The sequence below is a fragment of the Neovison vison genome, chromosome 1 (genome assembly GCF_020171115.1).
Source record: "Neovison vison isolate M4711 chromosome 1, ASM_NN_V1, whole genome shotgun sequence".
Taxonomy (NCBI): Eukaryota; Metazoa; Chordata; class Mammalia; order Carnivora; family Mustelidae; genus Neogale; species Neogale vison.
This window is the reverse complement of record NC_058091.1, coordinates 245,733,778-245,877,956: the sequence shown is the minus strand read 5'-3', so window position 1 is coordinate 245,877,956 and position 144,179 is coordinate 245,733,778. Positions and strand designations below refer to the sequence as shown.

Sequence of the window (144,179 nt, the reverse complement as noted above, 5' to 3'; positions counted from 1 at the left end):
AATCCATCAGGAAGACATAACAATTATAAACATGTATGCAGCTAACAACAGTTATATGAATGTCAAATATTGATGCAAAAACTAACAGAACGAAAAGGAAAAAAAAGGACCATTTTGACAGTAATAGGAACTTCAATACCCCACTTTTCATAATGGATATAATAGAAGATCAGCAAGGAAATAAAAGACTTGAAGAACACTCTAAACCAACTAGAACTAACAGATACTTCTAGAACATTCCACATTCTTCTCAAGTGAACACGGAACATTACCCAACATAGACCACCTGTTAAGCCATAAAACAAGCCTCGGTAAATTTTAAAAAGGCTGAAATAATAAAAAGTATGTTCTCCAACAATGGAGTGATATTAGAAATCAACAACAGACAGACATTTGGAAAAGTCACATACATGTAGAAATTTTTTTTAAAAACTTCTAATTAAGTAATGGGTCAGAAAAGAAATTACAATGGAAATAAGAGATTTTGAGATGAATGAAAATGAAAATACAACACCCAAAACTTATGGAATGCAGTGGAAGCAACGCTTAGAGGAAAATGCATAGCTATAAATGCCTACATTTAAAAAGAAAAAAGAAGGGACACTTGGGTGGCTCAGTTGGCTGGACGACTGCCTTTGGCTCAGGTCATGGTCCCAGAGTCCTGGGATCAAGTCCCGCATCCGGCTCCCAGCTCCACGGGGAGTCTGCTTCTCCCTCTGACATTCTCTTCGCTCATGCTCTCTCTCACTGCCTCTCTCTCAATAAATAAATAAAAATCTTTTAAAAAATAAATAAATAAATAAAAGAGAGAAGACACCAGTACCAAAAATATCCTAGAGAAAATTCCAGGCCATAAAAGTATCCTACCCTATGACTAGAAATGGGAGAATAAGGGAAATTGGTGACCTTCTAAAAAAAAAAAAAAGAAAAGAATATCTCAAATCAATAACCTAACCTTCCTACTACAGACTGAATGTGTCCCCCAAGGTTCATGTGTTGAAATCTAATTACCAATTGGATGGTATTTTGACATGGGGCCTCTGGGAGATAATTAGGTCATGAGGATGGAGCCCTCCTGAATGGGATTAGTGCCCTTATAAAAGAGACCCCAGAATGCTTCTGTTACTCCTTCCATCATGTAAGGACACAGCAAGAAGACAGCCATCTATGAACCAGGAAACTGGCTCTCACCACACACCAAATCTATCAGTGCCTTTATCATGGACTTCCCTCCCTCCAGAAACAAACTTGTGTAAGCCACTTGCTGATATTAAAAATATCAGTCTCTGGTACTTCTTTTAACAGTAGTCCAAACCAACTAAGACAGAAAGCAATACCAAGCGAAGGATGCTGCCCTAAAACCCATACAATACACTAATGTCCAAAAAGCAAATGAAAAGATATTCAGTATCAGTAATCTTTAGGAAAATACAAAGCAAAACACAATGAGGTACCACTTCACATTAGGATGGCTTGCAAAAAAATCCCAGAAAGGGGTCCTGGGTGGCTCAGTTGTTGAGCATCTGCCTTTGGTTCGGGCCAAGATCCCAGGGTCCTGGAATAGGGTCCCAGATCGGGGTTCCCTGCTCAGCAGGAGGCCTGCTTCTCCCTCTCCTAATCCCCTTGCTTGTGTTCCCTCTCTCATTGTCTCTCTGTCAAATAAATAAATAAAATCTTAAAAAAAAAAACCCAGAAAGTATATTGACAAAGATGTGGAAAAACCAAAATCTTTGCACCCTGTGAGTGGGAACGTAAGATGATAGAGCTGCTATGGCAATTCCTCAAGGGATTCAAAAGGGAGTCACCACAAGATCTGACAATTCCACTTCAGGCTCTAAATCTGAAAGAACTGGGGTCACGAGGTCATACTGATATAAACAAGTACTTAAGTACTTAAGTAGATAAAGAGGGACAAAGGCAACTTTTATCTATAGTAGAATTACAAATTATGAATGTGGAAAAAAAGAAGGATATTGAAAAGTCACCATCAGGCAAACACCACAGTAAAAACTTTTCCAGGCAAGAGCCACTGACAGGTGCAAGTATGAGGGGGTACACATTTGGGGAGACACAGAAATTATATATTCTCAAACTGCCTCCTCAGCCCATCTATGAAATAAAAAGAAAAGACAGTAACTCGACGGGGTTGAAAACTGGTAGAAACCAATTTATTCAAGTGGTCAGAGCTGACATCACCCTAGTAAGACATGTTGGCATCATGAACCCCATGAGGTGCACTGAGAAAAGGACGCAATGTCATTCCCAGGAGATTCTCACCAAAAATGTGTAACTCCAGCTATGAGAAAACTGAGGAAGTTCACAACTGAGGAAACTGTGACAGCATAACCGGTCACTATTCTGGACAAGTGTCAGGTGATGAAACGCAAGGTTGAGGAAATGGGGGAGACCAAAGCGAACTAATGACCAAAAGCAATGAAGGATCCTGGGTTAGATCCTGGAAGAGGAAAGGGACATTAGTGAAAACAATGTGGAAATCATAAATTAGGTCTGCAATTTACTTAATAATAATAAACCAGGGGCACCTGGGTGGCTCAGTCAGTTAAGCATCTGCCTTCAGCTCAGGTCATGATCCTGGGTCCTGAGATGGAGCCCCTGCACTGGACTAGCTGCTCAGCAGAGAAACTGCTTCTCCCTCGGATCCTTCCCCTGCTTGCGCACATGGACTGTCTCTCTTCTCTCTCTCAAATAAAATCTTTAAAATAATACTACTAATAATAAGCCGACATCAACTTTTCTGTCTCTGGTAATTGCTCTATGTGTGGGTAAGATCTTATCATTAGAGGAGGCTGGCTATGAGAATAAGGACATTCTCAACATGTATTATGTTTGCAACTTTTCTATACATCTAAAACTAGTTCAAAATAAAAAATTCTTCTGAAAAATAAAAAGTACAAATCAAGTCATGTAACTCCTCTGCTCAAAACCTCCTTGGCCCTCTAGTTTTCCTTTCTGAAAGCCCCTGTCCTCACAAGGGCTTGCGAGGATCATAAGCTCTGGTCCTACCCACCTCTCTGACAGTCTCTCACCCTGCTCTCCTCTAAGGCCTTCCAGCTCCACCAGCTTCCCTGCAAATCCGAATCCGCAACACAGTGGGCACTCTCTGGCCGCAGGCACTCGGAACTTGCTCTTCCTTAGTGTGGAAACCTCTTCCTCCAGCCATCTGCACGGTCACAACCTTCGTTCCTTTAGGTCTCTGCTCCAAGCTCGGGGGGATTTACCTCACCATCCCATATAGAATAGCATAAAGTATCCTTTCTTCCTGTCCCCTGCCTTTTTTCATTTCCATTGCACTCGTCACTACATGACATAGTATCTATGTATCTGTCTCCACATATTAGAATCTATCTCTAAGGTGAGGACTGTGTTGTTTTGTTTAGTCCCTGGCATATACATAGTAAACACACAATAAACATTTACTTAATGAATGAATGAACTTATAATTGTTGTGTAAGGTATCTGTAATTATTTGTTTAAAATATGTCTCCCATAGGAGGCTGAATACTTAAAAGCAAAAATTTCACTTGTAAAGATGTTGGTCACCTTCACCCATTTTACCACTTGTCCAACCCCCACCTCTGGAATCTGACCTCAGTTTTGGTTTTGTTTTTATTTTTTAGATTTCACATTTAAGTGAGATCATATAATATTTGTCATTCTCTGACATTTCAGTTAGCTTAATGACCTCGGTCTATTCATCTTGTCTCAAATGGCAAGATTTCCTACTTATGGCTGAATAATATAATATTCCATCATGTGTGTATGTGTGCTGGTGCATGTATGATATGTTTTTAAAAACTCATCTATCAGGACACCTGGGTGGCTCAGTCAGTGAAGCATCTGCCTTTGCCTCAGATCATGATCCTGGGGTCCTGGGATCGGGTCCCTCATTGGGGTCCCTGCTTAACAGGGAGCCTGCTTCTCCCTCTGCCTGCAGCTAACCCTGCTTGTCCTCTCTCTCTCTGAAAAGTAAAATCTTTTTTAAAAGTTCATCCATCAGTGGATGTTTAGGTTGCTTCCAGGTTTTGCTATTATTAACAATGCTGCAGTGAACATTGGGGCACACATATTTTTTGAGTTAGTATTTTAATTTTCTTCAGATAAATGCCCTGTAGTAGAATTGCTGAATTGTATGGTAGCTCTCTTTCTAATTCTTTAAGGAACGTCCATACTATTTACATAGTGGCAGCACCTATTTACATGTCTACCAACAGTGCACAAAGATTTCCTTTTCTCCACATTCTTGCCAACAATTGTCTCTCCTTTTTATTGAGAGGGTAAGGACAGAGGGAGGGTGAGACTCTTAACGACCCAGCACAGAGCCCGACACAGGGCTCGATCTCACAACCCTGGGATCACGACCCCAGCTGAAAGCAGACGCTTAACTGTCTGAGCCACCCAGGCACCCCAAGGTTGCACTTTTAGCTCAGGGAGAAAGTACTTACTATTACAGTGGTAATTATTTCTGGGTGCTGGTATTATCGGGTATTTTCCTTTCTTTGCATAACTGTGCTTCACACAAAACATTTTTGTGTAATTTTTTTTTAAAGATTTTTATTTATTTGTCAGAGAGAGCGAGCACAGGCAGACAGAGTGGCAGGCAGAGGCAGAGGGAGAAGCAGGCTCCCTGCCGAGCAAGGAGCCCGATGTGGGGCTCGATCCCAGGACGCTGGGATCATGACCTGAGCCGAAGGCAGCCGCTTAACCAACTGAGCCACCCAGGCGTCCCTTTTGTGTAATTTTTTAAAGGGGAGAATACTGACAAGGAAAATGCTCTTCAGATATTTTAAGTGAAAAAAGGTGGTGAAATTACATCATGTATTATCCCATGTTTGTCACAAAATATGAATGTGTATTTAGAAAGGCCTGTGACTACATACTAAGGGGTCATCAGTGCCGGGGTGCAAAGTTAGTGTTTGCTTCTCAGTGCTTGTCCCTTCAGCAAATTCTCCACGCTGAAAGCGTGTATTTCAAGTCAAGTCAATTCAAATTACATCAAATTACATGAATGGACATGTAATTTCCAGCCTGATGTTCTGGTAAAATGACAGGAACCTAATTTTTAAAAGGTTAAATTCCACAAAAATAGGAGAAAAAGACAGGAGCAACAGCATTCTGAAAGGTGGGAAGCAGACTGACCACAGGCGGATGGTCTGGCCAAACTAAGAGAAGGGAATCCAGAGCAGCTACAGAGAGCTGGAGCCCATGTTGATGGAGAGATGCCCCCACATGCTCAGGAGCTGGCAGAAGATCAAGCACCTCTGGATGAGGAGTGGTGGAAATAGGTTGAAACATGGTTTAAAAAGCAATTCTATCCCCATTTCCATTCCTCAAAGTTGAAGGTCTCCACTCCAGCAGAAGACAGAAGTGTACTTCCTCTAAAGAGGCTATCTGGAACAAGAAGCACTAGGCACAGCCGAAGGTGGCCTACTTATGCTGAGATCAGGGCGCCAAGTAAACAATTAGTAGATGCTGAGATCCCCCACGCCCAGCGTTCAACCTGCCATTGGCCAAAATGCTGTTAGTCAGGCTGGACACAGGGAGATTTTTCTCTAGGAGTCTGCCCAGCCTGCTGAAAAATGACCCGAAGAAGCTGCATGGGAAGTCCCCCAGTGAAAAAAGCCAGTAGCCTTAGAGTGAACTTTCCCACCCCTACTACACATTCTCTCTCTCTTTCTAGCTTCCAATCTGCTATTAATTCCCCACTCTTAAATATGAGCACTGAATCCAGGACTACCTGATCCAGGAAAAACCCGAAAGAAATAGATCAAATTAAATTAAAAAGAAAAAACTTGAAGGAAATAAAGACTTCCTAGGAAGAGAGACACTTAAAAAACAAAAAACTATCAGTAAAAATCCTCGGATTACTAAGATATCCCACCAGTGAAACAAGAATATGGTGCTATTAGACACACAGACATATTCAGAGAAGAGTATAATACCTTGGGGTGGGAGATAATCTTACAGAAATATCCCAGAGAAAATTTTTAGATGGAAAATAAGGGGAAAAAATACAATAAGAGGGCTCCCATGGTAGTCCCAATAAGACACAAGGAATTGTACATAAAACAGTCATAAAAAACAATTCAAAAAACTGTTCCAAGGGGCGCCTGGATCAGTGGGTTAAAAAAATGTTCTAAGATCTTTAAGTGTGAATATAGTAAGATCCTCTTATAAAGATACATGAGAAAAAGCAAGATGCAAAAGGTGTAGAGGACCTTACATCGTATGCAGGAAGGAGAGCAAAATCAAACCCTATGTTAACAGTTTCTGATACTTACATAAATCAGAAAGGATACACCAGAAATCTAATAAAAGTAATTATTTGTGTGGGGGGGTGTTGAGGCATTCCACTGAATTTTTTTCACATATACAGTTTTGATTTTTGAGCCATGTGATTGGAACTTAGACATTAGAAATAAAAATAAAACTACTCTGCAGGAACCAGTGTTGAGGTAGGGAAATTTGCACTCTTGCTGAAGAATTGCTGGAGGCTCATCAGAGACAGGGCTGAGAGATACAAATCCAAGAGGCTCAGTCATCAGGGGGCCTCCATTCTTTTCTGAGAAACTTCCCAAATTAATATCTGACATCAAAGCACAGATCCAGGAAGCTCAGAGACCACCCAGCATGAAAAATGCCCCCACCCCAATATACCTAGATATACTATTTTCAAACTACAGAAAATAAAAAACTAAGAAAAAAATCCTAACAGGGGATGCCTGGGTGGCTCAGTTGGTTGGACAGCTGCCTTCAGCTCAGGTCATGATCCCGGAGTCCTGGGATTGAGTCCCGCATCGGCCTCCCAGCTCCACGGGGAGTCTGCTTCTCTCTCTGACCTTCTCCTCACTCATGCTCTCTCACTGTCTCTCTCAAATAAATAAAAATAAAATCTTTACAAAATCTTTACAAAAAAAAAAATCTTTACAGAAGCCAGAAACAAACAAACAAACAAACCTCACTTGTAGAAGAACAAAGGTATGAATTATGCCTAATTTTCTTAAAAAAACAGGCAAGCAGGAAGAGAGCAAAGTGAAATATTTTAAATTTTGAAAGGAAAAAAACTCCTTGAACCTAAAATTCTGTACCCTGTAAAATTATCCTTCAAAACTGAAGGAGAAATAAAGACTTCTTCAAACAGATAAAATCTGAGGCAATCTGTTTCCAGTAGACCTGCCATGCAAGGAATGTTAATTAAAGAAAAAATTATTTAAAGAGAAGAAAAATGACAAAATTCAGATCTATATAAAGAAAGGAAGAACACTGGAGAGGAAATGGTGAGGGCCAGATAAAAATGTTCATTTTCCTTATTCTTAATGTAATATAACAATCTATTTGAAGTAACAGCAAAAATGCATTTGATTACTTATATTTATATGTATGTACATGTAAGTATACATACACACATACATAAGCATAAATATATACATATATACATACAACATACATATATACATACATAAGCATACATACTTATGTATGAGTTAAGTGAATGCCAACAATGAGACAAGGGAAGGAAGGGAGAAAATCAGGATTATTTTGTTATAAGGTACTCACACTACCCTTTAAGCAGGACAATGTTATTTTTTTTTTCAAAGATTTTATTTATTTTTTGACAGATCACAAGTGGGCATAGAAGCAGGCAGAGAGAGAAGGGGAAGCAGGCTCCCCGCTGAGCTGAGCGCTGATGCGGGGCTGAATCCCAGGACCCTGGGATCATGACCTGAGTCAAAGGCAGAGGCTTTAACCCACTGAGCCACCCAGGTGCCCCAGCAGGACAGTGTTACTTTAAAAATGTACTTGGATTAGTTGTAAACATATATTGCCAACTATACAGCAATCACCAAAAAAAGTAAAAAAGAAGTATAACTAATATACTGATAAAGGAGAAAAAAATGAATAAAATAAAGTGCTCCAGTAAAATCACAAAAGGGAGGAAAAGAGTGCTGGACAAAAATAAAAACAAAGTTGGGAGGGGGGGCACCTGGATGGCTCAGTTGGTTAAGCATCTGCCTTCAGCCCAGGCCATGTGGGATTGAGCCCTGAGTCACACTCTGTACTCAGCGGGGAATCTGCTGGAGATTCTCTTCCTCTCGTTCTGCCCCTCCCCCAACTCATGCTCTTTCCCTTTTTCTCTCTAAAATAAATAAATCTTAAAAGAATGAAAAACAAAGAATAAGGACAACAATAGAAAACAATAGATAGATATGGTAGATATGAATTCAACTGTATCAATAATCACTTTGAACACCAATGGCCTAAATGCACCCATTATTTACAGACTGTCAGAGTGGGTCAAGAAACAAGAACCAATTATAAATTGATTTTAAATATAAAGATAAATCTAAAATAAAGTTAATGGATAGAGGAAGATATACCATGATAATGCTAATTTTAAAAAGCAAGAGTAGCTGTAATAATATTAATAATATAATAATTTCACACAAAACAGACTTCAGACCAAGGAGAGTTATCAGGAATAAAAAAGGGCATTACAGGGCGCCTGGGTGGCTCAGTGGGTTAAGCCGCTGCCTTCGGCTCAGGTCATGATCTCAGGGTCCTGGGATTGAGGCCCGCATCGGGCTCTCTGCTCAGCAGGGAGCCTGCTTCCTCCTCTCTCTCTCTGCCTGCCTCTCTGCCTGCTTGTGATCTCTCTCTGTCAAATAAATAAATAAAACCTTTAAAAAAAATAAATTTAAAAAAAAAAAAAGGGCATTACATAATGATAAAGGGGTTAATTCTCCAAGAAGCTACAACAACCCTTAATATGTGTGCCTCTAAACAACAGAGTTTCAAAGTGCAGGAGGCAAAAACTGATACCACTACAGAGTAACAGATGAATACACTATTATAGCTAAAGATTTCGACACCTCTCTATCAGAAATGGGTAAATCTAGCAAGCAGAGATGAGTAAGGATATAGTTGAATTCATGAGCACCATCAATCAACTGCACTAATGGACACCCATAGACTATGTCATCTCGCAACGGGACACACATTTTTTTTTAAGATTTTATTTATTTATTTGACAGAGATCACAAGTAGGCAGAAAGGCAGGCAGAGAGAGGAGGAAGCAGGCTCCCTGCTGAGCAGAGAGCCCGATGCGGGGCTCGATCCCAGGACCCTGTGATCACGACCCGAGCTGAAGGCAGAGGATTTAACCCACTGAGCCACCCAGGCACCCCGATACACATACTTCTTAAGCTCACATAAAAAGCTCACTAAGATAGAGCACCATTTTGAGCCATGAAACACACCTCAATAAAATTTACAAGAATAAAGATCTTCCTCACCTTACAATGGGGTTACATCCTGATAAACCCATTGTAAGTGGAAAACACTGTAAATCAAAAATGCATTTAATACACCTAACGGAACAACAGAACTCAGCCTCACCTACCTTAAATGTGCTCAAAACACACTAGCCTATGTTTGGCCAAAACCATCTAATACAAAGCCTATTTTATAATAAACTGTTAAACATAGCATGTAATTTATTAGATACTATCTTGAAAATAAAAACTAGAATGGTCGTATGAGTGCAGAATGGTTTGAAGTGTATCTGTCGATTATGCTTGTGATTGTGGTTGACTAGGAGATACAGCTGTCACTGCTCAGCGTCACAAGACTGCCTCACACCACATATTGATAGGCTGGAGAAAGGTCAAAATTGAAAATTTGACATGTGGTTTCTACTGGATGTGTATCATTTTCACACCATCATAAAGTCAAAATCGTAAGTCATACATGCCACTTTAAGTTGGACACCATCGGGGCGCCTGGGTGGCTCAGTGGGTTAAGCCGCTGCCTTCGGCTCGGGTCATGATCTCAGGGTCCTGGGATCGAGTCCCGCATCGGGCTCTCTGCTCAGCAGGGAGCCTGCTTCCTTCTCTCTCTCTGCCTGCCTCTCCATCTACTTGTGATTTCTCTCTGTCAAATAAATAAATAAAATCTTTAAAAAAAAAAAAAAGTTGGACACCATCTGTAGAAATCATACAATGCCTACCTCGTGGGATTAAATCAGAAATTAGTAACAGAAAGTTGAAAAATCCCAAGATATGTGGAGATTAAATGAAACATTCCTAAGTAACACGTAGGTCAAAGAAGTAATCTCAAGGGAAATTAAGGAATATTTTGAACTATAGGAAAATGAAAATGCAACTTCTCAGAATTTGTAGGATGAAGCGAAAGTAGTGCAAAGAGGGAAATTTACAGCATTAAATGCGTATATTAGAAGAGAGATCCAAACTAAACATCCAAGCTTCTACCTTAGGAAACTAGAAAAAAAGGAGAACAAATTAAATCCAAAATAAGAAGAAGAAAAGAAATAATGAGTATTAATGATTTTATTTATTTGTCAGAGAGAGCGAGTGAGTGAGCATAAGCAAGGGAGCAGCAGGCTCCCCACTGAGCAAGGACCCCCCCCAATGCAGAATCCATCCCAGGACCCCAGGATCATGGCCAGAGCTGAAGGCAGATGCATAACCAACTGAGCCACCCAGGCATCCCAAAATAATGAGAATTAGAGTAGAAATTAATGAAATCAGAGATGGGAAATCAATAGAGAAAATCACTAAAACCAAAACCTGGTTCTCTGAAAAGATCAATATAGTCAATAATTGTCTAGCCTTACTAACTAAGAGAAAAAAGAGAGGACATTAATTACCAATAAGTGAAAGAGGGATATCACTACAGACCCCATGGACATTATTAAAAGGATAGGGGCACCTGGGTGGCTCAGTGGGTTAAGCCTCTGCCTTTGGCTCAGGTCATGATCTCAGGGTCCTGGGATCGAGCCCCACATCAGGCTCTGCTCAGCGGGGAACCTGCTTCCCCTCTCTCTTTCTGCCTACTTGTGATCTCTGTCAAGTAAATAAATAAAATCTTTTAAAAAAGGGGGGGGGATAACACAGTGCAATACAATGAACAATTCTCTACCCACAAACTTAATAACCTAGATGAAATAGACCAATTCCTTCAAAGATGCAATCTGCCAAAACTCACACAAGAAGAGGCAATCTGAATAGACTTATAACTATTAAAGAAATTTAATACTAATTGAGTAACCTTTCAAAACAGAAAGCAGCAGTCCCAGATGGGTTCACTGGTGAATTCTCCAAACATTTAAGGAAAACTTATATCAATATTCTATAATCTCTTTCAGATGATGGAAATAGAGTTAATACTTCCTAATTCACTCCATAAAGCCAGCATTACCCTAATACCAAAATGGACAAAAACATTACAAGGAAACTATACATCAATATCTCTTATGAAGATAGTTGTAAAAATTCTCAACAAAATGTTAGTGAATTAAATCCAACAATGTATAAAAAGAATTGTACACCACAGCCAAGTGAAATTTATCCCAGATAGGCAAAGCTGGTTAAATATTCAAAAATAAATTAATATAATCTATCACATCAACAGACTAAAGAAGAAAAACCACATGATCATATTAACAGACACAGAAAAGGGATTTGACAAAATCTATTTGACAAAGTCATGAAAAAAACTCTAAAGAAACTAAGAATAGGGGAGAGCTCCTCAACTTGCTTTAAAAAAATAAGAGGCTACAAAAACCTGCAGCCTGTATCATATTTCATGGCAAGAAACTCAGAGTTTTTCCACAAAGATCAGGAACAAGGCAAGGATATCCCCTCTTACCACTGCTTTCAACACTGTACTGGAATTCTTAGCTAATGAAATAAGACAGACAGACAGAAAGAAAGAAAGAAAACAGAAGGAAGGAAGAAAAGGTATACAGATTAGGAAGGAAGAAGTGAAACTGTCTTTGTTCAAAGATGACATGATTATCTAAGTACAAAATCCAAAAGAATCAATTAAAAAAACCCTAGAACTAAAAAGCAATTATAGTGGTGTTTTAGGATACACAAAATACACAAAAGCTGATCACTTTCCTATATCCTAGCAATAAACAAATGGAATTTGAAATTTAAAACACAATACTTTTTACATTAACAACCCCCAAATGAAATATACATAATCTAAAAATATATATATATATATATGTATATATATATATATAAAATATCTATATAAGGAAAACTACAAAACCCCTTTTTTAAAAGACTTATTTATATACTTGACAGACAGAGAGAGCACAAATAGGCAGGGTGGTAGGCAGAGGGAGAAGGAGAAGCAGGCTCCCGGCTAAGCAGAAAGCCTAATGTGGGGCCTGATCTCAGGACCCTGGGATCATGACCTGAGCCAAAGGCAGATGCTTAATCTACTGAGCTACCCAGGTGCCCAAAAACTACAAAATCCTGATGAAATAAGCCAAAGAACTAAGTAAATGGAGAGATAGTCTAAGTTTATAGACAGGAAAAATTCAATATTGTCAGGATGTCAGTTGTTCCCAACTTAATTTATAGAGTTAATCAATCCCAATCAAAATCCCAACAAGTTATTTTGAAGATATCAAGAAAGTAATTATGCAGTTTAGATGGAGAGCCACAACACCTGGAATAGACAACACAATACTGAGGGAGAAGAACAAAGCTGAAGAACTGGTATTACCCAAAATCACATCATTATATCGTAGCTTACTATAAAGCTATGGTTATCAGGACAGTGTGGCACTGGGAAAAGTCTAGACATATAGGTCAAAGGAACAGAATAAAGAGACCCCATAAATAGATTCAACTGATCTTTGTCAAAGGAACAGAAGTAATTCACTGGAGCAAAGATAATCTTCAATGAATAGTACATGAACTCGATAATCACATGCAAAAAACAAAAATGAAACAAACAGATCTTACACATTCTAACAAAAATTAACTCAAAATGGATCACAGACCTAAATATAAAACACAAACTATCAAACTTCTAGAAGATAATATAGGAGAAAATGTACATGACTTTGGTTTTGGTGATGACTTTCTACGTGCAACACCACAGGCATAATCCACAAAAGAAAGAAATGATAAGTTGGGGCACCTGGGTGGCCCAGTTGGTTAAGAGTCCCACTCTTGATTTCAACTCAGGTCATGATCTCAGGATGGTGAGACTAAGCCCTTTGTTGAGTGACAGGAGCCGATGAGAATGCAAATTGGTACAGCCACTTTGGAAGACACTTGGAAGATACAAAACCAAACATACTCCTACCATATGACCTAATAATCACATTCCTTGGTACTTGTACAAATGATCACAACATTAAGCCCACACAAAAACCTGTACACAATGTTTACAGTAGCCTTATTCATAATTGCCAAAACTTGGAAGCAACGAAGATATCCTTCAGTGGGCTAATGTGTCAATGAACTTGGTACATCCAGATCACAGATATTATTCAGCTCTAAAAAAGAAGTGAGTCATCAAGCCATGAGAGGACATGAAGGAACTCTTAAATACATATTACTAAATGTAAGAAGCCAATCTGAAAATATTGAACATTGTATGATTCCAACTATATGACATTCTGGAAAATGCAAGACTACGGAGACAGTAAAGGATCAGTGGTGCCAGGGGTAGGAGGGAAAGAAGGACAAAGAGGTGGAACAGCTCCTCGAGAATAAAGGAGGATTTTGCAGGCAGTGAAAATATTCCGTATGACATTATTACAGTGGATGCGTGCCATTATATATTTGTTACAACTCAGAATGTACACCAAGAGTAAATACTGACATAAGCTATGCATTCTGGGTGATAATGATGTGTTACTATAGACTTATGTACCACTTTGGCAAGGAATGTGGGTAACTGAAGAGGCCGTGTATGTGTGCAGCCAGGGCTGTATGGTAACTCTGGACTTCCTGCTCAATTTTGCTGTGAATCTAAAGCTGCTCTTAAAAAAAAAAAAAAGAAAAGAAAAGAAAAGAAATTTTTTTTTAAACAATGACTTTACGTAACATTTTTTAATAAAATAAAATAATAGAAGTTTTAATTTTTTTCACAAGAAAGAAGATTACCCAAAACTTAATATGTTTTCAGTTTAAAAGGGTCCCCTGTGCATCTGGCATTGTAGATGAAAACAAAATTATCCAGAGATGCATCACCATAACGGCTGGAGCATGGGAGCCCAGAAAATTTCCAACAAATTTCCAGAGAGACAGTTAGAAAAGATCTGGATTCAAATGCTTTTGGACTTCTGAATGGCAATATTGAGAGACAGAATGCAAAAGCAAAGGCATTTGCATTTCTGAAAAAAAAATTACTTCCTGCCTGAAATTCTGTGTTTATTAGGATGTGTTTCCCAAAAAAGAGGAAGACCTGGGATGCAAGGATCAGGAGGGTTGCACAGGGGAGAGGTGAAGGAAAGTCCCAGGCAGGGCTAACAGGGGACCGCAGGATGACAGCCTTCACCGGCTCTCAGAGGGTGCTGTCCAGGGCTGCCAGAGCAGGTCCACAGGCTCTAGGGCACACTGTCCCAGGAAGATAAGACTCTGAGAATAACTCATTTACCCAAATCGGCTGAGAAGAGATTTATAAAAGCAGACAGGAATTTAGGGTCAAATCACAGAGAAATAGAAGGAAAAAAAGAGAAGCAAATAGGAAAAACCCATTACCGACTCCAGAGGAAAAGAGATCTGAGGAGAAATAAAAGCAATCAATCATAGCTAACGACATGTTCCAGCTTTGAATACACTGGTATTATTATGCAAATGGAGGACGAGGCTTCCATTCTGGTTGAGCTAAATTCTCATCTACTGTACTAGTAGGATGAGAAAAAGGGAAGGATGCAAATGGAAAAAGGATAGCAAGGAGGAAAGAGAATTAAATATTCATAAACTACAGAAAATGCCTACACATGAAAACCAAGAAATTTAGAAACAGGGAGGGGGTAAATACCAAAAGAAACAGTTTAAATCATGGTTCCTCTAGAGAATAACCTAATGGGGTGGCAGGAGGGAGGTGGGCTGTTTGTCAACAACTGCAAGCTCTGAGATTTTATCTAACTTGCGTGGTAACAAGTTAACAAGTTCATGAATGCTGGCAGAAGACACAACACCTGGAGAACAGAGACGCAGAAGTTATTATGTACAAGAATAGTATTATTGTTTTAATTTTGTCCTCCAGAACCCCAGTCTCACAGTGTGGTACCAAGGAAGCCAGCCGACACCTGAGTACCCAGTGGGTTGCATTGCAGGAAAAGAAGCCTGAGCTTAGGGAAAATGAAGTTTTAACAATGGACAGTAAGTCTGCCTGCCTTTTGTTGGTGAGGAAGATGCTATGCTGCTGTGTCCAAGGCTGTTCCTTATACAAACATCCTTAAAAAGATACTGAGGAATGAAGAAGGGCACTTAGTGCCTCACTCACAAGTCATACAGAAATGCAACAGACCCACGGGGAACTCATACTCAAAACTGTCCTGGTTTTTGTTTGTTTTGTTTTGTTTTTTTACAATCAACCTCCCTGAATTTTTCTTTTAAATGCACACACACACACGTATAACCTTCATAAATATAAAAATCTACTAAGTTAGGTATTTTTAAATTATTGAAAACAACCCGCCTAATCCTTACTTCCACGGACTGGGGAGCTTTTCTCTCCAAAGGCGAAACAACGTGGGAGAAAATTGGGAAAGGATGTTTCGTGGAACTTTGCGCAGAGCAAGCTCGTCCTGAGGCGGGGCGGTCTCAACCCCAGCGATCAGACCCAAACATAGAGCAAGGCCCTGAGGCCGCCAACCCCGCCCTTCCCTGCGCAGGTTCCTCCCAGGCTGGTTCCCCCACCCCCATGAGCGCGGGTCCGGCACCCGCGAGGCCGGGATCTGGCACCCACGCCTGTATGACAGTTACAAGCATCCACGCGTGTCAAGGGCGTGGAGCAGCCCGTTCATAATTTGTGTTGATCACAGTTATCCGAGGTGTGAATGGAGTCCCCTGAAAATCAAGAAGTCCGAACAGAGAGGGAGGACGTAGCCAGGGGGGTCTTATCTCGGGGCTGAAGGCCAGAACGGGTCACCCGAGCCCCGCTCAGATGAGGCGGCCCCGAAGCCTTTGGTGGCAGGTTGGGACAAAGGGTGGGCTGCATCCTCAGCGTCAGCAGATCCCCACCCCCACCCCACCCCGCCAGGAGCAGGTGGCTGGCCTCGCGCCCCCCTCGCCCATGCGCGCAGGTGCTTGGAGCGCTGGAGGTCCGGCGTGTGCAACTGGCCCACGTCCTGCCTGGCGCTGGGTGCCATCGGTCCCGCCTTGGCTGCTTCCTCGCCCGGCCTGGGACCTTAGCTCACCAGCGGCGGGGGCGGGTGCTTAACTTGGCGAAGTCGTCTGTAGGCTCTCACCCTCCCCTGGGCAACGCCACCGCCTGAGGCCGCGGAGGAGGGCCACGCAGTGCGGATCCCGTTTATCAGCCCCATCTCCCATTACATAAGGCCGGGCCCCTATCTCTGCGGGCCATCGCTGCGACCGCCCAGCCAGCTTGCCTTCTCCCACGCGCGGGGGCGCGCCTGCCCACCGCTTCCCACATGGGTCTGGCTGGTCCTGGGGATTGGGGGACGTTGACTCATCTTGGTGCAGAGCTTTGGGACTTCTGCATCCCACGGCAGTTCCCTGCTCCTTCCCTCAATACGGAGACCCCATTCTACAGATGAGGAACCGGGTCCGCAGAGGTGTCATACAGCGAAGTAACAGTGCTCCAGCCACTGGGTCACCGGCCAGGGGCAGGGGCTGGCTTCTGGGTCTTAGGGCCTACACGTGGGCTGGGAAGCTTGGGAATTGGCCAAAAGAGAGGGTGGGAGGAGAGAGTGGGCAAGGCTGGGAAGCTTGGGAGCAGGAGCAGAAGCACCACTTGCGAGCCCCCTGTGAGGAGGTTCAGCCTCACCAGGAGTAGGACAAAGGGAGCCTGAGAGGGCAGAGAAGGGGCCTGGAGGGGGAGGCACTGGTTTAGGGGAGGAAGTGGGTGAGGGAGACACCCTGACATCAGTACTCAATAGGCAAATGATGCGGTGTCTGTTGCAGGGGCTTCTGGAGAACTCTAGAAAGAAGGGAGAAGCAGGCAAATGGCTATTTGCAGTATCCCAGCAGAGGCTGTTCAGGGGAACTATGGAGTGGGGGCAGGCTGCCCTCCACAGCCTTCAGTCTGCATAAACCTGGGTCCTCCAGGGATGACAGCTTTGTCCCACAGACACTGGTGGGCAGAGGCGGTTGCGCCAGGTCTCAGTGGCACTGGGAACAGTTACACTTTCCAACCTGGGCTAAGGCTAGTCCTGCTTCCTACCAGCCTAGCTGGTTAAGGGCTTCCCATCAGGATGGACCCATGCTGAAGGCCTGAATTGGAGGCTCTGTGTTTAGGCTCCCCATGCTCAAAATTATCATCAAAGCAACTTTAAATTTTTTTTTTTTTTTAAGATTTTACTTGACAGAGATAGGCAGAGAGGCAGGCAGAGAAAGAGAGGGGGAAGCAGGCTCCCCACTGAGCAGAGATTCCAATGTGGGACTCAATCCCAGGACCCTGAGATCATGACCTGAGCCAAAGGCAGAGGCTTTAACCCACTGAGCCACCCAGGCGCTCCAAAGCAACTTCAAAAAGAAAAGTTCCCGGGATGCCTGGCTGGCTCAGTCATTAAGTGTCTGCCTTTGGCTCAGGTCATGATCCCAGGGTCCTGGAATAGAGTCCCACGAGGGGCTCCCTGTTCAGATGGGAGTGTGCTTCTCCCTCTCCCCCTATTCGTGCCATGCTTTCTCAAATAAACAAAATCTTGGGGGGAAAAAAAGAGGTCACAGAAGGATCCCTGACTCTGACTGGATCTTTCGTTGGAGACCTGAGAATCTGAACCTCTTATAGTCCTTCCCACAGTGGAGCCAACAGGGAATTGGGTGGAAGAAAAAGAACGAGTTTTGTATCCAAATCAAGTATGACAGACCAGTTCATCGAAAAACAAAACCCCCAAATTCACACATCTGGTAGACTGTAGTCATAGCCCTGTCAAGTGAACACTTCTGTTCCCAAACACTTTTGTAAACCAAAAGGGTCTGAGGACAGGAGCTGGGCAGATACTCCGGGTAGCTACCAAGCCAAACTGCCGCAGTTCCGGCTGGCATGGCTGACACCAAGCTGCCCTGAGGGCCCTCTCACCTACCCTTGGAGTAAGCGCATCCATATCTTGGGAAGAGCTCTAGACCCCTCTCAATCATGAGTCCACAAGAAATCAAACTCTTTCCTTTGTGCGACGCTGGATTTTCCACAAAGTAAAATCAAGATGAGTAAAGATGTGGTTTCTAGATAATACTCGACAAAGCGGAGACCAGGGTTGGAGGCGTCATCACTTTGGCCTATAAAAGCTGCTGCAAGAGGCCAAGGCCACAAGCCACTCAGCTTAGGCCAGCCTACGAGTCTGCTCCTCGCTCCTCCTGTGTTGGCTTTCAGCCCCATGGCGCTCTGGTTGACTGTGATCATTGCTTTCACCTGCCTTAGTGGCCTTGCCTCCCCAGGTCCTGTGCATAACTTAACAACCACCAAGGAGCTCATTGAGGAACTGGCCAACATCACCCAGAATCAGGTGAGTACCCTCTGGCCAGGGCCCTAGCTCTGAGGGTGTTGGAGGTTACTGGTCATGGCTCAGGCCATGAAGGCTGGGCCCAGTGGTAAGAAGCCCCATGGACCAAGATGCACCCAGCCATGAGGGACAAGAGCCAGGGGTGGGGGGCAGCAGTATGGATGGACCCATAAAGGGGTTTGGTGGAGCCCCCAGGGACCATCTCTTCCCCTGGCCTGGCCCTGCCTGCTATGGCCAGCTCCTACTCAACCATTCAAGAAGAGGAAAGCAGAGAGGCACCAGCATTCTTCTAGGACTATTTAGCATTTCCCATCTGGTTTGAATGGAATAATGGGGCCACTAATCACAGCATTTTGGATAAGCCCATTCTTATAGAAGGATTCATTAGTAGTCAGCTCCTGTCCCTAGTGGTGACGGCTCATACTTTCTGGGCAATAACTGTGTGCCAAGCCTACTGCTGGGTGCTTTTCATCTCATTCCATCACTGCCAACCACCTCCAAAGGCAGGTGTGATGACCCTATTTGACTGACTAAGCCTCGTTAAGGTTAAAACCAGATTCAGATCAGGCCTGGCTGATACCCAGCACCCATGCTCCAAACTGCAGTGTTCCCCAGCTCAGAAGACAGGGTCTTATATACTAGCCTCCACCCTTCCCCGTCTGACTGAGCTGGCCACCCCTTCCTCCCTCCCCCGACGCCATCCTGACTCTTCCCTGGAGGTGTCTTAACTGACCAGTCAGATGTTTTCTCTGCTGCAGCCCTGGCTGCAGAAAACTTCACACAAGGCTTGTCCCTTACTGGTTGTGTCCCTCAGATTTTTCTCTCTCAGCCCCAGGGCCCTGGGCAATGGTCTCACCGACTATGCAGAGCAGGAAGTGAAGCTCAGGAACACTGGGGGTTCCCAGGCCTGGCTCTCTGCTAAGGCAGGGATGCCTTGGGGGCGGATCCCTGTGGAGACGGCCTGGGCTTACTGCCTTTTTGCTCCCTCAGGCATCCCTCTGCAATGGAAGCATGGTGTGGAGCGTCAACCGGACCACCAGCATGGTAAGGACCCCCTGGACACTGTGGGGGGATGGAGCTGAGGCTATAGGTCCTGTGCTGGTGTTCTCTGAGTGGCACTCACATGCCTTGGCATTCCTAGCGAGCTTCAAAAGCTGCTCACAGTTTGGAGCCCTCCCACCACCTCTAGCAGGGCTCTCCGCCTCTTTCTTCTGTAGATTCAGTGAAAGGGTGGGGGTGGGGGGGCAGCCGGCAGGGCCCAACACCCCCGTGTTCTTCTCCCTGCAGTACTGTGCAGCTCTGGAATCTCTGACCAGTGTCTCCAACTGCAGCGCCATCCACAGGACCCAGAGGTTGCTGAAATCACTGTGTTATCAGGATAAATCGGCAGGGGTAAGGCCCTTCGCCCTGTACCCCCAGCCCTGCATTCACTCCTGCCAGCCCTGGGAGCTCTAGGGGAACCTGGGTGAGCGTCAGAAGGCAAGCGTCCACTCTGGGGGTGGGTCCACTGTGGCTGCAGCAACACAGCCTTTGGGATTTTCCAGAATCCGGGCTCGTGGGCTCCTGACTCCTACCTGAGCTTCAGTTTCCACATCCATGAAATGCGGGTAATAACAGTACCCACTTCATGGGGGCTTTTGTGAGGCTTAAAGAAGCCGGTTCCTGGAAAGCCCCTGGTGAGAGCTGGTCACCTTCACTCTGGCATCCCACTAACAGGCCTTTGTCTCTTTGTCCTGCAGCAGATCCCCAGTAAGCACAGCCAGGACACCAAAATTGAAGTGATCCAGTTGGTGAAAAACCTGCTCACCTACGCACGGGGTGTTTTTCGCCATGGAAATTTCCCATGAAGCATGAAAACCTCGCATTCTTATTCACAGAGGCAGACCTGACCATTTAAGTTACAGATTCATTTTTTCTTTCAGATATCACAGATTTCTTGTTGGGGTAGGGTGCAGGGAGGGAGGGAGACATAGGGAGACATGATTTCCTTAGCTTGGACCTCAGCCTGTGCCACCTGCCTCCACCAAGCAGAGCCCAGCCAGTGGCTCTACACTCCGTGAAGGACAAGAGGGAAACACTGCTTGGCAGGACTGCCCCCTCCTGAGACCAAACCTCTGCATTACAATGGGAGCCGCCTTGGCAGACACGCGTGGGAGGGGGCCTTGCTGTTCACAGGCATGGCTAAGGCAGACAGCAGCATCCCAGGCACATTTCTTCTTAGCCTTATTTATTATTGTGTGTTATTTAAATAAGTGTGTTCGTCTGTGCTGGGGACAGGGAGGGACTGCTGCCTCCAGAACCTGGAGCTGGGGGCCCGACGATGTGGGTGTTAGGAGTCCCTGGGAATAAGTACTGTGTGTAAAATTCTGCTACCTCACTGGAGTCCTGGGGCCAACACAGGACGGGAGAGAGGGCCAGAGAAGCTGCTCTTGTCTGCCACGCAGCAGCTGACCCTCAGCCAAAGAGTAATTTATTGTTTTTCCTTATATTTAAAATTAAGAAATAAAATATGTTATCAAAGAGTTAATAATATATAGAAGCGCAGCCTAGAAGGTTGCATTGGGTGTGTGTGGCCTGGGGGGAAGGGTCACTGGATGTGTTTTTTCACTGACTTGTCAAACTGGAAGCCAGAAATAAAGACAGTGACAAGACGGGATGATGGTTGTGTTTTACTTTGGCCTGTGGGGATGCTGAGACATTGAGGAGTTCTTTGGGAGGCAGGGGAGGTGGAGGAGGGGGCCTAAGAAGGAGTGTGGGAGGATTAAGGGAGAGGACCTGGGCTGAGTGGAAGTAAATAAGCCCAGCAGGAGGCCAGCTGGCCTGAAGGACATCCCCACATGCTACTCGCAGGAAGCAGCAGCTGGGGCCAGGACTTCTGGGTTCAAGGAAGACACGTGAAACAGGTAGTGGCTTCAGAAGTCATGATCAGAGCTTTCGACGAGTGGCCCGCCTATGCCTGGTACCACCCACACACCCTCTGGTGTCTCCCCCACGACCTCTCTGATGCTCGGGGAAGAGGTGGCAGCATGGCCCAAAGTTCAGCATCTGGTAAGGTGCAAAGCCAGGGTTAGAACCCAGAATTTCAACTCCAAAGCCCATACACTTAACCACTCCACCTTCCTCTGTCCAAATGTCATCTAGCCTAAAGGCATGACTTTTTTTAAAGTAGGCTCCATGTCCAGATGGTGGGGCTTGAATTCACCACCTTGAGATCAAGATCTGAGATCAAGAGGTGGACATTCAACCAACTGAGACAACTCAGGAGCCCCACGACTTTTATAACATTGGCATCAACCTGTTGGACCCCCTCCCATGATAGGAAGCTCATGAATTCCTTTCTAGGGACAGCCTAGTAAGTCCCTGGACACATCCCATCATGAGTGTAGTGCACACTCATCACCTCTGTGAATGAAGAGGCACCAACTGACTTATGGTTCCTGTACTATGGAATGAAGAGTGGAGACCAAAGGTCACAGGGCCATGGTGAGACTGCCACCCCAACCAGGTCTTTTTGCTTCTTCCCTGGCCCAGGCCAGCACCACGAGTGCCAGAAGCAGCAGCCCTCAGCAAGCCATAGCTAATAATGCTCTTGCCCATCAGGAGGGTTTTCAGAGAATCCATGAGAGGTGCCCAGAAGGATGCGATGCCTCTGCAGCCGGGTGTGGGTCATCAGAGACCAGTGTCAAACACCGAGTGGCAGGCAGTTACCTTCCCTGGGAAGCCCCAAGCCCTGTGGGAACATCCACAGCAATCCTCAGAAGCCAGTGGAGGCAGCCACCCCGGGACCCGTGAGAGAAGAGACGCCATGGCAGGACCTGTCCGGGGCAGGGGACCATGGCGGGCAGCTCCGGGAGCCACTCAGAGACAGCAGACCCCTTGCACCCAGGCAGAAGCTAGGGGAGACCTCGAGAGGGGGCATACGAACGGAGTGTCCCGCGGACTGTGGAGGGCAGGCACCGAACAGTCTCTGTGATCCCAGGAGGTCTCAGAACCTGTTCAGTCCCACTACATTTGTGGTGGCCTGCCTGTGGCCCACAGTCCTCCAGCCCTCAGGGCTAACAATGACCAAGACACCATACGCACTCAAGGGTTAGCACCAGAAAGAAGTCTCTGAACAATGGTGGGTTCTGAAAGGGATGCTTTACTAGGTAGGCAGGAAAGTCAGGTAGTAGGCAAGCCTACACAGTAGGCAAGGTTTCTGCAACCACTCTCCATCCAGAGTTTCAAGACTTTTAAGGCCAGAGGATATTTAGGGAAGATTAATGTTTTGTTTTATTTTTTAAGATTTTATTTATTTATTTGACAGACGGAGATCACAAGTAGGCAGAGAGGCAGACAGAGAGACAGAGAAGCAGGCTCCCTGCTGAGCAGAGAGCTCAATGCGGGACTCAATCCCAGGACCATGGGATCATGACCCGAGCTGAAGGCGGAGGCTTTAACCCACTGAGCCACTGAGGCGCCCGAGATTAATGTTATTTTTATACAAAACTTAGCCATCCATTCTCTGGTATCATCAACTTGCACATCGTTTGCCCAACCAGAGCATTGGCCTGTCTGTCTGAAGGAAGATGAACGTCTCTGGGTGAAATTCCATGTGAATCTCTCAAGAATAAAGACTGGAACTGAGGGACGCCTGGGTGGCTCAGTTGGTTAGGCAGCTGCCTTCGGCTCAGGTCATGATCCCGGCGTCCTGGGATCGAGTCCCACATCGGGCTCCTTGCTCGGCAGGGAGCCTGCTTCTCCCTCTGCCTCTGCCTGCCTCTCTGTCTGCCTGTGCTCGCTCTCTCTCCCTCTCTCTCTGACAAATAAATAAATAAAATCTTAAAAAAAAAAAAAAAAGACTGGAACTGAGATTGGTATGGGCAGGGTCTCTTAGGATTTCCTAAGAATGTCTCCCAGTGGTAGGCAGGAGGGTGTATGGCACTAACTGGGCCGCCGAGGCCACACCACTAGGGGTCCACAGCGCATCACAACCCCAGCTACCCATAGGTCCCTGCCTGCAGCTCTGAGACTGTCCCCAAGACAAGGAACCTGCGTTCACCGAGGTGTGCAGTCAGCTAGCGGGGGCTCGGGCCCTTCCAGGAACAGTGGACCTCACAGAGCCACAGAACCATGCCAGTGTGGGTGGCAGAGAGGAGGGCCTGGTCAGGAATGAGAGAAAGAGACAGATGAAAGAGGAAAAAAGGCTACGTGTCAGCTACTGTGGCTAGGAGAATCACTTTCTAGGGACTGAGGTCTGGGGTATTTGCTGGGAGTTTCTCTAACCATGTGGTCTCACTTCTTCCATGCGGAAAGGCAAACCCCGAGCAGGGCCTAGACAGAAGGGCGGTTGGGAAGAGACGGGTGCTTGCTGAGTGGGAGGGAGATGCTGGTCATGAGGCCCAGGGTGGGGAGCCCCTCTGCACCCCAGGAACCCCAGGCCCCAGAGGTTTCACTGGAAGAGGGGCCAGGGCTAGAGTGAGAAGTGAGACACACTTGAGTTTCCGGTGAACTCGGCACTAAATAGCTCTGTCTGCTGCTCAAATGAGGTGTCAGAGAACACTGCAAGTCACTGCTGGGGTTTATCTGAGGCTGGCCCTCTGAAGCGCTCAGGACTCAGGAGGACAAGGACTTGCCTCTTGTTTCCTTGTGGCCTAGCAGCTTGAAGGCTGGGGTTTATCAAATTCATCGGCTCGTGGCTTTTTCACTATCATCAACAGGAAAGCGCCTTCTGCTTAGTATCTTAATTTAGCTGGTCAGTTTGAGCAAACCCAAAAACCGTTCCTCCCTTTAGCCGACTCCCTTCTCAGCAGGACCTGCTGAGTCCAGGCTGACTATGTTACGGGCTGACTGCCTGGTCCCAGACCCACTGGCCAGTCATCTGGGCCTCTCCAGCCCCAAGATGGGGTCAGAGCTGGTGGCCATACCCATGGTCACCACCCCCCACTCTGCTGCCCAACTCCTACCCTGCCAAATAAAAGTCATAAAGTCTCATTATCTTCCTTCGTTTCTCAGCTCCACCCAACAGCAGCAGAGAAAAGTGTTTGCAACGAACTTTCCCAGATCAACTGATTTCTCGGCAGCTAGGGAGGGCCCCATGACAAAGCCATTTGAAATCCCAGAAGCAATTTTCTACCTACGATCTCACTTTCTGTTGCGCTCGCTCCCTGCCCCTGCACAATGCCTTCGCTTGTGGAAAGTGATTGTCTCAGAGCGTCCCTCAGAAACGCCCCCAGCCGGTGCACCACCGGGGCGGACGCTGCTGTGTGGTCACCGGTGACGCAGACACCAACATTAAATATAGCGACTCGCGTCAGTTCCGCTCGCTGCATCACTCGGACAAGCTAGGGAGCCAGTGGCGAGGGCAATTCCTGAAAGCCAGCCTGCTATGGAGGCCCCTGCAGGCCAGTGGGTCCATGCCCCCTGCTGAGCCTGGGGCCCTGAGCCAGAGGAGCCTCAGGGACACCACATTAGAAAGGCAATTTCTCATTTAGTGTCTCTTCTTTCTACTCATCTCTGTTTTCCCACATTTTCTATAATGAGCATATATTCATTCCCCACTGGGGGATGCAGACAAAAGTAGTTGAAAATAAACTAAAACGAAACTGGGGACTGGTCCATGAACGTCAGGAAGGGGCCTGCAGCACTTGCAGGACAGGTTAGCCAAGACCCTGAGCTCAGTTCTAAGCAACCCCTGGCAGCAGAGCTGGGCCCCGGGAGGAGTCTGGGAGGCAGGAGGTCCAGCACCACTCCTCCCAAGGGCCAAGCAGATCCTGTGTTGCCAAAGAGAGAGGAAGACACGCCATTCTTGGGGGTCCTTACCCAGCCCTGGCCTGCCAGACTGGATGAAAGGGAGTGAGATGGGAAAGGGTGGGCCGCCAGTCCAGCTCTGAGGCTGAGGTGATGTTGATCCCCCAGGGACAGATGGAGCAGTGCTGCAGACTCCTCAGCTGGCTTCTCTCTCTCAGAAGGACCTTCCATCTGCTCCTCAAAGAAAAGAGAAACCGGAAGCCTATGGAGCTACTTTACCTCCACGCAGAGAAGTCAGAGTCCACAGCTAGGCCTGCCTTGGCTCCCTCCTGCCCGCCTTGTTCACTCCCTCTGAAGGGTCCTCCTTGCATCTGTACTCAGAATCCCATTCTCCCTGTCCTCACCAAGGGCTGGGGCAAAGACTACAAGATCCAAACAAGTCCCACCCACGCCCCTAACTTCCCTTGTGGTTCCTCAGGCCAAGTCTCAGCTGCCCTCTCTGTGAAATGGAGCTTCATTCATTCATTAAATAAGTATCCATTGCGGCCTTTACTAGGTGTTCTAGGTGCTGAGACCCATGATGAACAAAAATAAGGTTACTGATGGGGGGGAGAGACTCCACAAACAAGAGAACACAGACAGTACAGGTGATGGTGAGGGCTTTGGAGGGCACTGAGGCAGTGGTTTGGTGGCGGGGGTGGTACTGTGAGGGTAGGTCAGAGAAATCCTCCCTGATGAGGTCAGACAGAAAAGAGATCTGGATGGAGTAAGGGAGGGAAAAAGGCATTAATTGAGGAAAACATCCAGGGAGAGGGGACAGCAAGTGCTTAAGTCCTGAGTGAGCATTAGGACGCAAAGAGCAGAGGCCAAGGGCAGGGGCAAGCAGGACAGACGGTCGGGGCTCTGATGGCCGGAAGGCTTTGGTCTGGTGGAATGGAGTGACACAATCTGGCTTCCATTCAACGGAAGCACTCAGGCTGCTGTGTGAACAACAGAACGTGGGGACAAGGATGGCAGCAGGACGACCAATGAGGACACTCTTATGGGAACCCAGGTGGGATAGGACAGGCGAAGAGTGGATGTGATCAAATTCTGGAGATTTGTGATCTATAAGACACATACTTGTATATCATTTACATAAATATGGATGATATCATAAATGAGTTCATGAATAGATATATATTATGTAATATATAAATGTTAAATATATAACTTTTCTACCCATGTAAGTCTTAAAACTCCTTTATCATGGGAAATTTTAAATACATATATAGTAACTCCCTAGTATCCATGGCCCAAATTTAAGTTAGCAACTCAAGGCCAATTCAGTTCTGTCTCTGCCCCCAAACTCTCTGCCAATCCCTGCTGCCCTGCCCCGATTCACCCATCCAAGCCAGCACACCCTTCAGTGGAGACACAGTTCCAAGGCAGAGGCTTTGTCCAGAGGCACAGTCCCGAGGTGCCGGACTGGATGTGGGCATGGGAAGCAGGTACCATGGTGTGAGCACTCTGAAGGACGGAGCTGCCATAATTTACCGAGCAAGGGAGGACCGGGCTCAAGTTTGTCCCCGTTGAAAAACGACTGATCACACAGAAACCCCCACCCCCTCAAAGCTCACCCCAGCAGAGCCTGCCCTCCCACCAGGCACCCACTCACACCGAACTTCAGAAGTGATCTCAGTGATGTCACTGATTATCTCCTATCAGTAAATCCAGCGGAAACGCTTCTGCCTTATCTCACCTGCCCCTGAAGAACATCAGACACCAATGACCACTTGCTTCTCCTCCAAGACTCTCTTGTGCCTGGGTTCCCTCTTAGACCCTCTGGCTGTCTGCCTCCTCTCCCTCCTTCCCCTCTCGCAGCAGCACTGGAATGCCACAGTTATCTCCTACTCCCTCTCTTCCAGAGCCCCTGGGCCGGTACCATCCTTCCCCTTGGATTCCTCACCCTCTGTGTCTACAACCCTCAGCTCATGGTCCCTCTGGCTTCCCCCCAAAACTGCAGCTCCCAAACCAGAAACCTGGGGCCCTCTGGGACTGTTCAGTCTTCCTCACCCCCATATTCCAACTTATCCCAAGTGCAATGACGATGATGGTGGGGATGATGATAGTTGACATATGCAAGCTTCCTACATGCCAAGCAACACACCAGACACTATACTTATTGCTTCATATAATCATCCCACACCCCTATTACTAGCCCAGTTTGCCAGAGAAGCCCAGGAAGGCACACTTCCCCAAGGTCACCCCAAGACCAAGTGGCAGAGCTGGAACTCATAGCAGGCCACACTGACTGCAGGATGTGTGTTCTTCAGGGACAAGGCACTGCTGGGAGTCACTCTCGGACCCGCGGCTCCCAGTGCCCCATACAATCCAAGATCCATGATCCTTGCCCTACGATCCCTGCCAGCCACCGGCTCTGAGCTCATACTGAGTGGTGAGTGCAGTCCTCCAGAAGGTTACCCTCCCAGGCCTGCTGGCTTGCTCATTTTCTCCAGGCCCCAGAGAAGCCCTTCTGGCCTTCCATGAACTATCCCCCTGCCCCCCTGGCCCTCTGCTAAGGTCTACCTATTCAATGTCTATGAAATATACCTCCTTTGGAGGAGTCTTACATTCCGTCATGAATAAGCCTGGGAGGAGCTGCAAAGGGCTCTTTTGCATGTTGTCCCACTCCGCTGATGGAGGAGGACAAATGCAGAGCTTAGGGCTGGACGGGGTCATGGGGATGGCTCGTGTGGCAAGACTCTGCAGCCATGGCCAGGAAACCCGGCTGCTCTGCTCAACCCCCACTGGTCCCTATTCTCTAGGGAGCTGTGGAAGGTGGGAGGCGGTAGATACCCCCTTCTTGTGTCCTTGGGCTGGGAGTGGGAGCTGAGGTTTCCTCCTGGAGCAGTGCTGGGGGTGTCTGGACACGGCTGAAACAGGAGCTCTGAGACCCCTGGACTGCAGCCTCAGTGGTATGCTCTTGAACTCCACATGAGCGGTGGCAACCCCAGGGACAGCAGCCTGAATACTCTCTGCATAAGATACCCAGGGCTACCTATCTCTTGCAATACTCCAGAATCCAGAGTCTAAGTCTGAGGGCCACCATGCAGCACTCATGGTGACTCTTCCAAACAAGAAGGCCTCAACGACTAAGAAAGAGACACATCTAGAGCACCTGGGTGGCTCAGTAGGTTAAGTGTCTGCCTTTGGCTCAGGTCGTGATCTCGAGGTCCCGGGATCGAGTCCCGCATCGGGCTCTCTGCTCAGCAGGAAGCCTGCTTCCTCCTCTCTTCTCTCTCTGTCTGCCTCTTTGCCTACTTGTGATCTCTCTCTGTCAAATAAATAAATAAATGAATAAATCTTAAAAAAAAAAAGAAAGAACAAAAAGAAAGAGACACATCCAGGAGGGACATGTGTGGGGTAGTGTCCAGTGGCAAAACCTTCACTGGCCCTGTCCAGATCAGCTTTGCTAAGATTAAGTACCACAGTCATGTGACCAACCAAAAATATGACTAATAATAACAATAATAATAATAGCAATGCTGTCACGGACAGAGCACTCACTATAGTGCCAGGCACTATTCTGACAACTTAAAAACATTAACTTATTTGTTCCTCACAACAAACACATGAAGCAGGTACCGCTATGACCACCACTTTACAGGGGAGGCTGGGAAAGGTGAGGAGCCAGCCCTGGCCCACCATGTGCTGAGGTAGCCTCCAGCAGCAGCCACAGCTTGGGGAGAGATGAGTGCCAAGCACTTTGCAAGGAACCCCTCATGCACTCCTCACAGGAATCTAGGAGGAGCCACATTGCTCCCATGGCACAGTCGAAGAAACTGAGACCCAGAGAGAATTAGTGATCTGCTCATGATCAGAGAGTTGACAAGAGTTTTATTTGCTGGACTTGAAAACCCAGTGTTCAAAACTGTTATGTTCTAAGGTCTGAAAGGGAAAGCGTCCACCCAGGAGCCAGGGCTGGTTCTCAGCGCTCACACAGGCTGAAGGGAAGGGCGTCTATGACTGACACAGTCAGAACCCAGCAAAGCTGTCAGCTTCTCCTTGAGCTTTGGTGCTGGCCCGCCTGCCTTGTATAATCACCACCCATAACCCTTGAAGGCTGGGAGATGTGGGGGTTGGCTATCCTCGTCCCTGATAAGAAGGCTCCATCTCCCAGGCCTCTGTCCAGCCAGCCACAGGCACAGCTTCCATGGGGCCACATTGCAGGGATGACAGGTCCTTTTCTCCTATCCTTTAAGGAAGAACTTCAGGTCACTCTTTGATGTTCTGGAAAGTTTACCATTCTTTCCCTGCCCTTATCCAACCACTGAAACAAAACAAAACAAAGAAGCTTTATTCTGCTTTTGAGCTACTTCCTCTTGTATTACACACTCTTCTGATTTACATCTCTGCCCCCAAGACGTTAAACCTGGGATGTAGACCTCAGCGAAGACATGCACTCAGAAAAACAACTACTGAATACATGGACAGCTTTGAATCCTGCTGACCTCCCCTCGTCTCCAGCTCTCCCTCAGCCCCAAATCTCTCATACATGTGCTCTGCATCCTGGACTTCCCTCTGGGATGTGCACACTTCAAGGTTTTATTTTTAAATATATATATATATATATATATATATATTTATTTATTTGACAGACAGAGATCAAAAGCAGGCAGAGAGACAGGTGGGGGGTGGGGGGTGGGAAACAGGCTCCCTGCTGAGCAGAGAACGCAAGGCAGGGCTTGATCCCAGGAACCTGACCCTGGGATCATGACCTGAGCCAAAAGAAGAGGCTTAACCCACTGAGCCACCCGGGCACCCCTACTCTTCAAGGTTTTAAATTCCTTAAGAACTTGGACCTTCCCTCAAAAACAGAGTATGCACTATTTACTCCAAATAATAGTTAATGTGGATTTGAAGTCTCCACACATCCTGGAAGGAACTCTGTCTCCCCATCTCTGTAGTGATGTAGTGCTTGTACCCTAGCAAAGAAAAAAATAACCCAAGTAAAAAATGAGCAAAAGAGCCAAATGGCTATTTTTCCAAAGAAGATACGTGAATGGCCAACAGACACATGAAAAGATGCTCGTCATTATTAATCATCAGGGAAATGCAAATCAAAACCACAATTAGGTATCACTTCACCCTCTTAGATGATTATTATCAAAAATGCAAGAAACAACAAGTGTTGATGAAGACCTGGAGAAAAAGGAACACTCGCGCACTGTTGGTGGGGATGCAAACTGGTGCAGCCACTGTGGATGACAATATGAAAAATCCTCAAAAAATTAAAAATACATATACAAATGCCACATGATACAACAATTCTATTTCTGGAAATACATCCAAAGGAAATGAAAACACTCCATTGAAGATAGGTATGAACTCCTATGTTCATAGCAAGCTTATTTATAATACATCAAGACATGGAAACATCCTAAATGTCCACTGATGGATGAATGGATAGACAATTTGTGATTTGTATATCTCATATATATATATATATATATGTGTGTGTGTGTGTGTGTGTGTGTGTACACACACACATGCACACACCCAGAGAAATATTATTTGGCCATAAAAAGAAGGAAATCCTGCCATGTGTGACAACAGGAATAAATCCTGAAGGCATTATGCTAAGTAAAATGTTAGAGAAAGACCATACTGTCTGATCTTATTTATATGTGGAATCTAAAACACACACACAAAACCAAATTCATAGAAAAAGATATGAGATTTGTGGTCACTACAGGGGGTAGAGGAAGGGGGAATGGGATGACAGTGGTCGAGAGGTACAAACTTCCAGTTATAAGACGAATAAGTACAGGGGATGTAATGTACAACATCTGTAATTAACACTGCTGTATGGCATATTTGAAAATTGTTAGAGTAAATCTAAGACTTCTCATCACAAGAAAAAACATTTTCCTTTTTTTGGTTGTATATAAATGAGATGGTGGATGTTAACTAAACTTACTATATGGTAAACATTTCACAATATATGTAAGTTAAATCATTTATGCTGTATACCTTAGACCCATAAGTGTTATATGTCAATAATATCTCAATAAAACTGAGAAAAAAAGAAATACCTATTCATAAATTAAAAATAAAACAAAACAAAACACCGGGGTGCCTGGGTGGCTCAGCTGGTAAAACATCTGCCTTCGGCTCAGGTTGGACTCCCGGCTCGGTGAGTCTGCTTCACCCTCTCCCTCTGCATCTCTCCCCTACTCATGATCTCTCTCTTTCTCCCTATCTCAAACAAGTAAATTAAAAATCTTAAAAAAAAAAAAAAAGAGAGAGAGAGAGAGAACTTAGGGGCACCTGGGTGGCTCAGTTGATTAAGTGTCCAACTCTTGATTCCAGGGTCATGAGATCGAGCCCCACGTTGGGCTCTGCACTGAGTAAGGAGTGTACTTAAGATTCTCTCTCTCCCTGTCTCTGTACCCCTCCCTCCACCACATGCTCTCTCAAAACAAAACGAAACAAAAAACTTACCCAGAGAGATCTGGCCTTCGTCCCAGCTCTTCTAAACCCCTAGAATAAAGAATTTGGTTGGCCTTTGTTACCAGTTCCTGGGAAGGAGCCCAAAATCCTTGGGACTTCCCAAGTCATAAGAGTGTCCAGCCCTGAGAGTTTATGTTAATTAGGCAACTCAGGGTGGGGACCAGCATCATCAGTAGTCCACAGTGTTATCAACTGCAGGGCCAGTGACCCAGTCAATCACACCTACAGGACAACACACCGGTGAAACTCTGGACATCAAAGTTCAGGTGAGCTGCCCTGCTTGGGAGTCCTCTGAGGGTCATCACACATCAGGTGCCAGGGAGGTGGCACATTCTGACTCGATGGGGAGAAAACAGAGGAAGCTTCATGTTTGGGACCCTCCTAGCCCTCACCCTCTGTTGTTCTGTTGGCTCGGTGGTACTAATATCTTCTTGTTGTAACACAGCTTTAACCCTATGTCTAGTGCTTTCCTGAGTTCTGTGGGTCACTCCAGCGAATTACAGAACCTGAAAAAGTAGGATAAACTTTAGAATTTGTAGCCAATAGGCCAAAAGTGAGGTCAGACTGGGAACCTTGAAATTTGCAGCTCATGTCCTAAGTGAGGGCCGTCTCGTGGAGGCCATGCACTTAACCTTAAGTATAACCCAATTCCAAATGGTCAGCGTTAGAAGTCATTGCACTGGGTTTGGCAAACTCGAGACACAGTCCAGCAGAAGGATCCAAAATATAGTCACAGGGCCTTCCTCATACACTTACCTGGATCCTGCCCTTCACAGAGCACAAGGCACTGTAAAAGATCCAAAGTTCAGGAACCACTTTAGCAGTAATCTTTTCTATGTGACCTGAGGAAATCAGTAGGGAGAAGAAGGTCAGAAAGCAGGGGAAGGGAGTGGACGGGATAGAGAGGAAAAAAGCTAAGTGATGCTGAGCCACAGGAATCCTGCTCCACCTGAGAGAGCAGCAGGGGCCACAGGAATTAGACTAAGGCAGCAGGGCTGGTTGTGGGCCGCTGACAAAGACAACCAATTTGTAAACCAGGAAGATTATGGTTCTTTTTCCAATTAGCTGAGGACGGATTTAAATTCCATTTACAAAGTGGTCATTCCTGACACGTTGAGATAGATAGGCTTTGCGGAGGGCCCCTGCATTGCTAAGGACCTGTGGGTCCGATGTGACCCAGACTAAGTCCCACATGATGGCACCAGTCTTCTGCCAAAGTCCTAAACCTGAAGGAATGGCATGCCTGAGCGCTGGGATAGGAGAGAGTCTGTGCCCATTACTCTCCTTCTACCTAGAGAAAGAACCCCAGGTCAGCTTTTCCACAAGAGGAGAGTTTCCAAGATGCCACCCATACTTGGAAGAAGCCAAGCTGAAACACTATTCAAGTCAAACTTTCTTGTTATTACTCTATCTTTCCCCGGGAGGACTGCACTAAAACAAATTCGGACACCTGTGGCCTCTTCCTTCTATGCAAACAAAAAGCCAGCAGCAACCCCAAGCTGATAAGATTAATCTAAAGAACAAATTATGGTGTAATTTCCTATGCTGATACTTTGTAGTTAATTAAAAAAAAAAGGTTTCATTTTCCTATTGGTATGATTTCACAGGAACATTTTACCTGTTTCTGTGAGGTATTTTTTCTCCTGGAAGAGAGGTGCTGATTGGCCCCAAATGACTGACAACCTGGTGTAACGAAAATTTCCAATTTCCCTCATTTTCCTTCAGTTTCAGCAATTTTAAATCTATATATAGAGATATCTTTGTCAGAATTGCATTGTGAGCCTCTCCTAGTAAACTGATTTGTCTCATATTGTCATTGCAAACAGAGATCTATTAATGGGTCTCACCTCCCAACTGATTCCAACTCTGGTCTGCTTACTAGCACTCACCGGCACTTTCATCCACGGACATAACTTCAGTATTGCCATTAAGGAGATCATCAAAACGTTGAACATCCTCACAGCGAGAAACGTGAGTAAGCTATCAGGCACCATCTCTCCAGATGTTCTGGAGAAGCCGTGGGTACTTCTTAAACTATGAGAAGAACACCACAGCGTCCAGAGAAGTTGGTGGTTGGTGGTTGGTGACAGCCAGGGAGCAGAGTGGAGATATCTCTGCAGGAGCTTTTTTGTCCTGAGGGATGGTAGGAAATTGGCTTGGTTCGAGGAAGGAGGGCCGCCTGGCCAGGATGTCCCTGCACAGTTGGAAGTGACTCTGTCTCTTGCCCTCTCGTTCTGGGCCAGGACTCATGCATGGAGCTGACCGTCACCGAAGTCTTCACTGCCCCAAAGGTAAGAGCTGTTCCGGGGTCTGCTTTGGCATGTGAGTGGCTTGGGAGAGGAAAGCCATCCACAGGTGTTCAAACAAGAAACTTTTTTTTTAACAGAAAGTGAACAGACCCAAACTAACTACAGGGTGTTAGATGTTTTTAAGAATGAGAATTCTGATCTTTACTCCCAAGCATGTTTTAGTGTTTCTGGTTTCACTTGATTTAGAAGATAGGTAATGGAAAGCTTGGATTTTTGTGATCCTAATTCAAATCCTGGTCAAGGAAGAGGTCCTCTTTTCCTCCTATATCCCAGCCTAGTACCTGGAATACAGGAGGTGCTCAATAAATGCTTGCTGAAGGAAAGTTTTTCTGGCCTGCACATTTCTGAAAAACCAAATGGTGTCACAAAAAGAGATATGGAGATTACAGGTCGAGGGAGCTTTCATTTTGTCTAAGAGACTTCCTATGGCAACAGAGAAGGTATCGCCAGAGCCCCTCCTTTTCCGCAGCCTGGTCACCTAACAACCCACTAGCTCCGGGGGCGGCTCTCCAGAGACCCTCGGCTGCAATGTCCTGCCAAGCCCTTTCCAGCTTGGTCCAGAACTGCCCTACCATGTGGGGTTCCACACATCCCTGGCCCTGGCTGCTTGGGCATCTCGCCTTTCAGCCTCTTGCACCGTCTCACCCCCGCCCCTCTATCTTTAGTGGGAGGAGACAGATTTGACAGCTGATAGTGCATTTTCTCTGACAAACATATGACTACAGCCATGTCAATAGGTTTGTGCACATCAGTTCCTGTTTTCATGGAAACACAAGACTGAGAATGAAAAACCCAAAGCTTCAATTTGCCAGTGGTCTTCTAACCGCCTGCTTTCCACGTGGACAGCGGGGATGGGGTGGCCGGGAGGGCAGCTACGCAGGTTAGCACAGCCACATCCCAGCACCGGGGCCACAGAACACATCCATCTTACTTTGTGAGGAAAACTGTTCCTTGGGCTTTGTCTGGACCATCTCATTAAAGATGAGTCCAGGAATCCGATAGACAATACTATGTAATATCATAATACAATCATATATATTATATAATATTAATACATAATGTACCATATTCTTTAATAATACATATTATATAATTTTATCCTCTAGAATCTCATCCTGTTTCAGACTCTGTCCATCAGGAGGCTGGAAGGATTTGGAGATTATATATACACATAGAATTATATAATATATAAATATAATCTATTAACATTTTATATACATAGCAAACAGTCAGGAGTCCAGTGGGCTGTGCCCTGGCTTCTCTGGATGGCACCATGCTGCTGAGAGGGCTCTATCAAAGCCAAGGACTGGGCCCCAAAGTGCCAAGTGTCTTGAAGTGACATAGATTGTGGCTTTAGCCACAGTTATGCCATTAACTAGCTATGTGGCCTTTGGCCAGTCTCCATATCTCCTTGTGCCTCAGTTTCCAAATATGAAGATATGAAAGTGATTTTGAAAGTTGTTGGAATCCAGTTCTTGAGTTAGTGGAAAGTGTTACTATAAAATTTTATAACTCTTGGTTAAAGGCAAAAACTGGTTATAGAGGAGCAGTAATTCTAAGAAGGGACCTGTGGCTGGAAAGGATCCAAATCTCTGTGACTCCAGTCTGGGCCAGTTCTAGAAGACTCATCCTCACCAAGGTGCAGGCCAGGCCGCACCCTCTTTCTGTTGTTCATGGCCATCCTCTTCATCAGTAATCACATCGGCTCTCACTGCATGGGTAGGCATCTGCTGAAGCGAGTCCTCACAGTCCTTCTTTCCTCCTGTCTCACTGGCCTTCCTCAAACTGCTTCTATTCCTCCTGAATTACCAATCTCCTTCCATTCTTTCTTTCCCTCCAAGATATTACAGAATAAAGAAAGATATTACAATATAAGGAATATTACAGATATTACAGAAAAATGAAAGGCTATTATTTTCAAAACCCACAAAGGAGGTTATGTGGCAGGAAAAGCTACTTCCTTGTGTTCCCAAAGAAGGACACCTTTCCAAAATCCAATGTATCAATTTTCTTTCTTTGGGGGATCAAGAATTCTATTACCTCCAAGTCAGGTGGGATCCTGTTCTTGACAGTTGCTGGAGACAGTGAGGACCTGAGTCCTGGACTTCACAGGCAATGCTTGCCCGGTATCTCTGAAACTAAGGTGGTCTGAGAAAGAGCAAAGTGGAAAACAAGCAAGCTGGCTGGTCCATGACGGAATTCTTGGGTGGACCATTAGTGGGAGGTATTTCCACCTTTCGAAAGAGAGCTCGAATCATGATCCCTCAGAGTTCTTTGCCAACCCTCAAATTCTTTTTTTTTTTTTTTTCTAAGTAGAAGTAAAAGACTTTCTCATGTATAGCACTGGCTCACTAAATTTGGGCCGAGGTGGGGATAATGAGTACCAGACAATGAGGACTAGATGTTTATGGCCCTAAGTGAAGCTAGTCAAGAACCATGTTAGAAATCTAACAGCGTCTCCTGCCACAGGAGAAGCCCTAGATGCTGTTCTACCCTTTGCCGATGTTACCTTGAGAGATGGGCTTCTTTCTAGCATAAGCCCAAGTTCCCCTTTTCAGTCCCTTTTCCCCAGCAACTGTTAACTGCAAGGTCCACTAGGCCCCCGAGTGAGGACACCCTCATGCAGTGAAAGCTGGACGAACAGACTGGCAGCCATTGGTAAGGTGCAGGATCCTGTAGCTGTAATTCCAATGGAACTAAAACTTAAAAGTTCTTCACAAAAACTGCCTTGAGAGTTGGTTCTTTTAAAGTTTTTTTTCCCATTTGATTCAAACTCTTTTCAATTCCTATTTTATCCTAATTGCCTGTAGAAACACCTTCGAAGAATCTGTTTAGAGGGTGTTTTCCTGTATTATAAGGCCATATACTCAAAACTGAGGCAGTTTAATTTCTAGGCTCCAAGCCAAAGTTTCAGAAAAGTTGCATGAGATTTTGATGAAAAAATAAGCAAAGGGGCTTTTTCTTTTTGGTCTTCTTGAACCTCATTGTTCTCTCTCCAGAAGCACAGTTATCAGCCTAGATGTGCACAGCCAGCTAGTGTCTGCCTTCCCCCTTGACTTCACCATCTCTGCTCAACCATTAAGCCTCCAAAGATATGGAGACTGAGGGGGGTTTCTTGACTCTCACAGCCGAGACACTGGTGTTGCTCTTAATCTTCCAACTACAATCAGAGCCCAGGAGAGCTCTTAGCTGGTTCATTAAGTGCATGTCCTTCCAAAGGCCTTGCCAATGGGCCATCAAGGCCCACAAGGGAACAGGGAAGTTTTTGTAGCCTAGGGTTCTAGTACCTCTAGTCTAGGTCTAGGTCTAGATCTTCCTGGAAGATCTTTCCAGGAAGATCTTCCTGGAAAAACCCCTAAAATATAAAATGCACTTCTAGAATTTAGCCCAAAGACATTAGAGATGAACACAAAGATTTACACCAATGACTCACTGCCACTTTACTTTATTACCCAATTATGGTACAAATATGCTGCGTGGGCTCCCATGCAGCTCTCAATCCCGTGTTCTTATACACTACTCAATGACTTAACGCTTGTACTATGTATTGTGTTAAAAGGCTAAAAAACAGGGGCACCTGGGTGGCTCAGTGGGTTAAGCCGCTGCCTTCGGCTCAGGTCATGATCTCAGGATCCTGGGATCGAGCCCCGCATCAGGCTCTCTGCTCAGCAGGGAGCCTGCTTCCTCCTCCTCTCTCTCTCTGTCTGCCTCTCTGCCTACTCGTGATCGATCTCTGTCAAATAAATAAATAAAATCTTTTAAAAAAAAAAAGGCTAAAAAACAGATCAACAGTTGGTCCTCATTTTTTTTAAATGGGAAGATATTTATCAAGATATCAACATTTATCTCTGGCTGTTGGGATTGAGAGAATGCATTTTTGCTGAATACATATTATCTTTACAGTAAACATATATTACTTTAATAATCAGAAAAAAAATATGCAAGGATTTTAAAAATTGCCCCAACAGTACTTCTTATCTAAATCCCCTGCTGATGGGGTGCCTGGGTGGCTCAGTGGGTTAAGCCGCTGCCTTCGGCTCAGGTCATGATCCCAGGGTCCTGGGATCGAGTCCCACATCAGGCTCTCTGCTCAGCAAGGAGCCTGCTTCCCTCTCTCTCTCTCTGCCTGCCTCTCTGTCTACTTGTAATCTCTGTCTGTTAAATAAACAAATAAAATCTTAAAAAAAAAAAATAAATCCCCTGCTGATTTATGTTAATGTACATTGTGCCTCAGGGGGTCTAGGGGGCAGGCATGTGATTCTGCATTTCTTTTTTTTTTTTTTTTAAAGAGTTTATTTATTTAACAGACAGAGATCACAAGTAGGCAGAGAGGCAGGCAGAGAGAGAGAGGAGGAAACAGGCTCTCCACTGAGCAGAGAGCCCCATGCGGGGCTCGATCCCAGGACCCTGAGATCATGACCTGAGCTGAAGGCAGCGGCTTTAACCCACTGAGCCACCCAGGCGCCCTGATTCTGCATTTCTAACAAGCTCCCAGGTGATGTCCGTGCTGCTACTTCCTGGACCACACTTTGGGTGGCAAGGGACTAAAGCATGTCCTCACAGAGGCTGGAGACAGCTTGATCTGAGCTGGATCAGGCTCAAGCTAAGACCACTCTCCACACTCCATGACTTTGTTCTTCAGTGCAAAGTGAGAGGACACACCAGGCCTGATTTAGACTGTCACAATACCTCTCCCAGGTTGCCAAAAGAGCTGTTTTCCCACCTGTACATTCCCTCTTCTAAGGCCCAAACATCTCCAGAAAGAGCCATGTGGCCAAACACACATCTGGGCTGCCACCATTCCATAGAGGTTCTGACATTGCACCTCCTAGGCCAAAGGCCTCTTCTAGAAGCTGTGTCCGTAGTCCAGCTCAATTGCACCCTTTCCCAGAAGTTTCCTCTGAACTTGCACCTAGCCCTAATCTTGGCACACCTCTCCAGCTCTATGGGCAGATGTCTCCTCTACTTACATGGACTCTGAGCTTTGCACATGCTGCCATCTCCCACCATGGGGTAGGCTAAATGGAGAGCATGGCTCAAAGCAGCAACATCCAGGCCAAAGGATGGGCACTCATTTATTCAATAAGCATGTAGGATTCTACAGAAACCTGGACTTTACAACCTTACAGCACCGAGACAGAGCTCAAGCTGATGGCAAGCTAATATAGGCTTGCCTGGTAGAGAGAAACAGACCTAGATCATGGGAAGAGACCAATGGTTCTGGACTTAAACCCCCCACTCTGTCATTTACTAAGCTGAGTGCCTTTACTCAGGTAGACTTTCAACATAACCATCCAAGGTAAAAGAGAAGTTTGCTGCATTTGTAGGTAATGGGGAGGGGTGGTTTACTGAGGCCAGCAGCCTTCATTCACATGAAGGGAATATCTGAATACCTGATCCACAGTGAGCAAACTCACTTTCTCTACTTGCCCTCCTGAAAAGAAGCAATCACAGGGAAAACAGTCTCTCCCATGTTCCAGATAGAATTGGCTTATAGCTAACTGTGACATTTCTCTTTCTAGAACACAAGTGAGAAGGAAATCTTCTGCAGAGCTGCAACTGTGCTTCAGCAGCTCTCTACACACAATTGCTCCAACAGATTGCTCAGAGGACTTCACAGGAACCTCAGGAACATGGCAAACATGGTAAGCTCAATCATGCCGACCACTTGGCTCCTGACAGACAGCAGCCTAACTTCTAACCGGTCCTCCGTAAGAGTCTTAATACCCTTGATTAATTAACCCATTCGTTGCCTTGGCAACGAGTGCAAGGTGCTGTTCTAGACACTAGGGATACAGTGCCTGCTCTCACAGAATGTTCTAGTGGGGGAGTCAGAAAAGCAAACAAACAAGTAATATTATGTCCAGTAGTGATAAGTGCTATGAAGAAAACTAAAGGAATAAAGAATATAGGGGTCATGAGGGAGAGGGCTGACAGTTGGTGACATTATCTGAGCAAATATTTGAATTAAGTGAAGGAGCAGGCTACATGACTAACTGGGAAAAGAACATTCCAGGCAGAGGAAATAGCTGTGCGAAGGCCCTGAGGTAGAAATGAAGTTCACATGTTGAAAGATCAGTAGGAAAGCCAGGGTGGCTGTATCAGATTGAACAGAGGGGATTTTAGTAGATCACACATGGTCTCTGGTTTCTACCCTAATATGGCAGGATTCACCCACAGGGTTTGAGCAGAACAGAGACTACAGTCTGATTTATATAATTTAAAATGATCATTCTGGCTGCTGTGTGGTAAACAAATTGACTAGGGCTAAGCACAGAAGCAAGCTACCCTACTGGGAGGCCATCACAGTAATACAGGTTGGAGGTAATAGTGATTTCAACAGACTGGGAGCAATAAACATTAGATTTGGGATGTAACTATACATAGAGCCAGAAGACCCACTGTGAGGGGTGAGGGAATGAGTAAAAGGTGGCCTCTCAGTTCCTAGCCCGAGTCTTTTGGGAGATGGTTGGTGCCTAGAAAACTGGGCGCAAAGCAGAGCTGGAGGTTGAGCACAAGATCAGGAGTTCAATTTATCAATGCTAAGTTTGAGGTACCTCTTGGATAGCCAAGGGGAGATGCTGAGATCATAGAAAAGTCTGAGCCTTTGGGGAGAGGCCAGAACTTGCGATATAAAATGAAGAGTCCTCAGAAAGATGTTATTTAGAGTCCTAGATCTGAATGACATAGAGCAATTCAAGGACTGAGAACTGAGCCCAGAAGCACTCTCACAAGGGTCAGGAAGAAGAGGTCCAGTAAAAGAGACTGAGAAGTAGCCAGTGAGGTAGTAGGAAACTGAAGGGTGTGTAGTGCCCCAGATAGCAAGTGAAGAAGCTCTTAGTAAGGAGAGATCCAGTGTGTCACAGGTATCGGAAGGTCAGGTCAGATTAAGATGAGAATGGCCACAGGATCTGGAATGATAGCCTGACTGGAACAGGTTCCACAGAGAATACCAGTAGGGAGTGAAAAGAAAGGGGCAGTGAGTACAGAAAACTCTTTTGAGGTGTTTTGCTATAAGACTGCAGAGAAACAGAACAGATGAAGAACAGGAGTGAGTAAGGAAGTTCTTTTGAGGTGGGGCATATATCCAGCATGTTAATATACCAGGGAATGGTCCAGTAGGGAGTGGACAATTGATAGTGTACGAAAGAAGAAGAGCCCAGAATAGATGTTATCTAGTGCCAAGTGGAAGAACTGGGAAAATTCATCCCCTTACTGAGCCTGTCACCTGATTTCTAAGGGAAGGTAAAGGAATAGGGATCTGACATTGCACTTGTTCTGTTCAATCCTTTTAATTATCCTATAAAGTAGGCACAATTGTCCCCATCTACCAAGAGAGGAAAGTGAAGCTTTTATAAATGAAGTAGTTCATCCTAAGCAATGTAATTAATAAACTGACAGAGCTGAGGTCCAGACTGAAGCAGGGACCTGGGGTAGGCAGCTGGAATCCTTTTTACCCGAGGTGCTGTCAAGCTGGAGGATTGCTCTTCATGGGCAGGAGGGCTAATGGAAAGAATCTCTCTCTCCGCAGTCCAGGTGGCCATGCAGAAGGCCTAGTATGACAGTAGGCATTTCTGAGCCTCCCCCTAGGCAGAAGCTAGCTGTGGCATACCTCTCCAGTCTGTGGCACCCCCAAAGGTACGCAGTTTAGTGACCATTTCTAGGAGTTTATTAGCATACATAGAAGATGAGCAAACCGTGCTGGCCTCATGGCAGAGACACTCCCAATAAGACTAGACCAGAGGCCCTGCTTGTTTGAAAGAACTGTCTGGGTGGCAAGTGCCAGAGAAGACCTGACTCAAGTGGACAGGCATGAAAGACATACTCAGTGACTTAGCAATGAAAGCTAATGAAATGTTTCCTTTGCAGACCTGTTCGGTGAATGAAGTCAAGAAGAGTACACTGAAAGACTTCTTGGAAAGGCTAAAAGTGATCATGCAACAGAAATACTACAGGCACTGAAGCTGAATATTTTAATTTATGAGTTTTTAATAGCTTTATTTTTAAAATATTTATATATTTATAAATTATAAAATAAAGTATATGAAGAATCTAACAACATGGATGTCACTTCAATGGCATCGGCTCTATTTACTGGACAACTTTTGGGGAAACCAATTTAATTTACCAGGAGACTAAAATTGGTATAGAAGTAAAAGAAGAAAGACTGTTCCCCTCTCAAGGAGTTCCCTTTCCTGATGGGGATGTAATGCACACGTGATTAGAGAATATGAGGTCACACAGGACATACATGATAGGAGAGCGTGCACACTGGGTCCATGAGTACCACTAACTACCGACTAATGCTCAATTAAAAAAAAGCTGTTAACTGGATGCCTAGAACAATCCTCCCCCATTGGCCCATAGCTGTCACACTGTGTCTGTGCGGTGGGGAATGGAACTCCAGCACACTACATGGCTCTGCACTGAACAGGATTTAAAGTCCTGATAATGTAAATTCCCTCGATTTTCAAGTCTTAGAACCAACCAGTAGACAAAGCACAGACAACATGCTGTAGTTATAGAAGGCTGAATGCTATCAACCTGATCCTATAGAAGGTCCAGCTGCTTCCTCCGGGGACAGCATCTGTAGGCATTCAGAATGGTCCAGCGTCTGACAGGCCATCGTAGGTTGTCCTACAATACAGTCTCTACCAAAACTGGGCTGTCCCAAACCTCTGGTAATAGAATTGTTTACCTCTAGAACAAGAAACTTGGGAAAGCACCAAATCTGCATGTGGTGTGGGCCCAGACTGACTTCGAGGAGTTCAAGCAGAGAGACCTTAAAGTCCTTATGAGATTGTATAAAACGAATAAACAGGGGCACCTGGGTGGCTCAGTGGGTTAAAGCCTCTACCTTTGGCTCAGGTCATGATCCCAGGGTCTTGGGATTGAGCCCCACATTGGCTCTCTGCTCAGTGGGAAGCCTACATCCCTTTCTCTCTCTCTCTCTGCCTGCCTCTCTGCCTACCTGTGATCTCTGTCTGTCAAATAAATAAATAAAATCTTTAAAACAAACAAAACAAAAAAACACATCAGCAGGGCCTATGGTGGTGGTTCCATGTGTGCTAAATGTGCTCATGACAGGATCAAGCATGCTTTAATTATCGAGGGACAGGAAGTCATTGTCAAAGTGTTGAAAGCACAAGCACAGAGTCAGAAAGCTAAATAAAAAAATAAAGCTTTTCTGAGTAATAAAAAAATCAAAAGGCTCTCTAAAAAAAAAGTACAGCTGAAAAGGTTGACAGGTAAAAGGAGAAGAAAAGAAAGGTAGGGCACTAATACCCCCAGCTCACTTGGGGAAGGGATTAGCTGAACAACACTGTCTAAGGGTGATGGAGTAAGAACAAGGGATTTAAGTATTCAAAACTCCACAGGTAATACAAGGCCTAAAAATAATTTAATATAAAAAAATTTGGAAGGGGTAGGATAAATGAGATAAACCCTCACTTTTCAATAGGTAAATTTAAACACATAATATCTTATGCTGGAAAATAAAAAACTAGCTGGAAAGAGTGGTCATTAGATGATGGCTGTGGTAGCTGGGGATGGGTACATGGGAGCTAATTGTACTACCCTGCTTTTATGCACGTTTTTAAGTTTTCGTGACAAAAAGTGTGGGGGGTGGGGAGAAACCCATAGTAAGTGAATTGAGAAATCTTAGCTTTGGAATCAGGCTAGTAGCCACCATAAAAACTACAAACAAAAAAGGGGAAGGTGGTTTGTGGAGAATAAGACTTGGAATAAGGATTGTTGAAAGCAAGACAGAAGACTGTTGGCATTCCATGTTAAGTCTGTGACCATGTGCATAAATGAGAAAATGTTTCTAAAAATGAAAGAACTAAACTTAAAAAGACAGATGTTAACAAATATTGGCGAAGATGTAGAAAAGTTGGACCCCTCATATATTGCTGGTGTGATAGGGAAATGGTGCAGCCCCTTCAGAAAACAGTATGACAGTTTCTCAAAAGGTTAAAGGTATACAGTTACAAATCAACCTAGCAAATTTAATCCTAGGTATCTACCCAAGAAAACTGAAAACTTACATCCACACATAATACTCTACACCGATGTTCATCACAACATTATCCATAATAGCAAAAGAGTAGAAACAACCCAAAAGACAATCAACTGATCAAAGAATAAACAAAGCGTGGTATTCCTATGCAACAAAATACTACTTGGCAGTATAAAGAAATGAAGTACCGATACACACTAGAATACGGATGAGTCTTGCAAACACTAGGCTAAGTGAAAGATTTTATACACACACACACACATAAATGATACATAATGGAATATTACTCAGCCATCAAAAAGAATGGAATCTTGCCATTTTCAACAAACAGATGAACATGGGGAGGGAAAAAAAGAGAGAAGCAACCCATAAGAGACTCTTAACTACAGAGAACAACCTGAGGGTTAATGGAGGGGCTGGGAGTGGGCCAGACAGGTGATGGGCATTAAGGAAGGCACTTGTGGTGGTGAGAACTGCACGTTTTAAGTGATGAATCACTAAACTGTATGTCTGGAACCAATATTACACTATATGTTAACTGGAATTTAAATAAAAATTTGGAGAAAAAACAATAGAGGTAAAAAGTAGAATACTGGTTGCCGGGGCTTGGGGGGGGATTCAGGAATAGGGAGCAACTCCTAATGGACACAGGGCTTCTTTTGGGAGAGAGGAAAATGTTCTCATCGTAGATAGTGGTGACAGCTGTGTAACTCTGTGGATATATGAAAATCCACTGAGTTGTATACTTGAGAAAGATGAATCTGATAATATAGGAGTATACTTACAGTACATAACTTAATAAAGCTGTCATTTTTTTAAATTAAGAGGGTAAACACAGTGGCAAGTTGTTGAAACTTGCCTTTTGAAGCCATGCTCTCTGCAAGAATATGGATCTAGTAACAGTGAATGAGCGCTCGCGTTTCATCCTCGCTTACACATATGTGACAAAAATTAATACTAGTACTAAAATTATACCAAAACATGTAACATCTTTTTAACCCTTTCAAAATAAGGGAACAAATCAAAAGCTTAAATTCTCACCCTGACCACAGCCAGTTTCACCCTGCCCACATAAAATACCAGCATGCCAAGGGCAGCAAGTAACTAAGAGAGTCATGGAGCCTTCTAAGGCCAAGCTGAGTACTTTAGTTTCCTTTCTTCTTTGATTGATACTCATTTGCATACAATGGCTAATGTGAGCTGTAGTCTGCCACAGGATATGAGTTGTGGGTTATATTTGTGTACTAGGCCAGGATGGTAAGAGGAAAGATTGTTGGGAAGGAAGATTTACAAAGGGCCATCGGAAGGACAAGCGGGCTCCAGGCAGGTCTGTCATAAGTTTAGTTTCGATGGTTAAGATGCAACTAACAGTTCTATTTACTTCCGGACGGGTGGTTCTGGGCTCTGCATGGAAACACCCAATAATAAGCCCCTGAACGCACCCAGAGAGCGAGAGTACATGAACCGAAGACACACATAAAAAGAATAAGTAAAGAAACGGGGATTAAGTGAAAACAGACAATCGTCATTTAAGCACATTCATTTAGGAAACTGGGCAGCAGCCAATGTTTCAGGGGGAAGGGGACAGACATGTCTCTGCCTGGCCTAGTGAACCACTCCCTCCCTACCATCAGCCATCTACACCTTTTGCCGATGAATGTATTGTATCTCTGGCATGCATTAATAGCTAAAAAACACTTACTGAATAAATGAACAAAGAAAACATGTTTCATTCAAATCTATGGTTGAATGTCTTTTATTGAGCATTCTAGGACCACAGTTGGGAATGCATGGGACGGGGCGGGGGGGTGGCGGGGGGACTCTTGTTGCTCCAGGTTGGTCCATGCCAGTGACCCTCCCCCACATGTTATCTTGGTGAGCCTCTCAGGGTGCCCATATCATCTGAGAATGGGGAACTTCAGGGCAGAGGGCAGTGAGCACCTTTCTCACATAGCACAGTACATCTGGCCTAAAAGCACACAAGGCGAGCCCCTCAGTTCCTACCAGCTTCCATGGAGAGCAAGGCACATACCTTCTCTGCTCCTGGAGTGGATTCCTGAATTCAATTCATCAGCTCCAGCTGGAGTTCCGCTTCCAGGTGGAGAACTAAACCCTAGTTTGCTGTCATGTCCAGCATTTTCTGAACTGGGTTTGCCCGGAATACTCATTTTTCTCCTCAGCTCTCCACAGTGCAGTGCTTCTCATCCAGACTTCCAGTTAGCTTCTCCTAGCTGCATTTTAGGCACTCAACCGTCTGCTCCCTATTTCTTACTGGCCAGTGCTAAACCTAACACATGTTTTGTGGGCTGGCCGCATACCTCGGTACCTGCTAGGCAACCTGAGTAAAGATAGTGAGGGAGCCAGCTGAGAAGACGGCACTGGGCTCCTCTGGCTCAGGACCGTGTGAGCCTCCAGGGCCCAGGTATGCACATCACCATTGTCCCAGCCTCCATCTAGCTATTCCTTCACAGCCTTTCCACAAGATATTTCTCTACAACACAAATGATGTGAGGGACCCACTTCAAATCCCTCTGTGGCTTTCCATTCCCTACGGAAAACTCTTTCAAAGTAGGGTCCTGGCCTATCACTTTCCTTTTCAGGCTCATCTGTCCCAATGGCCTTCTGCCCTATGTCCAACATCCTACACATGCCCCCAGCAAGCCAAATTCATGTTACTCCTCCTGCCCAGGATGCTTTACCCAATTTGTTGCAACATCTCCAAAATCACTTTCCCTAGGAAGAAGCCTCTTCTGACCTTGTGGTCAGGTAGATATGTGCAAGATACCATCTTAGCTGCTTGGGAAGAACACTGGGTCTGGCCGCTCACCATTCCCACACATGAACAACAGCCCTCAACGTGCTGCGTTGGCATTCTCATTTCCAGGGTCGCTTCTCCCTCCTGAGGGAGGCTGTGAGCATTGCAAAAACTTTCTACCCAGTACCGTGTGGGCACCTAGTACCGCGTAGGCACACAGTGAACACAGAAGACTCCAGTGACGGAGTGGCACAATTCGTGATGGAGTAGAAATCATAGGCCAACATAATATTTCTGTAATGACTCTGGTACTTTTAGGTTGGGTTGGGCAATATCCTCTCACTAAGATTAGCATCAACTCCGAGAAGTATTTTATGCAGTTGTAAAGTCCCAGTTAAATTCCTTTGTACCACTGGAGAAATAAAGCCTTTGATTAAAAACTAAAATTTCCCCAGCCCTCTGAAAAGGAGTGGGGGAGGGGAGCAGGTGTGGAAGAATGTGTGATCTGTCATATTCTTTAGTCAGAGCCATAAACGTGTTTGGGTAAGACAAAGTGATGTTCTGATAACGTTGATAAAAGTAACTTGAAGATTGGGTCACAGGAAGCCCAAGATAAATGCTGAGAGGAAACAGGTTCTTTTTGAAGTAGCCTCTTCATAATCATTTTCCCACACATTTGTTCAACTTCTGAAGGAGGACTGAAGACCTGATTTGCTTTGCAAATGAAACAGCCTAAGAGTGAGACATTCAGCTACTGTTGTAACAAATGTGTTTAGAGGTTCCTCCAACACACTTTAAGTTTAGGCTGTGGCTTCAGGACAGTTCTGGCAAGCCCTGGCTAACTGTGGTCCCCTAGGCTGGTCCTGGGCTAAGTTTTTTGCTTTGTTTTGTTCTTGCACTTGTTTTTTTTAAGAGAGCTTTCTCCAGGGTCTTCCTTGGGACAGACCGTGTCCTCAGCAGCATCCTGACCACACAGGTTTCCTGCAGGCGCGCCTTAGTGGTATGGCTTGGTGAAAGTGTCGGAGCTCCAAAACTCGGCTGGGGAGGATGGGCCGAGGATACGAAGGCAGCACTATTTATTCTCTTGCTTAAGCCATGGCAGGCCTTTCATCTCGTTTTCATGTTCCACACACTGTAGGAGTGTGACCTAAGTTAGCAGTTGGGAAGAGGAAGAGAGCAAGCCTCAAAAGGGCCAGAGGAGTCTCCTATGCAAAAGCACATTTAAGTCCTCTGAGACTTGCTGACGAATCAAAACTTCTCAGTGTCTGCCGTGACTTTCTTAAGGCCACCCAGGACGGGGCCTGCTAATTAATAAACATCTGTTACAAGAATACATAATTAACAACAATTCAAGCAATGTTTTGTTTTGCAGATTAAGCTCATTCAAAATTTCTGGAAGAGATCACTGTATCTTAGCACTAAGAAATGTCTCCTTTTACCTTTTAGTCAGATATATTTTACATACACGCCTCTTTAAGTTTCTGTTCTCAAATACTAAGTGAAAAGGACAACAAAATTTGGATAAAGATATTTTTGGTAAAATAAGTTGTTCTTGTTTTTTAAGAGAGAAAGAATGCAGTGTGGGTGGGGGGCAGAAGGAGAAGGAAAGAGAATTTTAAGCTCTATGCCCAGCAGAGAGCCTGACACAGGGCACCATCACATGACCTTGAGATCATGACCTGAGCCAAAATCAAGAGTGGGACGCTTAAATGAATGAGCTACTCAGACACCCCAAAAATAAATGCTGTAAATTAGAAGTACATTTTACTTTTTTAAAAAAGATTTTATTTGTTTGAGAGAGCACTAGTAGAGAGAGAAAGAGATTGCAAGCACAAGTGGAAAGCAGAGGGAGAGGAAGAAGCAGACTCCCCACTGAGCAGGGAGCCCAGGACCCTGGGATACTAACCTGAGTTGAAGGTTGACACTTAACTGACCCACCCAGGTGCCCCAGAAGAAGCACAGTTTAAAACCTTTCTCCCAGGTTTGTGTTTCATAATGATTTGTTTCAAGACTCACAACATGAAATGCTTGGGGTGTAAAATGACACAGGAATCTCTCAGCTATACAAAATTCAGATACCAAGCACAAAGACCATATCTACTAATATCACGATGGACATAAATACAAGACAGTTCAGGAAAGAAGCAGACCACCACTACAGGTATTAGGTAAAGATTTTTATTTCTAACTTAACCATGCTGCATGTATACATACAATATCAATATATACAAGTTGAACAAATACAATTTATACATAAAATACAATGAAAGTGTGGCTTTTGAAATTAATGCAACAAGCTTATAAGATTTACAAGTTTGGCCAGTATACAGTATTATAATAATCCTACTGAAGTTATTAATGATTTAAATTAATCAAACTATAGTATAAGTTGAAAGGCACTAGGAAGATCTATGTTTTCTAGTAGCATTTAAGAACAAAAAATCACTAAAAAGAAAAACAAATGTATACATTAAGAAACTGGGCAGACACTGGCGTGCTTAAATGTAAACTCTACCCATTCCTTAATTCACAGCTCTGTAGGAAAGAGAGGGATTTCCCTTAATATAAGAGCTAAGGGGAAAGATATTTTTAAAAAGACTGAAAACAACAACAACCCAAAATCCATAATCGTAACTTTTAAAAACATGTTACAGATAAAGTAGCACTGCCTCCCTCCCCCAAGATAATCTTAAATTTCTTGCTGCAAAAAAGGTCCCCTTTTTCCAGAAAAAAGAAGACCTACCTTGGCAAATGGACTCTACTTGCCAGATAAACACAAGATGCAGGCCCCACCCCCATACCTTGATTAAGCTTTTATTTTAGAAGAATCTAAATAAGAATGGGGGGTACTACTATATTTTGATATTCTAATTATTAGTATATATAATTGAGGTTTTAAAACAAGGTTTATTAAAGAACATATCACAGTTCACATTCTACCAAGGCTCCTTTTAATAAATAAACTTACTTTTTTAAATTAAAGAGAAAATACGCACTCAATAACCTATTTATATGTGCACTCATTTAAAATTTGCCTATTTATTTCAAATAATGAGGTTTCTTTATCTTCATATCCTTTCGTTAAATTAACACTGAAGTTACAAAATATTTCATTTTATGGACAGAGACACAATACACATGAAGAAACCACAGAATTGCTATGATTAAAGCTAAATGAATATCTCTAAAGTCAGTATCCCATGTTTTCATATGGATATTCAAGCCTGACTTGAATATCTTGTTTTGGTATTTCATAAAATGAATATGTAAAATACATCGGGTATAATCAGTTCTACTGTAAATGTTTAAAAAAAAAAACCAAAAACTAAAGCGGCCTGTTTTGTAAATTCCTCAAGGTTTTGACTTTTTACAGGTTTCTTTTTGTTACTGCAGCAGAAGTGGTACAGAAAAATAACTCTAACATACTGGCTTGAATGTCCTATGTTTTAAATAAGCTTAAAGCAAAAGTTACCCCTATCCCACAGCAAAGGAAATACAGTCAATGATATTTTAAGAGCGCTGTGTGGTGACAGATGGGAGCTATGCTTGTGGTGAGCACATAACAGAGCAGGTGAATCACTATGTTGCCCACCTGAAACTAATTTAACACGATGTCAACTCAACTCAAATAAAAATAAAGTCATTCCTTTCCTATTAACTGGATGGTTAAAGGCTAGAAATAAGGACTTTTAAAAAGAAGTTGGCATCTGTTTTTTCTACTGGTAAAATTAAGATTTCTTTAGAGCAATTACTAATAGTTCAATGTGCATCTACAATTGCCAAGATATTCTGTGCACACAAAGTTTTACAAGACACAAATTTACTTCTAGTTTTCACAGTACTTAAACAATGCCCCAAGGAAGTCATAAACTTCTAACTATCTTACACATTACAAAGAAAATGCTGCCAGTTAAATGCAATTCTTACTACCTAGAAAATATTCACTATACGTAGGACATTTAGTACACCACCTTTGGGATACACTTTAAATTTAGGGACCACCTCACAAGTACGCCACCTTTGCTCACCCGCCCTCTGTACACAGCTCTGAGACTACAACCAAAATTTAACCAAAATTACTAAAATACTGTTCACTTAGTAAATACTTACTTCAAGTCTCAAACTTGCAACCAATGGACTTCAGGGCTGATTACATAATATAAAAACCCATAAAAGATATAATATTAAGTGGTTTAGGAGTAGCTAAACTTACAAAAAATTTAACATTTTGTAAGCAGCTAATACGAGAACAATTCTATTACAACTTATTTACTATAAAATAAAATTTCTTATTTTTAGAGGAATATACTCTAACTGGGAGTTGTCAACAAAAGAAATTCAGGGAAAAATATTTTCTTTTTATAAAATATGAATAAAAACAAAGTGTTTTAAAGCCAAAGAATTAAAAGACATATATATTTTCTGCTTTGGTTGCATTTCGTGAAAAATGGAGACCTTTCTCAGTTGGGAGATACAAAGCAATTTCCAACACAATTTAAAACTCAGACACAAGAAAGCAAGCATCCATTAGTCACACTTCAAAGTGAGTTTTAGAAAATATACACATATGGGCAAAGATCAGTGACCAATATTAGCTTAATTTTCTGCAATTCTGACTCCTATCTACATACAAATTCAATGCTTCAAGAAAACATAAAACCAGAACAAAAAAGGTGCATTTGATATGAAGAGGCAAAAAAGGTCAAGAGGTCCAGAAGAAACATATTTCCAGCTTTTGTATTTTAAACATGTATACTTCTAAAGAGTGACTGCTGAATTATAAAATTTTCTAAAGATCAGAAAGAGGAGTTATCTTATACTTAAAACAAAATGAATATTAGTATAAAAATTAGAACATTTTTGAACAGGCCAGGCGGGTATTAGGATCAAATAGTCTTAGATGTGCAGCCCACACATTCATATATGACAGCACGACACAGGACAATGAGATCTGCTACTTTCTGTATGCAAAACAGGGTTTACGTTTTTCTTCTATTTTAACTATCTAGTTACCTAATTATTACAGCAGTTGAATAAATCACTAGCAGATTTATGTATATATTTAAACTGCAACTCTCTGTAGTATGAGCTCCTCCCCCAACTTCCCGGCACAGTATAAACTGGAGTATAATATGACAATTTGAAGAATTACCAGTTGTACAATTTTAATATGACATTAATATGTATACTAAGACTTATTAGGCAATTCATTAGTTCCAGTCTTACTCCATGACTTACAGCTTCCGTTATTTGAAATGACAGAATAGTCTTCAGGGTTTTAAGTAAATATTTTGTCCAGGCATAAGACTATCACTAATTTTTATTGTGACTTTAAGTCTGTAACATTTACTGAAGTAAAGAGTCAATTACAGTTTCAGGCTTTGCAGAACGCTTTCTGTTTGGAGGAGAGAAAAAGAAAACGTGAATGCCTTCCTAGAAGACCGAATGCAAACACTTTACATTAGGTAGCAGATAATACAGAGTGGCCATAAGGTCTAAAAACAGGCCAAAGTTTGCCATGTCTGACTATGTTAAGAGATCAATTAAAGCCCACCTTTTTAGGCCAGGGAAGTAGCCTAAAATAGGAGCAGGAGCATGGCACTCCATACTCTCAATCAGAATGTAAGGGATTGAGTGGATGAAAACTTCTAAAATTGGACTAGACAGGCCAAGCCAAGTAGGCTGCATGCTTGTCAGACCTGAATCCCTCGATTATCTGTTCTGGGGCATGCTGAAGGTCCAGATTCATTCAGTGAAAGAAAGAGACAGAAATCATCTGACGTAACACCTTACAGATGATGTGCACATGAATGTTCTGTGTTCACTGGAATTTTGCTTGGCACACTGAACTGTGCTTTTCTAATGAGAATATCCCATTGAACATTATCAGGTAAAGTAACGCAATACCAATAAGCCTTATATTATGTATATTTACCTATGTTTAGGGCCATCTATTGTTTTTGTAATACAGAAGGCCAATTCTGGTATGCAGAGAATAAATGTGGCTCATCTAATGTAGGTGAATTTTTTAATGTTAAACCACAAAATAAATATTTTTAAGAGAGCATTCTGAATGCTTATCAAATTGTTTGTTTTAGGTCCTTGTGGTTAAAAAAAAGAGTGACTAAAAACTATGAAATGTCATGTAAATAATCTGGATTTCTGGCTCCTCCTTTGAAACAAGAAGATCCAGAAACAACAGGCCCTTTATTCCCCAAACTAACTAGGAACAGGGTAGCAGCCACTTACTTCAGACAGACCACTCTCCACTTTGCCCCAGTCCCAGCCACTGCCTATTTCTCTTCTACGCCAAGGCCAACTGCCTTACAACTTATCATCACCCTTGCACTGTAATTTTTCTTGTTAACCACAGAATAGAAAAATATCTCTATTAAAAAATGGAGGAAAAAAAAGACCTAATAGAATTTCTGTTTCTCTGATTTCTTCATTCACTAAATATTACACACCTGGCTTCCACTGACATATGAAAAGTTTTTAACAACTGGCACCTAAATGCTAAAAATGGTAAAACCTTGTACACTTTTAAAATGCTGATTCCTCCTGAGTTCAACTATACCAAATTTATAAATGTTAGGTTATACCTATGATATGATGTAACACAAAAGTATTAAAACCATACAACTTCATCTTACATGTAACTCAGAAGTTTCTATACTCAAAGGCAGGGGGATAAATAAGCTTATTGTTTCCTATCATTCCAGGAGACCCAAGTATTACAATCAGTTTAAATAAGCATAATAGTACCTGATATAGGGAAGGGAGAGAAGAAATAAGCTCCAGCCCTGATTTCCCTGGGCTTGTTATGATACATAGAGACTACTCAACAGTCAAAATCAGCACTCAAAGGACAGGGAAAGATGGGCAGACAAATTTTCTTTAACTGATGACTGAGAAGGTCAAGGTTCTTGGGGCAATGTTTCTGATAGAAAAACAAGACAGCAAGTACAAGACCTTGGGAGTCGACCAGGCAAATCAATCAGCATCTCACTGGAAGAATTACTATTAAGAATTAAGGGATTAAGATAATAAATGACTTCTAATACATTTGGTTATAACAAAGAAAATTAAAAATAAGCTATTACTGAGGAGGGCTAAAGGAGTTGGAAGATTTAATTCTTTAGTTTTTACTTACTCAAATCATAACTACATAAGGACTCTAATATTTATTTAAATACATCTAAAATGTAGCAAATAGAGCTAAAATATTACATTAACTAAATTTCCTCTAAATGTGCTACTTTAAGTATCCTGCTGCCTCTATTTCCTAGTGCTGAAAGACCATCCTTACCTTCGCCCTGTCTTTGGCCTTGCTTTCCCCTTTGAAGTCTGTACCTAAATTTCCTCTAAATGTGCTACTTTGAATATCCCGCTGCCTCCATTTCCTAGTGCTGAAAGGGCATCCTTACCTTCGCCCTGTCTTTGGCCTTGCTTTCCCCTTCGAAGTCCGTGGCCTCTCTAATTTCATCAAGGACTGCCGGAGGCTCTCCTCTGTGTAGGCAAGATACACGTGGGAAAGGTCCACTTCAAAGGGCTAAGTAAAGGAACAAACACAAAACACTCTTATAGGACTGATTTAAACCAGGCGTGGCAGGAAGATGTAAAATACTGAACAAACTCCTAGAAAAAATCTGAAGAACAAAAGACCAAAGAAATGTCTAAGGATATCTTCTTCTAATACCATTTGTCTCAAATATATTCACCAAGGGGTAGTAAAGAAGAAACCCTGACACACTATAAACTCCTTTGTAGGAAACTGCTGCTGTTTTCCCTGCAGCTGCTGCTCTTGCTGATGCAAGTCAAGGACTAGCTTGGAGAAGTACAGACCCATTCTGGTCTCTAACTATTCCCCCCACAGCCTGGAGAGGTGGTGAAGAGCGCTCTGAAGAAGCTGCCATGCCCCTTGTGTCATACAAAGTATAAGCCTGCCCTCGTGACTGAGGGGAGCAGAAACGTCCTCTATCACCCCTCTGGGGCTTCTCTTCCCAGGAGATCTGCCTATTTTTCAGCAGAGCTGATTAATTTATATCATATTGATAACACAATTTAGTGACCCACATTCCTAATAAAGGAACTGTAGTTATATTTAAAAAAAAAAAAAAAGCATTCTTACATCTTTCTCTTTTTTATCAGGAGCTGGAGTTTGCTTTCTCATGTTATTTCCTGTGTAGGCAACACATTTCTCAAAAAAGAAGAAAAAGTGGAGGAAGGAAAAATGTCTTAATTAGCAGTTATACTATAAATAAGGCAAATTATTTTGAGATATACTAATGTTACAGTCATAAAACGTGCTCAAAATTTGAAGGCTGGAAAAGAAAGGGATTTACAGGTCATACAGTCCTATGAAGCCCCAAACTATACCATTTCCCCTGAAAAGTTTGTGTGTTATAATATAGTTAATTAGGAAAACATCTTATCCACTCCTGTGGAGTCTCATCTGATTCATTCTTGGAACCATCTCTCTCCCCCTATAACCCAGCATAGATCCAGTCTATAGGAAACAGTCCATAAGGATTTCATGAAAGAATGAAGGTAATACTCACTAGCTGCCATTCTCCTATGTCTTCATTCCAATGGACGTAGTTTTCAATCATTTCCTTTTAAGAGTCAAAGATGGTCTACTTTTAATATTTAATAACATTTAAAATACTGGAAAATATTCACAAAACTAAAATCTTAAGTAAAAAAAGATGCCTCAAAACATTATATACAGCATTATAACTTTTTTTTATACATTTAAAAAATACAGACTTTGAGGGGCGCCTGGGTGGCTCAGTGGGTTAAGCCGCTGCCTTCGGCTCGGGTCATGATCTCAGGGTCCTGGGATCGAGTCCCGCATCGGGCTCTCTGCTCAGCAGGGAGCCTGCTTCCCCCCCCGCCCGTCTGCCTCTCCGTCTACTTGTGATTTCTCTCTGTCAAATAAATAAATAAAATCTTTAAAAAAAAAATACAGACTTTGAAAGAATACATGTAAATGCTAGTAAACTATGTTCTTACACAAAAAGCAAGGAAAGAACATGGAGAACATGGGATTCAGGATGATGGTTACCTTGAGTTGGAAGAGGCAAAAGGATGGAAGAGAGAAGAGGGAAACCATTTGGTTAGAAGTAGGACACTGTCATGGTATTTGCTTTTGTTACTCATGACAAGTTCACTACAAAATAACCAAAACAAACATACAGACAAAAACTAACCAACTAAATAAAACCAGGTCACTCAAAGACCAATAAGGAGAACGCACCATTAACCAATAATTAATTCTGTGCACCTGAGATCCAGAGGAAAAAAATATTAAGGCTTATTTTCAGAAAAAAATCTTTAAGCTATATAGAATCTCAATATTTTGAAAAACCAGTATGTTAAGGTTTACTAAAATGTACTAGAAAAATGGAAATTTTGAGTAAAGAAAAAGAAAGGCTGAGAAGGAAAGGCTGAGATTTTAAAGTTATACTAGAATTAAGAATCAGCATCTGGGGGACGCCTGGGTGGCTCAGTTGGTTGGACGACTGCCTTCGGCTCAGGTCATGATCCCAGAGTCACGGGATCGAGTCCTGCATCGGGCTCCCAACTCCACGGGAAGTCTGCTTCTCTCTCTGACCTTCTCCTCGCTCATGTTCTCTCTCTCAAATAAATAAATAAAATCTTAAAAAAAAAAAAAAAAAAAAGAATCAGCATCCGGGGACACCTGGGTGGCTCAGTGGGTTAAAGCCTCTGCCTTCGGCTCAGGTCATGATCCCAGGGTCCTGGGATCGAGCCCCATATCGGGCTCTCTGCTCTGCAGGGAGCCTGCTTCCTCCTCTCTCTCTGCCTGCCTCTCTGCCTACCTGTGATCTCTGTCTGTCAAATAAATAAATAAAATCTTAAAAAAAAAAAAAAGGATCAGCATCCACCTGGAGATGGATGGCAGCAGTGACTGCAAAACACTGTGAATATACTTAATGTCACTGAACTGTATTCTTTTTTTTTTTCCCTCTTTCAAGATTTATTTATTTTGGAGAGAGAGAGAGGGAGATAGAGAAAGACAGAGGAGGGAAGGGCAGAGGGAGAAAAAGAATATCAAGCACACTCCCCGCTGAGCATAGAGCCAGACACAGGGCTCAATCTCACAACTCTGAGATCATGACCTGAGCTGAAATCAAGAGTCAGACGCTTAACTGACTGAGCCACCCAGGCACCCCTGAACCATATTCTTAAAAATAGTTTAAAAAGGCAAATTTTAGGGGGCTGGGCTGGGGAGGTAGGGGAGGTAAATTTTATGCCATGTTTATTTTATCATATACACTACACCATAACCACATAGACGCACACACACACACTTGGTATCCATAAGCAGGGAGAAAAATCAGCAAAGGAGTTTTGTTTATTCTATTTATAAGATTAATTATATTGAATGTAAAAATAGGACCTATACTTTGATTCTGAATGCAATTACATAAATCTAGGTTCTTCCAAAGGGCTGAGAAATTCTTTTTTTTTTTAAAAATATTTTATTTATTTATTTGACAGAGAGCGATCACAAGTAGGCAGAGAGGCAGGCAGAGAAAGAGGAAGGGAAGCAGACTCCCCACTGAGCAGAGAGCCTGATGAGGGACTCGATCCCAGGACCCTGAGATCATGACCTGAGCCAAAGGCAGCGGCTTAACCCACTGAGCCACCTAAGTGCCCTGGGCTGAAAAATTCTTACTTATATACTCAGAGAATTATGTATTAAGTTAATAGCAGAAATGTGATGGCATTAATTCAAGAAAATTTTACTGTCAACAACTAAAATGTAAATACTTACCATCAATTAAATTAGAATTTACATTCCTTTTTTCTCCACCCCAGCCAGTGATGTAATATCTAAAACAGAGAACTTCCCTCTTACTTGATAATCTTGAGGTATGAAGTTATCAATGATAAGCATCTGAAGTCGGAGCTCCCGGCTAAGTTGTCGAATATTCTCCAGTAAGCCTTCAATTTCCCTCTGATGCTCCTGTTGGAGATCAGCCATCTACCAGAAAACCAATGAAATATTAAGGGCAAACAAGATTTTAAATATAAGACAGTTCCAACTGATATAGGCACTGGCCTAAGAAACCCTGTAAGAGCTTACTCAGTTCCTTCACAAACAATAGACAGAATGACACTACCCATTACTGTCTATTCCCGTGTTTTTAAGGTTGGAAATACATACTATAGCTTAATAGCTAAAATTTTAGCTACAAAAATGTTTTTTCTTTAAGATTGTAAGTATATGTTAAGATCTCTTAAAGATTTTTAATCATACTTACTCAAAGAAAAAATTTTTTTAAATTCAGAGCTACATATATAGGTAATTTCTAGGAAACCAACCTCTGATTTGGCAGCCATCAGCATAGTCCAAACTTTCTTTAATTTCTTGGTTTTTCCCTGTGCTTCCTCTTGCAAGCTGGTGTATTTTTCTTCAATATCCAAGCGTTCTTGCTACAACAAAAAAAAACAGACATCAGAATTTTCTTCATTAAATTGAAAATTTAATTATTTAACAAATGAGGGGCGCCTGAGTGGCTCAGTGAGTTAAGGGCTCTGTCTTCGGCTCAGGTCGTGATCTCAGGGTTCTGGGATTGAGCCCCACATTGGGCTCTCTGCTCAGCAGGGAGCCTGCTTCCCTTCCTTTCTCTCTGCCTCTACTCTGCCTACTTCTGATCTCTGTCAAATAAGTAAGTAAATAAATATCTTTAAAAAAAAATTCTATAACAAATGATAAAAATCTTGGGCAACTAATATTTTTCAAAACAATTCACAGATCTGCTTTAAAATTTTACTAAGATTATAGATACAAGACAAATACTATATGATTTCACTTATATGTACAATCTAAAAAACCAAACAAATGAACAAAGAGACAAACAAAAAGCAGAAACAGACCCAGCACTATAGAAAACAAACTGATGCCTGGGTCTGGGGGGAGAAAGGAAAATGGGTGAAGGGGAGTGGGAGGTACAGAATAAGTTGTGGGAATGAAAGGTACGGCATAGGGAATACAGTCCATAATACTGTAATAGGATTATATGGTAACAGATGACAATTACACTTGTGGTGAGCACAGAATAACGTATAGAGAAGTTTAATCACTCTACATCTGAAGTTGTACATTTGAAACTAGTGTAACACTGTGTGTCCACTATACTTAATTAAAGACGATGGATATAAAGCTTTTCACTAGAGGAGTTAAATACTTAAGGAAAAGTGTCAACCAAAACCAGAAAGTCACATTACCTCTTTTTCCTCAAGTTCTCTGCGAAGTTGCTCTGCTCTTTTCCTCCGTTCTTCCAGTTCCATATTCGATTCTTCAAGAAGTTTCTCTTGTTCCTCAGCTTTTGCCAACAAATCAACACCACCCACAATTACCTTCTTCTCCAGGGCAGATAATTTCTCTAGCAAAGACTGATGTTCTTGTCTGTTGATTAAAAATGAGAACCACCATCGATTATTCACTATTCCACCAATATCATTTTCCAAAACTTTATAGGTATTTGGATGCAAAATTTCAAAACTGAGATATAATTATGTAACAACTCTATCAGATTATATCACAGGGTAGTATAAATTAACTTATGATTTAATCTATAACATCCAAATTCACTGGTAATTTTCTTCCTACATAGAGATGAAATAATAAAAACAGATGTAATTTTTGGAAATAGAACACATACAACAAAACCCTCTATCCAAAAAACCTATTCTGGAGACAAAAATCAAGCTTTTAATTAGTATTCAAGTCTCTCTCATATATCCCATGCAAAATATTGGAAATTTAAATCACGAATCCAACTCAATTAAGTAATACTCACTGGGCCTTAAGAAGATCTTTCTCCCGTTTCTCTAATTCAGCTCTAGCCTTGTTTCTTTCTTCTTCTTCCATATCAAGCTTTGTTTCAAGTGCTTTTCTCTCCTCATCAATTTTTGCCTGCATTTCAACCATCTTATCTGGGGACACTTTCTTTTTACCTATATGAGTCATTTAATTCCAACAATCACTTTAAAGCCAGTTTTTCAGAATTTTATAAATTATCTTTAATTTATAAGATACATTCCTCAATAATACAAAATATCAACATTTTAAGGAAATCAAATAAATATTTGATTTCTATTATGTTCCTAGAATAACTTTGCTAAACAAAATGTTGTATAACTGCAATGATAACTAAGAACAAAAGTATGTGAAAGAGAAGCAAAACAGGTAAGTAAAGGAAAAGAAAGAGAAAGGTTAATAAAGGGCCAAATTTAAAAAGCCAAAGATCTATGGGTCCCCAAAAAAGATAAATGTTCAAAAAAGCAGTAAGATTATTTTTTTATGATAACTAGGTAGGTACAAAATAAAGTGGCTCCCAAAATGCCCCCCCAAAATTTATTAAAACAAAGGAACAAACCGAAGTCACATATAGACATAAATTGCACAGACAAGCGTGTCAAGGCCAAATTTATAGCAACAAGTTCCTAATATATATCTTCAGAGTTTTCCTAAAATGTATGCCTAATAAAATTATTTGGAAGTATTTCATCTCATAGTATACCTTAAAGGATGAAGTTCTATACTAATTATATAATGGCTATGTTATAATTAGCCAGGCATTTTACAGTTGCTGAGCTACCATGATCTATCATCTGTCTTAAATGAGCAACTAAAACAGCTTGTTACTATGTCAAACTCAGGATCCTGAACCTAAGCCATTTTAAATATGCTAAATATCAAATAAAAGTAGAAATACTACCAAATAATAAAGTTGGAAATATGGCTTCCAATTGATTATTTTGACTATAGAGCCTAGCAGAGTGTTTCATATACACACAACAGATGTTCAGTAAAAGCTAACTGAATGAATTTGAAAATCATGAAATTAAAATGAAAAACCAAAAAGAGAAAATAAAAAAATAGGTTATTAAACTGGTTATGAAACTGAGTCAAATATAATTCATTTCTGGTAATATAATTTCTTTGAAACATACTTTCCTTAGAAAAACAATCAAACTTTTCATAGAATTGGTATGAGGCTCTCCTGAAAGCTTTCTGTCATTCTTAACTTCCTTCCCAAAGGACTACAGAAGAATATAAACCTGAGGAGTCTATAAATCGTTAATGTCTCCACCCAAAAGCTAGCCCCTACTGCTAACAAGGAAAGAAAACTGAAAGATAATGCGGGTGCAGGTATATATTTGAATATATACTTTCAGGAACCATGAGATGAAGAATTATTCATAGACTTTAAATCTTTAGGATACAATTATATTAAAAAAACAAACCCAAGGTTTTAAAATATATATACCCTTCATTTCTATAGAAATAAAGGTCTAAAGCAAACTTAAGCCACAAAACAAGTCAGTTCAATAAAAGAGTAAATAAGAGCACTGATCCAAATTCATGCTTTGGTGTGGTGTGATTCATTGCATTCCAAAAGTCAGAATGTAGACCTGAATGTGTTGGCTTCTTTGGCACAGTCACCTGTATTGAATGTCCTGAGTTATGCTGTTAAAAAATTTTATTTTTAAGTAATCTAATTCCTTTTCCCATGAACTCCTAGAAAGGATTTCTGATCAGTAGTACTATTTCTAAGAAATTTGAGTGGGAAAAGTGTAAATTCAAGTATAAAGTTAAATGCATGCAGACAGTGCCTGGCTGATAAGCTGGTAGAGCATGAGACTCTTTATCTTGGGGTCGTGAGTTCAAACCCCATGTTGGGTATAGAAACTAGGTAAAAATAAAATCTTTAAAAATAAATAAATAAATAAATAAATAAAGTGTGTGCATTTAAAAATCATAACTTACTTTCCACCTCAGAATTACAAATATACATATATTTTTTTTTTACAAATATTTTTTTTTAATGGCAAGTATGTTAAGACAAAAAAAACCTCTGTATGAAGACACGGATACACACACTAACAATATAGTCGAAATGATCTGATAAATATATGCACATAAATTTTTAGGCTTGTAGAGTTCCAACTGTTTGGTTAGCAGTTAACAACCTGCAGTCTCCAACCCCATTAAGAGGCAGTAAAAAATATATATATATTACATGTAGAAATACAAAAGCACAACCTTTTTATTAATTACTACCAGGCCTGAACTGCATTAGTTATTCAAAACCATTCAGGTAGTATTTTCCCACTGATGCTTTAGCAGCAAAAATCTTACTGTGCTCCTACAACATTCTCAGAAAGAATACCATGCATTTATAGCTAGGTTCAGTTTCAAAAGTCTAGTATTTTAAGTAACAGAATTTCTAGTCAGTATTATTCAGATAAATCATTGTATTTCTCTCCAAATAATATATTAGGCTAAATGTGAATATATTCCAACTTTCCTAACCAGGCACTTAAAATCATGACATCACTAAAAGTCACTTTCAGATTGTTTTGGTTTTCTCTTAAAGATTTTCTAAAAATCTTAAACAAACCACTCAAAAACCCTTCTTTTAATAATGCATGACACAATTCAACACAAAATCTAAATAAAAAATAATCTAAAAAAAATAAAATAAATCTAAAAAAAAAAAGAATGGTGAGGTCATATAGTATTTAATTAAGCCAAACAGGAATAGTAATACTTTTAGTTGCCTTCACCATGTGTTCCAACCAAAATGAACTTTGGCAAGATAAGGTTAAAGGGAAGAATTTCAGGAAGACTTAACTGAATTTTATTTTCATTACATGAGCACTCATGGGCATAAGTAACCACGCATTTGATTCCTTGCTTTAAAAAAAAAAAAAATGCTTGAAAGTGAAAATCATTTATATTTGTATTACCAAAATTTGGCTTAATGGGTCTTTAAAATTTTAGGAAAAAAGATCATGTCATCTGCTTCTGGTATTTTATTTGTCTATTTTGTCAGTTAAGTCTACAGAATCCAGTGTAGTTGTCACTGTCACTCAAATACTTCTGAATTGTTCGTCTAAAAAGATCATTTGGAAAAAAGAATGTTCCTAGGGGCGCCTGGGTGGCTCAGTAGGTTAAAGCCTCTGCCCTCAGCTCAGGTCCTGGGATCAAGCCCCACATCGGGCTCTCTGCTCAGCGGGAAGCCTGCTTCCCCCTCCCCTCTCTTTCTCTGCCTGCCTCTCTGCCTACTCACGATGTCTGAAATAAATAAATAAAATCTTAAAAAAAAAGAATGTTCCTAATATCTTCCTAAACAAAAACTAAAATGAATTTGTTTTTATTTAATTTAGGAGAAAAGGTTTTTTAAAAAAAACTACTGTTGGAAGATATTTTTAAATACAAAAGACAGATACTTACCTTGAAAAAAATTAAATTTAAAAAATGTAGTGCAATTAAATAACAAAGTTCTTTATAGTTTAAATAATTTGTATCATGTGGAGTGCAAATCAATCACACCAACCTGCTTGATCTTTCAGTAAGAGTAGTAAGCAAATCGTAGACAGGAAGCATATGCACAGAGATGAAGAGGGAAAAAAAAAACATTATTTCCTTTGTAAAACAAAGAAAAATGTTTAACAGCATTTATTCATAGTATAAATATAGAAATAAATCAAATCATTATCAAAACTGAAAAAGAGCAGCTTTATGTAAAAAGAAAAGCAAATTCAACACAATCAGAGATGTAATTTAAGCAAATAAGATTGAGACTAAGATTATAATTTAAATCAATCTCAAGAGCTCACAATGACTCCCAGACTCCTGCAAATATAATAGTTCAGCACCAAGTGGTTATACTAATGGTACACATGGAATTGGGAACCTGCTAAGATCTGGGAAGTAATCTAAAAGGACAAAACAGGAAATTATGCCAATTTTAAAAATTAGTAAGTTAAAAGTAGCAAAATTTGCCCTGTCAATTTATAGAATTTCCCAATTCAATGTTCTAATATAAAGATCCCATACAGGTGTGCCTCCCCTTTAAGAAAATCCACACAAAAACCTTAATCAACTAAAGAGATAATTGGATTATAGCAGTTTGCAGTGATAATTTGATTAACAAAAGGACAATGAAGAAACATTAAGGACAGCAAGTTCTCCCAAAAGATTTGATTTTCCAATTTGATTTATAAGCTATTTTTTCAGACAAAAAAAATTAACTGCATAAAGTGAAGTACACCTGTATAACAACGAACTTGCATTCAATCTATTAGTAGATTGTTAAGGGTAATTATGATTCCATAGAGGTAAATGATCAACTGATGATTCAAGCAAAGAACACCTTAAAAAAAATAGCCATTCGTATTTTTAAAAGGGAAGGTACGTACACGTTACACACAGCAACCACATGCTAGGAATACTATTTTTCCACTTCACCAACACGCCCACATCACAACAGAAGAAGTCAATGTTACGAGCTAGGTACACAAACAGTGACTAAAACTGCATGAACTGAACTCATTTCATAACATATTTTCACATAACTACTACTTTAAAGATTAAGGTAAATTTTAAAACAGAAACTTAAATTATAATGCCACTCAGGTATTTTCTCATATCTGACAGTTTATAGTACAAAATAATAACTCAATATGGTTTCTAAGGAAATTTCTTGTATTTTATAAATTGTCCCATACAATTAATTGTTTTGGTAAAATATAAGAGTTGTCAAGAGAGAAAATGATTCCTAATATTCTTGCAATTCTTCCTTTAGACAGCTAAATGCATTAAGAATAACCAAATGTGCTTGTTATTAGTTTTAGAAAATTAAGTACACAGATAATGCTTTAAAAGGCAGTAAGCTGCAATCTAGTAGAAAAAAAAAGTCACTTCCCTTTTCTCCTAAAATTATAACTAAAATTAGCAATACTTTTCAACTGATTTAAGGTTTAAGAAAGAAACTTTGTGACTGAAATATGTCTAGACAGATCCTGCATAAAAAACTTCTTGTGGATCTGAATTCTCTAATCACAGAGTAGAGTTCCTTAAAATCAATCAGGCAGTTGAGAAAGAGAGAAAAGTGGCCATCTGAAATAAAATTATTATCCAATATATCTTTACTTGCTTCAAACTTTATGTTTTTCTTCATTTGGGAGCTTTCAATCTTAAGCTACCCCTAAGAATGGGATACCACAGCATCAAATCTTTATAACTTAAGACATGTTATAATCGGCACTGGTATATTGCCAAATGTAATTTATACTTTTAGAAATTCAGGATTCGTTACTGCATGTCCCTTATACTGACTAGAATTGGAAGTTTATCCTGAAACATAAAAAGGAACCATAAGAATTATTCTTTTATACAGCTTACTAGCTCTCTTTACATTATCTCAATTGCAAAAGCATGAATCTCTCTTCCATTATCTCAAACATAAGCTTAAGCACACGTTTTAACAATTACAGTTAACTGGAAGCGATGAAGAAGGGGGAAATCATCACATGCTTTGTCCTACTGAGAAGTCCAACATGTATTCTTGAAGTAATGACAGGGAGCAGTGCAGCATTTCTCCAATGAAGCCCATGGGTTATGGAAAAGCCAAAGCTCTGTGAGAGAATTTAAGAGCTACCACTCACTAGGCAAGGACTTATCCCGAGGTTTCTCTATGACAGAACATGTGGAGTCTGAACTACTGCTGCTGCTACTGCCTGGAAGACAAAGAAGTGAGCCCGACAGGAACCAAAGAAAGAGGAAACAAGAAAATGAACACACACACAGAGGAAAATTCAGTGCCAGAGAGAGAATTTTAAAGAACAATCAAGCTTTGCATTAAAGAATCAAAATGTACTTTCCCTTAATACCAGTCTTGGTAGACTACCCAATATTCTCTAGTTACAAAACTAGACAGGGCAAACCGGACTCCTTTAAGCATCTACTATGGGCAAATCCCACTACCCAGTTATAACATAATAATTCAGAGGGCTGAAATGACATGAATCAAAAATAAGGCATTTGGTGACATTTAAGTCTACTTAAACTATTTACCTGGTAAGTTACAGGAAGTGAGTTTTAGAATTTAAAGTTATGCACCATTAAAACTATAGGAATGATGAACTGCCCTTCATCATCTTGACAGCTGGGTTCATCGCCAATTTCACCCTCCACCAAAACATCAAACAACTGGATATAATTATGTATGTTTCAGGTTTCATGCAGAACTGTGAAAGGCTCACTAAAAATCTTCAAATCTCAGTCTAGAAGGTAGTTATCCTATTAATAAATACTTTAACATATTAAGCAATGGCATTTTTTTCCTATTTTAAATTTTATTTTAAACAAATCTATGATCTGCTTTAGCTATGAATAGTCTGTGAAAAAATAGGGATGAACACAAAGCCATTTATCTAAATAGGTGGACAGCAAGCATTTTCTGTTAAGGGACAGATAATAAGTGCTTTAAGCCTTGTGGGCCATACAGTCTCATCTGAAAGCAGCTGAACACCATATGCCAACAAATAAGCATGGATGTTTAATAAATTTATAAAAACAGGTGGTGGGCCAGATTTGGCCAATAGACCACAGCTGACCAGCTCTTGCTCTAAATCATGCTCTTCCTGTCTTCTGAAATGACAGACCTTTGGTTTAAAATTTGGAACTCCTGGGTTTATTTTCAGCAAGATCATTATTTTAATAAGACAAGCAAAATATGCACCAGCTTGAAAACAATGATCCACACATTAATGATCCACATTAATGGAAGAGAGTTCTGAAACAAACAAACATTAAGAGCAAAAATGTTTGAAAAGTGGGCCATTATTATATAATAGGTCTCCCTCTTGCCTGTTATGTGTATCTTTATCGCAATAAATACAAACTTCACACTTGGCAACAAATGCCCCATAAAAGGGTAAGAATGAAAGTACATTTTATAAAGCAAAGTATTAAATTAAAAAAATAGAATCCTCATATAAATTCATCATTTAAAAACTCAGTGACTTTTAAAGCCTAATCATGCTTGAGGAAAAACTCCACATTATCTTGATTTCCTAAAAAAAATTTTAGGTTCCCAACACAAATCAAAGTCTCCCCATAAAATTAAAATCCTGAATGAAATCTTTACATGGTATAACCATAATCACAGATTTTTACAATTCTAAACTGTAAAAGACAGAACTTATGGTATTATGATTCAACTGTTAAGTAGGAGATCAGCATTGGAGGAAAAAATAAGGCAAAGTTAATCAAGTATGTGCCATATTTCCACTGTGTGAATTGCTACCATAACTAAAAATGGCAAAAGGCATGCACTCAGATGAAGGTTAAACCATATTTACTGCAGCAATCCCAGTTCATTTCTAGAACACTAAAAGGAACTTACCCCTTCTTTTTTTCCTTTTTTCTCCATCCTCTCCAACCTCGCCTTCTTCATCCTCCTCCTCCTCCGACCCACTGATATCAGAGCCTGATATTTCTTCCCCTTGAACAGAAATTTTACCAAACAATTTATATTCTATACCAGATTATATTCTACATCAATCTTCCTCATTAAGTTTGTTGCCCTAAACAAAGCTTACTTTAATATTCCTAAACAGTACATCACATGCTAACTTCAAGAAAAGATATAATGTACACAGAGGTTTTATTTTAAAGTTCCTAAAGAGAAGTTAAATTCTGATCAACTTAAGGGGCGCCTGGGTGGCTTGGTCGGTTAAGCATCTGCCTTCAGCTCAAGTCATGATCCTGGGGTCCTGGGATGGAGCCCTGAGAGTCACTGAACCCGCCTGTTCGTGCTCCCCTGTCCCCACTCACGCTCTCCATGCACCCCCACCCCTTGTGCTCCCTCTCTCACTCTCTCAAATAAATATCTTCAAAAAAAAAATTCTGATCTACTTAAATTTCAAATTATTAGTTTAAAAAAAGTTCTACGTATATATAAAAATTTCAAGTTAAAGTCATTATTTCAGTTTTTTAAAAAAGTGATCACTTTGGGGAAGTATTTTCTCCTCAGTTTTCTATGTCAGATTCTATTTTATTTTTAAAATATTCTTAGGGTGCCTGGGTGGCCCAGTGGGTTAAAGCCTCTGCCTTCAGTTCAGGTCATGATCCCGGGGTCCTGGGATCAAGCCCGGATTGGGCTCTCCGCTCAGCAGGAAGCCTGCCTCCCAACCTCTCTCTGCCTGCCTCTCTGCCTACTTATGACCTATCTGTCAAATAAATAAAATCTTAAAAAAAAAAAAAAAAACACTGTCCATGTATGAAATGTCTAAAAAAACAGGTATTTGGGAAAAAATAAATATACACTAATCACAAACGATAATATCTGAACCAGTAAATAACAGATAGGAAGAGATGGATATTAGAAGAAAGAATTCATTAAAAATATTTTCTTCAGGGGTGCATGGGTGGCTCAGTGGGTTAAAGCCTCCGCTTTCGGCTCAGGTCATGGTCTCAGGGTCCTAGGATCGAGCCCCGCATCGGGCTCTCTGCTCAGCAGGGAGCCTGCTTCCTCCTCTCTCTCTCTCTCTGCCTGCCTCTCTGCCTACTTGTGATCTCTGTCTGTCAAATAAATAAAATCTTAAAAAAAAAAGATAAAAAAAAATATTTTCTTCAGTCCTCATAACAGTGGCACCCTGGTAGCAATGAGTACACCTAATGCCCAAGTCTTGGTTTCTAAATACCATTCTCCACTGAAAAGAGCTAGGGAGAAATAGGTGGTTTAATACCAGGGTAGGGAACGTATAAAATGAGCCCAAAACATCTGTGGTGCCAGAAATAAAGTAGCACTCAAAACCAAAAATCAGGAGCGCCTGGGTGGCTCAGTCGTTAAGCATCTGCCTTTAGCTCAGGTCATGGTCCCGGGGTTCTGGGATCCAGCCCCGCATTGGGCTGCCTGCTCAGCGGGGCATCTGCTTCTCCGTCTCCCATTCCCCCTGCTTGTGTTCTCTCTCTCTCTCTCTCTAATAAATAAATAAAATCTTTTTAAAAAAAATAAAAAAAAACTGATGGAAGCATGCTGAAAGGTATAGCAACTACCCTGAATTCAGAAGCTTCTATGGCAAAAGCTCAAACAAACTGAGCAATAAAACAAATAATATTATTGTGTTATAATGCACAGACTAAAAGGAAGGAGGGACTACTCCCCCTTATAGCAGAATTCTAAACATTAAACATGAGAAGGAATGCTGAGAAGACAAAGTCATCAAGAAGCAACAGAATTACTGTTGCTGGCAAAAACCCTTAATGGATCCTCAAACTGGTGAGGAAAAAGTATGATCAGAAACAGTACCTTTTAGTAGTTTCAAAAGTATCTCCCCACAAGACACACACTGAGTTCACAGGAAAATGTAAAATTACAGAATTTAGAGTGAAGAAATCTTGCAGAATAATTATAAGAGAAGTATAGACCACCCAAATTGAGGGACATTCTACAAATATGTCATTTTTACAGTGTCATGACCATGAAAAAAAGAGAAACATGAGGAACTGGAAACTGGGGGAGACAACTAAATGCAGTATATGATGCTAGACTGCATCCTGGACTGGAGAGAAAGGGCATTAGAGGGCAAACTCAATATCTGAGTAAGATTGATAGGTTAGCTAGTAAGTCTGAATCAATATAAAATTCCTGGTTCCAATAACTGTAAGATGTACCAGTCATATAAGATGTCAACATAAGGGGAAGCAGGGTGATGAGTACATAGGAACTCAGTATACCTTCAAGTTTTCTAGAAGTCAATAAAAATTTTCAAAAATGAGTTCTTGCTTTCAATTCCTTTCAGTATATACCCAGAAGTGGAATTGATTGATCATGTCATAATGCTGACTTTATTCTTAAGATATTTGATTTCACTGATGCTTATGACATTTGTTTTTATAATCCGGTTAACAGAGTGTTATAATATGGTAAATACAGTTGATCATATAAACAGTAAAAATCAGGCAAAAACAAAAGAATAATTTTTGAAAATTTTACTGCATAAAATTTTACATCTTTTAAAATAAAATTTTAAAATTTTATGCATAAAATTTGCTGCATACTGCAACACATATCTGTACACCCACATTCATAGCCAGATTATTTACAGTAGTAAAAAGGCAGAAACAACACATATGTCCACCAAAAGATGCACGGATAAACAAAACGTATATACAAACAATGGGATATTACTCAACCTTAAAAAGGAAGGAAATCCTGACACATGCTACGATACGGATGAACCTTGAAGACACTATGCTAGGTAAAATAAGCGAGACACAAAAGCATACATATTATATGATTCTACTCATGAGTTATCTAAAATAGTCAAATTCAGAGACAGAATAATGGTTACCAGAAGTGAGGCAGAGAGAGGGATGGAGAGTTGGATGTTTAATAGGAACAGAATTTCATTTGGGGATGATTAAAAACTTTTAGGGATGGATAATGGTAATAGTTCCAAACAATGTTAACATACTTAATGCCACAGAACAACAATAGTTAAAATGGTAAATTTTACATTATGTTTATTTTGTCACATTGAAAAAGTGTAAACAAATAAAGGCAGCAAAATAAAGGTATGAATTGAACATTAACAAATCGAAGAAATTTTAAATCTTTAAAACATACTGACTATAAATACCACCTAGTGGTCACATTTAAAATACCAAATGTCATTATCTAAGCGGCAGCCCAATTACTGCTTTTCCTCACTAATCTTACTCAAGTTTATTGAGTAAGTACCCTTTCCAAACATCTGTGACGGTGGCATCTCTGCAATTCACATCTGTTTTATCCAGTTTCCCCATAAACTGTAAAAACAAACAAACAAACAAACAAAAAACCTTTTCTAAAGACATTTGTTTACCTGGAATGAAAAGGAGCCCTATGCCAATCAGTTCTTAGCATGAAAGTGTAGAGTCACCAAGTACTTAATGATAGTCTATAAATTTTTCATCCTCATGAACAAGGTCTGCAAACTTTCTAACCTTCTAACATCTTGTTTAACCTTCTAACATCTTGTTAGAAAAGGATTCCTCAAACATAATCTCATGTTCAAATTCATGCATGAAAGCGTATTTTCAGATATGCTTTTCAAAAAAAATTTGATGAATTTTCCCTTATGGTAAATTCTGTTTACTCATGACTCTGATAGGTTTCTTTACTTTGAATAATAGTGACTGAAATCTTTCACAAAGAACTCTGGGTCATTTTCACTTAAATACATATATGGTAAAACTTGCTCTTATACAAACACAAAAAAATTCATTATTTAGTAAGTGGTCAAATGAAATCTCAAAAAGGATATGGGAACTGATACAACTGAGATGGAGGTTTAAATTAAATGAATTTTAAAAAATCACATATGCAAATAATACATAATCATTCTCAAACTTAATACAGAAATGCTGAATTGTATATCAAGTTACTTTACAGAAATATTGCTTTAAGTATCAAAGTTAGATGCTCAAAGAATTTCAGTAAGTTTTTTAAATTAGAGCACTTAGTGGTTAAGCAACATTTTTAGCCACCACTCACATTAATATTTTGAGAAAAAGTTACCTTCTTCAAGCTTTTTTTTCAGTTCCTCTATTTCTTTCTGAAACTGGCGAAGCAAAGCATCCTTTGGGTCTTCATTAATTCTAGCTTTATTTTTAATATTCTTAGCACGGTTAGCATACCGTAATGTACTGATAGTTTCATCATAATTGTAATCTGCTGGTCCAATATTTGCACACTGTTGAATTAGGAATACAAAACATTTTACACTTGAGGCAGTTAAAATTAATACGACCACTATGACTATATCAAAAAGAATTTTTGAAACATAGTTAGTTTTCCTCTGGCCTTCTTGAACAAGAAAACGTCAATGACATGGATTTCCAAACACCATTATATGGATTAACACAGTGTACTTGAAAAAGAATAACCACAAATCATAAGTGAAATAATCAATAGTTTTAAAAATGTTATGCATATCAATTATTAGCATAAACAGCAATATGAAATTTTCCTCAATGATAACTATTCTACAATTAAGTCTTACCATCATGGTTTTTGAATTTCCTCCCAAGGAATCCTGAAGAAGACGAGTCAGTTTAGAGTTGCGATAAGGAACATGAGTGCTTTTTCCATCAACCAAAGCAGAAATTACATTACCAAGGGTGGAAAGCGAAAGATTGATTTTTGTGGCTTCCTTTAGGCGCTGTCCAGTAGCTCCAGTTTTTGCTTGTCTTTCTGAACCCTAGCAATAAATACAGAAATAAAGCTAAAATGAAATATACAGAATATTCCTCCGAAAGTTTAAAACAAAATGTGACACTAAAAAATCTGCTATAGTATCTGGAATTTGCTTCAAAATAAAATAGGAAGGGAAAAAGTGGCTGATGGTAGAGATGAAATGGGCCTGGCATGAACAGACTGAAGTTGGGTCACGGGTACGTAAGAGACCATACTATTCTTAGTACTTTTGTAGGTGTTGGAAGTATTCCATAATAGATAACAAGTTAAAAACACATACACAAATAAACAACTTAAAAATTCCATGTAAATCACACATTTTCAATTTTTATAAGTGAATTTGTATTCGCTTTTAAAATGCAAAAAATCACAAGGGTTATTCCTTCAGTAGTGTCCTGTTACTCACAGCAAGATCTACAAGATGGAGCTTCCCCATTCTGACGTGCATGTTACCATCAACGCCTTTTTCACTGCATTCTATAGTAATTGTAAAGATGGCATGGGAACGGGAACTATGTTCATTCATGTTAGTTGCACCAACAGAACCTTAAAGAATAGAAGGAAATTCTTAAAAAGTATAACAAGAGGGAGTATTTTTTAAAATAATTAAATATACAGAATGGTTTAAAATACTTAATTTCATCACAGCAAAGAGCCAGAGAGCATGGCTAAACCAGAAAAGCATAGGTTTATTTAACATTAGAAATTTCTGACAATTTATGTTTATAACAAAAGAATTTGCAGGGGTGCCTGGGTGGCTCAGTTGGTTAAGCATATGGCTTTGGCTCAGGTCATGAACTCAGGGTCCTGGGATTGAGCCCAGCATCAGGCTCCCTGCTCAGAAGGGAGCCTGCTTCTTCCTCTCCCTACGCTTGTTGCTCTGCCTACTTGTGCTCTCTTTCTCTGTCAAGTAAGTAAATTTTTAAAAATCTTAAAAAAAAAAAGAAGGAATTTGTAATGTTTCTCATACTACAGAGGCAATTTTAGGACAAAATACTTAATTTCAATCCAAGTATTACTGACTAAAAAAATACAAACTTAGGTTAAAAAAAAAGCCCACAAAGTTAAATAATTCAAAAAAATTATTGCTGTTTAAGCTATCTCTAAAAAGCATTATGTTCCAAGCACCTAAGACACAGAAATACTTGCATATATGCATTAGATAGATACAGGATATTCAGTACAGCACTGTTTACAATATCAAGAGCTCAGAAACAACCTAAAGGACAGTGGTCAACCTATTATAGAACAGTCATGGGGAACCTGGGCAGCTTAGTCAGTTAAGCATTTGACTCTTGACTTTGGCTCAGGTGGTGAGATTGAACATTCCCTCTCCCTCTCCCACCACTTACATACTCTCTCTCAACAAATAAATAAAATCTTAAGAAAAAGTGTCATACTAAGGACTATTAAACAGTCCTTTAAAAACACAGATCTGTATGGATGACATGGAAAGATACCCACAACATATGAATTTAAAAAAAAAAAAGGAGAAGAGAGAAAGGAATATATAGTACAATCCTATTTCTATTAAACAAAAGCATCCGTTCAAAATATACCAAGCATTTACGTAAGTATAAATATTTTACATAAATATATTATGTAAAGAAAAAGGTTTTTTTATAATAGGCATGTATTAGTTTTTTTAATTGCCAAGTATTTGAAAAGCATTCTGTAAATTTTAGCCAATGTTAAAATTATCTTCCTATTACATATTCATGCAGAACTTTCAAGGCAAGCTGACTGTGTAATTTGAAGATTGAGTATTCTTTTAATAAGCATATGGTTACATTATAAGTCAGATAATTAGAATGTAAACTGCAGTTATAAAGGAAAGCAAAGCTCAATGGAAGAAGATATAAGAAAAATTAGTGAAAAAAAATACAAGGATTTGTGACTCCACACAAATTTTCTTTTAAATCATATTATAAACGGGTATTTTTTCCAAAAATACTTAAAAAAAATAAATCCATGGGCAGCTGCCTTGCTCAACTGGTAGATCTCAGGTTTTAAGTTTGAGCCCCAAGTTGGGTGCAGAGATTACTTAAAAAAAAAAAAACAAAAAAAACTTTAAAAAAATAAAATAAAATCTAACACCACTTTCTAACTTCTGATCAGCAGTGATAAACATACTGAGTATTATTTTATCCTCTGGCTTTTCCATTTAACATTATATCCTATATTTTCATGTAAAAACAATTTGTAAATTTTACTAAAATTGATTTTGCTGCTCCCTGAGAGATATTTGGGATTGTTTCCCAATTTTAGGTCCTCATATTAAACACTAATATGAACATCTTTGAGAGAACATCATTCTTTCTCTTTAGGATTATGCCCATGGGATGTATTTTCCAAGCCAGAATTACCAGATCAAAGGGCAGGAATAGTTTTATAGCTATGTGATTATCAAAGCACGATGCACCAGTGTTTTTCAATTTGGAGTAGGATAGAACATGTAATTTTAAAAAATCCTATTAACTATTTTCATACCTACTATTTTTGCAAAGTAAGTAACAGCATGTTATTTATGACCGATTTTTCTTTATTTCCAGTTATGAAATCAAAGCAACAGACATAGTACACTGAACATTACAGTTCTTTTTTTTTTTTTAAAGATTTTATTTATTTATTTGAGAGAGAGAGAGACAGTGAGAGAGAGCACGAGCGAGGAGAAGGTCAGAGAGCAGAGCAGACTCCCCATGGAGCTGGGAGCCCGATGCGGGACTCGATCCCGGGACTCCAGGATCACGCCCCGAGCCAAAGGCAGTCGTCCAACCAACTGAGCCACCCAGGCGTCCCTGAACATTACAGTTCTTAAGGAGAGAACCGCTTGCAGCAGTCAAGCTTATTCAATGCTCCAACTTACCGATACATCACAAAATGGAAATTAAAAAAAAAAAAACTTCCATAGCTTTTTGTCAAAATATTTATTTTGGGGGCACCTGGGTGGCTCTGTTGGTTAAGCATCTGCCTTCAGCTCAAGTTGTGATCCCAGGACCCTGGGATCTTTTCTTCCTCTCTCTCTGTGTCAAATAAATAAAATCTTTAAAAAGAAATATTTAGGGGTGCCTGGGTGGCTCAGTGGGATAAAGCCTCTGCCTTCAGCTCAGGTCATGATCCCAGGGTCCTGGGATCAAGCCCCGATTCGGGCTCTCTGTCGGCGAGGAGCCTGCTTCCCTTCCTCTCTTTCTGCCTGCCTCTCTGCCTCCTTGTGATCTCTGTCAAATAAATAAATTTTAAAAAATATATGGGGTGCCTGGGTGGCTCAGTGGGTTGGGCCGCTGCCTTCGGCTCAGGTCATGATCTCAGGGTCCTGGGATCGAGTCCCGCATCGGGCTCTCTGCTCAGCGGGGAGCCTGCTTCCCTCCCTCTCTCTGTGCCTGCCTCTCCATCTACTTGTGATTTCTGTCAAATAAATAAATAAAATCTTTAAATATATATATATATATTTATTTATTTTGGAGGAAGAAAAAAAAACTAAATTTTTCATGTTTTTCAAGATGCTATGGAAAAACTTACCCTGTAAATATGACTACATATGTATAAACCCATACATATAAGAATATTTACTACAGGGCGCCTGGGTGGCTCAGTGGGTTAAGCCGCTGCCTTTGGCTCAGGTCATGATCTCAGGGTCCTGGGATCGAGTCCCGCATCGGGCTCTCTGCTCAGCGGGGAGCCTGCTTCCTCCTCTCTCTCTGCCTGCCTCTCTGCCTACTTGTGATCTCTGTCGAATAAATAAATAAAATCTTAAAAAAAAAATATTTACTACAGTACTGGTAACAGCAGGAGTAAAAACACAAAAGCCTATGAAGAAAAGACTGCATAAATACATAGATCCATCCAGTGAAACACTATATAGTTACTTTAAAATGCCTACCATGTGGGGGCGCCTGGGTGGCTCAGTGGGTTGGGCCGCTGCCTTCGGCTCAGGCCATGATCTCAGGGTCCTGGGATCGAGTCCCGCATTGGGCTCTCTGCTCAGCAGGGAGCCTGCTTCCTCCTCTCTCTCTCTCTGCCTGCCTCTCTGCCTACTTGTAATCTCTCTCTGTCAAATAAATAGATAAAAAATCTTTAAAATGCCTACCATGTGTTACTGTGAAATGATTTCCAAATATCATTAAGTGAATAAAGTATACTATTATCTGAGGAAAGGACAAGCACACTCTCTAAAAATACATGCTTGGGCACTCACAGACTGTATGAGGAAGAGAACATGACAAAATAATTATTGAGTTACCACCAGGTGTGGAAACTAGGTGACTGAGACCCAAGGGCAGGAGAAAGACTTTTGAATTGTACAACATGTGTATGGATTACCTATTCAGAAAGAAATTTTTTAAAGAAAATTATTATGGGTTTTTTTTTTTGATTATGGTTTAATGGCTGAAAAACCTTGCTCTACAGAAATATTAGCCAATTTACAATGGTGCCTACAATATGAATGGGACTATTTAAAATTTGCATTTTAATTGCTAAGCAGGTCATGTATTTGTTCATGGAATGAAGGGCCTAATTTCTTTTTGTTTGTTTTTTAAGATTTCATTTATTTATTTGACAGACAGAGATCACAGGTAGGCAGAGAGGCAGGCAGAGACAGGTGCGGAGGCAGGCTCCCTGCTAAGCAGGAAACCCGATGCAGGGCTTGATCCCAGGACTCTGGGATCATGACCTGAGCCGAAGGCAGAGGCTTTAACCCACTGAGCCACCCAGGTGCCCCTGTTTTGCTTTGTTTTTAAGGGGTGGTTTTAATCACTACTATGAATGGAATCATAAGTCAAAAAAATTTTTTTGAATAAGCGATACATGAACATACTCCTGGTATTAAAAAAAAAAAATCCAGAAATAGGGGCGCCTGGGTGGCTCAGTGGGTTAAGCCGCTGCCTTTGGCTCAGGTCATGATCTCAGGGTCCTGGGATCGAGGCCCGCATCGGGCTCTCTGCTCAGCAGGGAACCTGCTTCCTCCTCTCTCTCTCTGCCTGCCTCTCTGCCTGCTTGTGATCTCTCTCTGTCAAATAAATAAATAAAATCTTATAAAAAAAAATCCAGAAATAGACATAAAAAAACATAAAGTAAAAGCTCCATATAACCCTGTTCTCCAATATTACTTCCCCTTACCTAAAGGTAACCACTATTAAATGTTCTTTCATTAGTATTTAACAAACACACAAGTTGAATCACACACACACTTGCCCAAATACACAGCTGTTTAACAATTTGGCTTCTTTCTACATCTATAAATGGGATGATGCAGTAATACTATTCTGTAATTTGCTTTCTTTTCACTTAATGATATATCTTGAAAATCTTTCAAATCTCTACATGTAGATTTAACTCGTGTTTTTTTTTTTTAATAGCTTCATATGGTCCATAGTATTTCTGTGCCATATTTATATAACCAATGTTTTACTGATAGTCTGCATCAAACTTTCTATTACAAATAATGTTGCAATAAGGCATTTTTTTATGTCTAAAGATTTTTTTGAGATATTTATCAATATAGATATATCAATATGTATCTGGATATATATTAAAATTAGAAACACTGGGTCAAGAGAAATGCATTTAAAAAATTACAGCATTTACTGTTACACTCCCTTTCAAAAAGGCTAGAGCACCTGCCATTCCCATCACCAGTGCCCATCTCTTCAGAGCTTCACAAACCTGGATATCCCTCCATCCAAAATGGGTAAAATAAGTCCCACTGTTGTTTTAGTACCCATTTTCCCAACTACCTGACAAGATGGACACCCTGTGGTATGCTTGTTGCTATGTATAGTTGTTCTGGGAATAACATATTCACGTGTATCTTTTGCTCATTTTTCTGTTACAATTTGACCTTTCTCTGCTACTTGGCTTATTAGAATGCAACTGATTTTTAAATTTTTTTTTTTAAGATTTTATTTATTTATTTGACAGAGAGAGATTACAAGTAGGCAGAGAGGCAGGTAGAGAGAGTTGGAGGAGGAAGCAGGCTCCCTGCTGAGCAGAGAGCCCGACGCGGGACTCGATCCCAGGACCCTGAGATCATGACCTGAGCCGAAGGCAGCGGCTTAACCCACTGAGCCACCCAGGCGCCCTAAATTTTTTTTTAATATCCTTGAGTTTGCTAGATTTACAGTCTAGCCAAAAAACACTTTTAAAAAGATGTTCACTTGCTATGTTCTTGTTTTTTACTTCTGATCTCTAATTGCTGCTAGCAACATCACTAGTACTAGGCCTGGGGCATCCTGTATATTAAACAGTGCTACAGTTTTTTAGTCTTTTGATAAAATTTAAAACTCTTATTAAAAAGAATGTCATTTAGGGGCACCTGGGTGGCCCAGTGGGTTAAATTCTCTGCCTTCTGCTCAGGTCATGATCTCAGGGTCCTGGGATCGAGCCCTGCATCAGGCTCTCTGCTCAGCAGGGAGCCTGCTTCCCCCTCTCTCTCTGCCTGCCTCTCTGCCTCCTTGTGAACTCTCTGTCAAATAAATAAATAAAATCTTAAAAAAAAAAAAGTCATTTAATTTTGGTTTGCTTTTCTTGTCAACAAAATAAAGGCAGTAAAATGCTTGGTTAATGATGATCAACGGCCTAGGTTCAGATATTCACTCTGCCAATAAGTAGTACATAACCTTGGACAAGTTACTTAGACTAAGTCTTGAGCAGGAATTTAGAATATTCATGGTACAGTTTGAGGATTTTAAAAAGACCCTTCTTATAAAGAAAGCACTTAGCATAAGTCCTTACCACACAGTAAGTGTTCGTTCAATAAATGTAACCAATATTATTATAGCTAAAAAGAGACAGCTAGCTATATGAGAGTTCCAAATATATAGCAGTAGTACCAAGACACAAAATTTTGGTTCGCAAACAAGGCAATGTGTGATCTCTTTCATTCATATACGTTCTCTATGTAGTAAATAATCAAGGAGGGCTATCAAGAAACTTTAAAAAATCCAGGGCAAAGCGCCATACCAGTTTTGCTTTTTCTTTTTTTCCCCTAAAGATTTTATTTATTTATTTGACAGAGAGAGACAGCAAAAGAGGGAATACAAGCAGGGGGAGTGGGAGAGGGAGAAGCAGGCTTCCTGCATACCAGGGAACCCAACACAGGGCTGGATCCCAGGACTCTGGGGTCATGAACTGAGCCTAAGGCAGTCGTTTAATCAACTGAGCCACCCAGAAGCCCATCAATTTTGTTTCTAAAAGCCTACTCAACACACAAATATTCAATCACAATAATGTACTACACTTACGATTTTTGTGGCCTAGTGTCATAATTCTATCCATATCATCAGCATTATTTACCACATAAGCTGATAAATCTTTGATATAAACTCCCACATCAGGTCTTTCTTTAACCTAAAAAAGAAAAAAATGGCCTTAAGATTTTATACACATACCATAACTCCACCACAGTTATTTATCAAACATCTACTATGTGTTGGGCACTCAGCTAAAAAAGTGAAGATACAGTGACGGACAAAATAGACACAATTTCTACACTTGTGCAGGTAACAACCTATGGCAAGAATGTACAAATGAGTAACACCACCCACTAATTATTTCAATTGGGATAATGTCATGAAGAAAAAAAATACTCAACAGTAGGAGAATACAATACAAAGAGACTAAGCTAGTAAAGCAGAGACATATAGCTTCCCCAAGATGATGTTTATTTAGTTTTTAAGATTCCATTCATTTATTTTTGAAAGAGAGAGAATGAGCACAAGCACAAGTAGGGGGAGAGGCAAAGGGAGGACGACAACCCCCAAGATGACATTTAAGCTAAGACTTGATGAAATACGAGGTTGCCAACATGGATTCGGGTAGCAGGAACAGAGTATGTGCTAGGATCCTGAAATGGGCCAAAACTAGGCACTTAGAAAAAGGAAAAAAACAAACAAAAAAGCCAGGTTGGCTGGAAAAAGTAGGAAGCACAGGTAAAATAGGTGGGATATCTGGCTACAGAAGTAGCCAAGAGATGAGACTAAGCATTGTCAGGGGCGCCTGGGTGGCTCAGTTGGTTAAACATCTGCCTTCGGCTTAGGTAATGAACCCAGGGTCCTGGGATCAAGTCCGGCATTGGGCTTCCTGCTTAGTGGAGAGCCTGCTTCGCCTCCTCCCACTACCTCTGCTTGTGATCTCTCTCAAATAAATAAATAAAACACTTTTAAAAAAATGACTAAGCATGGTTATTGGCCTTTATCTTAACAACTTGAAGACACTGGAGGATTTCAAACAAATGAGTGAAATAATCAGATCTATGATATCTGTATATAAAATGTTACCTTTCTGTGAGTAACCTTATTTACCAAGTATAAAGTATATATTTAGGAAGGATTTACTTAGGGGCGCCTGGGTGGCTCAGTGGGTTAAGCCTCTGCCTTTGGCTCAGGTCATGATTCCAGGGTCCTGGGATTGAGCCCCGCATCAGGCTCCCTGCTCAGTGGGGAGCCTGCTTCCCTTCCTCTCTCTCTGCCTGCCTCTCTGCCTACTTGTGATCTCTTGTCTGTCAAATAAATAAATAAAATCTTTTTTTTTTTTTTTTTAAAAAGGAAGGATTTACTTAAAATACAGTGTTAGAAACTAAAATTCACTTTGGAAGGCCCTCGAAGTCACCATCACATGTCAACAAAATACAGGGATCCTAGGAGCTACTGTAGGTTGGGCTGCAGACCACAATCAAGTGAATACTCCAACCATGTCAAATGAGCTTCTTCCTTTCCCACTCTATATAAAATTATGTTTACATTACACTTTAATCTATTAAGTGTGTGATAGCACTATGTCTAAAAAACAGTAATATATACCTTAATTAAGAAACATTTTATTGCTAAAAACGCTAACTATCATCTGAGCTTTAAGCCAGTCAACATCTTTTTGCTGGTGGAGGATCCTGTCTCAATGCTGATGGCTGCTGATGGTCAGTCAGGGTGGGGGTTGCTGAAGCCTGGGGAGGCTGTGGCAGTTAGTTTCCTAAAATAAAACAAGGTTTGCTGCAGTGATTTGACTCTTCTTTTTAACAATGATTTCTCCACAGAACGTGATGTTGTTTGCTAGCATTTTACCCACAGAACTTCTTTCAAAACTGGAGTCAATCCTCTCAAACCCTGCCACTTGCTCTATCAACAAAGTTTCTGAAATACTCTAAATTCTTTGTTGCCATTTCAAGTCTTCACAGCATCTTCACCAGGAGTAGATGTCGTCTCAAAAAACCACTTTGTTCACCCATGAAAAGTAACTCCTCATCCATTACGTTTTATCATGGGATTGGAGCACTTCAGGCTCTACTTCTAATCCTAGTTCTCTTACTGTTTCCATCACATCAAGTCTCAAGCTCCTCAAAGCCATCCATGAAGGTTGGAATTAACTTTTTCCAAACTCTTGTTAATGCTGATACCATGATTTCTTCTCATGAATCACGAATGTTCTTAATGACATCTAGAAGTGTGAATTCTTTCCAGAAGACTTTCAATTTACTTTGCCCAGATCCTTTAGAGGAATAACTCTCTATGGCAGCTCTAGCCTTAGGAAATGTTATTTCTTCAATAACAAGACTTGATCCACAGGCCCCTGACTGGATATTGTGTTAGCTGGCATAAAAACAATACTCACCTCATTCATTCATTGTGCTCTTAGGTGACCAGGTGTACAGTGAATAAGCAGTAATATATTTTTTAAAGCTTTTATTTATTTATTTGACAGAGATCACAAGTAGGCAGAGAAGCAGGCAGAAAGAGAGGAGGAAAAAGGCTCCCTGCTGAGCAGAAAGCCCAATGTGGGGCTCGATCCCAGGACCCTGGGATCCTGACCTGAGCTGAAGGCAGAGGCTTTAACCCACTGAGACACCCAGGTGCCCCAATAAGCAGTAATATTTTGACAGAAATTTTTTTTTCTGAGGTCTCAAGAGTAGACTTAAAAATATTCAACAAATCATGTTGTAGACAGATGTGCTGTCATCCAGGCCTTGTTGTGCCATTTATAGACGAAAGAAAGTATACTTAGCATCATTCTTAAGGGCGGTAGGAGTTTTCAGAATGTTAAAGAATGTTAAATGTTAATTTAACATTGTTAAATGAGCACTGGCCTCAACTTATAGTCACCAGTTGTTAAATGAGCAGAATGTTAAATGAGCACTGGCCATTTATAGTCGCCAGTTGTTAAATGAGCAGAATGTTACATGAGCACTGGCCTCAACTTATAGTCACCAGTTGCATTAGCCTGTAATAAGAGAGTCAGTTTGTCTTAAAATTGAAGCCAGGCACTGACTTCACTTCTCTAGTTACTGAAGTCCTAGACGGCATCTTCTTCCAATAGAAAGCTGTGTCATCTACATTGCAAATCTGCTGTTTAGTGTGGCCACCTTCATGAATTATCTTAGTTGGATCTCCTGGTTAACTTGTACAGCTCTTATATCAGTATGTGCTACTACATCTTGCACTTTCATGTTCTGGAGATAGCTTCCTTAAACCTCATGAGCCAAACCTTGCCAGTTTCAAACTTTTCTTCTGCAGCCTCCTTACCTCTCTTAGCCTTCAAGAACTAAAGAGAGTTATGGCCTCACCCTGGATTAGGCTCTGGCTTAGGAGAATGTTGTGGCTAGTATGATTTTTTTGTCTAAACCACTAAAACTTTCTCTACATCACTAATAAGTCTGTTTGTTTCCTTATCACGTGTGTGTACACTAGAGTAGCACTTTTAATCTCCTTCAGCAACTTCTCCTTTACCATCAAAAGCTGCTGTTTGGTGGAGGAGGTCTTTCAGCTTATCCTGGCTTTCAACATGTCTTCCTCAATATGCTTAAACTTTTCTTGCTTTTGATTTAAAGAGATGTGTGACTCTACCTTTCACTTGAACACTTAAAGGCCACGGTACAATTAATTGGCCTAATTTCAGTATTGCTGTCTGTCAGGGAATAGAGCCTCCCAAGGAGAGAAAGAGAAATAGGAAATGCCAGTCGGTAGAGCAGTCAGAACACACACATTTATTAAGTTTGCTATTTTATTTGGGCATGGTTTATGGCACACCAAAAACAATTACAATGGCAAACTAAGGCTCATAAAGATTAAGTAACTTGCTCAAGATATCAGAGCCAGAACTCAAGCTCTGATGGAAGGACTCCAAAAACCACCCCTATAATTCTAGATGATACCACCATTCACCTGCTACATGACTGTCAGGAAACCCCTACAGGCTTTGGTTTTCACATTAACAAAACTGAACTGCTAGAAAAGATTAAATGAAATAAACTAAGTACTACTACTACCACTAATTGATAATACCTATTATCACATTATAAGAGCCTAATAATAGTAGCTGCTGTCATTCCATATGTATTCTACACCACTCTACAAAGGTGGCCACTGTTATTCTACTGTTATTCTATATTCTCTTCAATTACCATATGCACATTATTCTTTAATTATTTTACTGACAATGGAATTCTAAACAAAATTTCAGTATTAATATTTTAAAGGCTAATCTTTTCTGTCTCATATCCTAAAAAATTTGGTAATATTTACAAACTGCTTAACCTGCCCAGCAATCTAGCTTCAGGAATCTATCCTCAGATATGCCTGCACATGTATGAAATCATGTATGTACAACATTGCTTACTACAGAATGGTTTGTAACAGCAAAAGATTAGAAACAACCCAGGTGTTCATCAAGAGAGGGCTGGCTAAATACATTTTAATTATGTCCATATAAAAGACAGGATGCCAGCCTTTTAAAAGGACAATAGAAAAAACAAGAATGAGGAGGCTTTCTCTGTACTGATACGCAAAGAATGCCACAATCCATATTCAGTCAAAAAAGGAAAGTGCAGGGGGCACCTGGGTGGCTCAGTGGGTTAAAGCCTCTGCTTTCGGCTCAGGTCATGGTCCCAGGGTTCTGGGATCGAGCCCCGCATCAGGTTCTCTGCTCAGCAGGGAGCCTGCTTCCCTTCCTCTCTCTGCCTGCCTCTCTACCTACTTGTGATCTATCTGTCAAATAAATAAATAAAGTATTAAAAAAAAAAAAGGAAAGTGCAATGGGGGATAAAAACAGTCTTTTCAAATGGTGCTATGACAACTGGAAATCCACATGCACAATATTGAAGTTAGTCCTCTACCTCAATATATACAAAAATTAACTCAAAATGGATCAAAGATCTAAATGTAAAAGCGACAACTATATTGGGGCGCCTGGGTGGCTCAGTGGGTTAAGCCGCTGCCTTCGGCTCAGGTCATGATCTCAGGTCCTGGGATCGAGTCCCGCATCGGGCTCTCTGCTCAGCAGGGAGCCTGCTTCCCTCTCTCTCTCTCTGCCTGCCTCTCTGTCTACTTGTGATTTCTCTCTGTCAAATAAATAAATAAAATCTTTAAAAAAAAAAAAAAAGCGACAACTATAAAACGCTTAGAATAAAACAAAAGCATAAATCTTCATGACCTCAGATAAAACAATGGTTTCTTAGCTGTAACACCAAAAACACAAGAAACATAACTAAACATAAATAAATCAGACATGGTCAAAGTTTAAAATTTTTGTGCTTCAAAGGAAACCATCATGAAAATGAAAAAACCCATAAATGGAGAAATGTTGTGTAAATCATATACCTGTTAAGGGACTTCTATCTAAAATATATAAATAAGTATTCAACTTAATAACAAAAAAACAAATTACCCAATTAAAAACAGGCAAAAGATTGAAACTAACATTTCTCTAAAGAAGGTATTCAAATGACTAATAAGCATGGGAAAAGAAGTTCAATATAACTGGCCATCAAAGATGGAAATCGAGCCCACAGAGATACCACTCGACACTGACTAAAATGGCTAATTAGTAGAGGGACACTAACAAGCACTGACGAGGATGTGGACAAATCAGAAACCTCATTCACTGTTGATGAGAACATAAAATGGTACAGCCGCTGCGTAAGAGTCTGGCAGTTCCTCAGATGCTGAAGTATACAGTTACCCCAGGATCCAGCAATTACACTCAAGTATACAACCAGGAGAACCAAAAACACATATTTACACAAAACTTGTACAACTGTAAGTTCATAACAGCATTATTCATAATAGATGGAAAGTAGAAACAACCCCAATGTTCATTTGATGCAATCAATAAAATGTGGTGTATCCATACAATGGATTATTCTTCAACAGTAACAAAAAAATTAAATACTGACACATGCTACAGCATGGATGAGCCATGAAAAATTATTCTAAATCAAAGAAGCTAGTCATCAAACACCACATATTGCATTATTCCTTTACATTATGTATCCAAAATAGGCAAATCTATAGAGACAAAAAGTAGATGAGTGATTGCCTAGGATTGGGTTGAGAGTGACATTTAAGAGGCATAGCGTTTCTTTTGGGGGTAAGGAAAATGTTCCAAAACTGATTGTGGCAACAGAGGTACAACTCTATGAACATAACAAAAACCACTGAGAAGCATTAAAGGAGTAAACTGTATGGTATATGACTTGTATCTCAATAAAGCTATTTTTAAAAAAGGAAATGAAGTACATTGATGAACCTTAAAAACACTATTAATGAAAGAAGCAAGAAACAGAAGACCACATTTGATACGATTCCATTTATATGAACTATCTAGAATAGGCAAATTCATTGGCACAAAAAGTAAGTTATGATTACCAGAAGGTGAGGAGCAGGGGGAATGGAGAGTGACTCCTAATGGGCATGGAATTTCTTTTGGGGGTAATGAAAATGTTCCAGAATATAGATAGTGATGGTTGTATAATTTTGTGAAGATAACTAAGAACTAAATTATACATTTTATTATACACTAAATTATACACTTTAAAAGGATAAGTATTATCCTCTGTGAATTACACCTCTACTTAAAAAAACAATGAATGAAAATCAGCTAAGCTTTTAATTTAAAAACATACTTATTCACAAATTTTGTAATTCTCTAATATATATGCATATAATTTCACATTTCCCTTTTCTGAAATGCATATTAAAAATAGTCTTTCGTGCCCATCTGTTACTAAGTAGTGTACAAAAAAATTTCCTCATTGAATTCCTATATTCATGATGGGTCTTAGTAGATTTTTGACACCTTAACAATTTCTGACTTAAAATCAATTCTGGAGTATTCCTGGCATTCATACCAGAAAAAGAAAACTTACACTCACATAAAAATTTGTATCGAATGTTCATAGATGCTTGATTCATAATAGCCCAAAACTATAAACTGCCCAGATGTCCCTCCACAGGTGAACTGTTGGACTTTACATGTAAGCACCATGCGGTGCCACCCAACAATAAAAAGTAATCAGCTATCAATACATTCAACAACTTGGATCAATCTCACAGGGCTTATGCCAAGTGAAAAAGGCCAATCCCAAAAGGTTACATATGTATGGTTCTATTTATGTACCATTTTTGAAAAGACAGAATTTCAGAACTGGAAAGCAGATTAGGGATTGTCAGGGGTTAGGAATGGTGACAGAGCAATGTAGTCTGGCTAGCAGTGGAGGTGGTCATAAAATGACAACAGGAGGCATCCTTGTGAACGACTGTTTCGTACCTTAACATGGTAATGGATCTATCAATCTAAACACAAAGAGTACGAAGAAAACTGTAGCACTGTGAGCCAAATCTGTAGACAGTATCAACAACAGTATCACGGTTGTGATACTCTACTACAGCTCTGTAAAATGTTACCACTGGGGAAAACTGTATAAAAGATACATCTATGTCAAGGGTAATCTCTCCACATTCTTTCTTACAGCCACATGTGACTCTACACTTATTTGAATAAGAATTTTAATTTTAAAAAAGTACAGATCAATGTTCATATAACTACTCATGGAGTAGAAGTAAAATTTTATTTGGTGATACTTACATAAAGGAACAATGAAGGAATACTGAAAGTGGTTATCTTAGGTTGGGGAAAAGTGGGCAAATGGGATAGGAACCACTTTTCAAAGCATTAATTTTCACAATATTTTAGATTTTGAATCATGATCATATTACCATCAAAAAATAAGTAAAGTATTTAAAATATCTTTGGATAAAAAGAACCTTAATTTAGCATTCTACTACTTTGGAAAGTACTTCAATTTCAGTTATCCTTACCTCTAACCTCTGTGTCTGATCCTTGCCCAAAAGGTCACGGACTTCTTCATTATATATTTCCAAATAAGACACTCGAACCAAAAATCTATAAATAAAACATCATTTCATAAAGCATAAAGAGCAGAAAAAGTTTTAGAAGAGCTGTTTTCAAAGGTTTATAAGTTTTATACCTATATGTCTCTCTCATGTTTGTACTTCTCAATATTAGAAAATAAAAGAATTCTCTTTTACCTTGTATCACCCTCTGCTTTTGCAATATGACCAAATATGTGAGCAAATGAATTTGGAATGATTCCTCTAAGTTCAGGAACAGCTCGAACGCCTTCCATGGTAAAAGTTTTGCCTGTTCCAGTTTGTCCATATGCGAAAATGGTCCCTGAAAATGATGAAGAGAATCAATCACTTTTTAGAGTCTAATGCTACAAAACAACAGCTCTTAAAAGTAATTCCTTTGACACTGTGATGCAATTTCTTCCCTGGATTTAAAATTTATTCAAGTACAAATGTCCCTTTTATTATCAACAATATATACTCTGTACCACAAATCAAGCATGGTTAATGTTATCAAGTCAATGAAACAGTCCTAATTATTCATAAAAAGTATCCCAAGCCCTAAAAGCAAAATTTTACATTATGGCAAATTATAAGATATTTACTATAATGTGTATGTTAATTACTTAATGTGGACATTAAATTGGAGAAGGTAGTATAATTGCAGCAACAAAAGAATACAGGTTTAGAATGGAAGGACCTCAGTGATATCTTTTTAGCCACCTGAACTTAGATAAGAATGTACCCAGAGACTGTCTCCTCAGTGCTAAAATGAGGACAAGAATAACTACCTGACATGAACACTAAGAACCAAATGGAACAATTTATTGCACACAACCAGAATGATGCCAAGTAAATGGCAGGATTTTTTTTTCTTCTTAATCCTAAAATTCATTTCAAAAATACGTATTTTTTTAAAGACTTTTATTTATTTAAGAGAGAGAGACAGTGAAAGAGGGAACACAAGCAGGAGGAGTGGGAGGGGGAGAAGCGAGCCTGACATGGGGCTCGATTCCAGGACCCTGGGATCATGACCTGTGCCAAAGGCAAATGTTTAATGACTGAGGCAGGCCCCTAAAAAATATGTATGTTTTTAAGTAAAAGCTGTAAGGAATGGGGGAGTTAAAAAATGTGACAATACAATTATTATAGGTAATTACAGACACAATTTAAACTTTCTAAATACCTAACATTCATTCATTCAGCAACTACTTAGCACACCCTGAGTAAGCACTATGCTAGCTAGGCACTAGGGACACAGTGACAAACAAGACAAACAATCCTTAATCGTATGGTATGCATCATCTTAGAAGGAGATACTGGTCAAATATTTACAAGCAGGATGAATGTTGGGAATAATGAATGTTGGGAATATTGGGAATAGCTGAGAGTAAAGGGATGTAATCTAGGCAGGGGAAATGGCACAAGAAGAAAGTAGAGGGAGGTCAAGAAAGGCCGTCCAGAAAAGGTAAGGTTTAAGATACAATCTGAAATATGATTAAGAGTTAGATAGCAACAGAGTGGATAGCAAGAAGAAAGAAAACAGAGGTTCTGAGGAAATGAAACAAGATCAAAATGGAAGAAACAGAGATGGAAAATGAAGGTGATGGGCACAGAGGTAAAGACACCAGCAGGGGCCTAACTGCACACCACCAAGAAGGCCATACTAAGGTTTTAAGAACATATCCTAAAAGGAAAGGGAGGCCAGTTAGAGTGACAGCAGGATTGCTATGGCTACACTGTGTACAATGAGCTGGAAGAAAGCAAGGGGAGATGTGAAGAAACCAGTCAAAGAGCTGGAGTGGTTAACAGAAGGGAAAGAGAAAGGTGATAGAATTTCAGATATATGAAATAGTTAGAAGCAACAGCACCTAGGAAATAACTAGTCAGGGGACCAGGGAAAAGGAAGAATCCAAGATGCCTTTCAACTTCTAGCTTGAACAAGGGATGTATGGCTATGCCATATACTGAGACAGTGAACATCACCAGAAGAAATGATCATTTGAAGGGAAAGACCATGAATTCAGTTGAAGGCATATTGAGCTCTAAGTGCCCATGACACACCCAAATGCATGTGTCAAGCAGGCAGGTGGAGGGATGAGATGTATTTACCCACTAGAGCCCCTGGGAACGGGTGCAATTTCTGCAGGAGATAGCACAGTGTGAGAAGACCACACAAACAACATGGCTTTTCAACTACTTCCACCCCATGCAAGTAACTTCTTATGTCACTATCAATTTCAGACTTTCTGTGACAATCATCACAATACTTAATCACAACAGAAGACATTTTTTACACATGGGAATAAAAAAGTCTTGATTTTTTCCTAATTCGCTAAATATTTCAAACTATGCCATTAAGAACGTAACATACTGCCTTCAAAAGAGCTGAAAATATGTGGCGCCTGAATGGCTGAGTGGGTTAAAGCCTCTGCCTCTAGCTCAGGTCATGATCCCAGCATCCTGGGATCAAGCCCCACATAGGGCTCACTGATCAGTGGGGAGCCTGCTTCCCTCTCTCTCTGCCTGCCTCTCTGCCTACTTGTGATCTCTGTCAAATATAAAATAAAAAATCTTTAAAAAAAAAATGAGCTGAAAATATGAGCCTGCAGACCACCTGTGAGAGCTGACACAACAGCTATCATTTATGGACCATGTGCCATGAGCTAGGCCATGCATCCTCGCTGAGTTTTCACCCCAATCCTAAGAGCAAAGAACTATTTATATCCCCATACTTTAGCTCAGGAAACAAAGGCTTATAGAGGTTGAGTTACTTGTTCGATGTCACAGTAAGTGGTAGAAATAAGATGTGAACAAAATCCATTTGGCTCTAGAGCCCTTATTTTTTAAAAGTATGTAATGGCCAAATTTTTAATTCAAAATTAATTCCTAATACAATTTCTATGAATTCATTAATTATATAAAGACTATGGATTCAAAAAGGATATTGATCTATAATTTTAAAGCTGAGAAATGAGGACCAGGAATCCCCTAGAATAAAAGTATGTCATCTCATTTTCAGAGATGAGATTCCAAATTTCTAGTTTTGTTATGTCCAATCTAACAAAGCTAATGGTAGCATTTCCTTCAATATGAACTTCTCTTAAAACTTTACCTCTTAAGGGACACCTGGGTGGCTCAGTTGTCAAGCATCTGCCTTTGACTCAGGTCATGATCCCAGGGTCCTGGGATGACTCCCACATCCAGCTCCTTGCTCAGCAAGGAGCCTGCTTCTGTCTCCACCTGCTGTTCTCCCTGCATGTGCTCTCTGTTCTCTAACAAATAAATAAAGCCTTTATCTTTAAGATTTTATTTATATATTTGAGAGAGACAGACACAGCAAGAGAGGTAACACAAGCAGGGAGAGTGGGAGAGGGATAATCAGACCTCCTGCTGAACAGGGAGCCCAATCCCAGGACCCAGGGACCACGACCTGAGCCAAAGGCAGATGCTTAATAACTGAGCCAACCAGGCACCCCAATAAATAAAATCTTTAAAAAAAAAAAACTTTACTTATCAAAAACTAGAAATGACCTAAAAATCTTACCCAACCTACCCATTTCATGACTACATCTTAAAAATGGTAGAAGGCCTACAAAAAATCTGTATATGGATGTTTACAGCAGTGTATATTCATAACTGCCAAAATTTAGAGGCAATCAAGATGTCCTGCTGTAGGTAAGTGAATTGATAAATAAACTGTGGTACATCCAGACAACAGGATATTATCAGCACACACACAAAAAAAGATAAAAGGTATCAAATCATGAAGAGACATGGAGAAAACTTCAGTGCATATTACTAAGTGAAAGAAGCCAAACTGAAAGGTTACATACTATATAATTCTAACTGCATGACATTCTAGGAAAGGTGAAACTATGGAGACAGTAAAAAGATTAATGGTTGCTAGGTTTAGCCGGGGAAGGAAGGATAAACTAGCAGCACAGAAGTGAAACTATTCTTTATAATAGTGGATACACATTATGTTTTTGTCAAAATCCATAGGATGTACAGCCCCAAGAGTGAACGCTAATGTAAACTATGAACTTTGGATGATGCTGATGTGTCAACATATGTTCATCATTTGTAACCAATGTACCACTGTGGTGCAGGATATTGACAGTGGAGAACTTTGTATATATCTGGAGACAAGGGATATACAGGAAATCTCTATACTTAATTTTCCTAAAGCTGTTCTAAAGAACAAAGTTTATTAATTGAAAAAAAACGTTTTAAATGGTGGAAGGATTATGTACTTGCCACTGCACATTTGAATAATGCTAAGGAAACTACACTCTATTTTACAACATTCCTGATTTTTGTCCTTTTTAAACATATTGTTCTATGCTACTATCAACAATTTCAGTCAGCATAATAGGTGGAAAATAGGTGAAAAGTCCCTTGACATTTATATATTACTCTGTACCACATTTGTTTTTTAAAATACAGAATTCTGTTATTTCAAAACTGAGTGACACTACTGCTTCCAACAAGGACGGAGTAGTAAGGACCAGATTTACCCTCTTGACTGAAAGGAAAGCAGAGTAAATATATGAAGCAATAGTTTTCAAGACAATGGACCTCAGTCAACAAAGGCCTGTGACGCCCAAAAGTTGGCTAATAGATAGGCAGGCCCTATGACTTCCCAACTACCTGCCTTGTGAGAGAATCAACCACAGACCAGGAGGGGAAATCCAAGGAGTGATGAGCAGATTTCCTGAGCAAAGAAGGAGTCCAGAATCCAGAGAGAGCAACGTGGCTAGAATTTGTAGGACGCAGTAGTGGAAAGAATAACACTATGCAGAAAGTTACAGATTCCAGAGGTCTGCAGGTCTTCTTCCATTATTTAGTGGAGCACCAAGCCTCTCCAGAGTGTGAGGAAACTATCTAAATATGGGGGGGGGGGGGAATCATTTGGAAGGGAGAGTCCTCAATGCTCACAAAGGTCAGAAACTGTATCTGTTTAAACCAGCCAGACTGGAAAACCTCATGATGCACAGGACATCAGGTACACCAGACAAAAAGGTCTTGCCTCAGAATCAGGGGAATAACCTTAGACTGAGCACTGCTCCGGTCCTAACTAAAGACCTTTAAAAGATCAGAAAGTCAGAGAAAGACAAATACCACATGATTTCACTCATATGTGGAATTTATGAAACAAAACAGATGAACATAGGGAAAGAGAAGGAAAAACAGGATGAAATTTGAGAAGGTGGCAAACCATACATAAGAGACGCTTAACTCTAGAAAGCAAACTGAGGGTTGCTGGAGGGGAGATGGGATGGGGCAACTGGGTGATGGGCATTAAGAAGGGCACTTCAAGTAATGAGCACTGGGTGTTACACACAACTGATGAATCACTAAATTCTATGTCTGCAACTAAAAAAATAAAAAAAGATCTGAAAGAAGCAAACCATTTTCAAATAACTGCCACTGAGAACAAAGCTCCTGAAAGCTTAAATGAATAAAAAAAAATCAAAGAGCTAAGGTAAAATTCAGAGTGTTTGGCGCCCAACCAAAATTTGCCAAGCTTGCAAAAAAGCAAAAAGATATAACTCATAATAAAGAAATGCATCAACCAGTCAAAAACAATTCAGAACTGACACAAATGTTAGAACTAGCACACAGGACTTTTAAAACAGATAAAAACTATATTCTATATGTTAAAAAGTTAACTGGAAACTTTGGATGAAAGCCTGGAAGAACTTGGATGGAAGATACAAAAAGACCCAAATCAAACTTCTAGGGATGAATACTACAATGTGTGAGATGAAAAATACGATAGATAAGATTAATGGTAGATTAGACACTGCAGAATAAAAGATTAGTAAACTTCAACACATAACAACAGAAACAATAAAAAATGTAATACAGAGGAAAAAAAATACAAAAAAGAAAAACAGCATCAGTGAGCTGTGGGACAATTTTAAGCAGCTTAATATACATGTTACTGCAGGCCCTGAAGCAGAGAGTAGGGACCGGAAAAATATTTAAAGAAATATGGCTAAAAATTTTCCAAATTTGATGAAAACTACAAACTCACAGATCCAAAAAGCTTAATGAACTGTAAGCACAGAAACATAAAGAAAAATAAACCATGGCACATCATAGTCAAAAAGCTCAAAACCAGTGATATAAAAGAAAATCTAAAAAGTAACCAGAGAAAGATATGTTATGTAAAGAAGAACCAATAAAGAATTCCAGTAGAACAGGGGTACCAGGTGGTGGGTATTATAGAGGGCACAGCTTGCATGGAGCACTGGGTGTGGTGAAAAAATAATGAATACTGTTTTTCTGAAAACAAATAAATTGGAAAAAAAAAAAAAAAAGAATTCCAGTAGAACAAAACGCAAATGACAGTAGAGGACTATCCTTCAAGTATTAAAAGAAGAAACTATCAACCTAGAACCCTACATCTGGTGAAAAATTCTTTCAAAAACAAAGACAAAATAAATACTTTCTGGACTACAAAAGCTGAAAGAATTCGTCACCCACAGATTTGCACTCTAAGAAACATTTGAGGAAGTTATCCAATGCAGAAACAATGGTACTAGATAGAACTACGGATTCCTCTTACATGAGGGAATAGAGTATCAAGTATGGTGAGTACATAAGTAAGAAAATATGTAAGTGTTTTCCTATTACTTAAATCTCTCTAAAAACAACTGATGGTTTAAACAAAAATAAAGGCAACGTGGTTTGGAGTTTATAACACATAGAAGTAAATGTACACCACCACCACCACCGGGATGCCTTGGTGGCTCAATCAGTCAAGCATCTGCCTTTGATTAAGGTTATAATCTGAAGGTCCTGGGATAGAGCCCCACATCAGGCTCCTTGCTCAGCAAGGAGTCTGCTTCTCCCTCTGCCTGCAGTTCCCCAGCTTGTGCACGCTCGGCTCTATCACTCTCTCTCTCCATCTGACAAATAAATAAATAAAATCTTTAAAAAAAAAATAAAACAATAAAACAAAACACCACCACCACCACCACCAAACTTGGGAGGAGACAACTAGAAGTATAGTTTAAAAAATTTTTTTTACAGGCGCCTGGGTGGCTCAGTGGGTTGGGCCTCTGCCTTCGGCTCTGGTCATGATCTCAGGGTCTTGGGATCGAGTCCCACATCAGGCTCTCTGCTCAGCGGGGAGCCTGCTTCCTCCTCTCTCTCTGCCTGCCTCTCTGCCTACTTGTGACCTCTGTCTGTCAAATAAATAAAATTTTAAAAATAAATAAAAATAAAATTAAAAAAATAATTTTTACTACGCAAAAAACAGAATAACACGTGACAGTGAAGTGTGATATATTAGAGTTATATTATAAACCTTAAAGCAACCACTAAAATAAAACAAAGTTATATCACTATAAGCCAACAGAGAAGACAGAATGGAATAATACAAAGGATAAGAGTATAAAGAGAAAACCAACAGCAGAACATAAATGGTTTTGATAACCCAATTAAAAAGCAAAGACAGCAAAACTGGATTTAAAAAAACAACACAACAACAAAAAACCAAAACACTACCAACTATACAATGCAATGCATAAGAGAACTAACAACAGATCTGGGGCTACTACTCTTTGAGAGGCCTGCTTTCAAGTTTGGCCTTTGACTAACATCTGGGAATTTGGATTTAGGGAGGGTTCTTGCCATTCATTCCCCAACACAGAGTAGCTCATTATGCCTAAACTGTTTGTATAAACAAGGTGGTTTATGCTAAACACCTGTTTTCCTTCTGTGAGTGTGGAATCTTGACAAGGGCGAGGCTGAGGGTATCCACATGAGCAGGCTCCAACAAAAACCTGGGACACTCTTGTCTCTTAGAAAGCTTCTCTGACAGCCAAGATCTGACAGGTATTGTCACATTCAGTGGTAGAAGAATTAAGCACATTCTGTGTCTCCACTAGGAAATGACTTTTGGAAGTTTGTATCTGGTTTCCTCCACACTTTTCCCCATGCACCTTTTCCCCTTGCTATTTCTTGTTTTCTTTTTTTGGCATCTTTTTTGTTCTAATAAACCAAAGCTCTAAGTACAATTATAACCCGAGTCCCTTGACTTCTCCTACCAAACTCTGAACCTGGTATAATCTTAGTGACCTCTAGTATAACTACACACTAGAAATGTACTTTCAATATAAAAACACAAATGTGTTAAAAGTTAAAAAGATGAATGAAGATATACCATGTTAACATTAAATTAAAACAAAGTTAAAATGTCTGTATTAATATCAAAGTAGGTTTCAGAGTAAAGAACATTACTACGGATAAAGAGTAATTTCATAATGACAATAAGGTTAATGCATGAAGAGGACTTGAAACACCTAAGCACTTAGGCACCTACTCACAGGGTTTCAAAATACATCCAGTAAAAAGTGACAGAACTGAAAGGAAAAGGCACATACAAAACACAGTAAGAGAATTTAATACCTGTCTCAGTAATCGACAAACCAAGTAGAAAATAATTAAGTAGATAGAAAATCTGAACGAAACTATCAAGCAAATTGATGTAATGAACATGTATATCCAACAACAGCAAAATACACTTTGTTGTTGGATATACATAATGAACATGTATATCCAACAACAGCAAAATACACATTGTTTTGAAGAATATACAGACATTTTATAATAAATTTATTCTGGGTCATGTAACAAGTCTCTAATTTCAAAAGGTTCAAGTTTTACATAGCACATTCTCTAAAACAGGATTAAACTAGACATTAAGTGAGGCGCCTGGATGGCTCAGTGGGTTAAAGCCTCTGCCTTCAGCTCAGGTCATGATCTCAGGGTCCTGGGATCGAGCCCCACGTGGGGCTCTCTGCTCAGCGGGGAGCCTTCCTCCTCCTCTCTCTCTCTGCCTGCCTCTCTGCCTACTTGTGATCTCTGTCAAATGAATAAAATATTTTTTAAAAAATAAACTAGAATTAAGTAATAGAAATATCTCTGGAAAATCCCAAATTATCTGGAAACTAACACATTTCTAAATAACCCAAGGATTAAAGAAGAAATCAAGAGGAAAAGGAGAAAGGACCCTGCACTGCATGAAAATGAAAACACAGTATGTCAAAATCTGTACACCACCACTAAAGCAGTACTTAAGAGGGTAATTCATAGCATAAATCTCCATATTAGAAAGTTACAAAGGACTCAAAACAATGACCTCAGCTTCCACCAAAAGTAGAAAAAGAGGAATAAAGGAGAAACTACTCCTATTATATTAGTCCTCTACCAACTCGTCACAAGAAAAAGAGATGACACAAATTACCATATATCATGTACCATATGCCAATATCAGAGAAAGATTGCACCACCACATTCTAACACAAGAATAGAGAATATGAACAACTTTTTGCCAATTAATTCAACAACCTAGATGACAGAGACAAATTCCATGAAAGATAAACTTCCAGAGCTCACTAAAAGAAAAACAGGTAACTCAAAAAGACTTATATTATTAAAGACACTGAATCTTTAAAAACCTTTCCACAAAAAAATACTCCAGGCCCAGTTGGCTTTACTGGTAAATTCTACCTAATGCTTAGGGTAGATATAATAATAATTCTATACATATTTTTTTCATATGATGAAAAAGGAGGAAAAAAAAAAGTAGGGAATACTTTCCAACTCATTCTATGAAATTAGCATTATCCTGATTAAAAAAAAAACAGATAAAGACATTACAAGAAAACTACTATATCTCTCCTGAACATAGACAAAAAAAAAAAGTTTACACAAAATTTTAGCATATCAAATCTAACAACATACAAAAGGGTAATATACCATGACCAAGTGGCATGACCGGTTTTACTTTTTTTTTTTTAAGATTTCATTTATTTATGGGTGCCTGAGTGGCTCAGTGGGTTAAGCCGCTACCTTCGGCTCAGGTCATGATCTCAGGGTCCTGGGATCGAGTCCCACATCGGGCTCTCTGCTCAGCAGGGAGCTGCTTCCCCCTCTCTCTCTCTGCCTGCCTCTCCGTCTACTTGTGATCTCTCTCCCTGTCAAATAAATAAATAAAATCTTTAAAAAAAATTTTTTTAAATAAATTTTATTTATTTATTTATTTATTTCACAAGTAGACGGAGAGGCAGGCAGAGAGAGAGGGGGAAGCAGCTCCCTGCTGAGCAGAGAGCCCAGTGCAGACCCTGAGTCCATGACCTGAGCCTACAGCAGAGGTTAATCCACTGAGCCACCCAGGTGCTCCTGGTTTCACATTTAAAAATCAATGTAACTGAACATACTAACAATTTTTTTTAAAAAAAGACGATTTCAATAGGTGCTGAAAAAAATTCATTTGACAAGATCCAAAATCCATTCCCCAGATGGGGACAAAAGAACAGAGGGGAACTTAATCAGACAAAAATCTATAGATAACATCATACTTACTGGTAAAACAGTGAATGCTTTCTCCCTAAGATCTGGAACAAAACAAAAATGTCCACTCTCACCACTCATATTCAACACTGTACTTGAGGTTCTAGCCAGGGCAATTCGGGTAACTAAAAGATGGGAAAGAAAGAAATTGTACTACCTGTATTTGACGGTAACATGCTCATGTATATAAAAAATTGTAGGGAAAGGGCGCCTGGGTGGTTCAGTGGATTGAAGCTTCTGCCTTCAGCTCAGGTCATGATCCCAGGGTCCTGGGATCAAGCCCTGCATCCGGCTCAGCGAGAAGCCTGCTTCCCCCTCTCTCTATGCCTGCCTCTCTGCCTACTTGTGATCTCTGTCTGTCAAATAAATAAAATCTTAAAAAAAAAAAAATCCTAGGGAAGTTACCAATAAATAAATAAAAGCCTACCTGAAATAATAAGCAAGTTTAATAAGGTTGCAGGGTATTTGTACAAAAATCAACTGCAAAACACAGTATCACTTCAAAACCACTACGAAGGCTGTAACCAAAAAGACAACAACACTTTGGCAAAGATGTGAAGAAACTGGAAACCTCATACATTGCTAGTGGGAATGTAAAAACCGCGCAGTTGCAATGGAAAATAATCTGGCAGTTAACCTCTTGACCCAGCAATTCCACTCCTAGGTATTTACCTAAGCAAGGGGAAAACATATATTTACACAAAGACAAGAACAAGAATATTCACAGCAAAATTATTTATAATAGCAAAAAAAAAAAAAAAAGGCAACAACCCAAATATTCGCGAGTGGATAAATGGATAAATAAAATACAGCATATCCATTCAATGGAGTATTAACTGACCATTAAAAAATGCAGTCCTGGGCACCTGGGTGGCTCAGTCGGTTCAGCCCCTGCCTCCCTGCCTTCAGCTGGGGTCATGATCCCGGAGTCTTGGGATCAAGCCCCACATGGGGTTCCCTGCTGAGCAGGGCATCTGCTTCTCCCTCTCCCTCTGCTCTTCCCCCCCACCCAGCCCCATGCTTGTGCTCGCTCTCAAATAAATAAAATCTTAAAAAAAAAAAATGCAGTCCTGATACATACTATAATGTGGAACACAGAAAACATTATACCAAGTCAAAGAAGCCATACATAAAAGACTATAAAGTGTATGATTCTATTTATATGAAATGTCCAGAAGAGGCAAACTCATACACATAGAAAGTAAATACATAGTTGCTAGGGTAGGAGGGAGCAAAAGTGGGAGTAACTGCTAATAGATACATAGTTTCTTTTGGGGGTGATGGAAATGTTCTGGAAACAGATAACAGTGATAGTTACACAACACTGTGAATGTATTAAACCCCTGACTTGTATACTGCAAAATGATTAGAACAGTGAATTCTGTTATTTGAATTTTATGTTAATTTTTAAAAACTACTAAAATATCAATTCTGTGTATTTTGTATTCACAAAAGCATCCAAAATACTTAGGAATACAAGGTATGTTAACTAGTACTTAAATTTTAAAAAAAAAGAGTTGGAGTGGCTGAGTGGCTCGGTCTGTTAAGTGTCTACCTTTGGCTCAGGTCATTATAGGGGGGCAGGGAACTGGGATCAAGCTCTCCCTCCTCCCCCACCTCCCTGCTCAGCAGGAAAGTCTGCTTCTCCCTCTTCTTCTGCCCCTCCCCCTGCTTCTGTGTGTTGGCACACTCTCTTTCTCTCTAGCAAATAAATAAAAATCTTTAAAAAAGGAAGCAGTTTAAAAAAAATACTTAGGAATAAACTCATGAAAGTAAGTATAAGACCTGCACATTAGAAACTACAACAAAATGCTGATGAGAGAAATTAAACAAAATATAAATAAATGAAGAGAGATACCATGTTCTGGATTAGAAGGCTCAATATTGTCAGAATAACAACTCAATACAATCCCTACCAAAATCCCAGTAGGTTTTTTGGGGCTTTTTTTGTGGAAATTGAAAAGGAAATCCTAAAATATATGTGAAAATGCAAAGGATCCAGAAAAGCCAAAACAATTCTGAAAAATAATAATAAAGCTAGAAAATATACACTACCTAATTTCAACACAAAAACCTATAGTAATAAAAACAGGATACTTGGAATAGAAGAGACAATCCAGAAATAAATCCATGCCACTGCAGTTTGTTGATTTTTGACAAAAGCACCAAGTTAATTCAATAAGGAAAGGAGAGTCTTAACAAATGGTGCTCCAACAACTGGATATCCATAGATGGGGGGCAGGGGAGGCAAAGAACATACACCCTTACCTCACACCGTATATAAAAATTAACTCAAAATGAATAACAGACCTTAATATAAGACATACAATGTTTACAACTTCTGGATAAAAACATAAGAGAAAATCTTTTTGGTGTTAGGTTCAGCAAATATTTCTTGGCTAGGTCAATGAAAGCATGATGATTAAAGAAAAATGATTAACTGGACTCAAAACTAAAAATCTTTTCTCTTCAAAAGACACCATTAAAAAGATGAAAATACAAGCCACGTGCTGGAAGAAAATACGTTCCAATCACTTATCTGATCAAAAGATTTGAGTCCAGAATGTAGAAAAAGCATGACTCCATAAGAACATAGGCAACTGAACTGTAAAGTGGGTAAAATATTTTAAAAGACAAAGGGCTAATGTGTACATGATTAGAGACTCAACATTGTTAGTTATAAAGAAATATAAGTTAAAACAATGAGATACCACTATAGATCCTCTAGAACAGCTATAATTACAAAGGCCAACAATCTAAATGTTGGTGAGAATGTGAAGAAACTAAAAGAACTCTCATAACACACTGGTGGGAAAAAAAATTCAGAGTCACCACTTTGGAAAACAGTTTGGCAATTTCTTCAAAAGATAAATATACACTAACCATATGACCCACCAATTCTACTTCTAGGTATCTACCCAAGACAAACTTTAAAACTTATCTGCACAAAGAACTTTCTACAAAAGAATGTTCACAGCAGCACTAATTATAATTGCCCCCAAATTAGAACAATCCAGATTTCCACTGAAGATCATAAAAAGTGGTATATTCATACAATTCAGCATTAAAAAGGAACAAAGTGCTGATCCACACAACAACATGGATGACCTTTAACAACATTATACAACTGAAAAGAAAACAGGTAAGAAAGATGAGATAGGATATGAGTTGATTTATATGAAATTTCCAGCAAAGACAGACCTATAGGCAAAAGCAGGTCAATGGGAGGTGGGACTGCAAAGGGACATACAGGAATTTGGGGGGGGGAGGTCATAAAACTGGATTTCGGTAACAGTTTCACAGCTGTATGTATTTACTACAACCCATCAAACAGTACAATTATAATGGATGAATTTATAGGGTGTCAATATCTTGATAGAGTTAAGAAAAAGTGAACAATATACTCACCATTATAGCCTTCAAGAACAGAATCAATAATAGGTCTTGCAGTTAAGTTATAAACATCAAGTTGTTTACTCTCTGGTCCAAAAACAGTATCAAAAGTAAATGTCTTTGGAGGTTCATTGGAAGAATCAGTCTTATGTACAGTAATAGTTCCCCTCATTTCATCCACACTGACAGCCTGTTTATAGCACATTGACTTCTCTCTCTCGTTGAGGGGCCGGCACCTAACAACCACCTTCACATTATCACAGCTTTCAGGCTTCTCTGATTTATTGATCTGGTAGAGAAAATATTCACAAATAATGAAAAGAACATTTACTTTTACCTTCAGCAAATTTCAAATTTGAAAAAGGCTACTGTGCCATCCCAGGGCCTTGCACATATTAAGCACTCCACAAATATTTGTTAAATCCAATGAAAGATCTCACAGACATACAGAAAAAGTTTATTAAAAGATATAAAAAGACAGTTTCTTTTACAATACAGTATGATACAATACAATATACAGATGAGGAGAAAGAAAGCCTAATTTACATTTATAGTAAATAAGTGCTGTTTAAGCAGAAAATGAATCACTATATTGACTGTCTCCGCAAAAGTCCCTGACTTAGCCTCTGAGTTTACTGCCTGAAGGAAAACACAAGTGAACATGGTTAACAACTGTAATCAAGAATATAGTAGCAGGTCCTGTGTTCCCCTGAGACTTTAAATTTTATTTTCTATAATGCATCGGTAAAACGTTTTTTACCATAACATATGTAGTCTATCTTCTCCATAGTAGACAACATGAAATGAAACACAGCAAAGTCCAATGGCAGAGAGAAATGTTTCAGTATCCCTCTAACCTTACAAATATTTATATATGTAAAGTTTCATTTTTTGAAATTTTATGATTAACCACCTATGTTAAAATAAAACCCTAAGCAAAGACACATACATATGATTTCACTTACATGTGGAATCTAAAAAACAAAGAGGAACAAACAAAAAAGCAAAACTCACAGAGAATAGATTGGTGGTTGCCAGAGGGCAGTGGGGTATAGATGTGGACAAAATGGTCAGAGATCAAAGGTACAAATTTCCAATTATAAAATAAGTCACGTATAAATAATATATAGAATGGTGACTAGTCAAAAGTACACCACTGCATATTGAAAGTTGCTAAAGGAGTGTATCTTGAAATTGTTCAACATTAGAAAAGAATTTTGTAGCTCTTTATGGTGATGGGTGGTCACAAGACTTACTGTGGGGATTATCTCACAAGACACACAAATAACAAATGATACTGTACAGGTAACATTGTGTTATATGTCAATTATACCTCAATTGAAGTAATACAATCCTATTTTGAAGTGAAGTCCAATAGTTTAGTTGAATAGTATCAATACAACACACTTCTCCCCAACTCTCCTTTCACCACCTAAGGCTGGGTCACCATGATCCCACCTTAAATTGAATACCAGCATCTAGTTAGGTTCTCCTATGGTCTGTTCTCTACAGGGCAGTCAGCTGCAACACAAAGTTAATCATGTTGCTCCCTTACTTAAAACTCAATGGTTTCCCACAGATCTCAGGATAAATACCGCAGTCCTTAAGGTGGTCTCTAAGACCTGACTCTGGCCCATGTCTACTTGTCCAGGCTTATTTCACAAGCTACCTTGTGAAATTGCTTGGCTTTCCCAGCCACAGCCACATTAGCTTTTTCTAAGCCTTTTCTTGTCACCATACTTTCTTATCACAGGTGCTGTTCCTCTTGCCTAGAACATTCCTCATTCTCCCCTTCACTTATTCTCAGATCTCAGCAGAACAGCCACTTCACCTGTGAAGACTTCCTTAACTAGGTCAAATCCTGGTATAGGTCCTGAGAGAAGGATAGACCTACATCTACAGACCTACATCTATCATCTACAACTGGTTTCAATACACTTTTGCTTGCTCCTTATTTGATTAATGTGTCCTATCTGTCTACACCAGAGGTTGCCAACTGGTAGTCAAGGGGCTGAATTGAGCCCACAATATCTTTTGTTTGGTTCACAGCATTTAACAATATTTTTAAATTAGTTGCTAAAATTTTTAAAAAAGAGAAATTCCACCAAGATAACAACTTCTAGATTCTCTTGGGGGGAAAAAAATGATCTGACATCTGTAGGCCAGAATTCCTAAACGGGAACACTTTACAACTCACCAGAATCTACTTTCTATTACATGCCACCCATTCACTTCATGAATGGTAAGCATCTTGTCTCTACCAACAAGACTTTCACCTCTGCCCACGAAGGCAAGCTTCTGTCTTGTCAAGTTCAAGAAACTGGATGGTTATGCTCAATATTTTGCCTCCAGGGCCTAACCTGGGGTAGATGCCTGGTATTTGCTGAATGAACCAATAACCTGAAGGCAAACGATACGGAACAAATATTGAGCATGTAAGGCTAAATGCCAAGCACTGTCCTTCAATTCCGCTGTGCATTACCTTATTTCATCCTGATAAAATCCCAGGAGAAACAGTTTAATTATGTGGGAACTAAGGACCCAGAAAGATGAAGTAATTGTCCCAGGCCTTGCAACCAGTAGAAAACCGACCAAAAAGCTCACGTGTTCTCCATGACCCTATACTGGACTTAGGATGCCCCCTGTTAAGTAAACGGTAGCACTGTGAAATCCGACAAGACAAACATACCACCACCCACTCACCCTCACACACAAAGACACCCACGGGTTACATTCCGCCCTGTAAGCTAAAACACCACGAAAGAAATGACAGCTCGAGTCAAGGGCAGGAGTAAAAGCAAGCAGCTCTCGGTTCGCTACCTTCCAAGAATCGGCTCCGCGGGGAACAGAGCCCACCAGGTGCGGAGCATCCAAAGCCCACCCCCCGCGGCCGCTCCCAGACGCCCTACTCAGGAGCAGGGCTGGGAGCGACAGCGCATCCTCTGGCGCTGTGCCTTTATGTCAAGCAGCGCAGGCCTTGCGGGCTGCAGCACCGACAGAGGCGGGAGGGCCCCTCCGGGGCCCCTCCCAGGACCCGTTGGAACCCCGCCCGCCCCAAGCCTACCCACCAGACTCCCCAAACGCTCGGCCCTGCCCCGCCCCACCCCGGCCGCCTGCCTGATCCGCGCCTCCATGGCAACAGCCGCGCCCCCGTGCCAGGCCGCTGGGATGAGGAACCCCAGCGGCTGAGCGACTCCCCTCACCGGCATCGTGGCTCCCTCCTGTGCCCGGCGGAGGTCGCCGCCCTGGGCGCAGTCCAACGGCGCCGGGTTCGCCGGAGAGGTTTCCCAGAGACTACCGAAACACCGCCTTGCCGATCTCGAGACTGCGGCTCCTCGGGCGAGAGCAGGCGGTGCGCAGGCGCACTCCGGACTCGCCCCGCCCCATCCCCGGGCCACACGCTTCCTCGGCCTCTTGAATTACGCCTGCGCTGAGGCTTTCCCAGTCAGTCTCCTAGGACGCCAGACTGAGGCAGCGCCTGCGCAATGATGCCGGTCAGCTGAGCTTGGAAATCTAGCCTGCATTGGGGCGGGGATACCTGGCTGCCACTGGTCGCGAGCGGGGTGAGGGTGTCCTCCTAGGTCGCTCTGCTAGTCTCCTGGCTCATGCAGTACTCCAGATATTGAAAACAACCATAGCAATTGTACACTATGCCCATCTAGAGAGCCAGAGGCTTCGCACACATTAATGCGCTTGATTGCTGACTTGTTTATAAAACGCGTATTCTATTACAGATGAAGTGAGGAGGAGCTTTGTCTGTATTCTCACAAGTATCTCCAGAGCCTAGAATAGGACTTAGAATAGGACCTAGCACAGGACAGGTTTTCAATAAGTATTTGTGAAAGAACCAATGATCTATCCTCTTTCCTGTCCAAATCTCTGCTCTGCTGCGCTTGGATGTGCAATAGACATTTCCAGATTATTATGTCCAAAACTGAAGGGTTGTTCCCCCCCCACACCGCCTCTTCCCCCGCTCCCACACACTATATTACTCACTATATTACTGTCCATCCCTGCCCCACCTCCCCCATGTTAAAAAAAAAAAAAAAACTCCCTTTCATACTTCCCTCGGCATAATAAATGAAGCTGAGTTCTGAAAATTGTTCAAAGCACTGTCTCTTTCTTTCATACCCAGTGTCCAATCTTTCAGTAGACCTTCTTTCTATCTTTAAAGTAGAACCAGATTCTGACCACTTCTCACTACCACCACCACCTCGCATCTATATTACAATAGCTCAAAGCTGGTTTCCTCTGTACATCCTTGCCCTTTTTAGTATGTTTTCAGCATAGGAGCCAGAGTAATGGTGTTAAAACATGAATCAGATAGTGGTTTTTTTCTGTATTCAAAACCTGCCAATGATTATCTATCTCACAGACTAAAAGTCGCAGGCCCTCTCCCCATTTCCTACAATCTTCCCTCTTGCTCATTAGTCTGCACCAGCTCGACTTGGTCTCCTTGATTCAACAGACATTTTGGGCATGGTTCCATCTTAGAAGGCAAGGGCTTTTGCACTTGCAGTAGGAGCTAATAAAAACAACTATAGAGCATTTGACTTGGTGCCAATGTACTAAGTGCTTTACTTTCCTTTTTATTATTTATTTAATCCATATAATAACCTTCTGAAATAGGTATATAGTCATTTTACTACAAAATAGGAACAACTATGTTACAGATAAAGAAACTCGGGCACAGAGCCATTACTTGTCCAAGGTCAGATATATGGGCAGTGACAAAGCCCAGACCCAACCTAGATCATGGAAATCTCTCTCCCTAGATATCCACCTGACTCCCTCACCCCCTTTAGAATGTCTTTGATTACACATCGCCTTCTCAATGAGCCCTACCATGATCTCTCTACTTAAAATTTCAACTTTTAGCCCCAGTCTTCTTAGCTCTTCTCCATATTCCATATTTCTCCTTGGTACTTATCACCATCTGATATGCTGTATATATGATATATACATTATGTGTATACATATACACTGCCTTATTGAGATATCATCAAACAATTCACCAATTTAAATTGTAAACTTAAATGATTTTTATTATATACACAGACCATAACCACAATCAATTTGAAACATTTTCATCACCCTAAAAAAAAAACTATACTCATAGCAGTCACTGCCACTCACCCTCCACCCCCTCTTCATCAACATCCCAGCCCTAGGTAACTTCTGTCTCTCTTGCCTAGTTGGGACACTTCATGTAAGTTGAATTAGATAGTGCTCTCTTTGGCAGCACATATACTAAATTGAATTAGGTAATATGTGGCCTTTTTTAAATTATTTCTATCACTTAGAGTAATGCTTTCAAGCTCAACGCTATTGTGGCATATATGAATAATTCTTTACTTTTAATGGCTGAGTAATATTCCATTGAGTGGGTATACCACATTTTTATACATTTGTCAGTTGGCAGATATTTCAGTTGTTTCTATTTTTTGGCCACTATGAACATTGCTGCTGTAAGTTTTTGTGCCCATTTTATTTGCCTTTTCATTATCAAGTTGCAAGAGTTCTTTCTAAATCCTAAATACAAGTCTCTTTTCAGATATATAATGTGCATAAATTTTTCTCCCATTCTGTGGGTTATCTTTTTAATTTCTGGAGTGTGTTCTTTGAAGCTCAAAAGTTTTAAATTTAGATCAAATCCAATTTATGTATTCTTTCTTTTTTCGTTTCTTTCATTGTACTTTTAGTACATATCTAATAAACCATTTCCAAACCCAAGGTCATAAAGACTTATTTCTGTAAGAATTTTGTAGTTTTAGCTTTTATATTTGGCTCTATGATATATTTTTGAGTTATTTTTGTATATTGTATGATAGAGGGATCCAGCCTCATTTTCTGTTTATGAATATCCTGCCATCCCTTGGGCGCCTGGGTGGCTCAGTGGGTTAAGCCGCTGCCTTCGGCTCAGGTCATGATCTCAGGGTCCTGGGATCGAGTCCCGCATCGGGCTCCCTGCTCAGCAGGCTCCTCTCTCTCTGCTTCCTCCTCTCTCTCTCTGCCTGCCTCTCTGCCTATTTGTGATCTCTCTCTGTCAAATAAATAAATAAAATCTTTTAAAAAAAATATCCTGCCATCCCATCACATTTGCTGAAAAGTCTTTTCTTCCCTCCACTGAACTACTGTGGCACCCTTGTCAAAAATCAGTTGATCATGAATGTGACTGTTGAGTCACATTGAGATTCCTAGAATCTCAATTCAATTCCATTGGTCTAAATGACTAACCTAATGCCAGTGCAATACCATCTTGATTGCCATAGGTTTGCAGTAAGTTTTGAAGTCATATAGTTTGAGGCCTCCATCTTTGCTCTGCTTTTTCAAGACTGTTGTGGCTAGTCTGACACCCTTGCATTTCCACAGAAGTTTTAGAAAGACCTTGTAAATTTCCACAAAAAGCCACCTGGAAACTTAATAGATTATGTTGAACCTACAGCTCAATTTGGAAAGTACTGCCACTTTAACGATGTAAGTCTTTTAACCTATGGACATGGAATGTCTTTCCATCTCTTTAGGTCTTCTTTAATTTCTTGCAGTGATGTTTTGTAGGTTTCAGTGTATAAATGCTTTGCTATATTCTTAAATATTTTATTCTTTTTTATGATACTGAAATGGAATTATTTTCTTTTTTTAAAGATTTTATTTATTTACTTGACAGGCAGAGATCACAAGTAGGCAGAGAGGCAAACAGAAAGAGACAGAGGAGGAAGCAGGCTCTCCATCAAGCAGAGAGCCTGACTTGGGGCTCAATCCCAGGACCCTGAGATCATGACCTGAGCCTAAGACAGAACCTTTAACCCGCTGAGCCACCCAGGTGCCCCAGAATTATTTTCTTAATTTTATTTTCAGATTGTTCATTGTTATACAGAAATAAAAATTATTTTTTTCTAATACATGGACCTTGTACTCTGAAATTTAGTGAACTTGTTTATTACTTCAAAGAATTTTTTAGTGGTTTCCATAGGATCCTCTACATGCAAGATCTTTGTTTCTTCAACACTTTTGAAAGATAATTTCACAGGGGTGCCTGGGTGGCTCAGCGGGTTAAAGCCTCTGCCTTCAGCTCAGGTCATGATCCCAGGGTTCTGGGATCGAGCCCCGAATTGGGCTCTCTGCTCAGCAGGGAGCCTGCTTCCTCCTCTCTCTCTGCCTGCTTCTGATCTCTCTCTCTCTGTCAAATAAATAAATAAAATCTCAAAAAAAAAAAGGAAAGATAATTTCACTAGATACAGAATTCCAGCTTGAGAGTTATTTTTTCTGACCACACTTTATATATTTCAGTACACTTTCTTCTTGCTTGCATGATCTCTGAGGAGAAGTGCAATGTAATTCTCATCTTTGCTCTTTTATAGGTAAGTTTCTTCCCCCCTCCCCACTCTGGCTTCTTTCAAAATTTTTTCTTTATCTTTTATTTTCTGTAGTTTGAATATGATATGCCTGAGTATCATTTTGGGGCATTTATCCTGCTCGATGTTCTCTAAGCTTCCTGGTTCTGTGGTTTGGTGTCTGATATTACCTGGGGAAATTATCAGTCATGACCACTTGAAATATTTCTTCTGTTCCTTTTCCTCTTTCTTCTTCTGACATTCCCATATATTTTCATGAAATTTAATATAATGTACTTTTTAATGAAGTACATCTTAAGAAAAGTGCACAAATCATAAATGCACAGCTTGGTCAATTTTCAGAGTTGTGTGTAATCAGCATCTAAATCAAGAAACAGAACATTACCAGCCGCCTAGAGAAGGTCCCGTGATCCTTTCTAGTTACTATCCACTGCCCCCTAACGGTACTCACTATCTTAACTCTTAACGTCATAAATTTTTTTTCTTGTTCTTATACTTTATATTAATGGAATCATCCACTATGACGTCTTTTGTACCTGTCCCTCTACATTCAGTATTATCTTTGTGAAATTCTTTCTTGTTTCTTTGTGAAATTTGTTCTTTTTCGGTGTGGTGCCGTATTCCATTGTGTGAACAAACAATTTGTTTATCCCGTTCAATTACTGACGTACATTTGGGGCAACTACAAATATCGCGGCCCTGGACATGATGCAGGTGTCTTTTTGGTACACATATATGAATTTCTGTTGACCCTATACTTCGAAGAGAAATCGCTGGGATTCTACTCATGTTTAGTATCTGTCTTTCCTAGAATGTAAATTCCATGTCTATTTTATTCACTCTCATGCCCTAAAATATTGTAGGCCTTCACTGAGTAACTACTGATGGGGGGAAAATGTACGCATGAAGAAACTACTTTGTGAGGAAGATACTGTCGCTTTGTAAGAGACGAAGTAACCGAGAGAGAGCTCAAGTCACCTACAGGAGACCACAGAGACTCAGGATCCCATCTCAAGCTTGTGTAACTGAGGAGAGCTCGTGACGCTTCTCTACCGGGTCCTGTGTGACCCCGAAGACGTACTGTGAGGTTAAGACGCAGGGTCCGCGGCGGGGCGTCCTTCTCCGGGGCGGGCGTGGTCACCAGCTGCCCGGTCCTGGATGCGGGACTCTGGTCGTGGGGCGCGGGCTTTGGTCAGGGAAGAAGCTCACAGTGGGCGGCGGGAGCGGGGAGTGCGGAGACAGGGGATCCTTCGCCCACCTGTGCGCGCTCTGGGCGCCGCGTCCCGGGAGCCAGGGCCAAAGCCCGGCCCGCTGGGAGGGGGAGCTGCTGGCCCGGACTGGGCGGGATCGGGAGAGCCTGCCCCGCCCCGCGCCGCTCCTGCGAGGCCCCCGCGGCAAGTCCCGGGCGCCGGGTTATAAAAGCCGGCTATGGCGGGTCTCACACCTGGGACTGGGCGCTTGCCATGGCTTCAGGAGGGCTGTTCCCCGCGCCTGCCCGGAGAGGACACCGAGCCGCAGCTCCCGCCCTGAGCGCCGCTCCGAGTCCGTTGTCCCCGTAGCACCCCTTGGGCCTGCGCCCTGGGCGGTGCCGTGGGACAGGGGAGGCCCTCTGGTCGCCCACCTGCAACTGGTAGCGCTCCCCGCGGCGGGGGCCTCCCGGGAGCACGTTCGCCCCCTTCCCAGCGCGCACACGGGGCGCAGCCGGGTTCCACCTGCGCCCGCGCCCGGGGTGCCGGGACCTGCCCCAGGTGCGGGCGGGACGCGAGGCATGAGGCTGGAATTGCGGGCCCGTGTCGTCGAAGGGAAGAGCCATCTTAATCCCTGAGCCGCTGGGCGACCGAGAAGCACTTAGGCCCACCGCAGCTTAAGGTGCAGGTTCTCCTCGCAGCCCCTCCGGTCACCTTCAGCCAATCTGCACCACATGCGAACTGAAACTGGCCACCCACGACCGTCCTGGCCCTGTCCTACCCACTCCTTCTGGCAGCCCGAGATCTGCCACAAGGTCCGGGCCCTCGGGCTGTGACTCCTGCAGCTTAAGAACATTTTTTTACTTCTCCCAGACCACTTTTAACCTGGCTCTCACTCCTTCGGCCGCCTCTTGGTTTCATTAAAGGTAGGGAGGCTTGTGAGGATGGTAATGGGGTGGGAGAGGAAAATGACCTCTGCTCTCCGAGATGCTCAGAGGCTTGTAAGCTAGGGGACTTGCTCGAAATGGTTGAACTGTAATAGTAATCTCTTTACATTGCCCTCCCCTGCCCGTCTGGCTCAGAGCCGGGAGGCCTTCCGAGATGAGCTAGGGTGTGCTCGTGTGCACCAGCCCAGTGCTATATTTCCCACCATCATTCATTCCCCTCACAAAGGACTATTGACTAGTCCTTCCCAGTTCTGAAATCAGGAGCGTATTCACGGGTCAAATCTAAAACTGACACTAACTTGTGGAGGAATACAACCAATCTTTTTGAATGAAGGAAAAAATGTAATTTCCTTAAAAAACAAACAAACAACAAAACAAAACAAAAAACCCAATGCTTTACCCTTTGTGTCTGGCATTCATGATCTGCTCAAATGTGTTTGTTCCAAACTGCAGATAAGAGAGCGAATACTCTAAAATGCCATGATAACTTCCTTGAGACTTGCTGCCGAAGTTAACCAAGAAGAGGAGGTAGGCATTCATAGCAGTCTGCTCTGAGCAGCTTTTGAGGTAGAAGAGTATAACATGGGAGCACCCAGACTTCCTGAAAAGTCTGTGTCCTTAGGAGTGTTGGGCATGTTGGAAAATTCATTAACTTCCCAGGATCTCTGGTGTCCCTTCTTTAGCCTTATTGCACCCCAGGACCCCACAAATGGGCACTTAGCTGAATTCTCCTCATCCAGTAGACCCAGAGGCCTGATCTCCTAGCAGATGGACCTTACCTTCTTGGTTGATGTCCAATTCTGCCTCCCACTGAGCAGAAGCAGCTGCTGTTGACCTAGGAAAAAGGCTTCCCAAACCATGTCCACCCCTAGACACTACATCGAAGAAATCTGTTTGAGACTTAAGGACTTGTCTGTCTCAATGAAGCTGGTCCTCAGGGACTCTGGGGCCTTCTCTGAGAGGGGCAGGAGGGCCATGTGTGGGGGGTAGAGGAGATGCCCCCTACAAGTGCTTCAGGCTTGCTTGGACTTCGCAGTTTCACTGTGGTTTCTGTTCAGAAGATTCTCTGCCAAAATTCTTCCCAGAGGCCCCCCTTCCCTCTCCACAACCTGTTCCCCTTTGGGGATAATAAAGTCTGTCATTTCCACAGGGTCCCCCTTGGCTGAGCTCAGGGACTGAGGGTCAGAAAAAAAAAGAATCACATGTGTATACATTTCCAAACCTTCTATAAAAATGCCTTGAACTGGGTGCCTGGGTGGCTCAGTGGGTTAAGCCGCTGCCTTCGGCTCAGGTCATGGTCTCAGGGTCCTGGGATCGAGTCCCGCATCGGGCTCTCTGCTCAGCAGGGGGCCTGCTTCCCTTCCTCTCTCTCTGCCTGCCTCTCTGTCTATTGTGATCTCTCTCTGTCAAATAAATAAATAAAATCTTTAAAAAAAATTAAAAATAAAAATAAAAATAAAAAATAAAAATTCCTTGAACCCCTGTCCTTCAGAATATAATTGTGCTCCCCTAAAGTTGCTTCTGTCCAACTAAAATTCAAGTAAGTGACCCTTAAAAGAAGCATTTGTGGAGGCTATGGTAATACTTTGTTTACCTAAAAAAGGAAAATAGTCTTTGGAGCACCTATACTTGAATAGACTCATGGACAAGGCTTACTAGTCCTTCTGGGGAAAAAGTCATCATTTTTCCAGAAAAGAACTGCCTTAAATCAAGGTTGAAGGAAATGTGGTTGCAGCTATGGGTTGCCAAAACCATGGGAGGTTTTGTGAATGAGCCTGTCTGGTGTAGACCAGGAAGCTCAAAGACATACTTTTCCTCTCTGGGACAAGTAATCATGGTAGGAATCAGACACAGGAATGACAGGAACGAAAACCGTGGGTAGGTTGCTGCGGCTGAATAGCCCCACCCTCAAAAGCACCTTTGGGTATGAGCTGGAGTGCATTTGGGGATCAAGACCTGTTGGCATTAAAGCACTATAACTGTACACCTGAGATTAACATAACACAGTATGTTAACTCCACTGGAATGAAAATAAAAAACTTGCTACCAGAGGGCAAGCATGTGACACTCATGGCCCATTGTCATAACCACCTGGGGACACCTGGAGTGAAGACAACTCCACTAGGGTCCACTAGGGCCCAGCTCCCACAGATAAGAAAACAAGTTACCATGACATGATACAGGGCTTTGGCCTCTTTATTTCTTTTTACAGTGACTTCCACACGGAAAAGACTTCTTTAAAGCACTAGGGCTCTGGCTGTACCCCGAATGAGCTGCTGAGGACGGAGCTGGCTATCTTGGACAAACTGCACTGGGACCTCTGTATTGCGACGCCACTGGACTTCTTGACCACAGTGAGTACCAGATGTTGGCCAAGTCCAGCCTAGACTCATCTGTACCTTTGGAACAGCTGTTCACAACGTAGGACGGCCAAGCAGAGGCGGGCACATGCCCTTGCGCATGCACCACGGGGAGGTGACCCACAAGGCTCACGACATATGCAAGAGTGAAAATGTATCTTAAATCCAACACAGTTCCACCAGACTCCCACTTGTAGAAGACATTAAATTAACTTTATAAAGATTTTTAGATGGCACTATTGTGGTGAGTTTCTCTTTTAAATACACACTGCAAAAATATTGAGCTTTCCATTCTATGAATACTGTACATAAAAAGCTGTCTGCTTTTGCTACACTTTACACACATTCACTTAGCTGTCTTTATTCACCTACACACAATCCTTATTGAGGCTTTAGACCATATTGATCTGGCACTTAAAAAATGTCATATTAGTTGGTATTTTTTTTAGTTCGGGAATGATGGTCATCCTTAAGGATATGATTCTGTTAGTAAGGCAAAATTATGCGATGTGGAAATGTCATGGGGTTTGGTCTGTTATGAAGCATGAAGATTAAATCACTAAGGGCTGTTTCATTATGAAAACTGGCCAAGGTTGCCAAGTTGCAGTTTCTTCTCATGTCAAACAGATACAAGTAACTTTCCTGCTACCTTAATCTTGAATAGTATGCTTCTGTTTTTCAGAATGGAAACATTGTCATCTAAGTACTTGAAACTCATAATGACCATGTAACGAAGCAGATTGTCTTTTCTCCCCAAGGGTGAAGCTGAGCTTGGTCACAAAATGAGCATTAAGCCTCAAGTCCCTTGGGGGGCCCTGGATGGGAATGAAAAGTGTGGGGCAACATTTGATGTTCCCTGATGGAAATTGACATTGTTTGCACTTTTGGTCATTTATCTATGAAAGGTCAGGGGTTTTATGTTCTAACATTAAAAACCACGGTCTCTAGTTCCACACCCTGGTGGTCGTGGGCTGGCCCCACGTGGTGGAGCCGCTGCCTCAGAGGAATCCTTCCCTCCACGTCGCGTCCCTGACCAGGCAGCTGCAGCACTGTATGGCGGGCCACCAGCTGCTGCAGTTCAAGGGTTCCACACTCGCCTTGGTCATCATCACCTTAGAGCTGGAGAGGCTCATGCCCGACTGGTGTACTCCTATATCTGATCTGCTAAAGAAAGCACAGGTAGACATCAACTTTGCCCCAGACCAGACTATCCACTTTGCCCATGTAGCTGATGCACTCTGCCCCCAAAATGGTAGCATCATCCTTCTTGGCCCCTGTGGGCTCCAGAAGATGCTCTGGCCGCAGTGACTCTGTGAAGAGTATCCCTAAGGCCTAGGCTTTGCACACTTGGTATGCCCTCTGGATGAGTATGGGATAGATTTCCTTTACTGGACCAGATGGTAGGTTTCTCTGACAGTAGAAAGAGCTTTGTCTCAGTGGCAGCCCTTGAGGTTAAGGGGATGGGGTGAGGTCAGGGGGACATGCACAGCTCAGGAGGCCACCTTGAGCTTAATATGGGAGAGGTTAAATTTCAAACCCCCACCCTTTGTAGGACTATATGGGACCAGGTATGGGGGTTCCATGAGGCAGGCATGGAAGGGTTAGAATCCCTGAGGATGGACAGGGTAAGATGGAATGTACAGTTAGACTAACGACAACTTTACTAAGGTGGAGGTGGATGTCCCTGAGATGGTGGGGTTAATGCCCTTGAGTGGTTAGACCTTCCTGAAATTGCTCTATGCTAATATTTTAGCATTCAAAATTTGACTTTAGAATGTAAAATGTTTCTGCTTCAAAGATGAAAACTATTTTAATTACAAGTCAGTACTGAGCAGTTGAGCCCCTGCAAAGGACTGGTAAAGCAGCATCTGGGAAGTGTGTAGTCCTCCTCCAGCTCAGACACTTTCTTTTCTACTTGCCAGCCTCTGTGCCTCTACCCCTAGTATCCTTTAGAGCCGAATGGCAACCCCTTCTTGCTGGGACTCTCTGACTTCTAGGCTTTATGGATCATGTGACAAGGCAGGAAGAAGGCACTGAAAGCAACTGAGAAGAAGTTCCTGAGTCTTTAGAAGGCAATAAAGAGAAAAAAAGCAGATCACGGTCACTGGTGGGAAGGGTAGTCTAAAAAACCAAGCCACTGCTTGGTTTTAGGAATGAAGAATCATAGTGCCACTTGGTTTTCCTTCTGCAGCTAGGGCTAGTATGGGTCCCTCAGGGAACTGGAGTCAAGACAGTGTTGGGCCTTGCTTGGGTCTAAAGAGTGGGGCTGGTTCTTACTGACCAGTTCTTGCTGCTCTACCCACCAGAGCTGGCCAGGTCCTTCCAGCTCCCCAGGTTTGTAGCAAGCACAAACCTAGCAATTCAAGTCCCAGTGACCCTGCCCATCATTGCAAAAATGGGACCATCTCTCCAGGTGCATTTCCCCTGACTTGGCCCTGACTTAGGTATTCTCTCACAAAAACTAGATCATAAAGGATGCTTTGTTTAATGTACAGTAATTTGAGCAAGCTTAAAATGTGTTTTTTCCTTTGTTACTCTGAAAGTAGTCTATTAGCTTAATTAGAGGAATTTTGCGTAAAAGAATGATCTCAGCCACCGACCCCCAAAGGGGGAACACAGCTCGGAGAGCTTTGGGTTCAGATGAGCAGCTTCTGAGGCTGCCTCTGCTCAGGCCTGGTGCTGCTGGGAGGAGCTTCCCAGCATGGTTGAGAGGGAGAGGCCCACTGCTGTCTGACACAGTGACACCACAGAGCCGTTCCCTAGGCAGCCATCTCTGCCAGCTGGAGCCCTGTCAGTAGTGTGGAGGATAGGAGTGACTGAACCACGTATTTACCAGTCATTTGTGAAGTCTTTCCACCCTGAGCAGTTTTTTGTAAATGCGCTAAGCCACGGGGACTGCTTGTAGGTGCAGAGTGGCCAGAGACCAGATAAACTGTACTAGTGTCTGTGCGAATCTCTACCTTTTCTCCATACAGATTTGCTTGTTGGAGCTTTTGTAAAAATAAACTTGAATTCCTTTCAACCTCGTCAGAATCTTATTTTCAGTGGATCTGATAACCATGGATGTGGACTTAAGAGTCCAGTATACCTGGAACATCATCTCCTGGGTTCTGGCAACAACCAGCTACAGTCTGGCAGTGATGGGGGGGTGCTGGGGGGCAACAGGCTGCTCAGGGCAACTCCCACTGGGGCCACAACCGCCTCCACCTCCTTCCTTGCACTGGGATTGGCACCAGCTGGGGAAATACAGGTTCACCCTGCGGGCTCACCCCACCTGGGGCTGTCTCTGACTTGGAAGAACTGCAGAGTCTCTTAATCGGATAGCTCTGGGTGTAAACTGGGTCCTGACAGCTAATCTCTCAATCAGAGCAAATGAGAAAAAAGAGAGGGCCAACCTGTGAGCCCTGAACTGGGATAAGCGCTACAGCTCCACCTCCCAGGAAGCCAAATTCCTCTTCCAGAAAGTAAAGTGCACTTGTGAGTTTAGGAAAAGTTGTTACACTGTTCAAGCACGCTTGGGAATCCAGGTCCCATCCTACTCTCCCCTTTTTTCCTTCAGGAACTCCTTCCCCACCTCAGATCAGAGATTGGGGACCACTGTGGTGGGAGAAACACGCACACAATTTGTCTCGCTCTTGTCCCCATCTCCAGAAGGGCAGGGGCTGGTGAGGGACTGTGGATGCAGAAAATGGAGCTGTGCAGAGACTCGGGCAGATGGGCTGAGAGCAGGGTAGGTGAGCAGCATGCGCCTTTTAAATTCTTGTCCAAATACTCCTTCTTCCAGATGGGTGAGCTGTGCAGTGCTGTTCCCTCCACCAACGAGGCCTTTCTCTCCCCTGGTTTCCTGGTTTCTCCAGGAAAACAGAGCTATCCTTCAAAGCTCGGTAAACTTTGCTTCCCTGCTACCTGCCTCCCTGCAGGCAGAGTTGAGCGGGACTTTCATTAGCAATGTCTGCACACAAGTCTCCCTGCTAGGTTGTCAGCTCCCTGCTCTTAGTCTCCCTCTCCTCATTTTGGTCTTCCCTGAGATGAATCTAGTGCCCAACAGAGAAAGCTCCTCAACAAGTGGATCCACATGATGTCATCACTTCCCTCAACCACCGGTCTGCCCTTCCTCAACCAAATAGTCACCCAGAAAGGGCATCCCACCTTGACAAAACTGACTCAAGTCCACCAACCCATCCTGCCAAACTGCACACTTGAATTTTGGCTACATTTTCACTGTTCTTCTGTCTTCCCACTGGGTTGCCAAAGAGAAGCTATAGCTCCAGAATTAAGGATATAGACTACCAACATTCAAATCCCAATTCCTCTAGTTACTAGCTGTGTGACCTTGAGTAGTTACTTTACCTCTCTGTGCCTTACCTATGGGGAAAACAATACTTCATCATAGGATTATTATGAGAATGAAAAGAATCCATGCACATAATGCAACTTAGAGCAATGGCTGATATACCACAAGAATTCAAATGTTAGTTGTCCTGTGTCAAGCTTACTGCACAAGGATATAAACTCTGAAAAGGCAGTGTTTGCACTCTCCTGGTCCTACACCCAGTCGCCCATTGAAGATGCCTGGACCACAGGCTGTGTCTTCTCCTCCCTACCTTTTTCCTCCATCCCATACCCCTTCCAGAGCCTTTCACAGATGCCCAGAGCAGGAGTCGCTATTAAAACATAGCTCCTATAGAAGCTAATCAACCCCACAAAGTTCACAGAAAAGACAAGCTGTATTTTACCAGAGTTGTAGGAGATTAATAGGCTAGGAAATGTGTTAAATCAGAAAAGCTATTGCCCAAAAAAGACACCACAAAAACTCAAAATAAATGCAAAATTTAATGGGAAAAAAAAAAGTACAAAGTGAATGGAAAAGAACAAAAACAGTCAATGTATGAAGGAATAAATGAATTAACAAGTGAAGCAGTTTTAGAAAAGCTTGTTAACATAACAAAGGAGCAAGCCACACCTCTCTGGGGCCTCTTACCCAGCAATAGGAGCCCCACTTAATGAGCACCCACACACAGACACACAGAAACATATATGCAGTCAGTCTGCACAGTTACAAACCACCTAGGCTCAGGTTACCCATCACCAGGGTCACGGTACAGCCTGGTGTGTCTTAGGCCATTCCAGCTTACACCTGTTGATCTGGCATAATTATTAACAGGACCTCCTTTTACTCTGCAAAGTCTCAGTTTGGACAATAAATTACATGATTCTACCCCCAAATCAACTTGGCTTATGAAAGACATGATAGTAAATGCCAGTGTAAGCGCTGCTGACAGCCCCAATAATGCTAAAAAAGGATTCTGAAAAGGAGTGGCACATCAGATCCCACAGACAGGGCTCACATCCCGGGCCAGGGAGCTTGTTAAATGACAGCACGTTTTAAGCTCACCTTGTGCTCCCAGGACTAATTTGGTCTCAGCTAAAGATGATAAAATTCCAAACACAAGCAGCAAAGAGAGAGAAGGGCAGTCAGGCTCCCTAAAGCCAATGGGACCTGTGGGAGCATCTCAGACCCCAGAATATTTAACAGTGACAGGTCTCCCCAGAGATGCTAGGAAGCCCCATACCCGCAGGCCGGTAACCAGCCACAATCCTGGCGTTCCAGTGTGCCTGGGGTGCAGCCCACAGGCTGTGGTAGATGGGTGGCAGAAATGTCCACTCAGCATCCCCAGATTGCCCCACAAACCAGGAGTCTCCATTTCTTATATACCCAGTGAATCCGCTGGGTCACTGAGCCTCATCTTCAGAAATGTGTTAGCTGACGGAGGCTATCTTAAAGGTCACACTTCAACCCAACTGAAGACCTCTCAGACATACAATCCCCCTAAAGCCAAGTGACTTGCGGCCCACATGAGCCTTAGGTACAGGCCAATTTGCCTTTTGAATGGCCACACTGAAGCCCCTCAAAATCTGGATCCATGCCTAGTCATGGCAGGACACTTGGGAGAGTTTCACTCCAGGCGTCCATAAACATGCTCTGCTCCTGGTGAGGAGGAAAGGGCTTCCTTTTTCCTGCAGGGCCTCTATGGACACACATATCTCACCCCTCCTCCCCACTCTGAATGGAGCCCCATCTCAGAAGCACAGCATGAAGCCAGGACTTGGTCCTGGAAATCAATAAAGAGGGCCAAGGCAGAAAGGGGGAAACAGTGACGGGAAGGAGGATGGAGGACAAGGGAAAACAACAACCAATCCAACAATAAATTAGCACAACTTCCCAAGGCTTCCGACTAGGGAGTGTTCTCGACTGTGAGCCTCTTGAGGGTAGGGATGTGGGTTACTCCAGGGAGCCTGTGCCCAGCACAGTGGCCCATTAACAATGAATGAGATCTTTGAACTACTCATTTTTCATCTCCTATGTCATCATATCATATTCTCAGCCCTGACACTCCCACTGGCTCACAAACCAACAGGAACAGAGTAGAATCAATGTTGCTAATACTTTCTTAAAATGATCCCCTGAAGAATGCAGTGGAGAGGGGAAAGCTCCCTTGCTGGTAGCATTTTCTGAAATTGTCTACACACATCAGACACCTTCATCTCTTTCCTTGTGACTCAGCCAGGAAAACAGAAAACAATGACCTTGAGATTAAAAACCTTTTCCCAGCTGAGTCCTCTGCATTGGGAACATTCAGGATTGGTCGGGGGAGGGGGGGGGCGCACCTTAGCTGGAGTCAAACACTTAACACACACGTGGAGTTGGTCCCTGTTTCCAGGTAGCACCTCTGGAGCACACAGACAACGGCTTTGGGCTGCTGTTCCATTTACATTCGCGTTAAAAACATTGGACGTGGTCTTGTTCATGATCCACTTTCAGCCGTAAAGAAATTCCAAACACTGTCATTACAGGACGTTTATTGCCCACCTCTCCCTAAATATTATAGGGATGCTGTATACATAAGAAAGGTTTAGAGATATTTTTAGTTCTTAAAAATCAGGGAATCTGGGTTACTTATGAAAATAATGGGAGAGGGTATTATCTGTCTTTACGCTTGTGCCAAAATAAAAATTTAGAAGTATCCTAAAAGTTATTATTGAAATGAAGCTCTAGGTTAGAAAAATTAAAATGAAGGGGAATCGGGTGAATTTCGCAGCACGTATACCAGGCCACACGGCCACACCTAGGGCCCCGCGTGAGCTGCCATCTTGACGCGGAACAATTAGGCCAAGCATCGCCGGCTCGGGCCTTCGCGAGAGTGGCACTGAACTGCTCCGTCAAGGAATAGTGACACTGTAAATGGAAGACCAGCCACTGGCTCTGAAAAAAATAAACCTTGTCAGTTTTGGATTCCAGCATTCATGGCTTTGACGTGTTTGCATAGAGAGGGGTGGCCTGCCAGGCCCAGGGCAGCCAGCAGGTGGGGGCAAGGGACAAAGCAAGGCTGTAAACACTGGAGTCTGTACCAGCTCCCAGTCCGTCCTCACACCATGTTATGGGAGAAGAAGGGTCACAAGGTGTAACTCAAGCAACTTAACACATGAAAGTCTAAAGTCCGCTCTTGACATGTAAGTCTGTGCGTGCGTTAACTGAAAAATAAAAATAAAACAAACAAAACAAAAACAGACACATTAAAAGCTACGCAGACGACCAAATCAAACAGAAACAAAAGACAGCAAGTTGGACGCTGGGAAAGGGCAGTCAGTTTGGCATTTGTGACGAGCAAAGCAGAGAATTCGCTTCAGTTTGTGGCATCCCAGGCTGAGGGTCAAGATCTGATTGGGAAGTAATTTTGCAAAAACGGATTAAAATTTGAAGACCACACATAACCCATCAAAGCAATTCAACTAAATGGCCATGAAAAACAACCCCCTCCCCACCACCTCCAATGCACTTTGCGCCGACCCCCTTTCCCTGACCAGGACAGGAGGAAGGAGCGCTCCTAGCCATCTTACCTAGACTACTCCTGGCCCCTGCAAGGCCAGCATGGGAGCACAGGGTCTCTCCCAGGGGCCAAACTGACTGAAACTTTCTGGCATGTCCAGCAAGCAGAGAACACCTGTCTCCCAGACCTGACATGGGGATGGATGCCTACCCTGAGGGCTCTGCTGATGCCCGTGCAGCCAGCCTGCACTCCTCCCCCTGGCTCTGACCTGGCCACAGGTCCTTGTCTTCCGTTCTGAGGGGGTTTTCCATAACTTATTTCCTAGTGGACTCTACCTGCCTTTTCTGAAACAAGATGGCCTGGGCCCTGGAGGCAGGGAGCAGGACAAAGTCTTATTAGGTGCCAATGCCTGGGACACAGACCCACACACCCCTTTCTAGGAGAAACCAGATTTCTGAGCCACTCATTTAAAACCCACATGGATTCCAATGCACAGTCCCCAGCCACAACAAGCCAAGGGCTGGACATAGGGCCGGGGCTGGAAACAAATGCAAAGCAGGGAGCAAATTCACACAGCAGAGGGGAATGTGGGCTAGTGTCCTCCCTGGGGACAGACATGGGATCATCTCTGGCAGGAGTATCTGTAGATAGGGTGGGGAGGGTACCAATGAGCAAGATGAGGGAGACTATAGAAAGGAGGAGGGTCTATCCCAAAGAAGAGCACAGGCCTTAGGCATAAGAACTAGCATTCAATTCCCAAATGTCTGGCTTTTCCCCCCTGGCCTCCCCCAGGGAGGTCAGAAGTTTCTTTTCCTTAGATGTGTCTATGCCTCTGTGCTTTTGTGTCCTAGGGGATGTGTGTGTTGGTAGATACATGCCTGAGTCTGTGCCTGTAATGGGGCTGGAGTGACAGTAAGACAGATCCTGTGGGTGTGGGTGCATGCTGGGAATGGGGAGTACAGTGTTAGAGGTGGGGAGAATGCCAAGGCCACAAGGCAGCATCGCAGAGCCAACAGCTTCCTATGCGCTGCACGGCCTTAACCACAGGGCAAGGAAAGGAGGGCCTGGACACACATGTTCCCAAACATTCCAAGAAGAAATGGGGGTCCAAGGAGCCCAAGGATGATAAAAATGGAATCACTTGCTTCGTTCCTCAGTTGACAAGAGAGAGGATACCTGACACAGTTCAGGGACATGGGGAAACAGGAATGGACGAGATTCCACAGTGTGATGCGGTGCGGGATGCTGAATGAAGTGGGGTAGAGGAGGGAGATCCCCAGGAGCGAGGGCATCTAAACTCTAGCTAAGAGTGTGGAAAGAGCCTCCAAAAAAAGCCAAGGAGAAATGACTCAGAGTTGCCCTCACCTGGCCAAGAACTTGACTGCACTCCTGGAGGCTGGGAAAAGCCTCCTTGCCCTCTCTAGTCCTTTTCTCACCAAATCTAACTTGAAGGGCAGCCCATCTATGGTGCAGGATCCCCAGAGCCTCTCCAGGGAGCTGCTGTCCTTCCTTCCACCAGGCAGTGAGCATCCTGCCCAAGGGGTCAGGGCTGCTGGGACTCAAGAGTCTGCTGCCCTCCGTCAGCACCTACCAGCCCACGCGGGTCCCATATCCACTGTCTCAGAGACTGAGGGGGGATGCACAACAGCTGCCCAAGCAGAAACCACAGGAGCTTCTGGAATCTGGAAATGCTGACATTCCCAGGCCCTGCCCCTCTCCAGTCGGGAAAGACCTTCCCTGAGACCTCTACTCCCTCTCAGGGGCCACACCCTGCCTATTTGGCTCAGTCTTCACCAGCTCTGAAGGGGCTGCAGAAGGGGAGAGAGAGGGAGAAAGAGAGAGAGAGAGAAGAGGGAGAGGTGGGGGGGTAGCAAGGGGTCCCTTGTGCAAGACAGAGAGTACACAGATACCTGGTATCCTGAGATCTCTAGCTCACCAGTGAAAAGGAAAGGAAGGTAGGCAAGAATGAGGTGGGAACGCAGAGGGGAATGAGAACTAAGCAGTGAACAGGCGAGCATGGGCGAGAACCAAAGGCAACCAAAGGCGCCAAGAGTAGGATGAAGTGGGCACCCAGAAGGAAAAAGAGCCCGTGTGGACAGGGGGCCCACCACCTACTTCTTCTTGTCCTTGTCCTTCCTCAGAGGCTGCTGGGAGGTGGCATGCAAGGCCTGGGACTGCAGGGCCTCCACCGCGGCCTTCCTGCGGTTGAAGGCGTTGGTCTCCTCCTCCAGTTCCCGTCGCTTTTCCTCCACCTTGCGCTTCTCCTCCTGGTGGACCCGCTTGAGGTGCTCAAACTTCTCGTGGAGCTGGGAGCAGAAGTGGGGGAGCTTGGGCTTCATGGGGACCCTGCCAGTCCCCGCCCTCCCTTACCTGGCCTCACCACAAACCCGAGCCCGCACACACCTCCCTCTCCTTCTCCTTCAGCTCCAGCTCCGTCTCCTTCACTTTGTTGACAAACATCTGCCTCATCTCTTCCTCCTTCCTCTGCAGCTCACTCAGGAACTCCTTGCGCTTGGCCTCGTAGGTCTCTTGCAGGCTGCAGAAACCCGAAGAGGGAAGGCCAAGGGTGGGACAGCAGCAGGCTGGGGTGGGGCAGAGCCAGAGAAGGGGGATTTCATGGGCATGGGGCAGGGGGTGATGGCAATGCTGGGGCCCCATAGCCTCTCTCCCTGGCTCACAAGACCCCAGGCACAGATGCCAGCATGGCTGTGGAGACAGGCTCCCTCTTGGAGCAGGCTGTCACCTGAAGGGCTGGCTGTCGCCATCGCTATCCTGGAAACCCATCTCCTCCAGCTTGCAGCGCCGGTAGAGCTCATAGTGCCGACTGTGGGTCTGCTCTCGGAGGTCCTCCATGTTCACTCTGATCAGCATCTCCCGCAGCTTCACAAAATCGCAGTGGTTCTCATTCTCCACTGAAAGCACAGGGCATGTGGGCCATCAGGTGGGCATGCAGACAGCCACCGGGAGGAAAGGACACAGGACAGTGGTCGAAGTGTTACAGGCAGACTCCGGAGGCAGGACGGGCAAGAGATGGTCCTAGGGAGGACACGGGACAGAGGCTGCGGGCAGGAAGGACAGGACACTACATCTGGGCCCCCGAAAGCAGATGTGCTCTCCCCACCACACTTACCCTGCACCACACCCCAAGGGTACTGCCGTGCTCGGACCAGCTTGTTCCCCACCTTCACCTCCTCGGTGCTGCCCACCACAGCAAAGGGCAAGTGTGCCTGGAAAGGAGCCCAAGGATGGCTCAGCACTGGGCTGACAAACTAGTGGACAGACCCTGTCCTGGGCCCCAGGGAGGGGTGGCCAGACCTGAACAAGGCCTGGCCAGGGCTCACTTTCTGGCTCTCCAAAAGGAGAAGTATCCTAGAGCCTCCAAATAGGGGAGTAGGCTGAACCTGTACCCCCCTTCTCATGTTTGAGGAGTCCTTTCAGCCCTTGGGCTTCCCAGGGGCCAACAGAGGCTCCCTCACAGGACCTGAAAATCTGGCTTTATTCCAAGCTTCCAAGCCCTGGCATCTGGCCTGCTTTATTCCTCCAGGTTTCTACTCCTGCCCAGAATCCTTATCTTGTGAAACTTAAACTCGGGGAAGGCTCAGCACCAGCCCAATACCCAATTCCTCCCATCTCCTGGCCACAGGACATAGGGTCTACTGGGTCCCAGATGCCCATCCGTCTTTCCTGGAGAAGCTAAGGCTGGAATCCTGGGAAACCAGAGCCTCTGCGGCTGTGTGTCACAGATCTGTGCTAGCTCCAAGCCCTCTGGCCCTGAAGCCAGTGCCCAATGCTCACATTCATGACTGCGTTAATCTCGGCAACAGCCTCGTCATCAGTGGGAAACTGGTAGATCTGAACCCCATTGCTGACCAGCTCGCCCATGATCTTGATCTTGAACTTGTGGAGCTCACTCTTGGAAATGGTGTCAGCCTTGGCAATGATGGGAATAATGTTCACCTGTCAGGATCAGTGGAGAGGGGCAGCAGGTTAGTTCTCCCTGACTGTAGACAGCCCTGCCCAGGCCCCATTCCTGGGCAGAAGGGCAGGAGACCAGAGAGATGATGGAGCTGCTCCCATGGGTAGTCCCAGCCTGAACCCAGCCACTGGGGGCTTTCTAATGAGTGGTAACAATCACCTATGGTCCTTCTTATGGTGGTTCCCCCAAACCACCATTCAGCCCCAAAATCAGTCCTCTGGGCAAACTCGGCTTTGACCTGAGAATAAAAATCAATTCAGCTAAGAGGAAGGGGCTCAGGCCCAGGAGACAGAGCTCTGGAGAAAGAGCCGAGTGAGGGGAGCCCACTGGAGCAGAAGGGACAAATGCAAGAGAAGATAGAAAGACGACCAACCCATGGGCCTATCTGTAGGCCCCTAAGCACCAGAGCCCCTGACAGGGACACAGCGGGCAGCCACACCACAGCCCCCAACTCCGGGGAGGACCAGGAAGCCCAGGGAAAAAGTCTGGGGTGGGAAGGTGCATACCTTGCTGTCTAGCTTCTTCATGGTCACCAGATCCAGGGACTTGAGGGAGTGCCCTGTGGGCGTGATGAAGTAGAGGCAGACGTGGATCCTCGTGTCATGGTAGTCGAAGAGGGAGCGGCGGATCTTCAGCTCCTCCTGTAGGTAGTTTTCAAACTGCGCATCGATGTAGTCAACTATGGGCCTGTAACTAGAGACAGCTCCATCACCCAGGAGGCAGGCTCTGAGCTGCAGGGTGTGAGGCTGCCCACCAGCCTTCCCTCTGTGAGGACAAGCGGCTTCTGCCTGAGGGTCCCTGTCTGGGGACAGCTGGCCAACCCTGTCTCCTAACCTCCAAAGGGGTCCTCAGGACCTAAGGTATTCCCAGAGAGGCCTTCCTCCGGCCCCCATGAGCTGTGAGGCTGGCTGATTTACATGGGGGCAGCTTGGAATGAAGAGCTCTGGGGCAGAGTGTTAGAACCAAGACTGCCATGGCGGGAAGTGGGGGGGGCGGGGGGGAGGGGGAAAGCCTAGGCGGGGCCGCCTTTCCCGCCTCTTGCCTCTCATCCTTATTGATCTGATCCCCGAAGCCCACAGCGTCCACAATAGTCAGCTTGAGGTGCACATTGCTCTCTTGGAGGTCATAGGTCTGAGGCCGCAGGCGCACACACTCCTCATGATGACTGGCTTCCTCAGTCTCGAAGGTCGTGTTGAAGAGCGTGTTCATCAGTGTGGACTTGCCGATGCCAGTCTCCCCTGGGGAGCAAGGAGTGGAGGAGAGGGGGTGTCAAAGGCTGGAGCTGGGGCTACCCCTGGCTGTTGGCTAGGATGGTGGGGCTCAGGCATCCTCAGCCTCCACACAAGAGAGGGGGGCAGGCCTCTAAATCCACGCCTCACTGTCCCCACCCCTAGGAACTGTCGTCCCTTCTAGGTGACCTCAAATATAATGTGTGGAAGCAAGGGCCAGAAGGCTGACTCAGTCATAAGCTATGGCTATGAGGGTAGCTGTGAGAGCCACTGGACAGTAGCTCTGCTGGCCTCAGTGGGCCCAGTCACCTGCTCTGCACACCATCCTTCCTGGGCCCGGGCTGGTCATGGGCCTAGCAGGGCTGGGGTGTGAAGCCACCGGGGGCCTCCTGATCCATCTAGCTTTATCCGGCTCAGGACAGGCTGCTCCCTGAGGCACACCAACAGCCCAGCAGATGCCACGGCGTAGGCACCTGTGGAGGATCTGGCAGAGCTCTTTGTGCCCACTGGGAGCCCGAGGTCTTGAGGCTCAAGGAACCTCCCGGAGCCTCCCCATTCAGGGCTCTGTTTGTTCAGATGCGTGCTGGAGCTCTTACCTCATTATAGTGTAATAGAAGGGGAGTCTCATTTACCTCAGTGTCCTTGACACACAGTAGGAACGAAAGCAAATGTTTTTAACACAAACACACAAATCTACACCGCTGTGATAAACAGTCTGAGTTTACAAAGCACATTCACATGTCTAATTTTATTCACTCTTCAAGTGAGTCAGGCCCCCAAGTCCTGTCCTTGACCCTGGCAAAGACACCAGTCAAAGCCTCACCCTGACCCCAGAGAGTCTCTCTGTCTGAGAGGTCCGTAGTAGCTCCGCAGGTGGACAGGGCAGCAGTGTCCCATCTCCTGGATGGCTCCTGTCCCCCCACCATCTGAGGCCATCCCTGGCCAGACCATGACACATACCCACACAAAGGATGTTAAAGCTGAAGCCCTGTGTGACCGACTTGCTGACCAGCTGGTCCGGGAGGCTGTCGAAGCCCACGTGGCCCCCAAGGGAGAGGCTCCGAGGCTCTGGCTCTGCATTCTGCCAACAGAGAAACGGAGCAAGGCAGTGAGCCCACTGGGGAACAGGGGCCACGTGGGGAGAGGCCAAACCCCAGTGACACCCCCACATCTGAATTCTCAGCAAATCTCAGTACACTGTGTGAGTGCACCAGAGCTCCAACTCCAGAAGGAGCTTCCAGAGAGGAAGCCCAGTGCCCCTCAGGATGCCCAATTCCACCCCAGGGAAGGGCTTTCACGCCCACCTCCTCTCTGCCTGGGCTGGCAAGCGATGCCTGGGCCTGGGGTGTCTTCTAGCACAGAGGGCGCAAGGATCCATCTACCCTAGTTGCAACCCCTGAGGATTATCCTGTCCTCCTGCCCAAGAGGAGGCCCCAGACAGTCCCCAGATCTTTTTTTTTTTTAATTTATTTATTTATCAAAAAAAAAATTTATTTATTTATCTATTTATTTGACAGACAGAGATCACAAGCAGGCCAAGAGGCAAGCAGAGAGAGAGGAGGAAACAGGCTCCCTGATGAGCAGAGAGCCCGATGCGGGGCTTGATCCCAGGACCTCGGGATCATGACCCGAGCCGAAGGCAGAGGCCCAACACACTGAGCCACCCAGGCACCCCCAGTCCCCAGATCTTAAATAAAGATTTCAAGAGGCCAAGACTAGAGAGCGTGTATGTTCCCGCAGCTCCCTCCCAGACCTCAGACACTCTGACTAAAAGCAGGACTCAGGCAGAGACAGGCCTGGCCTGATCCCTTCACACTAGTTCTCTGTCAGAGGGCCCCCTCCCCCAACCAATGGGCCAGGCTCACAGTTCTCTACGTGCACCCCTTGCTCCCCACCCACCTGAGCAACAAGTGCAAAAATGGTCCCTGTTAACAGTGCCGGTGCTCCCTTACATCCTCGGGGTCTCAGGGCTAGGCTCTGAGGCACTGTGACTGAGGCCTCACCCCTCCTGCCTCAGTGGTGCTCTCTAGGGACTCCCAGGCTCTGGCTCATGCCACCCTCCCACCCACACTCCAGCCCTGGTAGTTTAGACAGAGGATTCTGAATGAGAATATGGAGGCCCAGCCTCAGGAGAGAGATAGACAGCGGGTCCCGAGTGAGCTGGGGCTACTGGAGCTGGCCCACAGCACTATAAAAAGAAACCACCAGGACCCGAAGCAGAGGGTCAAAGTCAGATTCCAATTTGTGCAGATGACTTCTCCACTTCCCTGGGAATGGCGATAGAATGCTGTCCTCCAAGGGAAGGTTCCCAGGCTCAGCCTTTCCAGCGTTAGCCCTCGTGAGAGCAGGCCTCAGACGGCTCCATGTTGGGCAGAAACACATCTGCTCTATTTCTGAACCCCTCAGGCCTGGCTGCCCAGTAGTAAGACCACGGCCAGGGAAAGGCAAAGGGTGTGAGTTCCATCCCACAGCTCCAGAGGGGAGGAAACGGGCCCAAATAAAGGCAGCCCTGGGAGCTACTGATCAGCAGGATGGTGGCAGCTCTCATGCTGATGTGGGCACCAGAGAGTGGACCCTGGCTGCCTGCCCTCCGACAGAGAAATCTGCTCAGCTCTTGAGTCCGCCCTGATTTCTAAGTAGGCACAGGCTGTTGCACAGCCTGAACCCCTCTGGCCATTCTCTCCTCCCAACCACAGCCCTCTGGCACAAACACTCAACCAGCCCTCCTTGACTGATGATGTCCGTCCGTCTCCCCTCCCCCCACACCCTGGCTCAGTCCCTGCAGCCTTTCACTGCTGACAGCCAGGTGTGTGTGCTGGCAGCCTAGACTCCACGTGCACCCTCTGGGCACTTGTACAATCTCTTCCAACAAGTCAGGGTTACCCCAACACCTGTTCTCTGATAACCCTCTCTCCACAGAGCCTCTGTTCTTACAGCTGACCCTTCCTTTCTCCATCTCCTCCATCCCCAGGGGATCACGTTACCACCTCCCCACTCAAGCCTAGGCTCCCCCCAGGACTGCAAACATAACCCAACAGAGAGGCCCCAAAGGCAGCTTCCTCTCACTGGCGCCGACATCAGAAACAATAAAGAGAGCATAGGATGTCCTGGGTCAGGTCCAAACCCCCCAGCATGGCATTCGAGGCCCTTCACAGTCTGAGGCCTTCCTCCCAGACTCAGCCAGTTTAACTCTGAATTCATTCTTCCAACCCGCCCCTTTCTCCGAGCTCCACAGTTCTTTCTCTCTTTCCCCCGTCACCTGCTCCAACCAAGCCCATACTTACATCCCACACCCCTCCCTTGGCTATGACCTTGTTTCCTTCCACTATGCGTTGTCCTTTCTTTATGCATCCTGGTTTTCCAACTCTTCCATAAGTTCCTCGAGGCTGGCTGCAGGCTGGAGGAGGCCAGGCTCTCTGCTCTTCACACCCTCCCATCAGCATGCCCAACATGCCGCACAACACCGCCATTTATAAGCCACTGAACGCTGCCTTCAGCGGCATAAGTGGCATCTGCGCACCTCACACAGAGCTGCATTGTGCAGTCCCGGTTCCACCTGCTCATCGCAGCTTCAGGATCAAATGGAGGACAGAACGGTTAGTCTAGAGTGTTTTTCTTTTCAGGCGAGATTGAAAATCTCCAAAATTTCAGGCGTGCTGTGCTTACAGAGAAGGCTCTGTGTTTATTCATCCTCTTCTTCCAAGGGTGACACAATCAGGATGCAATCCAACATCCTGTAGCCTGCCGCCAAAACCCACCCAGCCTGCGGCATCTGGAAACCGCGCGCGCGCACTGGGCCACAGAGGGCCTGCACGGGAACAGAAGCCATCCCATTTCTGAGTTTCCCCATTCTCTCACAGGTCCAGGCTCCTAAGGCTAAAAGCAGCACAAGGAGGGTCTCACATAAGCCCACCTATCCTTGCTCAGCTAGCCCCGGCTGCCTTCGCCCACACAACTCCCAGCTCTCTCTGGAGAAGTGTGTGGAGTCCGAGGAGGTGCTTGTCACCAGACTGCAGTTGTTGCAGACAACAGTTGTTGCCCAGGCTGCACTCCATCACTCCAGGGACCACAGACCTGGGGCAGTCAACGCCTGCTCAGGAGCCTCAGGGCCCACGGGAGTGTCGATCTCGAGGGCATGCATGCACACACACATGCACAAACACAGAAGAAGGGCCACTGGTCCTGAGGAGGACAGACTGGTGTTCTCTGGACTTGGGAGACTGATCTGACTTCCTAGCTCTACTGTGCTGCGACTCTCACTCATGCCAACCTCTCTGATCTTATATTTGGCATCAACAACATGGGATCCAAGACGCACCACTCACTCCAAGGTGCCTGAACGGGGTGTCTCTGCTGACCCAGCCTCGAAGGAGGCAGCAGCCCCCAAAGCATCACCAGCATGTCTCAGCTAACACAACTCTGAAAGAAACTTCAGATCTCCCGACAGCTGCCTGCCGACCCTGTGGAAAGCCCTGCGATGAGCAGGTAAGACCTCAGCTCCCCCTCTAAGGGTGGGTCCTAATAGCCACCTAAGAGCCACCGTGCTGAGCCAATCAGCACGATCCCATGACTGGCTCAGGGATAGGCAAGTGACCCAGACTAAACCTGCGTGACCCCCTTGCAATCATGAGGGGAGCCAGCATCAGGCTGCAGCCCACTCAGGATGGCGGTGCCAGGAAAACCACAGAAGAGAGAAAGCCAGTTTCCACCCCACTTCCGGGCTTTTCTCTGGACCCCTGGCCACACCTGCCCTTTACTGCCTCAGCTGGCTGAGTGGACTTATCCCATACTCACAAATGAGAACATCCTGACTGCTAGGGTTTCCAGAGTGATACTCGCCGAGGAACAGAGAAAGCAAGGAAAAGTAAGGACAGGAAGGAAAGAGTGTGCAAAGTAAAACATCTCAGTGTTTACAGCCAAAGAAAGGAAGAGATGTGGGGCACCTGGGTGGCTCAGTGGGTTAAAGCCTCTGCCTTCGGCTCAGGTCATGATCCCAGGGTCCTGAGATCAAGCCAGCATCGGGCTCTCTGCTCAGCGGGGAGCCTGCTTCCTCTACTCTCTCTGCCTGCCTCTCTGCCTACTTGTGATCTCTGTCTGTCAAATAAATAAATAAAAATCTTTAATAAAAAAAAAAAAAGAAAGATAGATAGAAAGCGATGTCAAATGATGACCCAACACCTCCTGGTCCACTCTGTGTGAACTAAGCCAAGTGGCTTACAGGCTCCCACATAGTCCCTTCCACCCCGTGTGGCAGACACCATTACTATCCCCATTTTACAGGTAAGGAAAATGAGGTGCATGGGTGCTTAGAGAACAAATCAGGCAGAGCCAGGAATTGAGAGTAGCCAAGCCCTGGCCCCAAACCCCTGGCCACACTGCCTCCCCCGTTCTCCCAAGGCTCCATACCCTGTCATTCAGTCACTCGGCACACGCGCACGGGGCCCAGCTGCTGTGTGTGCCAGGCACTGGGATGGCTGCCAAGGAAAAAATGAGGACACCGGATCCCAGACCTCAGGGGCTCAGTAGAACACAGTTTAAATTCAAAGGGCCAGAGAGTCTAGGCAGGTAATGTCAACGGGTGAAGAGGAAAAAGCAGAGTCATAACACAGACAACACTAGCTGACTGCTATCACAAGCTTACCACATACGGCTAAGTGTCATTTTGTCCATGCATCAGCCCTGTGAAGTAGGCCCACCATCTCACCTCCATCAAACAGATGAGACAACTGAGGCTCCCAGAGATTCAGTAACTTGCCCACGACCATACTGCTCAGGAGGGTGAAGCCAGGATCTGAACAGACAGGATGACTGCAAAGGCCCCGCTTCCAGCCACATCACTCCCCAGCCTGCTGGCTGTAAGACCTGCTGACCTGGCTGAGTGTGGGGTCACCTAGGGAAAAGTGGGAACACCGGGGAACTGCAGAGCCTGTGCTCAATCTACAACCCCTGTGGTGCTGCAACTCCAGCCAACTGTGGGAATGAGGGCCCAATGCTGCTGAATCCAAGAACTTATCAAGAGAATCCACAAATCTAGATTTTTTACATGCAATCCCCTCATTTTTAAAGGTTGGCCACCAATACAAATTGAGAATGCCATGGGGCCCAACACAACCCGGGTATGTACCCAGTTGTACCCGGTCCGTGTCCTGACAATCCTCAACACCGTGTCTGGTAGGAGAGTGAGCTAGAAGGACAGCACACCCATGTCTCCTCTCTTGGGACTCAGAGTCCAGCAGGACAGAGCTCTACAGGAGAAGCCTTCAGCTAGACAGCTCAGCTCAGACCCTGCTGAGGAGCAGGCCCAGCTTCTGGTCCCTGGGGTGCTGGCTCAGGGGGTCTAACTGTTCTCAAAGCTCCAGAACAGAGAGTTGGCAGCTCTGAGCTCTGCACACACAATGGCCAACTCCACAGAGCCATTATCCCCTTTCTAATCACTAACAAGCTTTTGGCTCCTGAGCCAGGCCCCAAGCTTCTGTGTCATCATTTCTTTGGCACATCAAAGTCAACAACAAAAATAACAACTGCTCAGGCCCGCTGTCCTCCATGCCTGGCTGTCCAGAACAAAGTAGAGAATGGCATTCTGTTATGCAGCCCAGTGGATAACTAGGACGTCATTTTCCTGACCAGGAAATGCTCTGTCTGAGCTTTTGGACCAGCCCTGATTGCCAGTCAAAAGGAGCTACTCTTTTCACCAAGACGAGAGGTGGGTTTTGGGGAGAAACCATGCTTGATAGCTCAGCCACACAAAAACATGATTTTATCCTGAAGAAATTAGAAATCTACTGAATGTCTGAACCAACAGAGCCAAAGAAGGTGTGGGTAAATAGGTCAAACGTCCCAAACTACATTGGTCATTGGGATAAAGGAGAAATGGTACCCGAATGTACAGGTGTTTGGCTCCTGAATCCTGGACAAAGAGAACTCCCCACCCTAGGCCTTCCAAAGAGTTCTCCAGGGCCTTGGTCTTCAGACAACTCTTCTCCACCATGCTCCCAGGCCTAGAACCCATTGGTATGAACACCTGCCAGGCAAATAGGAAGCCCACTCCTTAGAAGAGGCCCAGCCCAGGGAAACTCTATTAATGCTGAGCACTGGACCCTGGAGTCATTGCCCCACTGGGAGCCTTCTTCACCCATGTTCCTAGCACAAACCACCCTACCCCCAGCTCTAGCTACTCTAAGCAGCCTGGGCCTTAAATAGCCAGAGCAGAGGCCGCTGGCCAGAACCCATGGTCATAGCACAACTGTCCTTGAGTCTGAGAGGAATCCTAGGAATTTTCCCAGGAAAGGGCTTAGGCTCACATCCCAGGAATCTACAACAAGTCTCAAAGCCCAGGTCAAAGGTTACGGGAAATAACCAAAGGGATATGTGCGGGAGGGAGCGGAGGAGAATGCTGCTCTCCTGGGCCAGGAGGGAAGGACAGAGGCAGGATTCACCTATCCATAATCAAGAAAGAACCTGTGAGAGAGACACAAAAGTGTCTCTCTCCTAACACAGCAACAAACACCCCAAAAACCTGGGGAGAAGACACGAGCAGGGATCAACCTGCATGGTATACCAGTGCGGTGACCACGATGGCACCATGGCACCTAGGCCCCAGGAGAAGGCCACCATCCCCTCCTCCCTCCTGGGAAGTGAAGGGACTTAAGGAGCAAAACTACCCCCAGGAGCCCAAGACCACCCCACGCCCCTTCCCCTATATCCGTTCTCTCTGCTTCCCTGTCTTACCACCAGGCACTTTCCTCCCTTTTCATGAACACAGAAAACTAGGACTGCCATTTAGCAATATAGGATAGTTTGTTTCACACTTCTCCTGTCAAAATAAGGTTTTTAAGAAGCCATGCACAGTTACCAGTCTCTAGGTCCAAGCAGCTCACCCCACACCTAGGACACAACACTTTCTTGGGCTTTGTGGTGCTGTCTGAGAAGGAGCAGTCCTTTCCACCATGAAGCAGATGAGAAAGATGCTCTGGGCCTCAGAAGACACTGGAAACCCATGTGTTCATACTTTCCCACTTGGCTTAGGCACTCTGGCGACAGTCCCCACTGCTTTGCAGCAGGTCTGGACATCACTCAAGGAAACAGAGTGTGTTCCACAGTGAATGAGACTCTACCCTAGGATGGGGGGAGGCGGGCAATGAAGGTGACCCTCCCCCTCTCCAGTCCCAGGATGGATGCGGGCGCTGGGAAGGGGTGGAAAAATGCAGGGGCACTAGCATGGGCCAGTGAAGGCTCAGGGCTGCAGTACTGTAATTCTGCTGCTTGCCCCATTCAGCTCAGCCCCGGGCAAAGTATCAGATTCACACACTGGCCCCACAGCCAGGTCTGGGATGTGGACTTGGATTCATACCCAAAGCCTCTCTGGAATCCTGGGCCCCAGATGGCCCAAGCCCATGAGGCCCCCCAAAGAGTAGCTGGCACCAGCAATCTGACAGGTCCTTATTCCCTCCTCCCCTGGCTCTACCCCTCTAACATGGCTTCCAGGATAGGGACCAAGAATTGCCTAGAAGCCACATGTCCTGAGGAGGAGAATATCTAATTTCCCCTAAGACCACAAAGGGCCATTAAAGTAAAGATACAATCGAGATGCCCCTTGCCCTATCTTCCACCACCTCTTCCCAGCCATGGTTCCTCATGTAAGTCCTGAGGATACAGATGGTTCCAGCAAAGAATTCCGACTCTAGTGTGATGGCATGCTGCCCTTGGAAAATATCCCCTCCCCAGCCAGATGCGTCTCCCTCCTGCCTTCACAGTTCCACATCTGGCTGTCTGGGAAATCTTGTGCCTTGGGGGCTGTGCCTGGGGATCCCAAGACCTGTGTTGGCAGTGCAGAGGCAGAAAGGCTGGAGAGGCTGCAGGGGAGACACAGAGGCCAGCCAGCCCTCGGGCCCTTTGCTCTGTCATCCTGCAGCTGCTTTCTTCTGGTAGCTGGACCCAAGCCACAGAAAAATTCATGGTAGTTAATGCCCCAAATACATACCTCCACCTCACCCATCTTAGAGCCCAAAACTCAGAGGGCTTCACCCCCTTTCTCATCTCAAGGGTTGCTCCTCAGGCCTAAACTTACCAATGACCAGCGTCTGCAGTCTCACCCAACTGCAGGCTACTGGCATCAACAATCTGATGGGCACAAAACATCCAGAGCCCTCCCTGACATACAGTCGGGCCTGGGGTCCTGGCCTCCATACATTCTCCCATCTATCGGCACTGTAATTGGGCTCCTTCTTGCCACCTTCTCTTTTCCTACCCTAGTCAGTCCCTTATCACGTGTTCCCTTGGATCACCAGTGCCTCCCCACTCTGACCCATTGCAAACAAGATCCTAGGCAGACCTCCCTAAAGCTGGCAGCCATAGCAAGGCAGGATGCCCATGAGGGAGGCGGGCAGAGCTGCAGCCTGGCAGGTGGTGCTCACTTACGACCTCTCAACACCAGCAGGCATGGACAGCTTCACAGATGTCCTTGCTCAGCTCTTGTCTCTCTCTCTCTCAAAAAGCCTCCGGAAGACCATTCCTGGCCATTTTTACAGGACAGGGAGATACCACTCCATGACAGAGCCCTGTTGCACGAGAGAGTTGCCTCCCACACACCCCTTCCTACCACCAGTTTTTGCTTTAGGGAGGGAATAGGCACTCCCTGGATAGCCTGCTTCTTGGGGAAGTGTCAAGATTACAGGGGTGACAACGGAAGTGACAGATGGCGCTGGGGATAAAGCGGAGATGGCGGGGAGGGGGAGTGGTGGTGGTGGTGACTGGCTGGGAGGAATGCCAGGCGTGACGCTGCCATGCTGCACGCTTTTTCCCTCTCCCCCTCACAGCTGCACTTTCTCCTGGCTCTAAAGCCTCCCTCACCTTGGAGTTTGAACCCTGCCCCATGAGATTCAGACAGAAGAAGCACAGGAGATGGCCCTGGGGGGCAGGAAACTCTGGGACCCACGAAGGAGTTGGTAGGGGGTAGAAGAAGACAGCAAGAGTGCACAGGAGTCTGGCTGCTCAAGGAAGACAAAAAGCACCAGAAACTCCTCAGAGGGCTGTCCCAGACGTGCACATCCAAGAGATGTCAACCCGAACCCCATGACTGATGTAGGGTTGAGCGGAGCCTAGTCCAGATGTAAAGGCTGCCAAGCCTATTTACATCATGCTATGTGGGGAACAGGAACCCAGCACATACTGACCTTGAGGTACAACTCATCTAAGCTCCAGGGTGGGACAGTTTTTAGGCCAGCTGCCTGACCACCAAGCAAGCCTGGGGGGCGGGGTGGAGGGGGGCATGCAGGGAGTGTAGACCTGCCAAAGCTCCATCAAATCATAGCCTCATGGCCAATGCTTAATACCAAAGTCAACCCTGAGGCTGGAGAGACACCTAACCATATCTCCAAACACGCCGTAGACTGCAATTAACCTTCCACAAACTCTTTGAAGAATATTAGTATGGTTGGGCCCATTTTATACCAAGATAGAAAAAGAAATGACTTTCCCAGGATGACAAGCCAGGAGAGAAGAATGGAGTCCAGACTTCTAAATTCAGGCCAAACCCCACCCAAGGTCTCCACCCAAATTCAACCCTATGCAAATCCTCCCAAGGAGGCAGATGGCTCGGGCGTGGAGGCTGTGGAAGGCATTCCTCTAACCAGCTTAACCTGGCACCATAACCAAAGGCTCTGAGCTCAGGCCATATGACCCTACCTGAGTCAGTCCCCTCTCTGTGCCTTGCCCCACCAAGGAAGTAATACCCAGATCCTCATAGAAATGCGAACACAGGAATCTGAGGATAAGGGCCTTCCTTGCCACCCCACCTCCTGGCAGTGCCATCAGGCCTCTCAGCTCAAAGTCTGAGGACCATCTCTGGGCATGCAGTGACGAGGCTCAGGGTCTGAGGACCATCTCTGGGCATGCAGTGACGAGGCTCAGGGTCTGAGGACCATCTCTGGGCATCAGTGACGAGGCTCAGGGTCTGAGGACCATCTCTGGGCATGCAGTGATGGGAGCCCCAGGGAGCATACTGTGTAACTCCTCTTGCACTGCCTTCTTACACAGAGGGCCAGTGTCCGCATTCCCTCAGGCACTAGGTATCCTGCATCATTTATTGAATCCTTACCCCATGCCAGACACTGCTCCAGTACCTCACCTGGATTCTCCTATTGAATCCATCCAATAAGCCTTGGAGGAAGGTATTATTTTTATCCCAATACACAGAGAAGAACACTGAGGGGTTAACTAACGTGCTCAAGGTCACATGGCCAATAAGTAGTAGTCTAAGATTCATATGGGGCAGTCTGATTCTGGTTACTCTACATACCATTCCCACCAGCAGGACCAACTGTTAGAGCAACCTCCGGCCACAGACAAGACTCAGACATAACTTTCTGGTCAGCTGGGCGCAGAAAATGTACACAGACACGCATGCATAGATGTGCAAACATTCACTGATCTCTTGGCCTCAGCTAATCAGCAGGTCTCTTGGGATTCAGGGACTAACCTCTTTGGGTACATAAACTCCAATTTACAGTGCAGGTGTGAGGTAAACCTAATTCAGCTCCTCCTGTATTTAAACTTACTTGACTGACACAGAGCCCCCTCCTCAATGGGAATAAAACACCTCAGTCTAGAAATTATGAAACCAAAAGCTCCTGATTCAGTTATGCATATTTCCAAAGTAGACCCACAAATGTATTTTCAGATTAAAGGGTAAATTTACATACATAAATTCAGATGATAGTATTTATAGCATTAATTACATAAGTCCTAGCTCCTTAATTTAGCCCCAGAACCAATTTCTTATCAGTCACATATTCAACATTTCCCCCCTCCCCCCTAACAGCCCCGGGCCCTCCCTCCCCCCTTCCCGCCCAACCAAGGCCTCACATGCTGGCAAGAGGACACAGCTCCCTTCACTGTCACAGCCCGGCCTCCCAGACACACCCAGATCCAGCCTTAGACACCAGGGGACAGGCAGACACAATCCCCAAAGGGCTCCCCTCCCCCAGGTGAATTATAAACATCTTCAGGAAGTTGGCTATTAGTGGGCTCGGCCCCACAGAGACCCCCGCAGGAACCACCCGAGCTGGTAGCCCTGCAGAAGGCAAACCCAGACTGAGGCCCAAACAAACATCCACTTGGCTGAATCTAGAATCGCTCGTTCCCGGGGGAATGGCTGCCTCAGACAGGATCACTGAGGCGGGACCTACGTGGAATCGCCCCCAGGGTCTGGGCGTTTAGGTGGGGAGTGGGGATGGGAGACGAGCGTTGAAAAAAGGCAAAAAGCGGGCCCAAGGTCTTCAGGATCCAAGTCTGCAACTACTCGGGGCTCATCTGAAGGACTCCCTCGGATCCTTTTGGGCTTCATCCTCCTAGGCTGTGCCCATCCAACAGCACCTGCGCGGCTAGGACTCTCCCCAGCAGTGTAAAAACACCCGGAGAGATGTGGGGGTCCGGAGGATCCGGGATCCCCCCCACCCCGCGCCGGCTTCTGAGGCCCCACAGTCTGTCCTAGCACCTGGCCCGAACTAGGCAGGTATTTATTTGCTCCTTCCCGCGAAGGGGGTCTACCTCTCGCGCGCCCAAAGAAGGCGCCCCCACCCGACGCCCCGGGACCCCAGGCTAGCGCTGCGAAGAGCCCGCTCAGGTGTCCCCAAGCCAGCCTGGCGTCGAGGCCCGGCGGCTTGGAGCTGACAGCCCGCCTGGCGCCCCCCGCCAGCTGCAGGGCGGCCCCCTCCCCGCGCCCCGCGCCCCGCGTCTCCAGCGCGCGCCGTGGCCCTGCAGGGCCCTCACCGAGAAGCGTTCCAGGTCAGTGGCCGCCATGGCGAGCTCCGCACCGGGCGGGCGAGCCGGGGCGAGCACCCGGGCCGCGACGGGGACCAGCCGGCTGCGGGACGCGCTCCGCCCGGGCGGCTGCGGCTGAATGGATCCAATATGGCCACTTCCTGGAAACTCCCCTTGGCGGCGGCGGCGGGAGAAGTCGCGGAGCCGCCCCCGCCCCCGCCCGCGGGACCGGCCTCCCCGCCCGGCCCCGCCACGAGCGCAGCCAGAGCCCCGCTTGGACCTCCGGGGGTCTCCGCTGCGAGGCGGGAGGTGCAAGCTGCGGGGCCTGCTGGGACTTGTAGTCCGCGAGTTGGGGGGTCGGGAGGGCAGTGCCTAGGGGGCCAAGGGCCAGTGCGCGTCTCTCTGGGAAGCTGGGGCCAAGCCCGGATGGTCGTGACAGGGCTCCGCGCGCTAGGAAGCCACTTCCATGGCGAAGAGAATGGGGCACTGCGAGCGCCTAGGGGTCCCCCACCAAGGCGCCTCCACGCCGTCGGAGCCTGCAAATGCGCTGGGACCACCGGCCAGAATGTCGACGGGCTACTTTCTGCCCATCGGGGACAGGAGAGGCCGCCTGAGCCTCGTGTGCCCGTGCCCTGGGCCCCACCTGATGCTCCCATCGGAGCCAGGGCGGGACCCGGGGCGGGACCCGCGAGTCCGGCCCGGTGGCCTTCCCAGGAAGAGACCAGCCTTCAGCTCCTGCGAGTTGACTTCTTGCGCAAGGAATGCGCAGGATACTCATTTCACCTCCACGGCCAAGGCACCAGATTGCAAGTTGTCATCACCCTGCTTGCTCCAGGGATTTGGGGGAGACGTCCTAATGGAATCTGGGCCCTGTGCAAAGAGAATAACAGATCCCAATGCATGCGCATTCTCTCTGCTAACCTCGCTCCTCAAAATGTGCACAAATCTCAGAAAAACACCACTTCTGCCAAAGCCAATGGCTTCAGCAGACTCTGGTCCTTTTCCCTGACTAGCAGTACAAAATCTACCTCCAACTCTAAAACTGTCCTTTTTTTCTTACCCTTCCCTCTGCCTTTCTTTCTCTTTGGAAATATGGCAGGGTTTGCCTCCTGCTCCTCCACTGGCCTCATCTCCGTCTGTCCACCTTCCATACCTTCTCCTCATTACTCCTAATATCTTTCTGAGAAAAAACCAGGCCTCTCCCTCCTGCTCAGAAACTTGTGCTGTCTCAAGGTACCCAAAGACCATATCTGGACTTGGCACATCTGGATTTAAAAGGAGCCCCTTTCCTGCCCTTGCACTGGCTTGTTGGTAGGTAGGTGACCTTCTTACCCTGAAATGGCTTTCTCTTCTCTTCTCTTCTAGACAAACTGTAGCTTGTCACTGAAGTGAACTGGCTCCACTGGTCCTTTTGGACTCAATGTATTCACTTTGTTCCTCTCTATCCTGGTGTTTCATATGCTATATAGTAGTTATCTACAAGAAATAGGCAAAGCAGTGGTAAAGTGAGTTGGACCAATGGCAAACCTCCTGTGTTGGAATTCTGCCCCCAATCCCTTGATAACTTTTTAACTTTACACAATTAACTGTTTGTCTTTTTCCTCATGCTAAAAATAAGAAGTAGAGTACCTCTCTTAAAGGATTAAATGAGACAAAATAAGTAAAGGGCTTTAAACTATACTTGAAATAAAATGCTTAATAAAATCTCTCACTCTAGGGACGCCTGGGTGGCTCAGTTGGTTAAGCAGCTGCCTTTGGCTCAGGTCATGATCCCAGCGTCCTGGGATTGAGTCCCACATCGGGCTTCTTGCTCGGCAGGGAGCCTGCTTCTCCCTCTGCCTTTGCCTGCCGTTCTGTCTGCCTGTGCTCGCTCTCTCTCCCTCGCTCTTTCTGATAAATAAATAAAATCTTTAAAAAAAAAAATCTCTCTCTCTAGACTATAAAGGCTTTGGGGCGCCTGGCTGGATCAGTCGGTGGAGACTGAAGTTCCTGATCTCTAGGTTGTGAGTTTGAGTTCCACATTACAGGTAGAGATTAGTTAGAAATAAAACCTTAGGGGTCCCTCGGTGGTGGCTCAGTTGGTTAAACATCTGCCTTCAGCTCAGGTCATGATCCCTGGGTCCTGGCATTGAGCCCCACATTGGGCTCCCTGCTCAGCTTCTCCCTCTGCCTGCCACTCCCCCTACTTAGGTGCGTGCGCGCTCTCTCTCTCTCTCTCTGTCAAATAAATAAATAAAATCTTTTTAAAAATCAAATAAAATATTAGAAAAATAGAAAGACTATAAAGGCCTTAATGTCAGAGTACAGACGGACAGACACACAGAGAGAGAAAGAGACAGAGATCAATGTTGAATTGGCCATGCTAGACCATTTTTGCTCTTTCCTTTTTTCCTCCATAACTGGCAGGATATCTGTCACAAATGCCATTTTCTGCCTTACAACTCTCTGAAATCGGCCCTAAATTTTTTTTCTTAAAAGATCATTTATTTATTTATTTATTTGAGAGAGAATGAGAGAGAGAGAGAGAAAGAAGGAGCAGTGGGGAGAGGCAGAGAGAGAAAGAAGCAGACTTCAGCTGAGCAGGAAGCCTGGTACAGGGCTTGATCGCAGGACAGGGAGATCATGAGCTGAGCCTAAGGCAGACACTGAACCAACTGAGCCACCCAGGAGCTCCCTAAATTATCTTTAAAATGATCTTTTTTCCCTAGTTGGGCCTATTTCATAATGTCTGCTTCTAGTAGTCCCAGCTGATGGCTGTGAGAAGGTAAAACCCAAATTACAGCTGACTTCCTTCTCTTGGGATATGTTACTTTACTACGGGAATTTATACCTACTCCCAAACCCTAAATTTCTTTTTCTTGCTTTCTTCTTCTTCTTCTTCCCCTTCCCCTTCTTCATCTTCTTCCTCTTCTCTCTTCCTCTCCTCCTCGTCCTCCCTCTCCACCCTCTCCACTTCCTTCCCCTTCCCTCCAATGCTAATATCAAAACTACTGAAGGAGTAAGAGTTACCTGTTGGGGGGCGGGGACAGGCGGCAGGCAGCACCTGAGTGGCTCAGTTGTTAAGCGTCTGCCTTTGGCTCAGATCTGACTGAGCCCTGGCTCTGGCTCAGGTCATGATCCCAGAGTCGTGGGATCCCTACTCTGCTGGAAGTCTGCTTTCCCTCTCCCACTCCCCTTGCTTGTGTTCCCTCCCTCTCTCACTGTGTGTCTTTCTGTCAGATAAACAAAATCTTAAAAAAATATATATATATATAGAGGTTCCTGTGGGGACACAAAGGTGAATGCAACAATCCTTTCTCACACAAAAAGCAAAGTGTTATTTCTTTTTTTTTTTTTTTAAAGGTTTTATTTATTTGTTAGAGAGAGAGATACAGAGTGCAAGCACAGGCAGACAGAGTGGCAGGCTAGAGGCAGAGGGAGAAGCAGACTCCCTGCTGAGCAAGGAGCCCGATGTGGGACTCCATCCCAGGACGCTGGGATCATGACCTGAGCCGAAGGCAGCCGCTTAACCACCTGAGCCACCCAGGCGTCCCCAAAGTGTTATTTCTATGGCAACATTTTCATGTGTTCCCGATACATGCAGGAGAAGTTCATAGATACTACACACACACACACACACACACACACACACACACAGTGACCCCACAGTTAAATAAATAAGTGAATGTATGAAAGCTGAGTTCCAAACAGGAAAAAAAAAAAGTGATTTCTGTACAAGTTCTCAGGTCTTTTGAGAAGCTAACATGCATTGTCACTATGTGAGCGGTAAAGGGAATAAATATGCAATTCTCCTCAAATTTAGTTGACCACCCCTCTGCTCCCACCCCCCATACACATCCAGCACCACACTGAACTTGAACATGTCAGACTTCACTGTTGCTTATCTTTTACATTTGTTTCGTAGTTTCCTGTGTCATACAAAAAGTTTAAAAAGTTGACATTGTAAAGTTTACCTGTTGTTTCCTTTATGATTTTCACCATAAAACCTCTTTTTTAAAAATACTTCCCTCTCAGAAATTCATAAAGATACTCTCTTTGTATTTTCTTATAAAGTATTTTTCGGGCACCTGGTTGGCTTAGTCGGTTGGGCATCTGCCTTCAGCTTAGGTCATGGTCCTGGAGTCCTGGGATCGAGTTCCACATCAGGATCCCTGCTCAGCAGGGAGTCGGCTTCTCCCTCTGCCCTTCACCCTGCTTGTGCTCTCTCTCAAATAAACAAAATCTTTAAAAAAAAAAAGTATTTTTAAATTTTTTTGTCACATTTAGATGCATCAGTGATTTGTTTATTCATGTGCCAAGCCAATTGCTTTGTTTTTCCCCGCTGATATACAGTGCAAATAGCATCACAGCCTAGATTTCTATATGTGTATGGGTAGGTCTGTGGGTCAGTTAGAATTTGGTTCCATTCTTCCTCAAGATAGAAGTTTCTTTAAAAAATTATTTATGTATTTATTTATTTATTTATTTGTGAGGGAGAGAGAAGGAGTGCACAAGCAGGGGAAGCAGCAGGCAGAGGGAGAAGTGGACTCCCAGCTAAAGAGGGAGCCCAATGTGAGACTCAATTCTAGGACCCTGGGACTTGAGCCGGAGGCAGACGCTTCACCAACCGAGCCATCCAGGCAACCCAAAATAGAAGTTTCTTCTTCACGCTAATCCACAAAGGCAGTCTAGGTGATGTGACATTCTGTGTACATTTTGTGTCCCTTTGCTTTGAAAAGTCTTGACCTCATGGTCCCATATAGTGATATCTGCATTCCAGACAGCAGGAAGGAATGAAAGTGATAAAGAGAAAATGAGCAGGTACTCTCCAATGAGCCAAAAGCTGCCGCATGGTATGTATGCCTATATCCTATCAGCCAGAACCCCAGTTGGGAAACAGGGTCTGTATACTGGACATCAAGTATATGCTAAAAAGTCTATAAAATGTGAAGAGAGTAGACACTGGGAAATAGCATCCCTCTGCCAAGTTTTTTTTTTTTTTTAATTTTTTATTTTCTTTCAGTGAGGAGCCTGAGAACATTTTGTTACTAATATTTAAAATTTTTGTATTCAGGGGCGCCTGGGTGGCTCAGTGGGTTAGGCCGCTGCCTTCGGCTCAGGTCATGATCTCAGGGTCCTGGGATCGAGTCCCGCATCGGGCTCTCTGCTCAGCAGGGAGCCTGCTTCCTCCTCTCTCTCTCTGCCTGCCTCTCTGCCTACTTGTGATCTCTCTCTGTCAAATAAATAAATAAAATCTTTAAAAAAAAATTTGTATTCATAGATGTATCAGAAAATTAAAATATTAAAAAGTGACAAGCAAGAAAATAATCAGCTGTATACGACCTTTCAGAATCGACCATAGAAATAACCATAACATCACATCATTCCAGAAAGCTTTCTGTGCATAAAGATAGGAGGGAAGGTCACAGAGCTTCTTCGTAAGAACTGGACCATACTACAGATGCTATTTGAATTCAAAGTATTACATTTCATTCTACTTAAAACTGAAGGAAGAGTGAACCTTCAAGTAATGTTTCTTGACCACTACTCGTTGAAGGGTACCTCTGAGGGTAAACAAAAATGGTGAAAAACATTAAGATATTCAGTCATTTTTTAAAAAAATAACAATTTCACATGTCGGCACGCAAAGGCATCTTAGCTCTTATGATTCTTTCCATTTTCCCATCTCCCTTGACCCTGCCTTCTGACTTTTGTTACTTATATTGTAGTCATTACATCCTCCAGGTTTATGAGAAATGTATCTGTTCTGTAAAAACATAATTGCAAAAAAATAAAAATA

At 43.3% G+C, this 144,179-nt stretch overlaps 4 protein-coding genes and 1 pseudogene across 13 annotated transcripts; 3 read left to right on the top strand and 2 right to left on the bottom strand.

Annotated features, from left to right (window-relative positions):
* Window positions 1–18,194: 18,194 nt before the first annotated feature.
* IL13 (interleukin 13) lies at window positions 18,195–20,328 on the top strand. The gene is given in 5 exon segments (XM_044240811.1): window positions 18,195–18,248; window positions 18,251–18,484; window positions 19,472–19,525; window positions 19,769–19,873; window positions 20,221–20,328. Coding segments are annotated over 5 exon segments (555 nt in total).
* Window positions 20,329–33,541: 13,213 nt separating this feature from the next.
* On the top strand, window positions 33,542–41,976 carry IL4 (interleukin 4). The gene is made up of 4 exons (XM_044240809.1): window positions 33,542–33,676; window positions 33,949–33,996; window positions 39,537–39,659; window positions 41,884–41,976. The coding sequence occupies exons 1-4, from the start codon at window positions 33,542–33,544 to the stop codon at window positions 41,974–41,976; spliced, it is 399 nt and encodes a 132-aa protein (XP_044096744.1).
* A 640-nt stretch (window positions 41,977–42,616) lies between these two features.
* On the top strand, window positions 42,617–43,315 carry LOC122901585 (annotated as a pseudogene).
* Window positions 43,316–48,943: 5,628 nt separating this feature from the next.
* On the bottom strand, window positions 48,944–104,135 carry KIF3A (kinesin family member 3A). Of its 5 annotated transcripts, none has more exons than XM_044227900.1 (19): window positions 103,962–104,045; window positions 100,774–101,047; window positions 87,175–87,319; window positions 86,944–87,028; window positions 79,102–79,207; window positions 72,267–72,406; window positions 71,667–71,864; window positions 71,183–71,357; window positions 67,022–67,120; window positions 65,280–65,351; window positions 63,167–63,175; window positions 59,621–59,777; window positions 59,046–59,226; window positions 58,140–58,250; window positions 57,673–57,798; window positions 55,349–55,402; window positions 54,919–54,987; window positions 54,215–54,339; window positions 48,944–52,182 (listed from the first exon to the last, which is right to left on the bottom strand). In XM_044227900.1, the coding sequence occupies exons 1-19, from the start codon at window positions 103,965–103,967 to the stop codon at window positions 52,134–52,136; spliced, it is 2,181 nt and encodes a 726-aa protein (XP_044083835.1). In that variant the 5' UTR covers window positions 103,968–104,045; the 3' UTR covers window positions 48,944–52,133. The 5 variants fall into 5 exon arrangements, with proteins under 5 accessions (XP_044083835.1, XP_044083861.1, XP_044083870.1 ...); XM_044227935.1 differs by lacking the exon at window positions 48,944–52,182 and adding an exon at window positions 52,197–53,807 and having other exon boundaries at window positions 103,962–104,135; XM_044227907.1 differs by lacking the exons at window positions 48,944–52,182; window positions 65,280–65,351 and adding an exon at window positions 52,197–53,807.
* Window positions 104,136–112,425: 8,290 nt separating this feature from the next.
* On the bottom strand, window positions 112,426–138,494 carry SEPTIN8 (septin 8). Of its 6 annotated transcripts, none has more exons than XM_044227850.1 (10): window positions 138,410–138,494; window positions 126,602–126,722; window positions 125,455–125,650; window positions 124,919–125,105; window positions 124,232–124,393; window positions 123,567–123,663; window positions 123,180–123,348; window positions 122,840–122,972; window positions 122,552–122,742; window positions 112,426–113,768 (listed from the first exon to the last, which is right to left on the bottom strand). In XM_044227850.1, exons 1-10 carry the CDS (start codon window positions 138,437–138,439, stop codon window positions 113,606–113,608), a joined length of 1,449 nt encoding a protein of 482 aa, XP_044083785.1. In that variant the 5' UTR covers window positions 138,440–138,494; the 3' UTR covers window positions 112,426–113,605. The 6 variants fall into 6 exon arrangements, with proteins under 6 accessions (XP_044083785.1, XP_044083794.1, XP_044083821.1 ...); XM_044227859.1 differs by having other exon boundaries at window positions 112,426–113,771; window positions 124,919–125,099; XM_044227886.1 differs by lacking the exon at window positions 112,426–113,768 and adding an exon at window positions 119,452–120,140 and having other exon boundaries at window positions 138,410–138,493.
* Between the last annotated feature and the right edge of the window lie 5,685 nt (window positions 138,495–144,179).

What these genes read in the sequence shown, in the direction of transcription:
- IL4 (XM_044240809.1), top strand. Translation starts at nt 33,542, where the DNA reads ATGGGTCTCACCTCCCAACTGATTCCAACTCTGGTCTGCTTACTAGCA. An exon ending in ACATCCTCACAGCGAGAAAC is followed by an intron (nt 33,677 to 33,948) that starts GTGAGTAAGCTA and finishes GTTCTGGGCCAG; the next exon opens with GACTCATGCATGGAGCTGAC. An exon ending in TCAGGAACATGGCAAACATG is followed by an intron (nt 39,660 to 41,883) that starts GTAAGCTCAATC and finishes TTTCCTTTGCAG; the next exon opens with ACCTGTTCGGTGAATGAAGT.
- KIF3A (XM_044227935.1), bottom strand. An exon ending in TGATGGCTGCCAAATCAGAG is followed by an intron (nt 57,799 to 58,139) that starts GTTGGTTTCCTA and finishes GTTTTCTGGTAG; the next exon opens with ATGGCTGATCTCCAACAGGA. An exon ending in ACATAGGAGAATGGCAGCTA is followed by an intron (nt 54,988 to 55,348) that starts GTGAGTATTACC and finishes TTCTTTTTTGAG; the next exon opens with AAATGTGTTGCCTACACAGG.
- SEPTIN8 (XM_044227850.1), bottom strand. Translation starts at nt 138,439, where the DNA reads ATGGCGGCCACTGACCTGGAACGCTTCTCG. An exon ending in TGAAGAAGCTAGACAGCAAG is followed by an intron (nt 124,394 to 124,918) that starts GTATGCACCTTC and finishes TGATCCTGACAG; the next exon opens with GTGAACATTATTCCCATCAT. An exon ending in CCCTTGGGGTGTGGTGCAGG is followed by an intron (nt 123,349 to 123,566) that starts GTAAGTGTGGTG and finishes CTGTGCTTTCAG; the next exon opens with TGGAGAATGAGAACCACTGC.